The sequence below is a fragment of the Camelus bactrianus genome, chromosome 9, assembly GCF_048773025.1.
Source record: "Camelus bactrianus isolate YW-2024 breed Bactrian camel chromosome 9, ASM4877302v1, whole genome shotgun sequence".
NCBI lineage: Eukaryota > Metazoa > Chordata > Mammalia > Artiodactyla > Camelidae > Camelus > Camelus bactrianus.
In genome coordinates this window covers 10016531-10154244 of record NC_133547.1, presented here as the reverse complement: position 1 = coordinate 10154244, position 137714 = coordinate 10016531, and the positions used below count along the sequence as shown (strand labels likewise).

Sequence of the window (137714 nt, the reverse complement as noted above, 5' to 3'; positions counted from 1 at the left end):
GGAAGCACGTGTGAGTATGTCCATTTTAGAAAAAAGACACAGTGCTCACAGAAGTGAAGTCACCTGCCCAAGTCCACACAGGTAATAAATAAGGAATATGAACTTAGATCTTTCCACCCCAAAATCCACATTCAGTTTCTTCCTGTGAATGGATTTATCTAATCCAAAGCAAGCCAAAGAGAGACACTGATTCCAGCATAAAAATAATTCTGACAGCCCACTGGAAAGTTCATCATGATATTCATCAAAGCTATTAGGATCACAGTAGACTAACAACTGATAATGTTGATGCTAGGTCAGAGGGAGGGTGGAGAGTAGGAAAGAATAACAGATGAAAAGCTTTTTTAAATGATTAAAGATAAGAATGAAGGGAGGAAATGTCTGGCTGGCTAAATTTTTCCCCAATCTGTTGCTGACACATTCTCTAACTGGGCCCTAACGCTCATCAACATCACCGCCAGGTGGATTGAAATGATAGGTCTTTTCTGTCTTACCCTCTAGAGTCCAGTGCTGTGTTCACATATGAGGTATGAGGACGTCATTCTGGCTTATACATGATCTTTACACTAAACTTTATGCTAACTAGAACAGCCTGTTTTGTGGCCTCTCAAACACACATTGGACGTCTGCTTTAACCATTAAAGAAAAGAATGCATTTAAAAATCAAAATGGAGTAACTGTGGTTTAGGTGTTCAAAATGGAGCCAGGTGGCCACTGCGGATGTGGTTTCAGACATGTTCCTGCATCACTGAGAACTGGAATTTTCTGAACTGTATCTGACTCGAGGACACCCACAGCTGTTCTCAAAATAATCTGCTAGCAGCTGCCAGCTGCAACCTCATGGTCTCAAGGTCTCCCCTTGTAACTAAGCAACCATTTTGGACCCCAACCAATTCCTGCCTAACAAGCACCCTTACTTCTTGCCAGCTCCAGTCCTGATTCTTGACAAGCAACTTATGTAATTTTGCAGATTTTAACTTTCATGAGCATCCCCCAACGTGTAGTCCAGCAGAACACAATTCAAGGGCTTCTTGAATCTGTATTTCCCGGGCTATAGTCCTCAGTTTGGCTCAGCTAAAACTCTTTTTTATTCCTATTATAGATTATTAATTGATTATTTCTGTTGACAGCTGTAATAATGTGAAATTTTATATCTGAAACTGTTCATACAGTGGCCACATGTGGTTATTTGAGCACTTGAAGAGCACTGAGGAATTGATTTTAAATTTTATTTAATTTTAATGATTTAAACTTAAATGTATACAGCCACATGTGGCTAGTGGCTACTGTATTGAACAGTGCAGCACTAAATGGTGAGCTGTGAAGGTTAGGGCAGGGCTTTCCCATCTGTGTCCCCCAACACCTAATGTGTGAATGAGTTGTTTTTGGGGGCCACCTTCTAGGGTCAGACTCCCTGGATCCAAACCCCAGCTCTGGGACACCTAGAGGAAGAAACCTAATCTTGTTTGTACCTCAGTGTTTGCATCTGTAAAATGGAGCACCATAAGTGGGTCTCACAGAAAGTTTCAAGTTTTGGAATCTAAGTGGAGGGCAAATGGCTGTGCATTGCATGATCTTTTCAACCTGTCTGTGGGTGTGAAATTGTTCATAATGAAAGCTGGAAAACAAAACGCTAGTACTAAAAACAAACAAACAAAAAACAAACACTAGTACTATTTTACAAGACTTCTCTGAGTATTCAATGACACCTGGAAAGTGCTTACCACGGTGCTTGGCACCTAGAAACAACGGATCCTTTTAAAAGTTGAACAAATATTTATTTGGCAAATATCTATCCTCTGTAGGATACCAGAGACAGAACCTAAAAGAAATAAGAACATTCAGTGAGTACTTCCTAGATACCAGATACTGTCCTAACTGTTTTATATATATTAGCTCATTTTTTAAATTAAAAAAAATGTTTTATTGAAGAGCAACAGACATACAACAAATACATGAATCAAGTGAAAATTTATATAAATTTCATACACATTATTTATATTTATATTCACCTGAGTAATGACCTCAAGAGTCAAGACGTAATATATTTATCACCCCAGATGACTCTTCCGTATCCTTTCACAGTCAATACTGTCCACCACCCATTCCAGTGCCACAAATGTAAGCACTACTTTGAGGCTAGTTTTGCTTCTTCCTGAAATTCATATAAATAAAATCATACAGAGCACACTCTTTTGGTGCTTTTCCCTTAGTATGTTATCTTTGAGACTCTCCAAAGTGGCATTATTTAATACAATAAAGAATGTTTTCCAGGACAGGGAAACAATCTAAATGTCAATCAATAGATGACTGGATAAATAAGTTTTGGTATGTGTGTGTGTATGTATATATATGTATGTGTATATATATGTGTGTATGTGGTATGTGTATATATATTATATATATATAATGTGCATATATGTGTGTGTATATATAATGGAATACTACTCAGTCATTAAAAAGAATGAAATGCCATTTGCAGCAACATGGATGGACCTAGAGGTTGTCATACTAAGTGAAGTAAGCCAGAAAGAGAAAGACAAAAACTATATATTACTTGTACGTGGAATCTAAAACACTGACACAAATGAACTTATTTACAAAGCAGAAACAGATGCACAGACATACAAAACAAACTTATGGTTACCAGGGGGGAAAAGGAGGGGGGAGTTTGGGATTTGCAGATACACTCTACTATATATATAAAATACTATACATATAAAATAAACAACAAGGTCCTACTGTATAGTACAGGGAACTAAATTCAATATCTTATAGTAACCTATAATGAAAAAGAATATGTGTGTAAGTAACTGAATCACTATGCTGTACACCAGAGACTAACACAACATTGTAAATTGACTATACTTCAATTTTAAAAAAAGATTTATTTTTTTGCTAAGACGCAACGATTACTGGAAAGATGAGCACAAGACTGACAGGGGTCAATGCTCTGTTGCATTTGATGTTCCCAGACTAACATGTGTTGTCTGATTGCACAATGCTCCCACCATTTTTGTCCAGTTTTGTTTTGAGATTATAACCATCACAAAATTAAAAGTAATAAATTAGCTCCTGTCCTGTTTTTTATATATTAGCTCAGTTTAATCCTCACAACTCCTCTATGAGGCAGATTTGTTATTATTTATTTACTTTTAGGGTAGTACTACTATTGTTTCTGTAATTTTTCTTTTTTCAGTGTCTGACATAATTTCAGACTTACAGAGAAGTTGTAAAAATGACACAAAGAATTCCTATATACCCTTCAACCAGTTTCCCCAAAGTTAAAATTTTACCACATTGATCATCTTTTTTTCTATTTCTATAGAAATATTTTTTTCTTTCCTGAATAGTTTGAGAGTAAGAGGCAGACATGAGAACACTTTCCCTCCAAAATATACATCGGTGTGTATTTCCCCAAAGACATCCTCTTACATAATAACAGTACATTTATGTAAATCAGGAAATTAACACCAAACATAAATTATCTAGCTTGTGGACTTCCTTGAGATTTTTGCCAATTGCTTGTAATGTCTCCTGTAGCAAAAGAAAATCCTGGTTCATATACTGCATTCCGTTGTCAAGTTTCTTCAGTCTCCTTTCACCTGGATCAGGGCCCCATTCATTCTTTGTGTTCCACGAAGGCAGTAGTATTTTTGCAGAGCAGAAGCCAGTTATTTTGTAGAATGTCCCTCAGTTGGGGCTTATCTGATGTTCCCACAGGATTCCATTCAGGTTGTGCACATTTTGCCCCAAACTACAGAAGCGATGCTGTGCCCTTTCTCAATGGATTGTACCAAGAGGCCCATGATGTCTGTTTGCCCCCTCACTAGGGATATTAACTTTGATCACTTGGTGACATTGGTGGCTGCCAGGTTTTTCCTATTTATGTCACAATTTCCCCCTGTGTAATTAATAAGTATCTTGTGGGGAGATAATCTGTGACCATGTAAATACCCAGTTACTCCTCAAACTTGAACCCACTAGTTTTATTTTTATTTTATCTATCTATCTATCTATCTATCTATCTATCTATCTATCTATCTATCTATTTATTTATTTTAATTGAAGTACCATCAGTTACAATGCTGTGTCAATTTCTGGTGTGCAGCACAATGTCCCAGTGATGCATATACATACATATATTCATTGAACCCACTAGTTTTAACATGTACATAAGCATGTTTTTTTCCAACACCACCAACCAATTAACTCAATTCGGATACTACCTGGCATTATCTACTTGGAGATGGTGTCGGATTTCACAGGTTATGGGCTCAGTCCTGCAAGACTGCCCTCGCCCCCCACATTCAGATGCCAATTGCCAAATCCAAGTTGTTCAAGTTGTGTTTCTGACTGACAGGCTGTAGATTAGAGGTCCCCACGACCCTGTCCTTGGTGTCGAGGAACATGTCTGCTAGAGGAACTCAAAGAACTCAGAGAAGCTTTTCACTTACTGGATTACTGGTTTTTTACAAAAAAATGTAACTCAGAAACAGCCAGATGGAGGAGATGCACTAGGAAAGGGGCAGGGAGCTTCCATGCCCTCTCCAGGTGTGCCACTCTCCCAGAACCTCCACATGCTCGCCAACCCGGAAGCTCTCTGAACCCCATCTTTTTGGTTTTTTATGGAGGCTTTGTTATATAAGCATGATTGGTTAAATCATTGGCTATTGGTGACTGGTTTCAACTTCCAGTCCCTCTCCTCTCCAGGGAGAGAGTCTGAAAGTCCCAACCCTCTAATTACATGGTTGGTTCCCCTGGCAACCAGCCCCCATCCTTAAATGCTTTCCAAAAGTCACCTCATAAACATAAGCTTAGGTGTGGCTGAAAGGAGTTTATCATGAATATCAAGACACCTTTATCACTCTAATTACTTACGAATTTCCAAGGGTTTTAAGAGCTCCGTGCCAGAAACCAGGATGAAGACCAATGATACGTTTCTTAAATCACAATATCACAGCATCTATTATTGATTCTTGCCTGAATCAGGTATCATTCTAAAGGTTGCCAAATGATGATCTGATTCCATGACTCCTTATACAATCATTCATTCATTTTTGACTATAAGAATACTCTTGCCTCTCTCTTTTTAATTTATTTTACTTATTTATTTAATGTCAGTATATAGTCATGGATTCTTGTTTATTCTGTGGGTTATAATCTTTTACTATCCTTATTTAATCTAAGGCTCAACTTGTCCCAGATTTGGTCATGGAAATCCTCCTTAAGATGTCTTCTTGTGTCCCTCTGACACACCCCCATCATTCTTTGAGTACTTCCTTACTTTCTAGATCATCTCTTTTTACAGACGGAGAAACTGAGAGAGAGCAGTTGGATAACTTGCCAAAGTTACCCTGCTGGTGGCTGGCAGCACCAAGATTTGAATGCAGGCAGTGTGTTTCCAGAATCCAAGCTCTTAACCATTGATCGTATTGCCTCATTACAGGGGCAAGAACCATGACTTCTTGTTCATAGCCATATCCCCACCACTCAGCATGATGCCTGACCCATGATTAAGTGTTCAATACAAATGTGTTGAACAAATTAATAAATGAATGACTGAATGGTCTGTCATATCTCTCAGGTCCTAACTTCCCTCCTTTCCAGCTTTAAATTCCACTCTTAATCATTATAATTACTCTTTTGCATACACTCCCAAGTTTCTGGCTTTGTCCTATTCAAAAGACAATCTGCCAATATCCAACTTTTTACCCACTCAGTGCTTCTACCAAAGTGATGTAAGTGACCAATGCTGGTGTCAACTGAAAAATAATGTAGGAGCCTGCAAGTAAGAAAAAGAGTTTATTTGGGGTCTTAAGAATTGCAATTTGGGAGACACAGATTCAGGGAACTCTGAAAGAGTGTTCCAAGGAAGAGAAAAAGTCGGATGTTCATAAAGACATAAAGACAAAAAGCCACGAAGTTGTTAAAAGTTGCTTGGTGAGAATAGTGATTGACTCTAACAAAAGTCAGAAAATATCTGTCCTTAAGGAATTACAAGTTGTTTGAGCATTGGAGTCCAATAAGTAGATAGACTGTCACGAGTTATTTTAGGGTAGTGTTGGAGAAGTATCTTGAGTTTCTGGCCAGGAATCTGGTCAAAAGATCAGATTCCATCCAGGCTGAGGCTTGCATAAGTCACACTTCCTTAATGGCCTCTTGGCTCCATTTTAGAGAGCTCTCTTAGCAATACCAACTCCATTTTGATTTTCCTTTCACACTGGAGAAAAATCACACAACCCTGCCGAAAAGCCTGACTTTAAATTTGTGATCTATAACCTCCAGTAAGCCCTTAATTCTGCCTAGAAATCAGCCTAAACTTTCACGGTCCATTTGCATGCCACCTCTATTTCATACCTTCTCAACTCTCCACAAAGTTCCTCCCATTATCCCCTTGGATACCATACAAGTGAAAAATTACTCAAAATTATCAGTCTTATGGGAAATGCATCTTAAAACCACAATTAGATACCACAACACACCTACCAGAATGGATAAAATTTAAAAGACCTAGTGACGTATGTTGACAATAATGTGGAGCAACAGGAACTCTTATTTACTAGTAGGACCGTGAAGTAGGACGACCAACTTTGGAAAGTGTCTGCTAGATTCTTATTAAATTAAGTATACTTCAATCCTTTGACATGGCAGTTCCACTCAGTATCTACACAAGAGAAACGAAAGCTTATCTTCATAAAACACAAGTATACAAGAACACTCGTAGCAGCTTCATTCATAATAGCCCCAAATTGGAAACAGGTGTCCATCAATAGAAGAATGAATAAACAAACAGTGACATACCACATTCCGTTGAGTGAAAGAAGCCTTACACAAATGAATGTATACAGGTGGGGGAGGGTATAGCTCAGTGGTGGAGAATGTGCTTAGTATGTACAAGGTCCTAGGTTCAATCCCCAGTACCTCCGTGAAAAATAAATAAATAAATAAATAAATAATTACCCCCCAAAAACCCCCCAAAATTTAAAAAAATATGAAATTATAAAAAATGCTCAAAAAAGGAAAAAAAAATTTTAAATGAATGTATATAGTATATTTCCATTTATACAAAGTTCTAAATCTTTAGATATTGAGCACTTGCAACATGGCTAGTGCATGGGGGGTGGGTTACAGCTTAGCAGTACAGCACATGCTTAGCACGCAGGAAGTCCTCGGTTCAAGCCCCAGGATCTCCATTAAAAAAATAATAATAATATAATAAAAGGAAAGAAACATGGCTAGTGCAAACTGAAATGTAATACAACCATAAAATACACGTGGGATTCCAAAGACTTCATACAACTCCCCCAAAATATCTCATTAATAATGCTTTCATATTGACTATATATTTAAATGATAATATTTGCATTAAAATATATTATTAAAATGAATTGTTTCTTCTCATTTTACTTTCTTTAATGTGGATACTAGAAAATTTTAAATTACATATGTAATTTAATTTGTCTTATAATATACTTCTGCTGGGCCACTTGGAAATAAAGTAAAAGAGGGACCACATGTAACAGGCCCACTCAGGGATTATCTGATTCTCTGGGGTAATAGGAATATGTCTTAGTATTTATTATTGATTAGGGACCAAACTCTATAAAGCTTAGATATTAACTTTGCAAATAATATGATGGATTGATAAGTTGCAAATGACTTTTGTCTGGCAAAGATGCAAATAATTTCTGATGGAATGATTTCTGCCCAGTAAACAATAAAGCCCCAGAAATTAAGGTTTTATCAGCCTGTAAGACAAGAATTAGGTTTTGAATCTCACTTATCAATCTTATTTCAGCATTCTTTCTTCCCTTGACTAAATATGCTTCCATCTCGCCTATATGTTTTTGAATCAACTGTCCCATCTTGCTGATTCCCTCTATTCTGAGCACTTACTACATGGCAGGCTCTGAACTTGACTTACCTTATCAAGTTAAGTCTCATAAGAGTCCTAAAGGTTGGAAATATTATTATCCCCATTTAAGAGATGAAGAAACTGAGGCTTAGAGAGAATTTCCTAGCTCACTCATAGTGAAACAGGGTACAGAGTAGTAACGGAGCTGGGATTTAAACTTGGGTTGTCTGACACGAGTCTGGCCTCTGAACCTCTATTTTACACTGTGTCTTTGTTATGAAGGAAACTGTCCCCCCTACCCAGTAAAGATATGTTGAAGTCCCAACCACCAAGACCTGTGAATGAGGCCTTATTTGGCAATAAGGTCTTTGCAGATTTAATCAAGTCAAGATGACTAATATCTAATACGACCTTATAAGAAGAGAGAAATTTGGACACAGACAGCGAGAATGCCACATGAAGAAGGAGGCGGTGATTGGAGCGAGGCACCTACAAGCCAAGGAACACCTGGGGCACCAGAAGCTGGAAGAGGCAAGGCAAGATCCTCCCCTAGAGGCTTTGAAGGGAGTATGGCCCTACCAACACCTTGATTTTGGACTTCGGGCCTCCTGAACTGTGAGACACCAAATGCCTGTTGTCTTAAGCCACCCAGTTTGTGGTACTTTGCCATGGCAGCCCCAGGAGAATAAGTCTCTGAAATGGACCACACAGGGTGGGTACATAGTGTGGAGATGAGTGAGGTACCCCCAGCAATAGGGGACCCATACCTGGAGGGCATCTTTCCTCTGTCTCTCATCTGTGTTTGCAAAATGCCCTGCTCCAACTCATAGGGCACCATATCAGGACAGACTGTGTCTTGGTCTCCCCAACCACAGCGGGGGCTTCTGGAAGTGAAAGCTTTATGGGCAGAAGGGATTACCTGGTGTCCTATCTAGCACACCCATCTGGGTTAGCTCCACTTTTCATTGTCTTAAAGTATGATAGTTACACTAAACTAACAGTAAACTGATCACAAGGCTAAAGATTACTGCCTGGTGGGAAACAGTCGGTTATTTCCTTCTGGATATTGACCAGTTCGGCATCCACTTATAAATTTATTTCAGCATTCCTGATCGCTGATATGCATGTGTACTTGGAGTTCTCCTTTGAACTGGCTGTAACATTTTATAGGTTCCCTCATTCATGAATGAGCTAAATAAAATCTCTGACATATGTTCATCTTGTATCTGTGTAAGAGCTATGATTTTACGTTTTAAAAAATAGTATCCTTCAACACCTGCTCCAGCTCTGAGACTGTACATCGTCTGCCACGCAGGCCTGAGCAGGAGGCAGGGGTTCAGGACACACTGGGGAGAGGCAAGAGAAGCCTTCATGCCAGAAGTCCTAGGGGAAATCCAAGAGTCTTTCCCTCAACCTTGGAATTTCTTCTAAAGATTAGAAAAAGCCCCCACGGAGTAGAGGTGATAAATTTCCAGCCTCAACACCCTCAGAAGCCCAGAAGTCCTCTTACACCACCAAGATGGTAAAAAAAATTGGCTCAGAGTTACCTGAAATCATGTAACATGCTGGTTATTAGGTCCAGCTTGTCAAAGCAAAAACTGCACGGGACAACATTAAACAGGCAAGAAGCCTTCGTTCAAGGGCATTGCAATAGAAGACAGAGGCCACAACTCAGTCTGAACTCAACTCAGCTCAAACAAAAGGCAGCTGGGTTTTTAAGAACCGGGGTAGGGGGTGGGGGTCTTAGGTCATTTGTGGTTGCTAATTGTCTTCACCCAAAGGAAAAGGAATCATTCTTGTATTTTGAGGACAAGAGGTAGCTTCACAACTTGGAGAAAGGCATCCACCAAAATCAGGCTTCTAAGGAGACTGGGAGATAGAAGTGCTATTGCCTTTGATATTTATATTTCAGAGAGATGGTTCCCAGGTCCGTGTGAAAGACATTTCCTGGGTTGTAAAACTGGTGAGAGGCTTTTAAAGAGATTTATATGCATCTCAAAAGGGCAGAGAAAGAATGTACAATGGTAAGTTTTCTAAAGTAAATGCACTAAGAAACAGGAGGTCGGGGCCACTGTGGATAGACCATCCGGATTCTGGAAGGGCTAGGGTGAGAAGGAAGTCAGTGGTTTAGAGGCAGGAACAAGTCCATCTAAAGTTTAGTTAAGCTGAGGGAAAAGTTACAGCCCCTTGGTCATGCTCTATACAGCTGGTCTGCTTGGGTTCAAATTCAGACTCCACTGCTTATTAGCTTGGTGACCTGGGGCAAGTTACTCAACCTCTCTGGGCCTGGTTTCCTCATCTTATAAAATGCAAATAATTTATACTTAATTCATAAGATGGTGGTGTAGATTAAATGTGTTAATCCAAGTACAGCACGTAAGCCAGTACCTGGCACATAATAAATATATTACTTGCTGTGGGTTAAGTTACTTTACCATCCCGAGCCTGGGTTTCTCCAATCATCCCATCCGAGAATTCACATGTAAAATTAAATGAAATAATGGCTGCAAATAACCTTAGCACAAGCCTGGCACCTGGTAAGACTCTTAAATGACTAACATTCCTGGAACTATAGTTACTATTACTGATATTTGTATTGTTTGTTGTTCAGGCTCTTATTCCGTATTTTGTTACTATAATCACTATTTACTATTATTTTATTTTATTATTACCTCACACTACCCCCTATTATTAATAGTAATATTGGCAATGTTATTATTATTATTTCACTATTCCCCACATCTGGTCCCCTCCCTCAAGCAGTCTCAAAGGCTGCCAGGGCCTCTCCTTCCTAAGCCAGGCTTTTCCTCCCTGGGCCTCTACGCCTTCATCTGATTGGAGGAGAGGCGGGTGGGGCTCAGGCCCCAAGTCTCCAACAGGAAGCAAAGACTGACAGCAGCACCTTACATCCCTCTGGACAGGTGGGACGCCGGGTCAGAGCCACTGAATGAGTCCTAAGAAACCAGACAGATGGCAAGGTGGGCGGGGCCTGGGGAGGTGTACAAACCTGTGAAACATGCATGGCTCCCAAGCATGGCTAAAAGCCCTATTCACCCCTCCATGCTGCTCAATGGTCTCATCCGGTCTCCCCCTCACCAGTGGGATCGTCCATAAGTGTGGCTCTACCTCAGAAGACAAAGGAGTTGAAAGCCAACATCCCCCAGGGCTGTGACTCGGGATCTCAGCTTCTTTATCTGCTAAAGGTCTTGACTTTCCCATCCTAGCCCAGTTTCAGGTTAGTGTAAGCAATGAGGTAAAAATTACTTCTTTAAAACACTATACAAAGTAAACGTTTATTGAAGCCTTTATGTGCCAGACATTGACCGCACAGAGGCCTAAGGTACAGTCCCTGCCCTTGAGGAGCTCACAGTCTAGAAAAGAAGACTCCAAAACGATTCCCACAAAGATGGAGGGGCAGGCGGCAGAGCCTTCAGAGGACGGAGCCATTTTGTCAGCCCGCCTCTCCTATTCCAGGTTGGCTGTGAAAAAGCGAATAGGAAGCTTAGCATCGTCTATCCTACCTTCCCTGGGACAACTGACTTCCCTCTGTCCTAGGCACCGAGAGGAGACCAAGGAAAGACAAAGATGAGGGGGATGCAATTGATGCCCTCAAAAAGCTAGGACACCCTGGCAGGATGTATACAACGGTGACTTTATTTCCCGAAGCCGCAAACCAGTGCAGCAGAAGCTGGGGGGGGGGGGGGGGGCGGAGGGGAGGAGACTGGGAGAACAGGGGCTGGGCCAGCCCAGTCCAGTGGTGAGAGAGGGAGTAATGGGAAGAGAGGGGACCCAGGGCCGAGGAAGTAGGACAAGAGGTGGAGAAGCTCAGAGTAGGATGCCAGCAGCCGCAGCCAACAGAAGAGCAACCCACCCCGCCGACGGAGCTGCAGAGCCTTTATTATGGGCCTCATCTTTTATAGGGTACTGCCCCATATTCCTACGGTCCTGGTGGCCACCGGCACCTCCAGCCGCTGGCACCTCTTCCCGGGAAGTCTCAGGTTTGACCTCTGGTGGAGAAGTCTGGCTGGTAGGGGCTGGGGTGGGTTTGGTAGTGGTGGTAGAGGTGGAGGTGGTTGGTGCTGGGGTAGAGGTAGTGACGGAGGTGGTTGGGGCCGCAGTGGTGGACCGAGGAGGGGGCAGCAGGACAAGGGGCGGGAATCGAGGAGAGAAGTAGGTCTTGTTGCGGAGGTCCGAGTTACAGCGGGACCCCTGGCAGCAGGAGCCGCTGAGCATGAACCCCGGGCCTGTCACCGAATCCCGGGTGCAGAACTCATCCTGGACGCAGCCCCGGACAGGCAAGGATACAGTCACATTAGCTGCAGGAGGGAGACACCGGTAGGTCCATGATTGGAGGGAGGGCACAGCCAGAATGAAACTTAGGGGCAAGACAAGAGCAAGAACCCCCAAAACTGAGGACAGAAGGGCTCTTCATCCAATAATCCAAAAGTCTCAGTTCAGGCCCCACTTTGAAAAACACCGTCTTACTGTCTTTGGTGCATGGTGGACCACATTTCCCACAGTACTTTGAGAGGAAAAATGTGTAGGCTGAACTACAAGTCCCACAATGCCTTGGAAGAAAAGTTTGGACTGGGATACACTTCTCCAAAGAGCACTGCCCCACTCCTCCCCTTCTCCCGCCAAAATTCAGTCAGAGTCAGAACTACATCTCCCATAATACACCTGGCAGACGATGGCATTCGAAGACCATCTCCCATGGTTCCCTGAGGCTGAGGACAGGAGGCTAAACGGCGTTTCACCTAATACTCTGGGACATGTGGCGACCCTAACCCCTTCGGTTTTAAGGAGTCAGAAATAGATTCCCCACGATACTGGGCAGAAGCTTGGAGGCTTAAATACGTTTCCCATTGTACGTCCTCCCAATTCTGCACTGGACAGGCCTCCATGGAAATTAATTTCTCCCAAAACTCTAGGACAAAAGCATTCCTATTTCCGCGCTGTTTTGGGGAGAGGGCTGCATTTCTCACTATGCTTTAGGACAAGCCAAGAACGTAGGCCTACAGTTCCCAGAATGCACCAGAGTTGGGGGAACTCTTTGGGTAAAGAGCTATCTGCCGCCCATGAGGCCTCAAAAAGGCTACAACAACCCTTGCAGACCCAGCGCTCCAGAGCTCGCTCACCTGCAGTCAATGTGACGTTGCCGTCGAAACAGCCCTTGTAGCCGTGGTCGCTGGCGTTGTAGCAGCTCACAACAGGTGGCGCCGTACCCTGGCACGCCTCGCGGCTCAGCCCCACGCAGCTGTAGCACTCGACGCCGTTGGGCTCGTAGGCACTCTCATTGCCTGCGAGGGGAGCGAGGAGGAAGGAGGAGGTCGAGGGGGTTCAGGAGGCACAGCTCTACTCGCCGTCCCTGTAGCCGAAGGCTCTGACCCTCGACGTACAATCAGCTCAGCCTCTGGCCCCGCCCTGTACAGTGGCCCCGCCCATTGATCATAGCCCCGCCCCTAGCAGCTCCGTACGTCAACAATAAAGTCCCGCCCCCTGCCTCGAGGCCCCGCCCCCAACCCGCGCTGCGTGCTCCCCTTCCAGCTTGTGACCGCCCCTAGCCGCCCAGCCCCGATGTGGCTCCGCCTCTGGGCCTACGGCCCCGCGTCCACCGACCTGCAGGGTTGAGCGCTCTCGAGGTGAGGTTGAGCTTGGCGTTGCAGCGGTCCTGGGAGCACTGCTGCAGCTGGATGAAGGCCAGAAGCCCATGAAGGTCCAGTCCGCGGTCATTCTTGCCGGGCAGTCCCGAACCGCAGCCCCGCACTGCCACCGAGAATTGCCCGTGGACTGTAGAGAGGGGAGAAGGCGGGGTCAGAGGGCCGGGGCCTCTGGGCGGGGCCTCGAATGGACCAGAACGAGAGGATAGACCCGCAAGTGTAGCAGAGCTGGGGCCTCAGAAAAAGCCGCTCCGAAGGGACATCCTACAGACCGAGGGGCGGAACCTCAAAGAGCGGAGTGCGAGGTGAGAGACAGGAAGAGAAACACGGGACACAATCGACGCGGGACGGCCAAGAGTGGAGCTAGGACGGGGCACGACCATAGAGGGGCAGAACCGCAGAAAGCAACATCAGAAGAGACTGAGACTGACAAAAAAGGCACGGGATCAGAGACAGATAGGGACTTCTAGGAGCTGTGGCCTCAGACAGGGGCGGGTCAGAGGGGCGGAGCCTCAGCCTAGGGACCCTAGGAGAAGACCCCTCTAGGGATCTGCAATACCAAAGACCCCCTTGAATATGGGAAGCTGGATTGATGGGGAGAGGATTCTGGCAGGGACAGAAGAGGGCAGGGAGATCTCAATGGTGCAGGGAAAATGGATAGGGTGTGCCCTTGAAGGAAACGAGGTCCCAGATCTGGGTACTCCCAGTTCACCCCACCTGTTCGCAACTCTCCTCACCGCTTTAAGCCCTAATAGTGTGTTGAAGGGCTCAGTCCAGGCTGAAAGGGAGGAATCAGGCTGCATTGTGTGGGGTGTGGCCAAATTCAGAGGGAGGAACGGTACTATAAGGAGGCGGGGCGCGGATGGAAGAGCGTGAAGGGTTACGAAGAGACCCCGAGAACCCACTCACTAGTCTCCACCGCCCCTACGGCCTCGGTGCATACGTCCACGCCCGGCGGGCACTTCACGGTCTTGGTCTTCTGCGGAGAGCATCCGTCATCTGCTTTCTGCACGCAGCTGTAACACTCCAGGGCCTGCACTCCTGAGGGTGCAGGGACCGGTAGAACTGAGCGATCCTTACTGAAGCCTCTTCCCCCAAAGGAGAAATAGTCCTTCCCACTCCCTCTGTCTCTGTACAATCCTACTGCACACCCTTTTCCAGGGCAGGGGTAAGAAAAACCTCCCCACAAATCTGAGGCCATGAGATACATTGTGTCCCTTTCCTTCAAACCCCCTCTGTCTACAGTGGAAGCATCTTTTCCAGAGCTTCCTATGCCCAAGGTGGAGGAACCCCTGCCATGGATGAAGGGGCTCCTTCCAACAGTGTTCCACTCAGGATGGGAGAATTTTACCCACAGTCAGATCGGCTCAGTGAGTGATCCCTTCCCACAGCGCTCAGGATGGAAGAAATTTTCCCACAGCACCCCGGGGCAGGAATCCTTCCCACAGCCCCCCCGGCCGGAGAAGCCGATCTTTCCCACAGCCGGTCTGCTCAGGGTGAAAGAACTTTTCCCACAGCCCCCTCTGCTCAGGATTGGAGATCCTTCTCACAGCCCTGTCTGCAGGGGGTGGGGGAACTCTCCTCCCTAGAGCTCCCACTCAAACTTTCCCAGCAGCAGACTCACCTTCTCGAAGCAGCAGTGGCAGCAGCAGCAGCAGCCAGCCTGTAGTCCAGATCACTGCCCGGGTGCCTGCTTTCCTGGTGGGGCCCATGGTTCCGACCTGCTCTCTCGGCTTCCCCCCTAGGTGTGCCGCCTCCCAACCCTGGCCCTCTTACCTGAGCCCAAGATGAGTAACCTCCCCGCAGGCAACCCTGGCCTTGCCCAACCAGGCCAAATCAGCGTCCGCTGTGGGGTGCGACACCCGCCCCTGGGTGCGTCACCCACAGCTGCCAAGGAGGGAAAGGGCGGGATTCAAGGTTCCCTGGCAGTTCCCAGGAGAAAGTCTGTGTGTTTGGGGTGGGAGGGGGGAGAGGGGAGAGTACTGAGGCTCACAGAGAGGGTCTACTCCATACCTAGCATTCAGTAAATACTGAATGGGTGCCTGCAGCATGCCAGCTTTGAGCTGAGTGATGCTGGAGACTAAGACAGAACCAGCACCTGTCCTCACAGAGCTCACAGTCTGATGGGGGAGACAGATATTAATCAAATAATCATACAGATTGTTATTTATGAGGACAATGAAGGAAGAAGTGTAGGGAGCTACAGAATGGTGTGGAGTCTAGAAGTGGGGGCTGGTGGGTGAAGCTTCCCTAAGGGTGTAAATGGAGTTGCCTTAGGGTCTCAAAGACTTGAAGGTTTAGTCCGTGAGGCTGGTGGGGAATGGGAGGGGCAGATCCCATTAGCAAGCAGAGGGAGCAGCCTGTGCAAAGACCTCTGTGGGAAGTAGCATGGACCATTCAAAATACAGAAAAGAGCAGTATGCCTGGAGCTCAGAAGGTGAGAAGAAAGAGGTGGAAAATGAGGCAGAAGAGCCAGGCAGGGGCGAGATCATTCGGGGCATCACAGGCCCTGAGAAGAGATTTAAATTAATTCTGAGAAAGATGGAGAATGTTTCAGGGGGTATAAATAATCTGGGGGATACAATCAGATTTGCTTTTTAGTCTATAAGTCTGGCAAGTGATGCAAAAACTGGTCAAGAGATGAAAAGGAAAGAGGGAAGAGTGGTTCCCTAATCCCATGGAATTACATGGCCATGAAGACAGACCAACTACTGGTCTGGGCAGCAACGTGAGTCTCGTAATTCTATGTTGAGTTTGGGAGACCTTAAACAAATAAAAGATAGCATGTGACTCCATTCCTATGTCTAGAACAGACAAAACTAATCAGTGGTGAGAGAAATCAAAACAGTGGTTACTTTGGGGAGGGCACTGCCCCGGAGTGAAAGTAAGGAGACCCCACTATCTTCATCTGGGTGATAGTTACATGTGTGTACAAATATGTGATGAATCACCAAGCTGTATGGGGTCTACTTATGCACTTCAATGACTGTGAACTATTCTTACAAAAAGAAATGGGGGGTGTAGTATAGCTCAGTGGTAGTGCTTGTGCTGAGCATGCACAAGGTCCTGGGTTCAATCCCCAGTACCTCCATTAAAATAAATAAATAATAAATAAATAAACCTAATTACCTCCCCCCCACTCCCCCCAAAAAGAAAAAAGAAGTGGGGGGAATACCACTGTGGCCTCTATTTAAAAAAAAACAAAACTGTAGAAGGAGTGAGAGAGAAGACCAGGAGACCAGGGAGGGAGCTGAGCAATCTCCCAGGTAAGAAAGAAAGAAGCAGCCCCTGGCAGCTGGGAGTTGCCTGGAACTCACAGTGAGGCCTGGGCCCTCTGTTACACCCCAGCATCAACAGAACACTAACATCAGACGGGACCACCCAGTGACCTGGATGGAGAGAGATACACAATCAGGACCATTGCCTGAACACAGAAAGAAAGAAACAAACAAGAACACTGTGTGAACCACGAAATAACTAAGCATCTCCATGTATAAGCAAACATAAGTGACTGTATTGTATTGTATTGTATTGTATTATATTATATTGTATTATATTATATTATATTATATTATATTATATTATATTATATTATATTATATTATATCATATTATATTATATTATATCATATTATATTATATTATATTTTGAGCTACAGCTTTAACTGTGCTTTGTTTCTCCTGACTCATAGATAAGATTTAGCTATGGCGGGAAAAATAGCGGCTGTGTTCATAAAGATTTTATCCATTCCCCTGACCCCATAGGGCACCCCTGTTCCCCAACAATGACTATCAATTCAGTCACCTAGGTTGGGTCACCTGGGATCAGGCTGAAGCTCAGAGAGAGAAAGTGAATGACTGATCATGAAGTCATTCAGCACTGCCCCCTGACTCTCTGCCCCCCAGCCTTGAAATCCCAGCCCCACTTATGGTTTGCTGTGTGACCCTGTCTAAGTGTCTTAACCTCTCTGAGCCTCTGAGGTGTCTGGTTTCTAATGAAGGAGAGTCTTTCAGGGTGGAGTGAGGCAGTGGACAAAGTATCAAGTCTGAAGTCAGACAGACTGAAATTTTAATCCTCTCTGCTGTGTGAACTCAAGCAGCTCCATCTCCCTCTCTGAACTTCAGCTGCCTCCTTTGTCAAAGGGGTCTGAAACCTCCTGTCTCCTGAGGGATGGAGTGAGGCAGGGTGACAATACTATTATTATTGTGTGCTCAGGAGCAGAAGGCCCTGCAGGCTCCAGCAGCGTGGGAGAGTTTCAGGGAGGAACCCCAACTGGCCAGACCAGAAGAGCTGGCGTCTTGGGAGGGAGTGGGACCCAGGGTGGGGAGTCTCCTCTTGCTCAGGCCTGCCCGGATCCTGGGTGCCTGAGCCTGGAACCAGAGCCCCTGCCTGGCCCGGGGCCAGAGACAGAGGAAGGTTTGAATGCTGGGCCTCTACTTACACCAACTCTGTGACTCTCCCCAGCTCCTCTCCACAGGGGTCACTGCAAAATGATTTAGAATTGGTTCCCCAGATAGATGAGCAGAAGGGTCAGTGTGGAGGCACCACATCCCCAGCCCTGGAGTTCAGGCCAGGGCCTCAGACAAGCCTAGGGTGATATTTACTATGGGTTTTCTGTCCCCTGGGGAAGAGCAGGCTTGAGTCCAGTGACGTTCCCAGCCTGTCTCAGACTCACTCCCTCTGGGACGTGCTGAGATGTGTCAGAGAAGGGGTGGGGTCAGACTCAGGGCTAGCTACATAATTTGTGGGGCTCAGTACAAAATGAAAATATGTGGACCTGGTTCAAAAGACAGGAAAGAGTGTTATTAAATAAATATAGTATTGTGCACTTAAAAATCTGTTAACAACAACAACAATTTGTTGACAGGATTGATCTCATATTAAATATTCTTACTGTTGAAAACACACACATAAATGGACACCTAGGAAATGTTGGAGATGGATGCATTTATTACCTTGATTGTGGTGATAGTGTTATAGGTATATACATATGTCTAAATCCATCAAATTGTATACATTAAATATATGCAGTTTTCTTATATAAATTATACTTCAACAAAGCTATAAAAAATAAAAATTTTAAAAGTAAATGCACAAAAAAAAGGCACTAAAGTAGAAACTCTCTTTTCCTTTCTTCCCCCACCTCTCTCAATCCTTACGGTGTCTAATGTCATGTGCCCTTGGGCACAAGGATACTCGTGGGGCGAGCACAGCACAGACCCTCACAGGTATCTAGAGACCCTGCCCCCCAACTAAAACAACCTGGGTTCCCCTTCCACTAGCTGCCCGCTGCCAAGTCCCACTTGAGATGCCATCAGGCATGAGATGCCTGACCTTCCCGGGGGCACCCAGGCCCCTACCAGAGCTGGAGGATAGCAGAGGTCACTGGGCAGGGGCAGGCAGACAGAACATGTCCCGAGGAGATGGGAGATGGCAGGTGTGGGACCCTGTTTGAGCCGAGGCCCCAGTCTCCCTAGTTCATGCTCCATGAAACTTCAGACTCCACTTACAAAACACAAATTCAAATACAAAATTAAGAATTTTCAGCCAAGGAGCTTTTCTGAACTCAGAGACCTGTCAACTATACTAGTCACACGCTTATGATGCTGGTTCCAGAAAGAGAACCCAGTTTGTAGACGGGCTGGGGGAATGAAATGATCCAAAAATGATCTCTGACATCTGGAGGTAGAGGCCAAGGAACACCTGGGGTCCCCAAGGGCCTGGGGATGGGAGTGTTTGCATTCCCAGGCCTCAGGGGGCACATCTGGATCCTCAAGGAATCCTGAGACAGGACACCCAGGTCCTGAGATGTGAATCAGAGACCGAATGCTGTTCCAGAGAGGTTTAAGGGAGGAAAAGACCTGTTCCACACAGTGACAGCCCAGAGTCGTCAGGGCAGTAGGGGAGCCCAGGTGACTGTGGAAGCCTACCAGAGATCAGGGAGAGCTTCCTGAAGGAGGGGACAGACACCTCGGGTGAGACTTAAAAGATGAAAAGTTCTATGTCTGTCTTGTTCACCACCGCCCCATCCTCAGCATCTTTGTCATCAATTTATTCAACCATAAGACAGTCCCTCAACACCTAGTTTGCAGATAGGCCCTCTGCTGTGTGCGAAGGACTCAGTAATGATGGAAACAGCCCAACTCCCACCTCCTGGGGCTCCCACCCAGCACCGGAAACACAGTCATCAGGAAAGATGACCCAGAGTAGTCAAGACTGTGATGCGGAGAGCACAAGCAGAGTGATCAGGGCTAGGGTGGGAAGGCCTGACTCAGTCAGGAGAATCAGGGATGGCTTCCTGGAGAAGGAAACATCTGATCTATGACCTAAACGCTGAGGAGTAGGGCGGAGTGGGGAAAGGTGATTTAGCAAAGCGAACATTATGTACAAAGACCAGACTGAGAGGTGAAAAGATAGCATTTTTTTCACTTTCATAGAATATAATGTGCCCTATGGTCCTGGGGACACAGTCGTGACCAGGACAGCCCTGGCTATGCCCTCATAGATCTCCCTGTCCATCAGGACATGGGTCCATCACCAGTGATGATGCAGGATGTTCAGGGATGGGACAGCTTAGCTCAAAGCCAGGGCTTGACCCAGCTAGGGGAGTCAGGAAGGGCTTCTTGAAGGAGGCGACATCCCAGTTAAGGCCTGAAGAATAAGGAGCTGGCTGGTTAAGGGAAGGGCAGAGGGAATGACATGTGCTAAGGCCTGGAGGGCAGAAGCCTCTGAGTTCCCAGAAATTGCCAGTAGCCCAGTCAGGTCCAAAAGGGTGGAAACAGGCGGGCCCACAAACTGAAAAAACAAAATTGCCACAAGACTAAGGATGCATGCCTCCCCACTCTCCCTCTCCCAGCCATGACCTTGGGGTGGAAGGCCTCCATTCCTAAAGGGGAGAGCTCTCACAGATACCCATACCTCAAGGGTCCTGCCTAGGAGCCAAGGGGCCCTGGACCCCTGTGCTGGGAACCTCAGCAGTAACCACTGTTTTCCTTCCATGTTTAATTCGGTATCACAGGAGCACCAATAAATAGTTTCTTCCGGTCCCCGAAATCTTCCTCCTGCCCGGGACAGAGCACCAGGGGCTGGCTTCCCGTCTGGGGAAGGCACCTGCAGCCCAGAACATCAAGGCTTAGACCAGCCCAGCCTCGAAAATTCCCAAGAGAGTTCCAAAGGGGAGGGGCAGGGCTTCCAGGTGGTGGGCGTGGCCTGGGAGGAGGGCGGGCAGGGCGGGGCCTCGCTAGGACGTCCCCCTGATAGGGTGTGGCCAATCAGGGGGCGTGGTTCTCGTCAGCGGCTGTCACGATGACGTCCATCCAAATACGCATGGCCTCAGGGCTCGGGGCCACCATGTAGAACAGGCGTTCATAAGTTTTGACACAGAACGTTAGGCGAGGGTTGGGGCTCTGGAATAAGTAGTGGAGTAGAGGTAGTTAAGAGAATGGATACGGGTTCACCTGCTTCGAATCCCACCCTTGCTAACTGACATGCTGTGTGGCACTGGGCAAGTTATTTAGACCCCCTGAATGTTTCCCCATCTGTCTTCCTAAATGATGCTACCTACTTCACTGGGTTATGACGATTAAATGAATCAACACAGGAAGGCGCTTAGAATTTTGGGAGCGAGAGGAATTTAAAAGAAGGACTCATGTCCTCTCCCTCTAGCTTACCTTCTCCTATATTAGAAATATGGATATTCTAATTTCCCCCCTCCCCCCGAATCTAGGTCCCCTTGGTTTGTAACTGGGGAAAGCTAGTGTCTACAATCCCTGTATTGAGTATTCACTTGCCAACCTTGAATAAAGTAAATCCCTTACATCTGTTATCTATTTTGAACCTCAACTCTAAGGAAATGGACTGACGGCTCATTTCGCAGGTGAGAAACTACGACTGGAGAAGGGAAGTCATTTTCCTGATGTCCCACAGCGGGGATTCCAACATAAACTCTAAAAAGCCACAGTCGGTCACTCTCCAGAGCTTTCTAAACATTGTATCAGTTGCCAACATGTAGATTTCTGGCACTGCATTTTTATAAAAGTTCCAATTCCTGAGTTCTCAAGGAAAAAAATAAATATGGATATGACACCATGGGGCCCATTCCCTTTTGGCAGTTCATGGGCAGATGCTGAGAAATGATCATGTCTTTTCGATGTTCCCTGGCTGCCTCAGTTCTCACCCTGCCCTTTTTCAGTCTTTTAGTCTCAGCTTGGCATCTGAGTTTGCCAAATTTTTGCTCTAAAACTTTTGTTCCAAGAAGAGTTACAGTGGCTGAGAGCCAGAGAATGAGCTCTTAATTTTTGGTCCCTGCAGTGAAATGACCATTGGTCTCCTCGGCTGGATGGAGGACCCTGACAGTAAGGGCTGTGGGTGGCCTTTCCTGGGAATAAACTCAGGCCTGAATGCTGAGGCTCCAACCAGGAGGACAGGGCAGAACCCAGCAGGGGCTTCACCTTGAAGGCACAGCGTAAATGGTCATAGTAGACTTCCTCGATGGCCTGGAAGTAGATGACGCCTTTTAGCTTGGCCTCTTCTTTGTCTGATGGAGGGAGGTGAGGGAGAAACAGAGCCAGTGAGAGGTGTGTGTGTGTGTGTGTGTGTATGTGTAGACGTCAGGGCAGGAGGGAAGTTATTGGACCCAAGTCCTGAGACTGGGGTTGGCATAAGGAACATGGTGACAGATTCTGAAGGTCCCTAAAGTAATGTGGCTGGGAGGTGAAGCGAGATGGAAGACTGAGTGTGGAGACTGGACAAGATTGGAGAATGGGATCCTGGGAGCTGGAATCCTAGGTCCCCGAGAGCCTTGGTCCAAGAAGGGAAGGGACTCAGGGAGAGGTTCAGGTCCTTCCTAGAGAGGAAGGAGGAGGGGCCTGGACCCCTGGGTTTAGGGTGCTGGTAATGTCCAGACTCCTCCTGTGTATCTTATCTTGGGGTTTGGGAAGCCTGAATTGTACAAAACTGTTACCCATGTTACTCAGGAGGGCTGGGTCACTAAATGGGGAAGGGGCTAGGGATCCAGACTCATGGGCCTAAGAGAGAAGAGGGCCAGGGGTGAGACTTCTAGGTCTCTGGAGTAAAAGTCTGGCATCACCTCTTCCAGGGTCCTGGGGGCCTGAGGCCCAAGGCGGCCAGGCTGCGCTTACCCGCATAGTAGGCCAGGCGGCGGGCCTGGCGGTCAAAGCAGAACCACCTCTTCCTCCAAGTTTTGATGCGGCCTCCCATCTTCACCAGGGATCCGCGGCAGCATGCCCCGGACACCTGTATATGTGGGCAGTTATCCGGGTTGTGGCCCCAGCGTTCTAGGTGCTGCCGCAGATCCAAGACTCGAGGGCCTGGAGGGCCAGATGGGGGAGTGGGAGGGGCCTGGGGAGGGAAGAGAAGGGGGCAGCTGACGTTGTAGGGTCAGGAGGGGGTCCTGTAGCTCCAGTGTAAGGCTAGGCATGGCCTTTAAACAGGAACATCAATAATGACGATCAAGGTGATATTTCCAACAGCTGCGCTAATTGACTGACATTGCCTGGGGCTTTACCAGCATCAATTCCTTGACTCCCCACGGCCACCCTTGGGACAGGGCTACTATGAGCCCCATTCTTCAGATGAACACACTGAGGTACAGAGAAGGAAAATAATCCAGCCAAGGTCACACAGTGGCAGAGCTGGGATGCAAACCCAGGTCTTCCTGACCCTAGCACTGACCCTGAAACACTAGAGGCATGTCACAGAAGTAAGGGACCCTGATGGGACCTACTGCCTCTGTAAAACAGGAGCCAAATAGTGAGTGATTAATAAATTAGAGCACTGTTTCCATTATTATTATTGCTGATGACATTATTTTTGTGATGAAATTAGTGATTATTACCTGTGCTAAGCACTTTATAGGTATAATCCCTTTGCCCCTTCAAACTCTCCTGGAGGGTAAGTACATCATTTTACAGATGTGGAAGCCAAGACTCAGAGAGGTTAAGTAACTAGGCCCAAGGCACACAGCCAGAGCTGACCGAGCCAGGACTCCCCAGGCAGAGTGGTCATCTCAGGTGGCCATAAGGGGAGAAGAATTAAGGCCATGAAAGTGTCTACTGCCCCGAGGCCCAGCCTGATTATACCTATTCTTCCCAAATCATCCCTGCAAAGAATGGTAAGATCCCCATGGCCACGCTGAGGCTCAGAGCAGTACATCTCAGGCTTCAGCATGCAAGTGGACCCTGCAGGGATCTTGCAAAAATGCAGACTCAGATTTAGTCTGCACAGGGACCCTGATGCTGCTTGTCCACGGACCACACTTTGAGTACTGGGGGCTGAAAAGACTGAAGCAAGGCCAAAGCAAGAAGGGATGAGAAACAGAGGTGAGACTCATTGGATGGAGACAGAGGAGAGTGAGGAGGGGAAGTGGGGAGGAGCCCGGAATGCACAGGAGGGGAAGGGGTGCTTAAAGGGCATCCCCGGGGTCATCTCACCAAATCTGCACAGTAACCCTAAGGTTCTCCATGTATGGAAGGTCCCACTAGGTGTCTGGCACCATGCCAAGTGATCACCTCGTTGCCTCTCCCAAACAACTGTCCTCATTTCACAGAGGAGGAAACTCCCATCAGGCTTTCTGACCTGGCCATTCTGATTCCAGCCATGAATCCCAAAGACACACTTGCTTACGCATACAAGAAGGCAGCCCGAGGTGTAAGGGGGCGGTGGTGGGGTGACAATGCAGACAACACAGGGCAGGCTGTTTAATAAGTGATGATGTTACACAGCAAGTGCTTCATTTTTAATGAGGTAGAGCTTAGGCCTGACAACCCAGAAGGCTCCACCGGCCTTCCTGCTTTATTTCTCTCCCTGGCTCTTAACGGCACCTGACCTGCTACTTGTTTTACTTATTGATGTTGCTTTTTGTCTATTTTCCCCGCTACACACAGCTTCCCCGAGGGCAGGGATTGTCACTTTGGTCACTGCTTTCACTCAGGGTCTACCACATGGTAGGCACTCCTTAAATATTGGGTTGAAATAAATAGGGAAAGGCCAAATGGCTGAGAAAACAAAAACCAGGTTGGGAATGATGTGCTCATTTACAAGGAAAATAAATTCACAAAATATGGTCTGACTGATGTCTGGAAAAGTAGAAAAAAAAGATCTGAAGGCTTCTCAACAATAGAAAACACCTGCACTTCAAGCAGGGCAAAGGGAGACCTTCACGTTCCCAAATTCTATAGTGTTTGTTATAACAAAAAAGTATCCGTGCTATTAGTGGAGGTAAAAATAACATTTTAATAAGAAGCTGTCAGCTAAATCCAGAATATGAGAAACTCTACAGGATAAGTGACTTTGTCCATGAACAAATGGCATTTTTTTAAGTGGGGGAGGGAGCAGATTTCAGAAATTTTTAAAAAAAAATTTCGAGGAGGGTAGGTAATTAGATTTATTTATTTACTTATCTATTTATTTTAATGACGGTACTAGGGATTGAACCCAGGACCTCCTCCATGGTAAGCAGGAGCTTTATCACTGAGCTGTACCTTCCCCCCATCTCAGAGATTTAAGAGACGTTTTAACTACATGCATCGGGTGTGCTTTGTTTGGATCCAGATTCAAATAACCAACTTTAGAAAGACATTTTGGAGATCATTAGGGAAACGTGAATATGGACTATATATTAGAATGTTCCAGTATTTTAATAATCTCATAAAGTATGACAGTGGAATTTTTCTTACGTTAAAAAAAAGCTTATCTGTTGGAGATACATAGTGAGGTATGGATGAAATGATACAATATCTGGAATTTGCTGTAAAATATTCCACTGCAGAGTAAAGTATGGGTGAAATGATACAATATCTGGAATTTGCTCTAAAATACAGGAGGAATCAGTACAACAAAGTTGGCAAGGAAAACAAGATTCAATATTGATAATCCCTTGAGCTGTGTGGTAGGTATTTGGGGCATTTATTAATCTATTCTATCTTTGAACATGCTTGGCTATTTCTGTAATAAAAGTTTTTTTAAAGCAATCAAACAAGTAAAACAGAATTTAAAGTAGTATTTAAAAGCCCCAGCATGTGGTTACCCTCATTCTACAGTAAGTGCTGACACTGTCACCCACTTACAGGAGAGGAAACTGAGGCACAGAAAACCGAGCATGTTACCCAAGGACGTGCCATGGAGACAGAAGACCCTGAGGGAAACAGAAACTAGGTCTTTTGAGCCCCCCTTTCCTTGCCAAGCTGGGGACACTTTTCTGTGCCACTGGAGGAGAGGATGGGGGAGATGAGAAAGGCCACAGGCCAGGGGGCCAGACAGAGCAGGGGAGAGGAGGGGGAGGGGGAGGGGGGGGACTGACCATGATGGCAGGTACAGCGGGGCCCGAGGAACCTTCCGTGCTCCTCCTGGTCCCTTCCTGTGGATGTGAAAGAAAGCATCAAGGAGAATGCTCACATAAGAACTGGGGACAATGTCCTGGGTTCCTGGGTCCTGAAGGAGGAGGGGCGGGGGGTCTGGGCTCCTGGATCTGAGGGAGGAGGGGCTGAATCTCCTGACCCCAGGGAGGAGGGTCTGGGGTCTCACCCTGGCCTGGAGCAGCCGCTCCCTCTCCGCCACCGCCTGCTGCAGGAGCCGCTCCATGCGGGCGATGTCTGGGTGGAGGGCCCCACAGCTGGGAGGAGGGGACAGAGACCAGGACAGGTTACAGGGGCCCAGCCTCTTCCTCCCATCTCCCCACCTTCTCCCTGACATCTCACCTATTCCCGGGGCCACAGTTCAGCAGCTGATAGAGGGGGTGTCTCCCAGAGTCTCCTGCTGCTGGTGGGAGGGCCGAGGCCTCCAGGGCTCCTGGGGGGAGAAGAGCTGGGGCTAGGGGGCTGAGATTCTCCCATGTCTAAGCCCCTCCATCTCTCACCCAGTGGAGGCACCCAGGTTCCTGTGCTGCAGAGGGCTGGTGACGGGGGAAGAAGGAACAGGGGACGGCGGCTATACTCACCAGTACAATGGAGAGACAGAGGCCGCGGGGATCCCCTCTGGCTCCCTCTCTCTCCCCTCTTCCGTGTTAGGCTTCCCGTCCTCTGCAGGCCAATGGAGCCCTGAAAACACACAGGGCCCACGCACACCGGAAAAGATGCTCAATCTCAACCATTAAGTCAGAGAACCGCCAAGTAAAACCACTATCTCATTGGCACAGATCAAAAAGCGACTGTAAACATGATGCTGAGTGAAAGCAGCCAGTCACAAAGGACCACACAGTGTAATGTCCAGAAAGGGCAGATCTAGAGACAGGAAGTGGTTTAGTGGCTGCCAGGGGCTGGGAGGAGAGGGGAATTGAGGGGTGACGGCTAAAGGGGACAGGGTTTCTCTGAGGGCAATGAGTATACTCCAAAATTGATTGCGGTGATGGTCGCGCAACTCTGTGATTATACTAAAAACCACTGAATTGTACACTTCAAATGGGTGAATGGTGGGGGCAGGGAATAGCGCAGTGGTAGAGCTCATGCTTAGCATGCACGAGGTCCCTGGGTTCAATTCCCAGTATCTCCACTAAAAAAACTAAATAAATATACCTAATTACTTACCCCCCAAATAAATGGGTGAGCGGTAGACTAGGTGAATTATTATCTGGATAAAACTGTTGGAAAAAAAAAGCCCACTGTGCTGGTGAGGATGTGGGAAACCCAGACACTTTCCCATTATGCTGGGGCATGTTTTATTGGAACTACCTTTATGGAAGCCAATTTAGCTCTTCTTCAAAAATCAAAATGACAAATGCATAAACCTTTGAGCCCCAATTCTACTTCCAGGACTATATAGCCTGTGGATACACTCAGACATGTGCAAAATGACCTGAGTTCAAGGTTACTCCCTGCAGAAGCCTGGGGACCACCTAAGTGCCCATCACAGGGGCTGGGGTCTATAAATCAGGGATCATTTGTCCAGAGGAAAACTCAGAAGCATATGAAAGGAAGAGGATGCTCCTCATATCAAGTAGAAAATCATGTCCAAGACAAAAGCAAGTACAGAGCAGTGGAAAGAGGATACTACCCATGCATAAAAAGAGGGGGAAAGGATATACATGACTGACTGTATCAACACAGAGTATCTCTGGGAAGATGCAAGAACCTGGTAGACCTGGCCGCCGCGGGGAGGGGAACTGCGTGGCTGGAAATAATGGCGGGAGGCTTTTCTCTGAATATCCTCCTGTACCCTTTGAACTTAGAACGAGGGGACTGTTAGGTTTTTAAAAAATAAAAAATAAACATGACAACCAAATGGAGCCTGTGTTCCTGGACCAGAAAAAAATTTTTTTTGTTTGTTTTTTTGTTAGAAAAAAAACATTTGTGGACAACTGACAAAATATGAGTAACATCTGTGGACTTGAACAGTATTATTTCAATGTTAGCTTCCTGAATGTGGTCACTGCACTGTGGTTATGTACGAGAATGACCTTGACCTTAGGTAATAAATATAGAAGTATTTAGGGGTAAAGGGGAACTATGCTTCAGAAGAGAATACATTGTGTGTGCGTGTGCGTGTGTGCGTAGAGAGAAGAAAGCAAATGTCAAATGTGGGAACATGTTAATTACAGAATCTGGGTGACAGGTATACAGGAATTCTTTCTACTATTTCTGCAATTTTCCTGTAAGTCTTAAATTATTTCAAAATTTAAAAAATACCAAAAAATAAAAATAAACTTATTTGAAAGTAAGTAAGTAAAGAAATAAACCTGAAATAATTTCTTAAAGAAAAAAACAGCAACAGCTCTGCATGAAAATAAAAAACAATAAAAATAAATAAGTTGCATAATTTGAGCACCGATAGGGATATTCATTGCCATAGATGGTAACTCATCCAATATATGTAATCCATGAGTTAATAATAATACTAAAAGAAAAATCGAATTGATCACCTTGGAGGATGCAAGAGAACCAGTCCTTTATTCTAAAGACAGGTGAACAAAGTGAAACCATCAAGCATTTTTCCTCCATTTCCTACAAAAAACCATATCCCTGGGTAGCCAAATAATCAACGAAGGCAAGTCCTTCTTTATAGAAATACTTCAATCAATAACTAAAGGACTGACAGATGGAATTTTACCACTCATGACCTCTAGTGAGCCAATCAACAAAGGCACGGAGGCCACAAAAAGAGAATCAGATGTACAGCCCCAAGAATACTTGCCAAAGTGCTGACCCTGCATCTGCTCAGCGCCCCCATCAACTTTATAGGAAACAAAGAGGCAGAGCGAGGTGACATGGACCCCCGTGGATGCAATCAGCAAACCCTGCCTGGGACACTCTACAGAGCAACAACCTGCTTTCTCCACCAGATAAATTGCAAGGGGGACAATAAAAGAAATGGTTGGGTTTGGGGTGGGGTCTATGGGTTAAAGGAGACTTAAAAGAAAGACAGAGCCATGGAGGGGGAGAGGATAGGTCTACCATAGCTCAGTGGTAGAGCGCGTGCTTAGCGTGCACAAGGTCCTGAGTTCAATCTCCAGTACCTCCATTAAATAAACAAATAAACCTGATTACCTCCCCACTTCCAAAAAAAGACACCCACACAGAAAAGACAGCCACACACAAAAAAGTAAGACTCAACTATAGTTTTTAGGGATAGACACATAACTGGTGGAACTTTAAAGAAATTTAAGAAAGATACTACGATAAACATCAGTCCAGGGCTACCGTCCAGGAGACTGATGCAGGGGCACGTGGGGGCTTCTGTACCAGCTGCCAGGTCTATCTCCTGACCCAGGTGGCTGGTACCAGACTGTTTCCATATAATAAATGTAATCATTAAGCTGTGTATGTGTTGGATGTGATTTTCTATATTTGTATTATTATTTTTAATAATGAAAAGTTTAAAAAAAAACATAGCCAATATTTATCAAGAGCTCAGTCTGTGCCTAACAAGGTACTGGGCACTCAGCAGGCCCATTTCAGCTTCTGACAGCCCTGGGAGTTGGGAAAGTTTGGCTCCACTTCATAAAGAGGAAACGAGTCCTGAGTTTCTGTACCCCTTCACACTTTCCTTCCTTCAACTGATCTTCCCCACACTTCCTGGCTGAGAGAACATAGCACTGAGGAAAAAGGCGAGTAGAGAGACCCAAGCCCTGTCTGTAAGGGACTTCCGTTGTAGGAACTGAATGACCCGTCATATAAGTGTATTGTCAGAAACTGCTGTGAGTGAAGAGTGTTATAAAAAAGGATCACCCTTACATCTATCAAAATTCATCAAATTGTACATTTGAAATATGTGTATTTACTGTACAGAAATTATTCCACAATAAATTAATTTTTTTAAAAAAAGGATCATCTTCCAACTGGAAGACCAGAAACAGCCTTCTAGACACTGACTCTAAGGCTCAAAAAATAAGAGTTGGCCAGGGGAGACTGAGGGAAAGGGTGTTCTAGGGGCAGATCAGCAAGTGCAAAGGCCCTGAGGCAGGAACAAATATGGCATTTTGGTGGGTCAGCACTCCTGCAGCTGAGCAGAGTGAATATAGGGAGGAATGGTGAGAGATGGGCAGGGGCCAGATCATGTGGAGACTGTGAGCCATGGTGAGGAGCCTGGAGGAATTACTGAAGGCTTTTGGTGGGAAAGTGAAGTAGGAGGGATGAAAGTCACTCTGGCTGTGGTTTGGAGAATAGATTACTGGGAGACAAAAAGTAAGATGGAGACACCATTGAAGAGGCTGGTATAGGGTCACAAAAACCAGAGATCAGGATGGGAGTGGATAGAATAAGGATGATAAAAGTTATAATAATATTAATCATTATAACTGTAATCAGAGCAATAGCAGCCCACATTTACTGAGCACCTACTGTATGCCTGGCAAACACTAAGCACTTAAATGCGTTAACCAATGAATGCTGTTATTAGTCCCATTTTGCAGCTAAGTAAACTGAGGCACACCCGTGTATCTAAGTTCAGCCGGCTAGGAAGTGGCAGAACAGGTATTGGAACTCAAGCAGAGTCGGTATACTTAGGCATCATGTGATCCTGGGAAGAAGGGGTGGAACTTGAGAAGGATTTAATAGGACTTGGAGGGAGAGAGAGAAAGGGGCAAGGAGGAGCAATTTGTTAATTCCTGCATCCATTTAGCCACTGTTTACTGTTTATCTGGCTGAGTAAATAAATATTCTCTGGGCTCTTTGTGTGCCCTGAGGACTCCCATTGCTCCCTCTGACCTAGTGCTAATCAGGTGCCCACTTGGATTCTGAAGGATGCCTAAGAAACCCTCGTCTCCCAAAAGGCACAGGCTGTGGAAACAGGCAGACCTGGTTCAAACCTAGCTCTGCCGCGAAACTGGGTGTGTGCCTTTGGCAAGTCACGTCTCTTCTCAGGCAGATTCCCCCTCTGTAATGTCCCGCCGCCATGCCGTGGCTGATGCATGGGTTCACCGGGTGACCTCATGTGAAGCACAGAGAAGAGTGCCCAGCACAGCCACCAGTGCCCAGGGGCCAGTGTCTGGCCCCCAGGCGACCCCAGGTGCAAGGTGGGTACCAGATCCATGCCGGTGGGTATAGGGTCCACCTGGCTTAGAAGCTCCATGTCCGCAAGGGCCAATAAGTCAGGGAAGGGCTCCGTAGGAATGGACACGGCTTCCCACCAAGTATTTATACATACACAATTCACTTATAAGGGTCATGTTTACCCTAAGTCATGTTGCCTGGCAACAGAGCTGACAATCCACCTTTATCACCCTTCTAGGGGAACCAGCTAGAAAGATCTGCTAACCATTTACCCAGATAATAATAGAACCTACTTCTGCAGGCTCTTCTGAGCAAAAAATAAAATTTTATACATATATAATTTCATGAATATATAGTATATACTGTTGAATTATATGTCCATGAATTCTATAATATAACTTTTATATTAATATATATATAATTTTATACTATACATATATGTAAAATTAGGTTGAAGCATGTCAATTGTCAATATTTGACTGTTTCTAACCTCCAAATAATAGCAATTCCATATGGTTTAAAGAGATAAGATGGCTTTGAGTAGACCCTGGCCTAAATTAAGCTCTCAAAAATTATTATTAATAATATTAGTGTTGTTAATATTAATTAACAAATAAAGAATATGTAGCATATTATATCAGACAACATAATTAACAATTATATTTTACCCTAGACAATGTGATTAATCGATAATAATTAATAGTGTTATTATTATTGTGTGTACAAAGCCACACACAGAGATCTTTATGACAGCATTGCTTAAACTGCAGAAAACCTCAAATCACCATCCGCAGAGGGAGGGGTAGCTCAGCGCCCCCATGTAGGATTGTGTGCGACACAGAAGCTCAGAATAATTAGAGCATAGGCTCTGGAAATAGTGCCTGGGTTCAAATCGCTAGCTGGTTAAGCAGCACCTCTCTGCCTCAGTGTCTTCATCTAAAAATGGAAATAAGAACCTAGCTTGCAGAGTTGTTGCAAAGTCTTAATGAGTGAACCCATGGGGAACATTTAAAACAGTACCTGGCACCCCATAAAGTCTCAACGAATATTTGCTGTCATTATTACTGTTCCTGTAGACATTGTTATCATTAGAGTCATTAAAAAGGATGAGGCACATCTGAGTGTATCAACAGGAAACAATCCCTGTGACAGTCTTAAGTTAGAAAATAAAAGCCAACAAGTAGCTAAGACACCCTTTTCTTGGAAAAAAAAATTTTACATGATATAACAAAAGCTACCAATTTCTAAGCACTTACCCCATGTCCATGCAACTGAAACAAAACTTTTTCATTGCGTATTTACCCCTGCGTCACACACATTTACTCTATTTCATTAAAAATTTTTTTTTAACTTTTATTTTTAATGGAAGTACTGGGGATTGAACCCAGGACCTTGTGCACGCTAAGCATGCCCTCTACCAGTGAGCTATACTCTCCTCCTACTCTATTTCATTTAAAAAATTGATAGCAACCCACTCAACAAGTGTTTTAACCCATTAATACGTTGGGTCCCCCCAGTTTTAAGCAGCTCTGGAAGGAAGGATATCCAAGAGACAAGGAGCTGCACTGCTTCTGGGGAAGGGCTGTGGGCTTTCTTATCAATATGTCCTCTTTGGTCGCTTTTAAAATTTACACCTGGGTGGGCACGTTCCCATTTCTCCAAGGGAAGGGTGGGGTGTTAGGCAGAAGAAAGAAAAAGAATAATAAAGCTGGAGGCTGATAAAAATAAAAATACCCCCTGATCAACCTTCCCTCTCCCCCACGCCCCACGGCAGAGAAAGCCCCTGTGACCAGGGAGACCCGGGGTAACCGAGGCATTGAGGGGGCACCTGGAGGGAGCTGTGAACGGAGAAGAGGCAGGAAGAGGTGGCGGCGGCAGCATGGGCAGTGGGGTCCTGGAGAACCAGCAACTGGCGGTCTGTTTTCTGGGTGAACAGGAGCTGCAGGAGAGGGGGTGAAGGTGGGTGACTGCTGGAAGGATGCTCTGGCCCCTGCCTCCAGTGCCAGCCCATTTCTTGGATGGAAAAACAAAGGCTAAGGTCTCAAGAGAGCTGAAATGTGGTCTCAGTGAGGGAGGACTGTGGACAGAGGCTGCTGGTTCCCTGAGGAGGAGGGCCTGGAGGCCTGAACTCCTGGGTCCCAAGAGTGAAAGGGGTCAGGAGTTGAAAATCCTGGATTTCAAGGGGGTCGAGGGCCTGGCTTATTGGGTCTGAGGGAGGAGGAGGCAGACAGGTACATGAAATGCCCATACCTTAGTGAGGGCCTGTTTGGACTCAGGGAAGTCCCCGCCAGGGGATCCCTGAAGGTGATTGAGCTCCAGCAGGCGGCTCCGTTCCTAGGGGAGGAGCAAAGGCAAGACCTCAGCGACCACCACACCTTGGCGCCACACGGGACCATCTCAGCAGCTGTCCTGGCGCCAGGAGACATCTGCGGTGCAGGGGTGGGGTGCCCCCGGGGGAAGTGAGGACAGCGGACAGGTGTCTGGGGCACCCTTACCTGCGTCAGGGCCTGAAGGGCCTCCTCCTTCTTCCGGCTCAGCCCCCGGGTCTCAGCCGCCATCTGCTCCCCCAGCGACCTGAGCTGCTCCTCCAAGACCTGGATCCGGCGCTGTGGGCAGCCCAGGGCCCTGGTTACTCAGCTGCCCCAGGGGCCCCGGCCGGCTCCCACAGAACCACGTCCTCCTTGAGAGCCTGGGGTTTGCTCCACCCCATGACAGAGACCCTGGGACCTGGGTGCCTGGGAAGGGGTGGGGGACTCAGGGTTAACCTCCCTGGTGCCCTCTTCCCTTCTGGGGGTCCAAAGAGGCCTGAGTGGGTTGGCGGGACGGAGGATCCGATATACAGAGACTGAGGGAGACAGAGACCCAGAGAGAGTCACTGAGAAAGAAAGAGAGAGAAAGGGACAGATAGAAAGACAAAGCAGACTAGATACAGAAAAGAAGACCCACAATAGACCCCAAGAGACAGACATGCAGAGAAAAGAGACAGAACAGAAACAGGCAGAAGCTGTGTGAGACTGGAAGGGAAAAGAGAGAGTGGCGGGAGAAAGATCCAGAAATAGAGGTGGAGAGAGGAGAGGCAAGTCAGAACTTCCTAATCCAAAACTTCAGGAAATTTTGTATTAAATATAGTCAAATATGTCGCTTTTTCCAGCAGGACCTGTCAGATCCTTGACATAAAGCTCCGAGAAAAGACTGGTGGGAGCATCTTTTGGGATGAGGGCTTGAGAAGCATGGAGTATAGTGGTGTAGCTCCAGTGGGTTCACATCCCAGCTCTATCCTTTAAGTGACCTTGGAAAAGATTACTGGGGCACCTTAACCTTCAGGTTTTTCATTTACAAAATGGGAAAAAATAATGAATTTTCTCCAGGGATTGTTAAAAGGATTCAATGACTAAATGCTCAGGAACCATTTAGGACCATGCCTGCTACACAGTAAATGCTCAATAAACATCAGCGATTGTCGTTACTAATCTGAAGAACAGGATGCAGGGAGGACATGAGGACCGAGAAGGGACCAGACATGGCGTGGAGGAGGCAGAGGGCAATGGCGAGGGAGGCAGGGCCAGCCCAGCCTGACCCACCCTGTGCTGCGCCACGCTGGCCTGTAGTTCCTGGACCTTGGGGTCCCGCGCCCGGGCCCCGGGTTTGTCACGATCCTCGTCCTCCCGCCGGCTCTCCTGCTCCAGCTGCTGGAACTCCAGGTCCTCGTAAGCATGCTGGGCCACGTCCAGCTGTTCTCTCATCTGTTGGTGGGAACACAAAAGGGCTGGAGGCCTGGACCCCTGGGAACTGGGAGGGTCATGGGCTGGGGCCAGGATTCCTGGGCAGTGAGGGAGGGGAGCCTGAGGACTAGACTTCTGAGTCCTGGGGGTTAGGGGGCTGGGGCCTGAATTCCAAGATGGGTGGGAAAGGAGGGGGCTGTGGGCCTGGATGACTGGGTCCTGAGTGGCCTGGACACTGGGTCCCTGAGAGGGTCTCACCTCCTGCACTCTCTGTAGAAGCCGCTCGCGCTGGTCTTCCGGCTGCAAGTCAAGCTGTCCCTGGGCCTCCTGGAGTCTTTGGCGAAGACCCTCTACACGAGCCCGCTCTTGGCTCAGCCGCTTTTGATCCTGAATGAACAACCAGGCTCTTAGCCTCAGCCTGAGCACGGGGAGGGAAACAGAGGCCAACCAGGGCCAGGCCTGCCAGATTCAAGGCCCTCCCTGCCTGGGGTGTCCCCCTCCCTGCCTAGGGTTTCGGCTCCATGAGGGCAGGGACCCTGTCTGTCTGGTTCACCCTGCCTGTCTGGAAGGAGGGCACAACATGAAGCAAATGAATGGAAGCTGAAAAGTACAGGAAGTGTAGGGGGCAAACTCTGGTCAAGGAGGAAGGTGGGGTGGAGGGAAGTGGGAGGGAGCCAGTGGGAAATGGCAATGGAAAGGCAGGCAGGGAGCAGCTCATATCGGGTTTGGCCCACCAGGCTGTGGAGCCCAGATCCTGGGAGCCATGGAAGGACTGAAAGGATGGAGCAGGTCTAGGTGTGGAATCGTCCCTCAGGGAGATAGTTGAGGGGTTGAGACCAGCTCCTTCATGAGTCCTCCAGGCAATGAAAAGGAGACCACATCTGAGGTCTGGGCAGTGCAGAGGTAAAGAAGACAGTCTAGACAGAGAGGTTTAGGGAGCACAAAGAATAGGGCATGTGGACTGACAGGCTTGTCAGTTACCTGTCAGGACTGACAGGTGAGAGATAAGGAGGCGTGCAGAGCGAGGCACAGGACTCTGGCCTGGTGACCAAAGGGACAGTGAGACAGGGACAGTGTGGAAAAGGGAGTTGCTGAGGTCAGCTTTGGATATGGCTAATGAGAAGAGGCCAGACTCCTGGGTCTGAGGGAGGAGGTGCTGGGGGCCTGTGCTCCTGAGTCTGAGGGAAGAAGGGCTGGACTCCCAGGTTCTGGGGCAGGAGGGAGCATGCAAGAATCAGTATCCTAGGAAGCAGGACACATAGGTCTAGATTTTGGGAGAGAACTCAGGGCTGGGAGAAATACAGGCTCTTTGAGGGTAAATGAAGACCCCAGGGCCTAGCCCCAGGAAATTCCAGTATATAAGGATAAGGGTAAAGAGAGAGATTGATAGAATTACAAAGTTACCCTTTTCCAACCTATAGTGCTAACCAGTCTAAGCCATGACCACCAGTGGATGTTAAAGCCTTTAGGTAAATGATTATTATGCAGTGATCAGAGTGACCTCACAGAAGAGACGATGCTCCCCTGACACAGTGCACAGGAAGCACTACAGCACATCTGAATCTGATCCAGCCCCTGCATCTAACCAACCACCTGCCTGCAGGAAGAGACACGAGATAAAGGACACCCCAGGCACACAACCAGCCACGTGCATGGGACCTCCTCCAACAACTAGGATGAGGGGGAAACAGTCAGGAACCATTAGAGGTGAAACAAGACACACAAGGCATTTCAGCCGATTACAATATATTGGCCTTTCAGGGACCCGATTCAAACAGCCGACTGTTAACTGTCGTTTTTGAGACAATCCGGGACCCACAAAAACTGGACTGGAAATGAGACAATATTAAGAACTTATTCATTCTTAAGGTGTAATAATGATATAGTGATAATGTTTTTTAAAAGGCAATATTTTCAGGCAGTATGATCTCTGAGATTGGTTTTCAAAACTAGGGACGGGGAAGCAAATCGGGGGATATGAAACCAGACTGAGAATTAATCACTCAGCTGGGCAGTACATCACCTGGCAGTCCTCTAACTTATATTTTTTTGGTTTGAGTTTTTTTCACAATGTGACATTTAAAGAGCAAAGAGGGATGAGGCAAAGGAAGATGCCCCATTCAGCCAGGTCCCAAAATCATGGACAGGGAGGACGGAGGAAAACAAGGAGAGGCATACGCCCACCTCCCCACCCCCAGCCCAAGTATCCCCATTTGGGGAATGGGGGTAACCCGGGGGCCCAGGTCCTAGGAGCACCACCAGGCATAGCCGTCCAACAAGGAAGAAAACTGACGATGAAGACCCAGCAGGACGAACAGACCTGTTCCTGTTGCTCTTGGCCGCCCTGCTCTGCGTCCACCTGCTGCCCCAGCAGCTCCCGGAGCTGCTCCTCCTCCCGCCGAGCGGCCACTCGCTCCCCAGCCAGCTCACCCCGCAGCAGGGCCACCTCCACCTCCATCTGAGGAGAGAATGCAAGGGCTGGGACCCAGAGGCCTGGGTCTGAGTAAGGAGAGGGCTGGAGGCTCGGACCCCTGGGTCTGAGTGAGAAACCTGGGAATCTGAACCCCTGGATTCGGAGGGCGGATGGAGCTGGAAACCTAGGAATCTGAACTCCTAGATTCGGAGGGCGGATGGAGCTGGAGGCCGAGTAGGCTCCCGCAGCAGTTGGAAAGGACTGGTAGCCTGGCCTTGAGGGTCCCCTAAGAGTTGGGGCCAGATTTTGAAAGAGCTCTGCAGCCTCACCTCGATCCTCAGCTCCTTCCGCTGACGCTGTAGCTCCTTCACTCGCTGCTCCATCAAGGCCACGCGAGTCAGTGCCTCCAGCTGCTGTGCTCGAAGCCGCCGCGCCGCCCCTCGCACCCCTTCCCCAGACTGAGTGGGTGCGGGGGGCGTGGCCGGAGTCTGAACGGGAGGCGGAGCCTCGGCCTGAGGTTGGAGAGTATGTGGTCAATTGAAGAGGACTCGCCCCCTACAGTCACTAAGTAGGTCTGTTCCCCACCCCATACCCCACTCGGAGGGTCTGAGTTGGCCTAATTCCACCACGCTCTTTCATTCGAGGAGGGAAGGGTGCAGGTCCGCTAACTGCTCGGCCCCAGGAGGTGGCCCAGGGGCTAGTAATCTGAACAGGGGATAAAGAGCCAACTCAAGGATGGTGCTTCTTTTTCTCTCTCCAGGTCCCATTCTCTTGGGGTCACGTCCTTGTAGGCCCTGCATCTCTCTTTCTCTTTCCCCGGGTCTCTCTGAGTGTTTCCTCCTGTTTCTCTGGATTTGTCTTCCCGACTTACTGTCTGTCTTCTGTCTCTGAATAGCTATTTCTCTTTCTCCCTCGGAGTATCTCCCTCTCAAGGTTTCTCTGTCTCTATTTCTGTTTCTCTGAGCATCTTTGTTTCTGGGTTTCTCTGTGTCTCTATCCCCGTCTCTTTGAGGCTCTGTCTCTGGTCTTTCAGTGTCTCTGTCTCTTGTGGATCTTTGTCTCTCTGTCTCCTTTGTCTCTGGGTCTCTGTCTATCTGCTCTCTCACTTGGTCTGGGTCTCTCTGGCTCTGGGTCTGGGTCTCTGACTATGGGTCTGGGTTTCTGGCTCTCAGGAGTCTCCATATCTCTGGGTCTCTATCAGGTCTCTCGATACCTATCTCACTGTCATCCACTTGGGTCTGTCCCTCTGGGTCCCCAGTGGCTCTCGCCCTCCCGGTCCCTCACCGCATCGCGGCTGCTCTCAGTGCTGCTGCCTTCTCCCACTTCTTCCTCTTCCTCCGCCTGCTGCTCCGCTCTTTGGGCGCTCAGAAGATCTGCAGGGGCCTCGGGCACCTCCTGCTCGCGGGGGTCCTCGGGGTGCTCCTGAGGCTGAGTGGTCTCTTGAGACAGGATGTCTGCGTCGCACTCTGGCGGCGGGGTCCCCTCGTCTGGGTTGCTGCGCGTCCCCATGGCCGCTGCGGGGTCCTGTTGGGTGGGCGGGGCCTGGAGTTCCGGGGGGCGTGGCCCGGTAGCGTGGGGGCGTGGCCCAGGGCCCTGAGCGGCCCCCCCCCCCCCCGTAAGCTCTGGCTCTGGGAGAGTGCTCCAGAGGTGGGGCCTAAGAGTTCAAAGGATGGGGCTGAGCATTCTGGAGGTGTGGCCTGGAGTTTCTAGGGGCGAGGTTCGACGGCTCCTAGGGCGTCACGCCCCTGGAGGCGGGACCGGAATTTGAGTCCGGGGTCCCAGGGCGCCCCCTGCTGGCCTCTCCCTGCTATCCAGGTGTCGAGCCTGCACTCTCACAGCAGCTCCCCACAATCCCTTGGACCACTTTAAGCGACCCTATCACCTTCTCCTTCGCGGACTCTGGAGTCCGGGCTCCCGCCCAGTAATCTTAGCTCCGACCCCACTGTGTAAGGGAGCGGCGCCCCTGCCGCCTCACCCAGGGATCCAGGAGTCGGGACTCCTGCTCTCCCTCTCTCTGGACAAACCAGGAGCTTGAGTCTTCCGCTCTTCCCGGAGCGAGATTCCCGCACTGCAGCCCCCTCCACGCCCGCAGACCCGGGCCCCTCACCCGTTCAGGCTCCGGCGCGCTCCGCTCTGCGCTCCAGCGCTGCCGTTTCTGCCCACTAGACAGGTGGCTGGGAAAGAGGGAGGAGAGAAAGGCTGCTCTGTTCCCCCTCCCCAGCAGCCCGGAAGTGGAGGGGGGGCCAACAGGTCTAACAGCTCTGGAGGGAGGAGAGAACGACCAGCTTGCCCCGCCCGCAGTCGCCACATCTGGCCTTCCCGGCCCCACCGGCCCCACCCTCAGAAAACCCAGCATGACGACCCCCTCACTCCGCCTCCAGCGCCCCCATTCCTGCCCCCTGGAGGGCCAGGCGCCTTGGTCACCTATGTATAAGCACCTCCCTAATGCCCAGACCCTGGGAATCCAGAAGGGAAGAAGGGAATGGAGACAGGGGCCTCTCCCCTCTAATGAGCCCTTTTGAAGGGCCCCGACCGGTTTGGGGAGCTGGACAAGGGGAGGGGGTGCCCTGGGCTGAGTAGGAGACCTGCCCAGAGACAGGGGAAGTGTGACCTCCCCCACTTTACTATGGGTGGAGGGCAGAGGTTAAAGGTGTCAGCCAGACCCTTTCCTCTCTGGGCAAAAACAGGAAAATAACTGGAATGTGAGAAAGGATTATTGGATGTCAGGTGCTATGTATATAAAGACTTCACACACATAAATTTATTTCATCCTCACAGCAGCCTATAGAGAAAGGGACTATTATCTCCATTTTAGGATTAGGAAATTTAGGCTGAGCAGAACAAGTGCACACAAAGTCTACACATGATATTAACACCATATTTGTCCTCTGGAAAGTCCATGTTCTTAACCATTAGGTGTACTGTCACTCAAGCTAGGAAGTGCCTGGGAGATCATTTCAGATGAGAGTAATGCTAATAGTTAACACTGATAGGTCTGCCATGCAGGCAGTGTGCCAGCCACTTCATACATATGGACTCAGGATCATCACAACACCCTGTTATTAGTACTATTATTTCCATTTTACCGATGAGGAAACTGAGGCTCAGAGAAGTGAAATGCCTTCTCCTGGGTCCCACACGGGGAAGTGGTTTAAACTTAAGACAGTGTTCTAATTCAAGGAGCTGAGAAACCCTGCCCCAAATATCTGTTTGCTTCTGATCTTGTGAGTTAGAAAACCTTCTCCTTCCAGGCTCCCAGTGTTTCTACCCTGCCCTGCTCCCTGGTCTCTCCAAGGACCAGAACTAACCACAGGCACCTCAGCCTAGAAACCCAGTTGGTTCCCCCAGAAAACAGAAGTCAGACTCAGAGGAAAAAAAAAGATTTTTATTTAAGAAGTTAGAGAGGCTGGTGAGGGAGGGGAAGAAGAGAGAGGCTCCAGTGATGGTACCTCTCCCTTCACCCCACCTAGTACATTCTTAACGGATATAAGAACCTGAGAGTCGAGGTCAGGAAGGGGGTGTCTGGACCCCACAGCGCATGTTAGCTGGAACTGCAAAGTCTGAAAGGAAGAAGCTAAGGGTGAAATCAAGGGGCCCAGGCAGACCCTCCCACTTCCCCCATGCCCCACTGGGGGCCTAGAAATCTTAATAGCCCTTCTTATTGGGGAAACTAGAGTTCTGGCCCTGGTGCTCCTCCTCCCTTCAGACCCAGGGCTCCAGACCCCCAGCACCTCCTCCCTCAAACCCAGGAGTCCAGAGCCCCAAATACTCACCTATCTGCTGAGGTTTGGGCAATTTCAGTTCATCCATGACCTTGACAAACTCCTCACAGCTGAGAGTGAGCCGAGGGTTCAGAGTCCGCTCCTCCTCCACTGTAGACACAGTGAGTCCTAATGGCCAAGGGAGGGGGAGGAATTTAGACCAGTCCAGTGCCTTGAATCACCAGGAACTACATTTCCTAGAAGGCCTTGGGGTAGCTCTCTGGCCAAGGACTAACAGATTGCTTTCCCTCCTCAATGGGCACAATGGGAAATGCAGCTTCCCACAGTTCCCTAAGTTCTATGAGGAAGTCTCAGGAGAGCCTAAGCCTTCTGGAATTCTAGGTGTCATAGTTTCTATGTCCACACTCCATACACCTAAGCACTTGATCTTTCTGCCAGAGGGATTTCTGGAAGTTGTAGTCTCCATGCTCTGTGAGGCTTACAGCAGTTTGGTATAGCTCCCTCTCAAATACTAAGTTATGTAAATCCCACACCTCCTCCAGGAAGCCCTCACCATGGTAATCATGAGCAGGGTAGATCAGACAGTCTCCTGGAAGTGTGAAGATCTTTTCATGAACTGAGTGGTACAAGGTCTTAGCACAGCCTGTGGAGGGAAAACTCAGAGGTCAGAGGAGCAACAGGAGGAGAGAAGCTCCCTAACCCCTTTCCTTCAGGAAAAGGGTGGGAGAGTAAAAATCACTGTAGCTAAACCCTCGCCCTCATTTTCTGCCAGCAGCCCTTAGTCTGGGTAGAGAAGGGGAGGGAAGGGCATTCTAGGCAGGTGGAAGAGCATATGCAAAGAATTGAGGAACGGTGAGAAAATCAGCATGCCTGTAAATAAGGTTGGGATGAGACCCTGAAGCACCAAGACTGTGTTGGGAATGGATAAATGGGAGGGTAGAAGCCTCAGAGAGAAAAAGACAGAGACTAAGATGGAGAGATAAGGAAAGAGGAAGCAAGAAGCAACCTGGGGATCTGATTACCCCCTGCCAGGTCACTGTGGCTCTGTCTCTCCTCTCTCACCCCTCCTCGCCCACCTGCTGCAAGGCAGCTACTCCCCACAATCCACTGTCCACCTTACATTCACACTCACACGCAACGGGGAGCTGAGGTTCGGAAACTAAACACCCTCCCCACAGAGAAAACCCTTAATCTAATCCCCACCCCCAGCTAAACGCCAAATGTACCACCACCTCCTAGCAGTTAAACTACTGAATCTAACAACCTCCTAGAAGCTAAACTGCTAAATCTAAACTCCTGAAACAAACTCCACACCCTTCCCCCAACCAGCTAAACCCCTCCTGGTGCGGGGGGTGGTGTGTGTGTTAAAAATACGTCCACAAACGCTTTGAAACTCTTCTCTTCAAAATATGACATTTAATTCCCCTTACCTTGACATACTAGTCTAGACTAAGTGACTTGCATCTAGGATACTGCAGAAATAAAAGAGTTTATCTTCTGAGACTAGGTCATTAAAAACAAAAATTAGGGCTTCTGTCTGTCTGTCTGTCTCTGATTGTTCCCACTGGGAGACTCCAGGTGCCATGTCATGAAGACATTCGAGCATGCCCTATGGAGAGGTCTACGTGGTGAGGAACTGAGGCCTCCTGCCAACAACCAGCACATGTCAAGCCTTCAGATGACTGCAGCCCAGGCCAGCAGCTTGGATGCAACCTCATGGGAGACCCTGAGCAAGAACCATCCAACTCAGCTACTCCCAGAGTCCTAACTCTCAGAACCTGTATAAGATAATGTTAATCATTGTTTTAAGCCATGAGGTTCTGAGGTGATTTGTTTTATAGCAATAGATAACTAACATATACTCTGGAACCTGTCTCCCAACGGCTAAGCCCTGAACCCAGCTCTCCAGCTGCTAAACTCTAAATCTAATCCTGACCCCCCAAAAGTCTAACATTCATTCATTCATTCTTGCATCTGATGCTTAGAACCCTGGCACCCACATAGCCATTCTAAGATCTTGGGCTGGGGAAAGAAGCCTGTGACCTTGCTGGAAGTCAGTCCGCCCACACCCTCGGATAAGCAGGGCGTCTCCCGTGAAGGCCATGCTGTGGTCATTCAAGACGAAGGTGACACAGCCTGGGGTGTGGCCAGGGCTGGCCCGGGTCTCCAAGGCCTGGCAGAGAGGGAGAGTACACAGAGTCACCAATAAGCCTGTGGATTTATCCTCATGGTGAAACCGGCCTCAGAAGTCCACATCCCATCCCAGGGTCACATAACCTCTTTTTGATAAAAATGTTAAGTTAGATCTCAGGCTCAAACCTCACACCAGAGTAAACTCCCAATGAATTAAAAACTTAAAGTGAGAAAATAAAACCATAAAATTATGACAATAGAAATACAAATGAATATATGATCTCTGGTTAGGGAAGAACATTCAAATGTGATCCCCAAAGTCATAAATCATTAAGGGAAAGATCAGTGGTTTGAATTTAAATGAATCTGAAGTTTCTGAATGGCAACATCATAAACAAAATGTAAAGAGAACCAACAAGCTGAAAAAATACATTTGTAACACATATATACTACACAGTGGGCAGGATACTTTACTTCCAAACAGACCCTGCAAATCAATAAGAAAAAGATAAGCATACTACAAAAAACATGGAATACTAAGCAGTTATTTAAAATTATGTCACTGATGTAAAATTTAACGATGCTATACACAAATATTTAATGGTATGGAAAGATGTTTACTATCTAGTAAGTGCAAAAAAAAGTTACAAAGCAACTTGCACAGTGTCATCTTTTTAAAAAACATATTCATTAACTCAAAATATTTTTTAGGCTTTTCCTATATTATCTTTTTTTCACAATAAATATGTCACTTTATAATTAAAAATAAAACACAAAATTCAGAATAAACTAAAGGTCTAAACATTAAAAAAACCATAAAAATTCTAGAAGGAGACATATTTATACATATAAATTATTGAGGTAGGAAAGGTTTTTCTAAGCACAATAGGAAATTCAGAGGCCATAAGGTAAAACAGGGACAGATGTGACCATATAGTTTAACTTCATTATAGAAAAAGACAAAATCAGAGTTACCAGACAAAAAAAAAAATCAGAGACAGTATTAGCAGCATGTATAAAAAAGTATTATAAAGTGTGAATAGCCATAATTTATAAACAATTCCTTAAGCATCAATAAGAACCCCCAAAAGGGAAATGAGCAAAATAAAAAAATAGGCAATTCATGGAAAAGGGAACAAATAGTCAAAAAAAAAAAAAAAACTTTAAAGGTGTTTGATTTCCCTTAAAAGGAAGGAAGGGGAGGCGAGATCTCAATTTTAAAACTCTTATTTTTCACCTATCAGATTGGTAATTATCAGATTTGCTTAGGGTGTTTGAAGCAAGCCCTTTCATTCCCTAGGTTGTGGGTACAACTCAGTAAAACCATTTTAGAGGGCAGCTTAGTCACTTCTAGCGACATCTCAGATGCATACACTTTCTGATCCCGCAAAGCCACTTCCAAGGCTCTGCTGTTAAGAACCCCTGACACACAAGCACAGAAACACCACCCAGGGAGAGCTGACTATCTAAATCCCCATACTCAGTTCAGGGAAGCAACTGTCAGAAAAAATTATTACCCCAATGATCTAACAATCACTTATAAGATTAGTTCCCACTCACATATCATTCCTCGTCTCTTAACAGAGCCCGATTAGTTCCCACTCACACATCATTCCTCCTCTCTTAACAGAGCCCCCTCCCACCAATTAGCATCCTTGTCCAAGTCAGTCATCTGCTGACTATTGAAGGACACCATGTGCAGACCCTGTTTCTATACCCAATACCTATTCTAACCTTCCCTGCTCAGATCTCCAATTTGATTTGGAACATCAGAGTGCCCAGCCAAGCACATTCCCAGCCTCCCTATAAGGGTGAGTAGCCTCTGACAGTTCTCTGGCCAATGAGATCTCAATAGGTCTCCTGAGGATTTCTGGGAAAGCTTTTCCCTTCCTGATAAAAAACTGCCACCTCCCCTTTCCACTTCATCCAGCTCTGAACACAAGGTGTGATGGCCAGAGCTGCAGCAGCCACTTTGCAACCATAAAGAAAAGCCCAAGAGAATCCCACAAATGATAGTAATGCCAAATCAAAGAAAGTAACTATCTTCTTGCAATTCCTGCTATAGGAGAAAATTGAACTCCTATTTATTTAAGCCACTATATGGGTTTTTCAGTTCCTTTCTGCCAAACACCTTCTTAACTCATCTACAATAGGATATATGTGCAATGCAAAACAAGTGCAAAGCAAAATCACTAATCTTGCAAAATCTTGTGGGAAAAATCACATCCCCCAGCCAAAAATTAACATTATCTTTTCGTGGTAGAGGGATGATCTTTCCCTTTTTATTTCATATGTTTCCATACTCTCTGGATTTTTTTTTTTTAAACAAAAAGCACAGGAGTCTTTTGAACTAAAAATGTGGATGGATATTCAGGAGTAATATTCAAAATATTTAACTACAGTTATAGCATGGGTACTGGCCAATCAGAAGGATGCCAGCTATAAACAACCAGTAGTTAGAAAGTGTATATACAGTTGACCCTTGAACAACTTGGATTTGAACTATGTGGGTCCACATATAGGCGGATTTTTTCAGTAGTAAATAGTACTACATGATCCGGTTTGTTGAATCCATGGATGCAGAAGAACCGCAGATAGTGGACTGTCTGTAAGAAAAGCCCTGATTTTTTAATGTAGGGAAGGTCAGTGCCCCTAATTCCCTGGGTTGTTTAAGGATCAACTATATATGGTGTATGCAATTGTGTTATGTGTATAAATGGAACACAATTTTAATATCAATTGAATGAAATCCTGCTTGCCTCATGAGCCAAGATTCCCTAAGCCCCTAATGACTGAATCTATATCGCAAGTGGCTTTGCTGTTGACCAGCCTCCCTGTTTATCTTTTCCTTTTCTCAAATATCTGTCCCCACAATCCTGCTCATCTCAGGCCTCTTCTCCTTGGGCCAACCAGCAGCCTCCTCTCTGGCCTCCCAGCCTCCAACCCATCTCCTTCCTGACCCTGAGGAGGTTTTCTATCACCCAGATCCAATCTGGCCCCTCTCTGCTCCAAACCTTTCCCTGGCTCCCACGGCCCCCAGGGCAGAATTCTGGTTCCTCAGCCCCTGCTCTGGTGCCTGCCCACTTTCCCAGCCCAGTGTCTCATAGCATTCTCCTTTTCCCAACGCACCCAGCTACTCTGAAGCCCAGGGTAATTTCCAGGAGACATTAGAGTTTTCCCACACCTCTTTGCCCAGGCAATTCTCTCTGCCAGGTACACGCATCCCTCTTCTCCCATCAGTCAGAGAGAAGTCCCACCTACTTTTCAAGAGCCCTGGCACTGATCGACCCCTTCTCCTGTGCCTGGCTCCCTTCTAAGCACTCGGCATGACTAACTCATTCAGTCTACATACATCTTTATGGAGGAAGTACCCTTCCTGGCCCCATTCTACAGAAGAGGAAACTGAGGCACAGAATGAAAACAGATTATAACTACATGCAATGATATGGGTGAATTTCACAGATGCTATAAGCAAAAAAAAAAAAAAAAAAAAGAGTGCACTAGGCATCAAGGATGGAGCTGGGAGGAATGGAATGAAGTGTGAAATCTCAGCCTGCCCAGGACACAGTAAGGGTAAGTGGTATTACATGAAGCTGAGATTTCAGTTCTGAATCCAGGTGAAAATATTAATCTCTTGGCGAGGACACACGAACTAGTGGTTAAGAGCAACCTCTGGAGCCAGATGACATGGGTTCTAAATTTGGCTCTGCTGTTACTAGCTGTGTGACCTTAGACAAGTTACTTCACCTTCTCTGCTCATTCGTAAAATGGGGCTAATAATTGTCCCCACTTCATAGGGTTATGAGGAACATTCAATTATTTCACATATGTAAAGCACTTTAAAAATGCCCAGCACATAATAATGGCTATATAATAAAAAATAATAATCATATTTTAAAATTCCAAAAACACTGATCTCGTGGAACCACAAGGCCTGAAATCCTGGCTCAGCCACTTTCTCAGCATAACTTTTGAGCAAGTCACTTTCCCCTCTCTGTAAACTGGGGAAACTATTTCTGATCTCACAATGTAGTTATGAAGGTTTAATGAGACCTATTTGTCAGAAAAGGCAGAATGGAGGCTCAAGGGCCAAGTTCAGCCATAGCAGTGTTTTGTTCAGACCCCTCAGTAGTTATTAAAAGTCTGACTTTGTTTTTGACCTTTAAAAGTTTGGAAGATTTCTCAAAAATGTATATTTGCAGTTTCTAATAAAAAAACAAAAGGCTTGGTAGTAGACAGACTACATTCTGAAGCATGAATAATCAACTTTAATTATGTAGTGGGTGTCCTCCCAAAACGGGAAGCACACCCCAACATTTGCGCCCCACCACTTCCTGCTGCCAGGAAATGGTACTTGATTCTGAAAATCCTGTGAGATAAATGCCGAGAAAATGCACTTACAGAGCTCAGCACAATGCCTAGTGAGAAGTGAACACTCAATATTTGTGAACTATTATTAAGTTATTTTATTATTGTATTATTATAGTATTATTATTATTAACCAATACAAAAATATCTGTCCTCTACTTCAGCTGATAGCAGAGAGAAGTGTTAGAAAAGGAATTAAATGACCCCATGAGGAAATAACCAGACACACCCAGAAAGTGGAACATTCTACAAGGCAACAGGCAGGAAGCTTCAAAAGTCAAAGTCACGGGACAGAGAGGGTATGAAACTGCTCTAGATTAAAACAGACAAAAACACCTAATAGCCAGATGCCATATTTGAACCTCGATTGAGTCCTGGTTCCTATAAACTTAAAAATTATTCCTGGGCAACTGGATAAATTTGAACATGGGCTGGATTTCAGAAATACTTAAAAATTATTCTCTATCAATTAAAAAAATTATTGTGTATCATTAAATGTGACAAAGATTTTGTAAAAGGTTCTCAAAGTATAGTAGAGGGAACTCTGAAGGTCTGCATAATCAAAATTATTTTCACAATAGTGGGAAGAGGTCTTTTGCCCTTTTTCATTCTCATTCTGCCTTGAAGAATTCAGTGGAGTTTTCCAGAAGCTCCATGACTTGCGATGATGTCATCGCTCTGACAGTTGTTAAAATATGTGCTTCTGTATTCTTGGTTTTTTTTTTTAAGTCTCAGTTTTAACTTCTAACCTAGTAAAAAAAATTTTTTTGCATATCTGAATAGTTATATTTCTTTTTTAAAAACTGATATATAACTGACATGTAACTAATACAGTGACTATTGATAGATAGAACCCAGGTAAACAAAAGCTTTTTCGGGCCCTCCATACTTTTTAAGAAGGTTAAAGAATCCTGAGATGAATGCATTTGAGTTGGTGAACCAGTGATGTCGGAGAAAGTGGTTATTCTTAGAAGTCTTTAGAAATGTCTGCAGTTTAGCTTTTGAATGCTAAGGGGGGCAGGGAAGTATACACACAGGAGGGAGAAATAAAGCAAAGGTGGTAAAAATGTCGGTAACTGGTGAACATCAGATGAATGGTATGAGGGTGTTAACTGTACCATTATTTCGACTTACTATAGTTTTGAAAATACTAAAAATAAAACCTTGTGGGTGGGGACACCTAACTTCTTGCCCTAAGCAGTCTCACCATTCCCAAAACTTGTTGAGTAATCCTCTTAGCTGTAGAATATTCTGCAGGGATCTTGTGGGGCCTGCCTAACCCCATATTCTTTCCAAAGATTTATTCTTCCCTTTCACGATGCAACAAGTGCGTGACACAGCTCCACAGCTGCTCTTTTGCCTACTTCCTGCCACAGAGCTATCTTCCCAAAGCTACCTCCCATTAATTAAACCCGACGCAAAAAAGGAGCAGGGCCACTCCCTTGCCTGGCAGTTCCCGTGGGCCGCACTGCCCCCTGGTGGCAAGTCAGCTCTCGCCGCCTTTTCCATTTGGTCTCCAAGTTCATACCTCTGCTCCGTGTTATTCAAAAGCGCTTTATCTTGGGATAACCAACTACTGTTTTTAGGCTCTCTAAATTCGAAAACCCAAAATGTCATTTTCTTTTTCTTCTTTTAAAAAAAATATAAAAATTGAAGTACAGTCAGTTACAATGTGTCAATTTCTGGTGTACAGCAGTGTCCCAGTCGTGCGTATATATTTATATTCTCAAAATGTCATTTTCTGTTGTAGCTAAATTCTCTGAACCTTCATCAGCTAAACATTCCTTTCTTACGTGAAAGAAAACAAAATTAGAATTTGTTGTTCTGTTTAGGGGACCATGTACTGATAACTACAACGTAAAGATGCATCAAAAAATAGGATGGAGTGATGGATGGATAGAGGTGTATGTTGTAAATGTTTTCCCAACTTTTCTGTATGCCTCCATCTTTTCACAAAATGTTGGGGTTGGAAGGGGCGGGGAGGTGGCGGGTAGATTGGTTCCATAATTCAACTATTTAATTCCAAATAGGAGGAACCACTGAAAACCACAGGTGGGCCACATGATGATCATCTGTGAGCTTTTAAAATACACTGATTTCTTGCCTCAAACAATTAAATCAGAATCTCTAAAGTGGAACCTGACAAGGGAGAGTAATAGCTCAGTGGTAGAGCACATGCTTAACATGGATGAGGTTTTGGGTTCAATCCCTGGTACCTCCACCAAAAAAAAAAAAAAAAAAAAAAAAAAAAAGATTAAAGTGGAATCTGAGGGATTAGTATCTTGAGAAGCACCCTCCCAAAATCAATATATTTAAGGCAAGACGACTCTTCTGAATCCGTCACCCATGGGAGCTAAAACTGTCAAGTCTCAATCGTTGCTTATTAAACCAGAAAAATCCATTCTACAATGAAACCATCCAAATTTGGCTCACCGTGAATGTAAAATGTACAACCAGTTCAAAAACTGGCAGTTTCTACTAAAGTTAAATATACCTCAGTTCTGAGACACAGCAAGTCCACTCCCTGGAATTGAGTGTAACGGCCACTAAGAGATTTGTATAAGAATCTTCACAGCAGTGCTATTCAGAATAGCCCAAAACTGAAATCAACCATCAAAAGGAGAATGGATATAAACTGTCATCAATTCATGTCACAATGACATGCTCTACAACAGTAGTTGGCAAACTATGGCCAGTGCACCGAATTTGGCCTGCCACCTGCTTTTGCAAGCCTGAGAACTAAGAATGGGCTTTATACTTTTTCATGATTGAAAAAAAAAAAGTCAAAATAAGAATGACATTTCACAACACATGAACATTAGTGAAATTCAAGTTACTGTGGCCATCAGTAAAGTTTTGTTGGAGTAGAGCCAGGCTTATTCATTTATGCATTGCCTCTGAATGCTTCCACACTAACAGGAGAATTCAGTCATTACAACAGAGACCCATACAGCCTGCAAAACCAAAAATATTTACTGTCTGCTCCTTTACAGAAAAAGTTTGCCAACCTCTGCTATATCCCAAGAGAAAGAAAGAACTACAATCATATACAACAGTATGAAGAGTAAAAGAAGCAGACACAGGAGTACACACTATATGATTCCTGTTTATAAGGTCCAAGATGCAGAGAACTAGCCTATGAGTAAATAAGTTAGAAGAATGGTCCCTTGGCAGGCTGTGATGCCCAGGGAGTGGGACAAGGAAGCCTTCTGGGATGATGGTCATATTCTGGATCTGTATCTGAGCAGTGGATACACAAGGACAGATGTGTGTAAAAATTTACCAAGCCACACACGTACAATATGTGCACTTTTTACTATATAATATGCATGTTACAATTTGAATTTTTTTAAATGGGGGGGGGAGAGGAAGAGAAAAAAGTGCCCAACTTTAAAGGTTTATAAGGAACTCGGTTGAAGACCAAACAAAACGCTGAATAATCATAGAGACAGAAAATAAAAAGGACCGTTGACAAGGATGTGGAGGAATTGGAACCCTCACACAACTGGTGGGGACATAAAATAATGCAGCCACTTTGGATAATAGTTTCTGATAACAGTTTGGCAGCTCCTCAAACTGGTAAACAGAATTACCACATGATCTAGCAATTCCATCCTAGGTATATACCCAAAAGGAATGAAAACATACGTCCAAAGACTTGTACATGAATATTCATAGCAGCACTATTCATAACAGCCAAAAAGTGGAAACAATTCAAATGCCCATCAATTGATGAATGAATAAATAAAGTGAAAAATATCTGTACAATGGAGTATTATTCAGCAATGAAAAGAAGTGAAACACTGACACATGCTACAACATGGATGAACCTTGAAAACGTATGATCAGTGACAGAAGCCAGTCACAGAGACCACACATTGTATTTTATCATTTCTATGAAATGTCCAGAAGAGGCAAATCTACAGAGACAGAAAGTGGATTAGTGGTTGCCTAAGTCTGTAGGAGTGAAAAGGGGGCACAGTGGGGTGACAGCTAAGGGGTGTGGGGTTTCTTTCTGGCTTGATGAAAATATTCTAAAATTAATCGTGGTAATGGATACACAACTCTGTGAATATACTACGTCATTGAATAGTACAATTTAAATGGGTGAACTGGATGGTTTGTGAATTATATCAATAAAGCTGTTTAGAAAAACACATGCTAAAGCTACACCTTCACAGCTAAACCCTTCCACACTGAATCACTGAAATCACTCATCCAATTGAACAAAGGGCTCATCTTGACACAAAACTCCAATCATTTCTAACACTTCTAAGGCTTCCCACCCCCAAGAAATGCTGGTTAGCACCTGCTTATCATATACAGTGTACATAAATGTACAATGCATTTTTTTAACCTGCTTCCAGAAAAAGGCTTGAAATAAAGAGGCTGTGACCAGTGGAGCTAAACCCTCTGATCCCACGCATAGTCCTCATTTCTGCAGAATACTGACTCAGATATACTGTTCCTGTTTAGCAAAACCCTCTAACCTGGAGGCTGAGACCTCACCCTGTCACCTAACATTCTGTCCCCAAAGTCAGGCAAACTTTCTAAATCTTTAGCAACTCTGATCAGAAAAAAAGTCCTGCCAGCTCTTTCCCCTCCCTCTGAGGGTCACTCCCCTTTGAACCCTCCTCACCCATCATGTTTCCCTCGACTGAAATTCTTGCCAGAAACCTGCTGATTATGCTTGTGGCAGAGAGAGGAGGTAGGAACCTTCAGACTTTCTCCTGTGTGGTAATAGCAGGGCTGGGGTTAGGGTGAGGCAAGCAGCCGCCTAGGGCACAACATTTAAGGAGGCGCCAGCCTAGGGCACTACATTTAAGGAGGCGCCCACTTGAAGGTGCCAACCCTGCCTTTGCACGACCTGGAAAATGAGCGCCTCCTTAAATATGTTTGTCTTCACCCTAGTCCAAGCCCAGGGCAAAAGGACCCTCTTCCTCCAACAGTGGCTCTAGGATGTCAGGGCTGGGCCTCTCAGCCTTGACCTTGGAATTCCAGCTCCGAATCAAATTGTATGAGACACCAGGCCAAAGGAGCTGCCCCAAAGCTACAGGAACTTCCAAAAATGTTGACTTAAAGGGCTTGGCTAGAGATACACCTGCCCAGGGCCTCTTGCCCCAGTTTTCCACCTGGGTTTATGGTGCCCTCCACCCAGAGAGAGAAACTGGAGCCCAGGATCAGGAACCCAGGTCTGAGGCCCCTCCTACTCCAGGACTCAGGAGTCCAGCCCTCCAGCCCCCTCTTTCCTTTACTCCACGAAGTCCAGGCCACCACCCTCTCGGGGACCCAGCATCCAACTCACAAAGCGCCCGAAGGGGATGGAGTCTCCATCCTCAATGTGCAAGTCAGCCTGGGCCCCACTAAGGCGGGAGATCATAGACTGGCAGCCGGGGAGTAGGGTCCGGAGCAGCCCCGTGCCCGTAACGTGGTCGGCATGGCAGTGGGTATTCACTAGGAGAGAGAGGAGGGCCAGGTCTAGGAGCGCACAGAGAGGACGCAGGATTCCCAGCCCCAAGCCCCGTTCTCCCTCAGACCCAGGAATCTGGGCCCATAACTCCCCAGTCCACTCTACGGCCCCGCCCCTAAGACCCAGGAGTCCGACCCCCCAAACTGACCAGCATACAGCAGCCGCAGCCCCAGCTCCTTGATCAACTGGGCATCCCGATGCGCTGTCTCCAGGACTGGGTCGATCAGAACAGCTTCTCGGGACTCTCTGTCACCCAGGAGGTAAGTGTAGGTGCAGCTCTTGGGCTCAAACATCTGGGAAGGGGGTGGAGGACAGGTGAGAGTGCAGAACCAGACTCCTACTCATAGAGGACCCAGGAGTCCAGGCTTCAACTCAGTTCTCTTCCTAAGATCCAGAAGCAGAAACCCCAGCCCCCTTTTATCCCCGGAGTCAGGAGTCTGGGACCCCAGCACCTTACTCCGTTTGAACCAGCGAGTCCCAACTTTAATTTACCCCCAATTCTAGGTCTCCATCACCCTCTTCTGTAAAGGACGCAGGAGTCTGGCCCCAAGCCCAGGGGATCCCAGATCTCTCCCATTTAAAGGACGCCAAAGTCTAGCCCCTCGCCCTTTTCCTCAAAGATCCAGGCGTCGGGGCCCGGGTATCTGTTCGGATTTAAAGGACCCACGAGTTCCGCCCCCGCCACCTCACAGGGCCCAGTAATCTCGCTCCCGGGTCCAGCCACCTCGAACCTGCCGTAGGAGGATGGGGGCTCCAGACCCACTCTGTTGGCTGAGCTGCCGTCCGGCGACCCTCAGTGCGGACCCCGCCATCGCGCCAGCGGCCGGATAGGGACTGAGCCGAGGCGGAAAGCCTGCGGAAGCCTGTGCACCAGGGCTGACCCCCGGAGGGGCGGGGCAAGGGGCGGGGCAAGGGGCGGGGCCCGCCTTAAAGGGGCAGAGGGTGCCTGGGGCCAAGAGCGGGGCCGGCGGAGAAGGGCTGGGGGTGATGGTGAGACTTCAGAGACCTAGGAAACAGTGAGACCTGGAGAAAGAAAGAGCAGAAAGCCACTCAAAGGGCGACGGAGGCACACCGGGAGAAGCACAGACTTCTCTCCCTAGAGAGACAGAAACTCAACAAGAGACCCTAATATACTCATCGCCCCGGGGCCATTTTATTGGAAAAGCAGGTGGTCGAACCCTCATTGTTAGAAAGAAAAAGATGTTTGGTTCAGTGTCTTTAGTGTCTTTGGGGACTGTTGGGTGGGTGTCTGGTCCCAGAACAACAGATTATTCTGTTAAAGTTTATTTTAAAATCGCTTAAGTATTTTACCAGGGATGTTTGTCTCTTCTCAGGAAGAAATCATTTTCAAAAAATAATTGTCCATGATACCTTGCCAAATCAGGTTGGGAATCATTTGGCGTCTGTTGGAATGTGAGCCTCTAAAAACAGCTTTTGTTCATTTACACCAAGGACCCAGAGATGAGAAATTGTCTAGTCATCAAGTGTCTGAAAGTTTGCTCTTTGGAATCATATCAGTAGTTAGAATATGGCATCCCACTCTTGTCTGGAGGGTCTAAGTCACTTCATCACAGATACAGAAGGCCGACTCTACCACACCATTTTATATAAGGGACTTGCACATTTGCCGATTTTGGTATCCAAGGGGGTCCTAGAACTAATCTCCCATGGATAACAAGGGAGAGGGACAACTGTAACTGTCTCTCCCCCTGTGTTTAGAGAGACAGCCAGTGCTTCTTCTGTGGTCCGCTCTCCTTAGCTACAGCAAGTCCATAAAACCCTACTTTGTCCCTGGTCGGCTTTATCAAGGGAGAGATTCAGCCAGCCACTCAGAGACAAGGAAGATGCTCAGAGACTCCGTGATACCAAAAAGAGATCTGGAGAGACTTTCAGAGATGCATGGAGAAATACAGAGTTGACATGGGATGTTCGTCAAAGAAATATGGTCACAAAGGTACATTTGGAGATTCTAGAAGACTGTGGAGATGGGGAGAGATGTGGGGAGCAGGGAGAAATGTGCAGGAAGAAGAAGAAAATCTTTCAGCACTGGGAAACACCCAGATCGAGGAGAAACAGGTATAAAGAACAGCTCAGACTCAAGGAGAGACCTTTGTTCATTTATTCCTCACATTGAGGTCTCCTGCATGTCTGGCCCAAGCTGGGCAAAGCTGGGGACTCAAGGTGAGTCCTCAGTTTGGTTGGTGGGGGAAAGGGGTACAGACATCAGTGTTAAAACAAGGAGAGGTACAGAGATTGCCAGGAACTCAGGGAAGGGAGAAATCAAGAAAACAGGGACCCCCAGGTACTCTTTACTGTGAGAGTCCCCAAATAAGACCTCCTCACACCTAGGGCCCATTCCTAAATAATTTTTGCAGGATTGCTAGACCATTACTTGTCCCTTGAAGGTGTACACACCCGGTGGGGGTTTTGTAGGGTCAGCTATGTGATGTTCTAAGAGTTAGAAACTGGCATCACCCTTCCCAGCTGTGTGACCTCGGGCTCAAAACTTAACCACTTCTGGGCTTCTGTTTTCTCATCTGTAACTTGCAGTTGAAAATAGCTCCTCTCTCACTGTGAAGATCCAAGAAAAGATACATGCACCCCAATGTTCATTGCAGCATTGTTTACAATTGCCAAGATAACATCCATCAACAGATGAAAGGATAAAGATATGGTACATATATACAATGGATGACTACTCAGGCATAAAAAAATGAAACATTGCCATTTGCAGCAACATGGATGGACTTGGAGGGCATTATGCTAAGTGAAATAAGTCAGACAGAGAAAGACAAATACCGTATGATATCACTTATATGTGGAATGTAAAAAATAAAATGGTGGGGAGGGAATAGCTCATTGGTAGAGTGTGTGCTTAGCATGCACAAGGTCCTGGTTTCAATATCCATTAAAAAATGAATACATAAATAAAAACCTAATTGCCCCCCCAAAAAACCAAAAAAATTAAAAATAAAACAAACTAGTGAATATAACAAAAAAGAAACAGACTCACAGTTACAGAGAACAAACTGGTGATTACCAGTGGGGAGACAGAAGATGGAAGCAATACAGGGGTAGGGGATTAAGAGATACAAACTATTAGGTATAAAATAAGCTATGAGGATATATTGTACAACATGGGGAATATAGCCAATATTTTATTACTTTTAATGGAGTATAACCTTTAAAAATAGTGAATCACTAGATTGTACACGTGTAATATATAACATTGTACAGTGACTATGTTTCAATTTTTAAAAATATCCAATGAGACCACACATGCAAAGAGTTTGGGAAGCACCCAGCACAGAACAAGTTCTTGGGTATTCTGCTCTCAGGGAGGTGGCTATCATTGTTTCATCACCATCCTTTATTCCTTCCTTCTCTTGCTACTTCCTCCCAATTCATCATTAAGCCCTGTTAAGTTAACCTCTCCAATCAGGCTGCTTTTCCATCATCACACCCTCTGCCCTAGTCAAAGAGGTAGCCAAGTATGAATGCAAATTACACAAATCCCAGGGTTAGTTTGCAGAGGTTCAAATCCTGGCCCTGCTACTTCCTGATTGTGTAACCTTGGATAAGTCTTTACACGCCTCATTTTTATCTTCTGTGCGACGAAGAGTAGCACCTCCACTTGAAAAACTGTTGTCAGGATTAAATGAATGAACATATACAAAGCACTCAGGACAGTTTCTGATATACAATAAGTGCTGCAGAAATGCTGGTAATTAATATTATAATTAACATGTAACAGCCACCTCACTGGCTTCTGTGTTCCACTCTGCCTCCCTACATTCCATTTTCCATGCAACAGCAAGTGAACCTTTTAAAATGTCAATGAAAAAGAGGCAGAAGAGTCACAGCAAACAAATTCAAGTGTGGATCTTGCTTAAATCCTGATTCAAACGAATTAAGTGTAACAAAAAGATTTTTACGGGATACAATGTATGGCATATGCATATAGCTTCAAAATCACCTGAGAGGAGTGGGTGGGGGAAATGAAACAACCTTGGTCATGAGTGGATAACAGTTGAGGTTGGCCAGTTCTATTACTGATGCAGAGAACAATTCTATTACTCTCTTGACTTTTTCTATAGGTTTGAAATAAAATAAAACATGGTACTTGGAAAGGAAAAGAAAGATTCAGATGGGACCATGGGGGAAATGTGGTAACATAAAGAAACAAGTCTAAATTTTGAAGGGTGTGATAAAGATACTGTGGTTATGTGTAAAAAAGAAAAAGTGAGTCCTTATTTTTTAGAGACACAGGCTGAAGTGTTTCTGGATGAAATGTCTGGAATTTACTTCAAAATAATTTAAGAGGCTCAAGGAAGGGTGTTGGGGGATGATGAAGGAAGACTAGCCATGTTGAACCTAGGTGATGGCTATATGGGGGTTATTTTCATCCCCTCCCTCTCCTTTTATGTATGTTTGAAAATTTCCATGACCTTAAAAAATGGTAAAAAAAAAAAAAAAAAAAAAAAGACGATATGCAAACCTCAACAAGTTCATATCACTTCCCATGTTTAAAACTCTCTCTGGGTTTCACATCCAGTTTAGGCCTACTTCCAACTCCGTGACCTCAAGTTCACATTTTCCCCATCATTCTGTCTTCCCATCAGAGAGGGCTTGATTACTAATTCTTTCAAGTAATCACTTGACATAGATTTCTTGGACACCTACTATGTGCTCAGCCTTGTTGTGGATGCTGGGCACAGGGAGATGAACAAGAGAGAAAAGTTGTCCATCTTAACAGAGCATGCATTCTGTGAAGACAGGTATACAGGGTTAAGCACACACAAGGGGGATGAGACAACAGAAGGATGGAGGAAAGGAGGGACTCTATGAGCTGAGGGTGGGGCAGGGGAGGCCTTCTGTAGTGTTAATGTTTGGGCCAAGATCTGAGGCAGGGAGTTAGGCAGGCAAAGTGATGAAGAAGGAACTTGTGGGGACAGAAGGCACAGCTAGTGTAAAGGCCATGAGGTAGGCTTGACCATGGCATGTACAAGAAATGGAAGGAAGATCAGTGAGTTTGGAGCATGACGTGACAGATAGGAGAGATGCCTTGAACACAGCATAATCCTTCCCATCTTGGGGTCTGTGCACTTGTGTCCTGGGACAACCGTGACCCTGCCATGGCTTAGTTCAATGCACAATAAAAACAAAAAGTAATATTGATAACATTTACTGAGCACTGTAAGCACTGTTCTGAACACTTTTCATTGGTTACTGAATTTAATCTTAACAACCCTCCATTTTATAAATGAGGAAGCCCAGGCCTAGAAAGACTTGCCCAAGGTCACACAGCTGGAAAGTGGCAGAGCCAAGATTTCAAAGCAGTTACTCATGCAATCTGGCTCCAGAGCCCAAATAATCTTTCCGTACAACTCCCACGGCTCCCAGGGCTTGCCGGACTTTGTGAATTATCAGGCTGAAGACCCACCCACGAGGGGTGGTTTGCAGGCACTTCACGGTTATTCCTGTGCTGGGCGGGAAGGTGCACCGTCACTTCCCAGGGGAAGGGTGACACGCATGCCTCTCTCGGCCTGGTACCAGGAGCTCTAGCCAGGCACCAGGTCTTGGGCACCTGGGGACCGCCGCCCTCCCCGCCGCCGGGCCGTAGCATTGGGGTGGGGGTGGAGGGCTAAGAATCCTGAATCGCCCAATGGCGAAGAGTGCCGAGCGCTGTGCAAATAACGTGACTGTCTTTGGGCGTCAGCTCGTTCAGAGCCCAGAGTCCCGCTCCGCCCTCTCTCGAAGAAATGGCTAGACTTTTTTTTTAGCCAACGCCTTGAGTGGTATAATAGGCAGCGGGCTCTTGAAGCTGATTAGGGATACGGAATTCTCTAAAAGAAAGGGGACATAGAAAAAGGAAAACTGCATACGCTGCGCGCTGTCTCAGTGGTTTCTGAGTTAGGTTCCCCCATGTTAGCTTCTACACGTGGTTGACTCCCGTCAGCCACCGTAGGCCCCACAAGCCGCGGTACACTTTCCTCCGGTCCTTCGACCGTTAGCTCTGCGCTTGCTCACCAGCTTGCCTTGCCTTACGCACCTACCCCCTCCTTCCATTCCGTCTCCCTCGCACCAGCCTCCGCGGGCCGGGACTGCGCATGCGTACTGACACCCCCACCGACCTGGCGTGGGAGGAGGGGATGGAAATGAGGCTGGGCCCAGCGGCTCGCGCGCGCTCCCTCCCTTGCCCTCCCGTCGCAGGCCAGGCGGTGCAGCTCCGCGGCGTCCGAAGGCAGCGCCGCAGCGGCCGCGGCTGCCGCGGGAGGGGCCCAGAGCCCCGCCCCCGGGGAGGGGCCGTCCGCAGGTGAGGGGGAGGCAGGGATCTGGGCCCGGACACCTGGGTTTTCGAGAAATGGATTGCGGGCTGGACATCAGAACTCCCGGAAAGGGATCTATTGGGTCCTGATGCATAGGTCCCGGAGGGGCTGCATCGGGTGCCTGAGCTTTGGGAGGGTGCATTAGTACCCGAATGTCATGCTCCCAAGGGGTTCGTTGAGGCCCGGACGCTTAGGACCCCGAGGGGGAAATCCATTAGGGGTCTCTGGATCGCAGCACACTAGCCACGCTCATTCTGTGTCTTCTTCCAGGTCTCCCCTCTACCCTCCCCGGCTCCAGCTCCATACCGGGGATGAAACTTGGCGACAAGAAGGAGGGAGTTCACACGGCGTCAATGGACTGAGACTAAGCCAAGCGCCGGGTAAAGCTACCTAATCCCGCCCACTGAGCGCGTAGGCTCCTCCCCTGGGGCAGAGTTGCTGAGCAACCGACTTTGAGTCCTGTTTGTATAGCTCCACCAATCCCTGTCTTAGGTTCCGCGGCCGGTCCGCCAGTCTCTGGACATAGGCCCCGCCCACTCCGCGCTCTTGAGGGCCCCGAGTTAAAGTTGTAGAGGCCCCGCCTACTCCACTCGAAGGCCCAAACCCTGGGACTAAGTTCCAAATGTACTGCTTCTGGTCGGGTTTGCATAACCCCGCCCACTGTACTCTTAGGCCCCGCCTTCCCGCAGCGCCCATCCTCCCTTTATAGAATTCCAGACTTAAATAGACCCTGCTCCAAAGCAGACTGACCCCTGACTATAGGCCCTCTAGCCCTATCCCCAACAGCCTAATAACCACCGGCGTCACCTCCTCTCCCGCCCTAGGCCCTCCCTGTAGGTTCCTGGGTCAGCAAGATGCAGGAGCGCGATGTGGAGTCTGCGGCCGGGGTCACGGATCCTAGTCCCACTGGCAAGGAGCCTGTGACCAAGGGAGAAGGTGAGCGCGGCCCCATCTGTGGGTAGGGGTCATTTTTCAGGAATTGGGACTAAGAGGGAATCTCAGGGTGAAAGTTTAAGGGCTCAGGGTGATAACCATTTCGGATCCCAGAAACGCGACATTCTGGGGAGTCCTCCAGGTAGTCTTTGGGGATCTCAGCGATCACTTCTAGGGCTCAAGAAATTACAGGAGGGACAGGGGAGATGACATGAAGGATTTCCGGGTGATCACTTGGGAAGATACTAGAAACGGACATCTTAGCTTCGGGGAAGCCTCAGCTCTGGGGTCCAGCTAGGTAACCCTTTGGAGTCTCTTAGGATGATGCATGGCAGAGGGGTGAGGGGCAGGAATATGCCATTTGGGGAATCTCGCTGATTCTTGAGGTGCCCAGGTACACTGGAATATCAAGGTCGAAGGGGAGAGCGGTCTAGACTCAGGGCGTTGGCTGCTTCCTGGAGCCCACCAACCCTCCTGTCCCCTAGCTCCCGACCAGGGCCTGACGCAGAAGCCCAGCCAGTCGGTTCCAGGGCCCAACACATCCGCGGGGGCGCCTTCCCGACCCCGCCGGCGGCCCCCGCCCCAGCGCCCGCACCGCTGCCCCGACTGTGACAAGGCCTTCTCATACCCGTCCAAGCTGGCCACGCACCGGTTGGCGCACGGCGGCGCCCGCCCCCACCCGTGCCCCGACTGCCCCAAGGCCTTCTCCTACCCCTCCAAGCTGGCAGCCCATCGCCTCACGCACAGCGGCGCCCGCCCCCACCCGTGCCCGCACTGCCCAAAGGCCTTTGGCCACCGATCCAAGCTGGCAGCCCACCTCTGGACCCACGCGCCCGCCCGCCCCTACCCGTGCCCCGACTGCCCCAAGTCCTTCTGCTACCCCTCCAAGCTGGCAGCCCACCGCCACACGCACCATGCCACGGACGCCCGCCCCTATCCTTGCCCACACTGCCCCAAAGCTTTTTCATTCCCCTCCAAGCTGGCCGCCCATCGCCTATGTCACGATCCCCCCACCGCACCGGGCAGCCAGGCCACTGCCCGGCATCGCTGCTCCAGCTGCGGCCAGGCATTTGGCCAGAGACGCCTCCTACTCCTTCACCAACGAAGCCACCACCAGGCTGAGAGCCAGGGGGAGCGGGAGTGAGCCCACCCCTTGGCTCACTGGCTCCCTCTGCCGCCAGCCCCGATCAATAAAGAGGTGGCATCTCTAAGCCTGTATGGACTTGCCTCTTGCAGATAGCCGGAAGGGAGGTTGGCCCCACACTGGCTCTAACTTAGAAGGCGGAGGACCTCGTTGTTTCGGGGTGGGGTTGGGAAGGGAAAGCGCCATCCACAGAGTTAGTCCTGGGCCCCAAACCATGGACCTGGAGGTGTGGTTTGAAAGCCCTGGCTCTGGTTTTTCCCACTTAATCATATGGCAAGGTTAAAACACCTGTGGGCATCGTGTGCTGAAGAGTGTGGGGAAACAGGTTCTCTCCTTATTGTTGGGAGTTTAAATTAGTGCCTGCACTTTGGCCATTGACTGTATCTATAAGAAACAAAATGCACATATGCTCATGTCACCTATCGCACTTCTAGGAATTTATCCTTTAGATAAACTCAAACACGTGAAAAAAGGTATGAGAGTAAGGATGTTCACTGCAGTGTGGAGGCTGTGGCCAAAGACGGGAAACAGCCTGAATGCCCATCAGTAGGGGACCAGCTAAGGAATTCCAGTTCGGCCAGAGAATGGAAGATGTAGCTGTAGGGGAAAAAACTGCAGCTCTACATGTACTGACATGGAAGGATTCCCAAGATAATACTAAGCGATAAAAGCAAGAACAAAGAGGTATACTACCGATAGCATAAAAATCTTTTTAAAGCCTGAGCTTTGGCGCCAGCCCTGACCCACTACTTAAGAGCCTCAGGGTCGCAGACAAGCTCTGTCACATCTCCAGACTTAGATGCCTTATCTATAAAACGAGAGTGTTATAGGGCCTCCACAAGCATCATCTCAGGCAGACAGTTCCCCTCTTGGAGCCTGTTTCTCCAGCTGTAAAACAAGGATGACTGAGCTGATTTTGGACTGTTCTTCATTCTACAGATGTGTATTAAGCAGGTACTGTGTGCAGGGCCGCACACAGGGTGTTAGGAACACAGCAGTGGGCCAGACAGATCTGGTCTAGTGAGGGAAGTGGACACCAGTCAAGTCGTGGCAAAAACAAGGTAAAGGAGCCGAGTCCACTTTGAAAATCAAGTAGGGAGCCTTGTCTCCCCTCTCACCAAGAATGATTACAAAGCTGTGGTAATGAGGCTGGTGGTGCAGGCTAGTGGGAGGGCACTGAGCGCTCAGATACAGACCTGTGCTTATGAGGCATTCTCATAAAACCTTATTTACAAAAATAGTAGATGGGCTGGATTTTGCCTGTGGACTGTGGTTTGCCAGCCCCTCCTGTAGACGAGTTGGGAAAGGATAGGCTGATCTGTGAATGAGCTGATAGGGAAGAAAATTAAATGGGATCCTGTGGTAGGCAGAATGATGGTTCCCTCAAAGCTGCTCCTAATCCCCAGAACCAGTATGTTGGCACACACGTGGCAGAAGGGACTTTGCAGATGTGCTGGAGGGTCTTATGTTGAGATGGGAGATGATCCTGATTATTCCAGTAGGCCCAATGGAATCACAAGGGTCCTTACAGGGGAAAGAGTGGAAGAATCAGAGTGGGAGATGTGACAATGGAAGCAGAGACTGGAGTGATGCGGGGCCAAGAGTCAAGGACTGCATGCGGCTTTTAGATGCTAGAAGAGGCAATGGATCCTCATTTAGGGATTACAGAAGGAACATAGCCCAGCCGGCACCATGATTTTAGCCCACTCAGACTGACTTTGGACTACCAATCTCCAGAACTGTAAGAAAATAAATATGTGTTGTTTAAAGCCACTATGCTTGAGGTAGTTTGTTACAGGAGCGTAGAAACTGACAAAGATCTCTACCCCAAGAGCACACACAAAAATAAGTTTCCAGTGACCTAAGATCTGAGTTTGAAAGACAAAACTCTAAAGCATTTAGATGGAAATAAAGGAGAATATCATAGTAACCTCAGAGGTAGACAAAGTTATCGTTTAAGACAGAAAAAGTACAAATTGTAAAGACTGGTATATGTGACCATAAGCAAACCAAGTTACAAACTATGAGATACACACAGTATTACAAGGGTGTATACCTGGCATTTCCTGTTAGACAGAGGGTTAGGAAAGACCTTGAGGAACTACTGTTTGAGCTCATATCAGAAATGGAGGACAGGATGAGATGGTTTGTGGAATCCCCAGCAGAAGGATGGAACCAATTAGGCTGAGGGACCGGGGGCTACTCAGCAAGGCCTTGGGGGAGGAGAAGGATCCCTCCTGCAAACCCGGCAGTATGGCTTGTGTCCTGGAAGATTTCCTCCAAAGCAACCACTACCATCAGCGTTTCGAGGACACAAATTCATTTGAGAGGTGCCGATCTGGTCCAACCTTACCTGGTCCAGATGCGAAAGCTGAGGGTTAAGAGAGATGGGATTTGGCCACAACCAAACCAGGGGGCAGCGTGGAGTCAGGGTGGATGCTGGGCCTCCTGACAAAGCCCTGCTGCTCTTTGCACGTGTTCTGCCTGAGGACCTTTGCACTTGCTTTTCCTCTGCCTGGAATGGCTCCCCCACCCCCTCCCTTACTTCTCCCAAGTGCCTGCAGAGGGGTGAGTCCTGAGTCGCCTTCCCTGATGACCCTATCACTCTACTCTCTGTATGACACTGCCCTGCTTTTTCTGCTCATGTAGCATTTATCACTGCCCAACGCTGCAGGGCACCCACCATCTCTCTCCTCCAGCAAAACCTCAGCCCCTTAAAAGCAGGGACTCATAGAGTGGAGGGTATAGCTCAGTGGTAGAGCACATGCTTAGCATGCACGAGGTCCTGGGTTCAGTCCCCAGTACCTCCATTAAATAAATAAATAAACAAATAAATAAATAAACAAACAAACCTAATTACCTTCTCTCCCCTACAAAAAATAATTTAAAAATCTAAAATATTAAAAAATAAATAAAATCAGGGACTCATGTCTGTTTTTTCACACATCTGAGCTCCATGTGTTTCACACGTGGTAAGCGTGGTTGGCAGAATAATGGCCTCCCACAGATGCTCACGTCCTAATCCCTGGAACCTACGAATATGTTACATGGCAAAGGTGAATTAAGGCAGCAAAGGAATTAAGGTTGTTAATCGGCTGACTTTAAAACAAGGAGATTATCCCAGGTTATCCGGGCAGGTGCAGTGTAATCAGCAGGATCTTTAAGCGTGGAAAATGAGACAGAAATCAGTGTCAGTGATACAGCCTGAGACTCAACTGGCTGCTGCTGGCTTTGAAGATGGAAGATGAATGGAACGTAGGCAGCTGCTAGAAACTAGAAGATACCAGAACAAAGACTGTCTCCCGAAGCCTCTGGAAGGAGAGCAGCCCTGCCAACACACTGATGTTTAGCCTAGTGTGCCAGACCTGGAGTTACACATTTCTTTTGTTAAGATACTAAGTTTGTGGAAATTTGCTACCTGGCTCTGACCCTGCCCTTTGCGCTACGACCTCTTCCTGACCTTCCCACTCCCAGGATGAAGTCCAAGCTTCTCGGCCTGCTGTCCACAGCCCTTTGGGACAGCCCTGTCTTCTTGCTTTCTACAGTGACGGCAATGTTCTCCATTTGTGCTGTCCAGCCCAGCAGCCAGTGAGCTGTGACCAGTGTGACTGGGGAAGTGAATTCTTCCTTTCATTTCATTGTTGTTAAGTTTAAATAGCCACCTGTGGCCACTGGCTACTGCACTAGATGACACAGCTACACGGACTGGGCCCACCTTTCCAGCTACATCTATCCCTAAAGCCTTGTCACCAAAGGGGCAACACTCCTTCAACTGCCCCCAGGCACCAGGGTGGTTCCCACTTCCTGGCCTTCACCCACACTGTGGCCCCTGCCAGAACGCCTTCTCATCTTCTACACTGATTTTTTTTTAATGGAGGTACAGGGGACTGAACCTCGTGCATGCTAAGCACACACTCTACCACTGAGCTATACCATGCCCCCCTACTCTGATTCTCTAACACCCAGCTCAGTTCCCACCTTGAATATGGTGCAGCCTTGAAGGGGTTCAGGATTTGGGTGGGTTGATTAAAGTGCCCATTCCCGCATTTCTACCTCCCAAAAGAGATGATGTAAAACTAGGCTGATAATGGTTACCCAGCTACTTCTGAGAGCCCTGGAGAAAGGGAGATGTCCCTGGCCCAGGGGAGCTGAGACTTCAAGAGAGAGGCTCACCCCCTGAGCATCCTGGACTGCAGCCCAGGACCCACAGAGGGACAACCAAGACACAGGAATGCGCTCAGAGCATCAGAACCAGCAGAGGGGTGGTGCCGAGCATCAGATTCCCAATTCCCTGCCACCTGCCACCATAGGGATGAGGGGCCAGGGAGAAGTGACAAAGAACTCCTCCCCTACCAGACCCGGATAGAGAGCCCTTTGTTCTTCCGGGACCCCAGCGCAGGAGTCACCAGGCAGTCGGAAGACCTGGCTCTCAGAGGGGAAGAAAAACCAAACAAAAGACTGAAAGCTGGGAGCCTATTGGGGGTTCTGGGAGACTCAAGTGAGAGGGACAGCTGCTCCAAACCAAGTCACCTTTATTAACCTCGTGTGTGTGTACACGTGCGCACAAGCATATGCTTCAGGCCTGGGGCACCACCCCGTAGAGCTGGTAGGGAAGTAACTTCTGCTTCTCGTTGCAGCTGTAAATCCATCGGGGACGGACGAACACCAAGGAGGGATTGTCCATCAAGGCCTGCGTTGTTGGGTGGGGCACACACGGGAACTGGTGAGCCAGGAGGGGATGGAGGGGATGCGAAGGCAGGTTGGGTCTCCCTCTGGGACTCACCTCCTCAAAGCTGGGGTCCCACTCCTGTGCCGTGATCACAAACTGGACCCGGTCGCTCATATAGTCCTCAAGCTCCCTGGCAGGAGGCAGAAAGAGGCAGAGAATCGGTGTCCCCCTTCCCCCTCTTGAAACCCTACTCCCCAACCATCCTCAAAGGCCAACCTCTCTCTGTCCCCACCTATGTCCCCTATGGACCACCTGTGGGTCCCCCACTCTCCCACGTGCCACTTTTGCCACAGCCACAAAACTGGCAGCTCCCACTGTCACCAGTCCTTCCAGAAGGGTGGTGGGGAGCCGTACTTTGGAGAAGAGGAAAGCAGAGGAAGCTGTGCATCCAGGGCCACTGGGCAGAGCGAGCAGGCTGGCATCAGGCTCCATGGCCTGTGCCCATCCTGCAGGACATGCCCCTTCGCCATCCTCCGAGTGGCCTTCCTCAACCTAACACACCCCCTCCCCCGGAGACTGACCCATTGAAGGCTGTGACATATCGGCTCAGCGTCCGCCGCTCGTCCCCAGGGAACTCCCCGTACAGGAAGAAGTGTTTGCCCTGGAAGAAGTCTGCAAGGGCGACAGGGGAAGAGCCGAGCATGAGGCCCCTGGAGCTCCAAGGTACCAGCCAGCAGCCAGCCAACACACGGAGGCAAGACAGGAAGGCCGGAGAGGGGATGGGGGTGTCCATGCACACCCTGGTGCGGGAAGAATCCATGATGAGCAGTGCTTCTAGCCAGGCCCATCTGAGCCTCTGGGGAGTTGTTTGTTTTTGTTTTTTGTTTTTTTTTGTTTTTTTGCCTTAATGGTAAAAGACACAATTACTACTTTTGCAACACGTCTCTTACACGAGGTAAATCACTTCATTAGCTTGGCCCGTGTTGGAAATTTTACAGCCTGCTACTTCCTCACCATGGCTGTCGCACTCCTTTTCACCTGTGCCTTCTCTGGCTCTGACCTTCAGGCTGGCTCTTTCTTCATTCTGGTTTCACGTGACTCTCCATCAGCTTCCCAATGCCACGTCTGAGGCTTTGGAGGATCAAAGTACCTTCCTGCCCATCACCCACAAGGAACGGGGTGGAAACGGCTTCTCTCAGGGGCCACTGAACCTCACCTCTGCTCGGACCCTCTGACTGCCCACTCTCCCTCCATTCTTGACTGGCAGAGGCTCTGACTCCTGCCCCACACCCCCCATGTTTATATCTGGGGTGACAGATAACCATACCAGCACCATGTAGGTTCCAACAGAGATTAGTGCCCACATTGTCTGTGTGCCCAGGCCCCCTGCCACACTGACAAAACTGAATCTGGGGTTTGGGGCCTGGGCACCTGCAGATCTTAGAAGCCCCCAGGTAGTCCTGAAGCCTAGGGAGGGGGACGCTGTGGCATGAGGGAGTGGAAAGCCAAAGGAGGTCACGCCTGGGGCTGGGCTGTGATGGAGGTGGTCACAGAAGTCAGGAGGGGACAAGGGAAGCAGAAGAGGATGCTGGAGGGAGGGGGATGGCTCCAGAGGACAAAGAGAGGGCAAAGGCTCGGGAGTGGGAGTGAGGAGACTGGGAGACAAGTCACGGAGGGCAGTAGCCATCCCAGGCCTGGCTGGGGCAAGTCATGGCAGAGAAGTGACAGGGCCAAATCCCACATCAGGAGGAAGGAGTTACTACCTGGTAGCTCGGGAATTGGCAGGTCAGGAGACTCTGGGGGACCTTCATTGTCTGTGTTCTCATCCGTGGATCCGGCATACGGGTCCTCACCATTCTCCCCCTGGCCAGGAGGCTGCCTGTGTTCCTTCTGCTCAGCCACCCTGGGGGAGACAACAGGGGTGGGGGTAGAGCACGCAACCATATCTGCCTCTGCCCAAGGCTGGAGCCACCCTGACCCCCAGCCATAATCCTACCTTCTCAGCTCATCCTCAGTGTCCCCAGAATCTTCACCCCCATGGTCCTGTCCTGTGGGTGGAAGCTTAGTCAACACAAGGCCACTGCCTTGTCCTATGGGACCCTCCCTCCCAGCCTCATGCCTGAGCACAGATGTAGGCATCCTAACCGTCAAGCTCAGTTGCCTTCCAGATCCAGTTATCAGGGCCCCTCAGCCCCACTTCCCCAGATCCACTGTCTGGGATCCAGCCCCACCTCCCTGAGACCCAAGAGCTCAGGCTTTGAGCTCCTTCTCCTTTTAGATAAGGGAGTCTGAGTCTCTGGTCCCTCCTCCTCAGACCAGGAGTCCAGGCCCCCAGCCCCTCCTCCATTAGGCTCTGACCTGACTGCTCCCCCTCAGTGCCAGCATCTTCCTGGGTCCCTGGTGAGGCTGGTTTGGTCTCTCCTGGGGTTGGGGGTCTCTGGGGTGAGCTGGGTCCTGCTGCCTGAGGGGGCTTGGCTTTGGTCTGGGGGCGCTGAGGAGGGAGGCTGGGTCAGTGAGGGAAGGGGCATCGCGGGTGTGTGCCCACAGAAGGCAGGAGTGGGGAGTCTGGGGTACCACAACATACCCGAGTCCTCCTCCCGCCCCGCCCTCCCCCACCCACACAGAGGGCACCGGACCTTCCGGGGAGGCTTGGGGGCTTCATCCCCGCTGCCACCGCTGTGAGAGCCCCCCTCATCCTCGCTGCTCGAGTCTGGCCCTGCCATGAGGTACCTGGGGGAGGAGGAATCGGGCCTCAGCCCAACAGCAGACACGTCCTCCAGAGGAGGTGGCGAGGTACTCGGAGCCACGGCCAGTGGCACTGACTAAGTACACGGGGTGGCCATCGTGGCCAGTCTCCTGGCTTGCCCCACCTTCCTCCCAGCTCTGGAAGGGCTCCATGGACCACCAGTCACCCAGCCACCCATACTGGAAACCAGAGCACTGCCTGGCTTCCCTTCCCTCTCAAGGAAGGAAAGCCTCATTTCAGAAAGGGAATAAAATAAATCAGAAATCATTTTCCCCTTTGAGAATCAAAGCCAGTTTCTCACTAGGTGAATGCCGACCAATTAAGGGGAAATTCTCAAAAGCAAATCCATTGTTAAAGACTTTGACACTATATTTATGGTTCCTCAAGCCACTGACACTTCAGGAAAAGACTCCTCCTCGTTCTGATCACAGTAACAACGGTCTGGGAGATCCTAGGTGCCGGGGACTGTGCTGAATACCTGGTAGATATGGAGTCACTGAATCCTGAGGTTGGTGCTGTTTTCACAGATGAGAACACTAAAGCCTGGAGGGAGGAATCACGTTGCCCCCAAATCCCACAGCAGAGCCCGGACGTGGCAGAAGCGAAAGAAAATGTGGGCTGTGCTTTCCTGGTTCTCCCGTTAACACCCTTCTGCATGTGATTTGTTTCAAAGCTGGTGACACACTGTTCGGGTCAGTCACCCTCACCGTAAAACCATGGCTCACGGGAAATTCAGAAGATTTAAAGTGTAGCAGTCAACTGAAAAATGGATGGTGGATTTACTAAGGTTTTTCTTTAAAGTGTTTTGAATTAAAAGATTTAAAAACCCTCAATTTGTGATTACTGTGGAGAGAGCCACCCTTCAGAAGTCTTCCTTCTATTGCTGGATTTTAAAAATATAAAGTGCTTTATCAATTTTTTTTTTTTTGTGGGGAGGAGGGTCAAAACCCTGTTGCAAATCCGATACTAAATCTACACGCTTTCCCAGGCAGTGATCCAAATCCAGTTACTTTGTCCCGAAATATATCCCCAGTCCATCCCTCCTCCCACCCAAGTCCCCGCCTCCTGCAGGGTCCCCACCTGCAGCCTCCTCTTGACCCTCCGCCCCTCACAACAGAGGTGGCCCTGCCCCTCTCACACCTTCCATGGCTCCCCACTGCTCCCAGAGGAGACCCTGGGCACCAAATGGGTTTCAGACTTCTGAATTTTTCAGATTTTAGGGAAGCGAATGGCAGGTGTGCAGTTTGGTATATAACACCCCCCAGTGGGGTATATGAAGGAGTGCCCTGTAAAGAAAACCCATTCATATTTCTGTATTAAACACGACGGCACGCTTAGTGGGATAAATGAAGTCCATAAAGAGCTTCACACAACTCAGGAGAATCACGCAGCAAGTGAGTTTGTGCTAAATGTAGACAATCTGTTGGTTTTTGGCTTCTAAGCGTGTTTGGATTCCAGAACTACAGATGAGGGGTCTGTGGAGCTGGGTGGACCCCAGGTGCTAGAAGCACTTTCTGAGCCGATCTACCACCTTCTCGTGTCCACCTCCACCTGCAGCCTCCATGACAGACTGTCTCAAACAGGCCGGGCGCAGCCCCAACACTGAACACACGCAGGCCTTGTCTTCTTTCCAAGGAGGTGACTCAAGTCTCCCCTCCAGTCCCCGGGCCGCAGATCTGAGCCGGCCCTTTCCCAGCTCAAAAGCACTTTATGGCTCCTGCTGCCCCGGCCTGGTTTTCCTGCCACGTCCTGCCTCCCACTGCAAGCCAAGCACCCCCTGAAGCTCCTCCAGGTAGACACAACCTTGGCTCCTCCTCCCAGCATGCTCTCCGCCTCTGCTCAGCCTGGCAAATCTCTCCTCCTCCTTGAAGACCCCTAGCTCACTGTGGTCCTCCCCTTGGGCCTTCCTTTCTTTTTTTTGATTTTCTTTTTTTTTATATAGTGAAAGGTTTTTTAAATTTTTAATTAAAAAAAAATTTTTTTAATGGAGGTACTGGCGATTGAACCCAGGACCTCGTGCATGCTAGGTATGCCCTACACCCACGCTTGCTCCAAACTTTTGTAACAAGTCTGGCCCCTCATCAAAGTCAGATGCCTTTGAGGGCAGGACCTCACGTTTGATGCCCAGCCTGGTACCGAGCAGGGCCTTTGGGGTCTTGCTCTGAATGGATGTAAATGGACCCCAAATCTCTATTCTCTACCCTCAGCCTCTGCAAACGCTGCTTGTCCAGCGTGCAATGCCCTTTTTCCTTCTCTGTTCCCAGAGCCCTCCACGGACTCCCAGGCAAGCCTCTCCTCTCTCCTCCGGGTCTCCCAGCCTCTGCCCCTGCTCCTTGGAAGTCTGCTGACTCTGGGCTCCCCACCTTCTCCAACGGCAGGCCCCAGCCTGATTTCTCTCCAGATCCCTGGCACTGCCTGGCCCAGGGATGAGGGGCAGGGTCAGTATGTGCGTCTGCGTGTGTAGAGCACACATGTGCAGTGAGGCCTCACCTCCGTGAGGGCAGCCGCCGCCGCATGCGGTGACAGTCCAGCACCCACTCTTTCCGCACTATTCGGCCACCAAGGCCAAGGACCTGGCTGTACTTGGGGGTGTTGGCGAAGGCACAGCTGTGGGGTGGGGGGCAGAATGGAGGGTGTCAGTCAGGTGTGATCTGAGAGGCAAAGGGCAAAGAGAGACAAGGGAGGCGGGGAGGGAGAGACAGAGGGAGGGAGAGACGAAGGCACAGGTGGGGGAGGAGCCAAGAAGACATAGGGAGATTGAGGGGAAGACGTAAGAATCAGAAGAGAAAGAGAGGCAGAGGATACGGAGAGAAAGCAGGATGGAGGAGACAGAGGCGAAGGAGAGGCAGCGGGGAGCATGGGGCTGGGGGCACAGGCCTACATGAGGTGGGTGCTGTCTGGAGTCCAGTCTGGCCGATACTTGGCCCCCAGCTCCAGGGCCTTGTCCCGGAGCTCTGAGCGGAAGGGGTTCTGGAAGCCACTCAGCACCACCACCACACCCTGAAGGATCTTCCCCAGCTCCTGCGGGCCAGCTCGGGGTGCCCGGGGCTCAGCGCCTTCTCCTCGGGGCTTCCCTGGCGCTGCCCCCCGTGCTGGGGCAGGGACGGGGGCAGCGGCTGGGGTACGGGTGGGAGCTGGCACTGGGGAAGCCGAAGAGTAGACTCCGTTAGTACTCCTGGGACGCCAGCCCAGCCGTCCTCCCTCGGACCCAGGAGCACCAGCCCGTGTGGGAACAAGGAATCCAGTTTGCTCACATTTGGGTCTCTTGAGGGAGGGCGGTGAGGGCTGGGCTGGCGGTTTGCTGGAGGTCTTCTTCTCTTCTTGGTTTAAATCCAACTTCCTCTTGCCTTTGGGGGACTCCTGAGGCTGCGGGGGTGGGATGGGTTGAGGCCTCTGGCTCCTCTCCTCCTTTTCTGCCCCACTAGGGTCTGATGACCTCACCTTGGAGGTGCTGCCCACGGCCTTGGAGGCCGGGGAGGCCGAGGAGGCGGCACTGGAGGCCTGCAGTGTAGCAGCTGCATAGCTGGGTCCTGCAGGCTCACTGGCTGTGACTACAGAGAAAGTGGATCCAGGTTGAGAGGGCTGGGCCCTCAGACCCTCTACTCCTATCCACGGGACACAGAGTGCTGTTCCCAAAAGCCAGCAGTGATCCAGGAGTCTGGGTCCCCAGCCCCTCCTCCCTCAGACCCAGGAGTCCGGGCCCCTGGCCTCTACTCACTGAGGACCCAATTTTCCACACTCACCCGGGAGTGTCTTGTTGATCCGGCTGAAGAAGAGAGCCCCGGGTCTCAGGGAGCTGGGACTCTCATCCTCCTCCTTCACACGGAACTGGCCGAGCTTGGTCACCTTCTAAGGTCCCACAAGGTCAGTGCAGTGGGTGGGCTGTGGGCAGGTGGGGGTGAAGAGGTGGGGAGAAGGCTCTGGGCAGTGGTGGGAAGAGCTTACCTGGGATGATGAGGCCTCTGCCTCGTCTTTGTCTGGGGGGCTGTGAAACCGTATAAAACTCAGGCCATAGGGGGCGTCCTGGGAAAGGAGGGGTGGGACTCAGGGAGTCTGCCAAGGACAGAGGGCTGGCCCCAAAGCCCCTTTCATTCAGGGAAACCCCTTTCTGGCTCTTTCCCACTAAGGATGCATGTGCCCGAGGAGGTGCCCGGATGATAATGACAAAGACAATACCAGCGAGCTGTTACTGAGCCCTAACTGGGGGTCAGGGTCAGTGCAAAGCCCTTCACGAAGCCCTGGCAAAGGCTGCTGGGTGTCTGAGTGAATACACTGTGCACCCCAAGTCCTGCCTGCGGAATGGGAGGAGGCTGCATGCCACTTTTGAAACTCGAAAAAGCTTCGGGCTCTTTCCTCCTCCACAGAGTGGATGCAGACCATAAGACGGAAGGAGCCTGGGTCCCAGATGACCGGCTGAACAGCTCCCGGGACAGATCCACAGGTAAGAAGTACACCTTTGTGTGCTGTATCACACACTCGGGTCCTGTCACCGCAGCCTAGCATCCCTAACTGACAGCAACCCTATAAGAACCAACAAACTGAGGCTAGAGAGGTGAGGTCCCTTGCCTGAGGTCATACAGCTGAGAAGTGGAGTAGCCAGGTCTTAAACCAGCCTTCTGACGCTAGCTCTCATGATGTTAATTACAAGGCCTAAATCTATGAGGCCATGCCTCCACTGAGTCAGCGGCTCCCCCTTCCAATTCCCCCGTAGTCTTGCAGGTCAGCCTTCCTAATTTTCCTCCAGTAAATGAAGATTCCTATGTGGGGAGGATCTCAAACATTTCCAGGAATGCAGGAATCCAGCCTCCTCATAATCCCATGGGGAGACCAGCTGTCCGGTCTCCCCAGCCCTCTGGGACTCCAACTCGGCCCCTCCTCTCTTGTGGCTCAGGCCCGAGGACCCCGCACCCAGCTCCCACCCAAGGTACCTTGCTGTAGGGCTGGCTGCAGACAATTTTGACACGGTCCCAGCGCTTCTCTGCTGCTGCCCGGACCAGTTTGTCAGGCCCAAAAATGCGAACACGGTTGGGGTTTGAGCCACTGCGACTCTCAGAAGGGGACATGAAGGAAGAGGTGACCAGAAGGACCTGGAAAAAGGCACAGTGAATGGGAGCTGGGCCTGGCCGGTTTCGGTGACACCTCCTAGGGGCTGGAGGAGGGCAGGGGCCCCAGCAGGGACGAGGGAGTCACCAGGTCCAGCTTGTATGTCAACGTGCCTCAAGGTCTCTAGACTCGTCTCTTGTTTCTGGGCCTCCAGTCAGTCCTTAACTAACACAGACCCCAGAGGGACACTTCCACTTCCAGATCTGGACGATCCTTATCTAAATCCTTCCACAGAGTCTTCCATATCTGGCCAGCTGCAGGCTACCCAGCCTAAGGAACCCTTTGGGATGAGGATCTTCACCACAAGCCCAACGTGCAAACACCTTCTGGAAACACGTGGAGGAGTCAGCAGAAAGGCAAGGGGAAGGAGGCCAGAAGTGACAGCACAGAAGTCTATTAAGTGACTGTCTCTCAGTCCGCACGCACCCTTGGTGGCTCAGTTCCGTGATGCTGAGCAGGGTCCATGGGCTCCTTGTCAGGCTCCACCAACAGGGGGCGCGAGAGAGAGGGGATCAAGGATGGAGGAAAGAGGAGGGCTCTGCTGTCTCTGGCAGGTGAGCAGCAACCCAGGTGTGGTTCCTTCTGCAGCTGTTTGCCGGGGTTGGGGAGGGGGACAGCAGGTGAATCCAGTTTGCAGCTTCTCAACACTTGCAGAACTGGCCTCAGGGCATCCGCTCAGGGACACAACAGAACCAGCAGGGAAGCACCCCTTCCTCACGGTCTGAGTTTTAACTCCAAGGGCCCTATCTCCAAGCTTCTAAATATCATTGTTTCAATAATTCCAACCTCTTCCTTTGTTCCTCCAACCCTAAGATTGGTGGCCGCTCCCTGCCATTGCTTCTTTGTCCAACCTTAGTCTTCCCACCTCTTCAGGTTAATACCTCATCACCAATTCTCTCTGTTAAATGTAATTGGGGCAGTTTCAGTCTCCTGGTGAAACCTTGACCAGTACAGCCGGTGGCACTGACATTGGCGTTTGCCCTATTGCTGATTCCAGGGGCCACAGAGCTTAATCTGTAAGAGCTCTGGGTGGTGGTAACAGCGGAGAAGGGGAGACAAAGCCTCGGCTCCAAGCCAAGAAGAAAGGCATCTCAGAGACTGTGGCCACAGTGCATGGAGCTGGGCCCTCCAAAGGGCAACACCCTTTGTGTGTAATTTAGGGGGACATGTGTCTCATGGGAGAATCAGTGGGAGAATTTAGCTCTCAGGGGACAGCAGAGGAAAGATGAAAAATTCTCTCTGGAAACTCCTAACTGCGGGTCTGTACTCAAGGAGTTGGAGGAAAAATCCACATGCTACCTGTGTGGAAAAACCCAAGTTGAAAACTATAAGTGGTCCCGTGTATGCAGTAGCACCTGATGCCAGGGCAAACCCCTTTAGGAGGAACGTATTCAAACCAGGCCCTCAAAGAATCCCCACAGATATATTCCCCAAGAACAGAAGTTATCTCACACACACACACACGCACAAGGCATGAGGAAACAGGCCGCCATGACTTAGGGTCAACAGAAACCACAAACTGTGGACTCAGACCCACAAAGACTGCGTGTATTAGCACTATTTACAATAGCCAAGACATGGAAACAACCTAAATGTCCATCAACAGATGACTAGATAAAGAAGTTGTGGTATATTTATACAATGGAACACTACTCAGCCATAAAAAAGAATAAAATAATGCCATTTTCACCAACATGGATGGACCTGGAGATTGTCATTCTAAGTGAAGTAAGCCAGAAAGACAAAGAAAAATAAACAATAAGTTCATACTGTATAGCACAGGGAACTATATTCAATATCCTGTAGTAACTTATGGTGAAAAAGAATATGAAAATGATTATATTTATTTTCATGTATGACTGAAGCATTATGCTGTACACTAGAAATTGATACAACATTGTAAACTGACTATACTTCAATAAAAATACATATACAAAAAAAGAATTCATGTATTACATTATCAAACACACAATAAAAGTAAGTGTGTTTAATAGTTTAAAGAAATAAATGGAGCTACAGACAGTACAGACAGCATGATGGAGCAAAAACTGACCAGTTTTGAAAAAAGAGTGGGAGAGCTGCATGTCTAACACTAAGGGATGAACCATGATTAGTCCAAGCATTAGAATTCCCTCTGCCAGTGTTGGTCCAAGGACAGGCACATGACCCAGGACTGGCCAATATGACGTCAAGAGGAAGCCTGCTGGAGGCTTCTGGGAAAGATTTTCTTCCCTCATTAAAAAGAAACAGAGGATGGAAGAAAACCACTGCATTTCTGCCATTCCACCCCTCCACTTTCTGCTTTTTTTTTTTTTCCCCACTTTCTGCTTTGGATGCTACTAGGTGATGGATGGAGCAATGGCAATCATCTTGTAACCATGCAGCCAAGACCAAAAGAATCAAGAGGTGCCCAACTTAGCACCCTGACTTTGTTCAGCTGCCAGATCAACTCTGGGTCTGCCTAATGCTGGACTTCTCTCCTAAGGAAACTATAAATATTATTTGGCAGTAAGCCAGTTTTAGTTGGGCAAAATCTATTACTCAGTCTCTTTTCTGACACACTGTAAAATCCATGAAATTAGGAAACAAAAGCTTTTTGCTGAGAAAAACACATACTGTAACTAGCTGTCTCTTTGTGCTCAGCCCTGATTATGAAAAGGAAACAACAAAGATGAAGAAAATAATACAGAAGGGAAGCCATCTTCCTGGCCCTGACTATACTTGTTTATAAAAGGCCTGTTTTTGAGCTGATGGGGGAGCTGAAGTATCATCTAGTGACTAAATGAAGGGGCAACGCAAACTGTGGTTGGCAGCTGCCACCCATACAAAGGGGGAGCTTTCCTCTGAATGTATTCTTCTCCCATTCATTGTAAAGAGAAAACAACTCCAGCTGTTTTTATCATCCAATACTGTCTTTAAGGTTCCAGGATTAAACCTTTATTCTCTAGACTGGGTTAACCTCAAAACCTTAGGTATCTCCTTTGTAAAATTAGGAGGGCTAAAAAAAAAGAACATGTTGTTGATTTTGTAGAAAACGGCATTAGTTATTATAATACGTGCCTTTGGCTTGGGTTGTGTAAGTGACATCAACACGGACCAGCCCTGCTCGACCCTTTTTCCTTTTCTTTCTTGGCTCTTCCAGCTGCATCTTGTCTCTGGGCAGAAGCCAGACATTGTAAGCCCCAGAGTCTTTAACTCAGTCTTGGCCAGAAGTTATATAACAAAATTTCCAGCAGAAGTTTAATTACAAACTTGAAAAATATGGGACACTATTGACATAGGGTTCTTTTTAAAAGTTTGGTTTTTCTGAGGTGTAGTTGATTTATAATGTTAGTTTCAGGTGACAGGGGTTTTCAGACTCTGAAAAGATGAAGCTAGCCATTCCATCTTTCCAGGTAGAGAAGAGGGTGAATAATAAAGATTCATATGCCAGATTAGATAAAGTTTTAGCTAACAAAGCACTTTCTCTGTTTCCATAATTACAAAGTAGAATTTTGATCTAAATCTGTTTGCCAAGAAGAAGAGAGAACTTTTTTTTTTTTTAAACAGTCCCAAAGACTGTTGGTTTTGTTTAAAATTTTAAACAAGGAGGCCATCAGACTAGGTGACTCTGGTGCCTTAAGAAGCCTAAGTAAACCAACCAAAATTTAAGCCAGAGTTGATGAACTCGAAATCTAAGAAAACGAAATGCAGGAACAACTAATCAGTCAAGTAACCACAGGGAACTATACTGTAATAACCTTTAATGAAAAAGAATATGAAAATGAATATATGTATATATATATTCATGACTGGAACATTACGCTGTACACCAGAAATTTACACATTGTAACTGACTATACTTCAATTAAAAAAAAAAAAGTCATGTAACGAGATTTTCCCAAGTAACGCAATTGTTTAAGCTCTAGCCAATTAAATCATTGCTTTGCTTTGCTTCCATGTCTTCTCTCTAAAAACCTCTGTCCCAGCCTGCCCACAGAACATCCCTAATCATGTTGTAGTTTGGGCTGCCCCATTCACATTATTTGCTCAAATAAACTCTTCAAAATATAATGTGTCTCAGTTTGCCTTTTTACAACTTATAGAACCTTCAGAATAAGAATGTGTGTTCAAGGGGAACCTCATTTGTTAAAATGTACCTTGTATGGCAGAAAAAGCACTTGATGAAATTCAACACACATTCATTTAAAAAATTGGCAATATCAAGTATGAGTAAGGATGAGAAGCAAAGAGAACTCACATACTGCTGAAGGGAACATAACACAGTACAACCACTTTGGAAGAGTGTCGATTTCTATTACAGTTAAAACATATACCTACCCTAAGACCCTGCAATTCAACTCTTAGGTATTCACCCCAAAGAGATCTTATACAGAGGCTTATACAAGAATGCTCACAGCAGTCTTTTTCATAAGAGTCAAAAACTGGCAACAGCCCAGATGCCTGCCAACAAGGGAATGGATGAACAAATTATGATCTACGCTTCTGGTAATACTGCTCAGCAATAAGGGGGAACAGACCGCTGACATATACACATATGGAAGAACCTCAAAAAAACAGTTCATTGAGTAAAAGAAGCCAGCCACAAAAAAAAAACACATGTTGTAAAATTCCATTTATACAAAATTCTAGGACAGGCAAAACTAGTCTGTAGTGACAGAAGAGAGATCAGTGGTGGCCTGAGCTGAGGGTGGGAGGGCTGACTGCAATGGGACATGAGGGAGTTTTCAGGGATGCTGGCAATTCTCTACGTCCTGATTTGGGGGATGGTTACGCAGGTGTATACATCTTGCAAAACTCTGACCTGTACATTTTCTTGTGTGTAAAATATACCTCAATTCAAAACAATTTCTCACTGCAAGGAAAAAAATCTTGTAGGAACATGATTTATTCACTTAAAATTGTAAAATCTCTTTTTCACAGTCTGCTTCCTTTTATCCAAAAACATTCTGTTGATTAACCAGTTGACTAATGATCTCATCAATCCAGCTGGAATTAATGCAACCAGTTAAAAAAAAAAAGACTGGGCCAGCTTTCAAATATTCCTTGTAGAGCAAAAGGCATCCCTGCCTGTAAATGTTTGTCACAAATGAAGCACCTGACAGAGGCTTCCCAAGCAATTCAGGATCTCAGTTTGCCGGCACATCTCTGAGAAGCTCTGGGACCCGAGGAAAGCAGTTTTGCTCATCACAAAACAAACGGGTGCCTCTGGTTCTTTACGCAACTGCGATGCAGTCTTGGCCTTGGCCCTGCTGTGTATGGCTTACTCCCTGGGTCTGCTCTTTGCCTCTTTGTACGCTGGGGTCTTCCAGAGGGCTGAGGTCAGTGCAACTTGTCTCCACCCCAGCCTGGGGCCCAGGAGACCCTGGGGCGGCAAGGGGGCCCCACTCAAGCCCCTGCTTACCTCATAGTCTTGCTCCGCGGCCCCTCCAGCCGAGCTGCCCACCAGCACCTCCACGAAGGCCGAGCCATCATTCCCGATGTCCACGCTGTGTATCTGCTCCTCCTTCTCCAGCTGCAGGGGAGGGAACGCATGCTGTCAGTGCTGCTCTGCACACCCCCTGGGCTTGCTGTGGGACCTTGAAGACAGATGGCCCCCATATGGGCAGCCACGTCTCCTTGTGATGCCAACTCAGTGACAGTGGGGGTCGAGGCTGGATGTTCCCCTGGGTTCCCTGCACGCAGTACAAGGTGTGGCCTGGAGTCAGAGCTCGAAAATATTCACTGACTGAATGAACAAGCCCACACACCCCCTTCCCTGACCCCTCCAGACTTGGCTAGACCGGCTTATGACCCGCTACCACAGAGCATTCCTTGCAGACAAAGGCACAGGTGTCACCTCCACCCCCAACCACACAGGACCCTGTGGAAGCTCCCTGAGGGCAGGGGCCTGGTTTTGCTCACCACTGATGCCTGGATTGGAATCCCAGCTCCACCACACCCTAGCTGTATGGCCTTGTCAGCTAACCTCTTGGAGCCTCAGTTTCCTCATCTGTAACATGGGGGTGATCACCATATCGAGGATTATGCACATAAACACTGTGGCCACAGGGTGAGGCATGGAGCAGGCACTCTGCCGCTGTCAGTCAGGAGGCATTATTAGTTGATGCTTGATAATTATTTGTCAAGAGAAGAAAAGAGTGAACTGTAGGAAGGCTTCCCTCAAAGTTTCTGCCACTCCCGCATGACAGTCAAAGGCACAGAAAGCTACGTGAGGGTGGAAGGCAGTTAGGAACAGCTGAAGCAAGTCTCCTGCTTTCCAGTCTGGGGCTTTTTTATTTGGCTCCTAGGATGACAAGTTATTTTGACCCTCAAAGGCATCTTGCCCACCACCCTACACGGTCCCCTCTGCCCTGTCACCTCCTAGTCAGGAAGTCGCCCAGACACTGCCTGCACACTGCTACGAGCAGGGACATCCCTATAAGGGAGGAAGGAACCTGGACCTGGGGGCAGGCAAGCCTGGGTTCAAATCCAGCCCTGCCATTTCCAAGCTGTCCAGCCCTGGGTGATGGACAACCTCTCTGAGCAACAGTTTCCTCACATGTGAAAGGGGAGGGGCATCGTAATAACCCTCCTTCTGAAGGGAGTTGAGATGACACAGAATAATAATCACCATGACCCCCAGCAATTGCAGCAGACACCTAAGTGCTCATGATGTGGCAGACACATAACACCTGTGTCTTCGCTCTGTGAGACAGGAGAGAGAAAATTTTCTCTATTTTACACAGGAGCAAGTGGAGGCAGGAAGCGGTTATGTAACTTCCCCAAGGGCACGCAGCTCGAGCCCAGGCAGGCTGGCTGTAGTCCCCGCGTGCTCCTCCACCCATCACAGGTCCGTTGGAGAGCGCCTCTTGGGGATGCCTGCTGCCCCCCCCCCCCCGCCGCTTCCTGCTCTGAACCCTGGGATGGCATGCGCAGTACCGCCCAGGTTTGCGAGAAGTCCCAGGCTGACTACTCAGCTTCTGGCTACACTCCTCCAGCCACACGGGCTTCCCTCTGTCCTGGCTGGCTCCTTCCCACCACAGGGCCTTTGCACCTGCTGTTCCCCTTGCCTGGCCCACTCGTCCCCCAGACCTTCCCACAGCTGGCTCCTTCCACCATTCTGGTGTCTGCTCAGATATCACTTCTTCAGACAAACCAAAGTAGCCTCCCTCACCTCCTATCAGGTGCTCTTCTCTATCCCCTCACCCTACTTTTTCTTCATTATCACCACTTGATACTATATAGGTACACTTTTTATTTGTATTTGTCTAGCAGCTATCTCCCTCACCAGACTTTTAGCTCCATGAGGGCAGGGACCATATCTAAGTCACTCCCTAATGTGTCCCCAGTGCCGGACACCATGTCTGGTCCTTCTCAGCTCTGCTTACTTACTGTTGTGTGATTCTGGAGCAACTGGTTCCCTGTCACCCCTTGTGCCTGTTTCTTAACCTGTAAAATGGAAACAGAAACTGCTTCTACCTCATAGGTTTGTTGTGAAGATTCAAATGAGGAATATATGCAAATCCTCTTAGAATAGTGCCTACCATCGAGCAAACACTCTGTCAATGTCAGCTGATACTACTGTCACAGAAGGCCTTCGATACATTCCTGATGGATGGACAGATGGACGGGGAGCCCCAGTAACCATCTGTCGAAGGAACAGTGCCCCTGAGTTGTATCCTTGGCTCTGTCCTCCCTCCATCTGTCACAAAGGGACATCACGGCTAACATTTAAAAATTCTTAAAATAATGCCATTTGCAGCAACACTGATGGACCTAGAGATGATCATACTAAGTGAAGGAAGTCAGACAGAGAAAGACAAATATTCTGTGATATCACTAATAGGTGGAATGTAAAAAAATAGTACAAATGAACTTATTTACAAAACAGAAACAGACTTATAGACATAGAAAACAAACTTATAGTTACTAAAGGGGAAGGGGCGGGGAGGGATAAACTGGGAGTATGAAATTAACAGTTGCACACTACCATATATAAAACAGATAAACAACAAGGACTTACTGTTTACTGTTTACAATATCTTAAAATAACCTATAATGGAAAAGAACCCAAATAAAGACATGTATATATACACACACACACATACATATATATAACCTAATCACTTTGTTGTACACCTGAAACTAACACAATACTTTAAATCAACTATATTTCAATTAAAAAAAAAATCCTCACTGTGTGCCAGGTGCTAGGCATATTAGTCTCCAACTGCAGCTTTAACAAATTACCACAAACTTACTGGCTAAAAGCAACATATCTTCCAGATCTGGAGGTCAGAAGTCTGAAATGTGGCCTCACTGGGCTGAAGTCAAGATGTCACAGGGCTCCTTCATTCCTTTTAGAGGTTCTAGGGGAGAATCGTTTCCTCGTCTTGTTTCTAACTTCTAGAGGCTGCCTTTGTTCCTCGGCTGTGACCCCTTCCTCCATCTTCAAAGCCAGCAATGACATCACTCCAACCTCTGCCTCTGTTATCACATCTCATCTGACTCTGGTTCTCCTGCCTGCCCTCCTTCCCTCATAAGGACCTTTGTGATGACACTGCCCCCCACCCCCAATCACACAGGCCAATCTCACCATCTCAAGATCCTCAGTTCACCACATCTGCAAAGTCCCTTTTGCCATGTAAAGGACATATTCACAGGTTCTGAGGATTAGGATGTAGACACCTTTTAGGGGGACCATTATCCTGTATACCACACTTGGCTAAGCTCTCCCTGGGCCAGGCATCACTGAATCCTCACAACTACATTGGGAGGAAGGCTCTGTAACTCTCCCAGCTTTACAGATGGGAAACTGAGGCTCAGACAGGTAAATAAATAGCTCACACATCACACTCAGCTAATGACTGGTAGAGAAATTCAGACCCTAACTCCTTTCCAAATCCCCTATTTCAATCCTTGAGGTAAAAACTCAACATCTCTACCTCTCCCACATTATAAACCATGGGACCCTCCATCTACTAGGATGTATATATTTGTATTTTAAATGAATAATTCTTTTTTCATATACAACAACTTCTACTTTAAACACACATATACTCTCTTGTCTTTCTTCTTTTTGATAAATAAAAAATTTCTGATAAAACATGGAAACAACCCAAATGTCCATTAGCTTATCAATGGATACACATTGTTTGGTATTTACCTACAATGGAACAGTATTCAGCTGTGGAAAGGAATAAGGCACTGATCTAAATTACAACATGGAGGAACCTCAAAAATATGAACCTAAGTGAAAGAATTCAGACACAAAAGGCCATATATCGTATGATCTTATTTAAATGAAATGTCCAGGATAGACAAATCCATAGAGACAGAAAGTAGATCAGTAGCTGCCAAGGGCAACCTGGGGAAAGGGGAATAGGGAGGGACAGCTTAATGGTTACTGGTTTCTTTTTGGGGTGATGAAAGTGTTCCAGACTAGAATAGTGGTGATGTTCACAGAACACTATCAGTATATTAAAAATCCCCAAATTATATACTTTAGAAGGTTAAAATAATAAATTTTATGTAATGTGATTTTTATTTCAAGAAAAAAAAGAGGTGAGTGTTCAGTATCAGCTGTTAGGAGAAGGGCTTACGCACAAGATGACTCATTTGTGGCCCAGGTTTGTGTGCGCGCCTTTCCCAGGAAGACAAAATGCATGACTGCAAAACAAATGGAACATGGAAGGTTTGCAAAGTCCCTGAGACGTCTTGTTAAAAAAAAAACTGTTCCACATCCATGAAAGGCAACGTTATGCACCATTTAAAAGAATAAGGTAGAAATTGGTGCAATGACAATGGATTCCAAGATACAGTGACTTGGAAAAAAAACAAGGGAGGGAACCATGTACATACTATGTACTTTTAAAAAGGGGTGGATATGTACACTTGCATGTGGAAAGAGTGATCCGGGGGGGCCACACAAGAAACTGCTCACAGTGGTTACCACAGGAGGGAAGACCTGGGTAGCAGAGGTCCGGAAAAAGGGCAGGAGGGAATGGAAGCAGGTGGGGAGGGGGCTTTCCTTTTCAGTGTCTACCCTCCGTTTTGTGCCTTCTAGGTTATGCACCACATACATATAACACTCATTTGAAAAGTAAGGTTAATAAAACCACAGTGGTTATCTCCAACAATGGAATACTATCCAGAAATGAGAATGAAACTTCTCTAGCCGCACCCAGGAAGGAGGATGAAACTAGCAAACAATGCTGGGCGGGAGCAGAGCAGCCAGACATAAAAATATTCTATACTGTGTGTTTCTGTTTATGTCCAGTTCAAAACCAGGCAAAGCTAATCGATGCTGTCAAAAATCAGGGTCGTGGTTACCCTCTTCAGGGAGTGGTGACAGGAAGGAGCACAAGGGGATGAGGTGAAGGCGGAGGGGGCGTGTTCAGTTCCTTGATCTGGGCGTGGAGTACATGGGCTGCAGTTTGTGATGATTCGCTGGGCTGTGTGCTTGGCTGTACACTGGCGTCATGTCAGAAGAAGGTAAAACATTTAAAAACACCACGATGGGTGATGAGTAAACCACTGACAGACACTGAACATTTCTTCTAAAGAATACACCTCCAGCAGGGCACTGGAGTTACACCTGGGCTGCACCCCAGCCACCCTCTCTGGCCCAGGGGTGGTTAGCAAAGAGGTTGGAACTGCCCTCTCGGGAGCAGGCGATGGGTTGGCGAACCTCTTTCAGCCACTGCAAACAAAAAAAGTGTGTGGCGCTGTCACAAGCAGGGGGCTGAACCCCAGGGGGTAATATACAGATATTGTGAACTATTATTTGGAGGAAAAAATACAGGATAGGAGGAGAACCCACAGATTTGCCTACGTGTCTTATGTCCAAAAATTTCTGCTTATCATTTGCTTGAAGAGAACCAAAATTAGCATCCAGTGAATTTAGAGTCACCCTGCATACTGGCAACTGCCGTCAGATTTTCCAAAGGGTCTCCAACATGAATTAAATTAACAACCACTACAGTGCTGCCTACACTGCGCTTGTCCCCTGCAGTTTGTTCTCAACCTGGAAATCAGAAGAGTCTGCAAGAACCTAAAGCAGATTCTGTTCCTCCTGTGCTCAGAGGCCTTCCATGGTTCCCATCTCGTCCAGAGTAAAAGCTTAAATCCTTACAATGGCTTTCAGGCCTTACGCATGTTGGGGGCCCTCTACCCTCTACCCCATCAGTTCCTACCTCGCTCTGCCGGCTAACTCTGCTCCACTCACACCACCTTTTTGCTGTCCCTCAAGCCCCTCAGGCACCAATCTACCAGCCAGGCACCAGCCTGCAAAACATCAGCCTGCCTCGCAGCCTGTGTTTATTCCACAGATATTCACAGAGTTCACTGCTCAATGTCAGCTTCTCAGGGAGGCCTTCCCCAAGTCCCTATTTGGACAAAAACCTCTCACCACTGCCTCTTCTCCCACTGGAGGCATTCCTCATCCCCTTAAACATGTAATTTCCTCCACAGCACTCATCCTCTGACACACATTTTACTTCCTGATTTGTCAATGTGCCCCTGCTAACATGAAAGCTCCACAGGACATATTTTCGCCTGGTGCTGCCCACTGGACTGTGCCCCAGTGATGGGCCTATAGAAGGCGTATTTATAAACAAATAAACCAATGACTCCACCCACTTCTGGGTCTACAGGTCCTGTCCCTGCACTGACAACTCCTACAACTGTCTCCAGCTCCATGCTCAATTCCCAACTGCCTCCTGTATGTCACCCCTTGGATGTCCCAAAGTCACATCAAACCTGGACGTCCCAACCAACGGGTCACCTTCTCCAGCTGTCCCTTCCCTAGGATTCCCATGTTGGTGACAGCTGCAACAGCTCCCTCAGTCCCCCAGGCCAGAGACTCCCGTGCCTGGCCTGGCCCCTCTGGCTCCCTCACTCCTCATATCCTGTCTCCTCTCTGCTCCCACTGCAACTGGGGTGGAGAACCAAATGTGATTTTCCTGATTTTATAAGAGAGCCCAGCAGAATCATCGCCCAGTAATAAAAACCATGAATCCCTCCCTTTACACAAACACCTGCATGTTGACAGATCACTTTTGCAAACATTATGTCACCTAACCCTGGGCTTCGGTTGCATTATTCTCAACGGACATATGAGAAAACAGTTTCAGAGAAATGAACCCATGTGCCCGAGGTCACAGAGTGAGTAAGAGGGAGAGATGGGAACTTGAATCCAGGTCCTAAGACTAAACTGTCAGCAACCTGTTTTTCAGTTTGAAACATTGGCTCTAAGTAAGTTGTATAACCTCTCTGGGCCTAGTTTCCTCATCATAAAATGGGATAACAATAGACTCTCGGTCATGGGGTTTTTATGTGGATTCAATGAATTAAACCATGTGAACCGTTGAGAATGGTGACTGGTGGTTACACTGTCAAATAAATCTTAGCTCTTATTATTATTACTATGTGAGAGGCCTGAGAGGTATTTAAACTCCTAAAATTATTCAGAAAGTCTTATAGGTCTGTGGATTTTTCATGGGAAGAGAATCCTCAGCTTCTCTCTAATTCTCAAAAGGATCTGTGAACCCAAAGTTTTTCAAAACCACTGGGCGAGAAAGAGACAAAAATATGTCCAACACAATCATGTAAGTCTTGCTCCCAACATCCCTCCTCAAACACCCCTACATTCAGGAGGAAGAAATGTGGCCAAAATCAAGAAAGCCAACTCACTGTATGAACACAAGGCAGTATGACAAAGTGGTTAAGAGCACCAACAGTGGGTTCCAGTCTTAGCACCGCCATTTATTAGTGGTGAAAACAGCCCTTACGTCCTCCCGCTCCGTGAAGAACCAGATCACGCAGGTAAAACACCCAGGCCGCACCTGGCAAAGAACAGATGCTTAAAACATACTTAGCTCTCTTCTCTCACCAGTCTCTTATGCCTGACAGGAACAGCCTGTTTGGAATTTGGTAACCATCTCTGGTCAAATTACCCTTCCCACTTTGCCTTCCTCCAACTTCACGGTCTGTGGTGCGGATTCCATAAGAGCATGTACCAAAGCCCTCAGCATCCCAGAACTGATAGCTTAGACCAGCCACTTCACTTCTCCCCTCCCTATGCTTCAGTTTCCCCATCTTTAGAAAGAGCTATTGATCAGCTTAGATGATCTTCTGAGACAACTTCCAGCCCTGAGCCCACTGACTTTAGAAAGCAGGATACATGGCAATGATTCACTCTGTTCCAGGTGAGGAAGTGGAAGCCCAGAAAGTAGCGGCAACCCACCTGGGCCACATGCTGACTCCTATAGTCATCCCTGGCCTAGTCCGTTGATCACTGTTCTCTTCTGCTAAGGGCCACAAGAATCACACTGCTCATTTTCCACATAAGGCCCCAAGGGAAAGTGCCTCAGCCTCAATCTACTGCTGGTTAACCCAAGAGCAGAGTCTGGACCCTGGGTCTCCAGACTCCTATTAAGAAGGAGAGAGGGGAAGGGCAGGATCACCTGGAGCACCACAGAGATGGTCTTCTCACCCGCCTTGGCGGCCCGCCATTTCCGGTAAGTGTCTGCCTTGAGAAGGTTTTCTGCACAGTGGGCCTGGAGAGAAGAGTGGGAAAGGGAAAGTTAGGTACAGAGATGAGAGCTAGGTTCCCAGCTCCCAGATTTCTCCTTTGAGTCCTCTGAGATCCCCGAGATTTAAGTTTCCCTATTAATTCCCCCGCACTCGGCCTTGAGTCCCCTACAGCATTTTCTCCTGGAAGTTCACCTATGAGCCCTCTAAGGAAGCTCCTCTATCTCTCCTATTCTCTCTAGAAGTTCCTCTATTCCACATCTCTCCCAGAATTCCCTTATGGCCTCTGAGAAATTCCCCCACGATCCTCCTCAGAATTTCACGAAGTCCCATTTATAAAAGGAAAATCAAAATGAAGTCGGTATGGCTAAGAGCCCTCTAAAATGGAGCCTCTGAGGAATTGTGACTCTGCAGGTCTCAGCCTGGATGGAATGTGACCTTTTGACCACTTACTGCATTAACACAGGCATCTAGAACACCTGCCAGAAACTCAAGATACTTATCAAATACTTACCATAAGGTAACTCCAGACAGCCTATCTATTTATGGGACCCTTTACCCTAAAGTAACTCATGACAGCCTATTCTTTAAAGCCAAATATTTCTTTACATGTATGAGTCAACCACAATTCTCTCCAGAAACTTTGACAACGCTGTGGCCTTTGTCCTCAGAAGCCCGACTCTTTCTCGTTCCCAATACTCTCCGTTTTCCAGGAATCTGTGTCTCCCGAATTGCAATTCCTAAGCCCCCCAAATAAAGTTCTTTGTTCTTTGCAGCCCCACACTGATTATTGTTCAACACCTTTTGGACTCCCAAAGTTCTCCCAGAGCCCCCTCGTGAATTCCCTTACTTCTTCCAACCTCCCCCACGCCGGTCCCTCACCGAGTCCTGGCTACTGCAGGACACTACATGGCGGAGGCGGATCTCCGGCATGTCAACGTCGCGGGCTTCGCCTGGCCAGAAAGATGCAGGAGAGTCTGAGTTTAGGGGGCGGACATGGAGTGGTCCCTGCGCGGGCTTAACTGCGCAAGCGCGCGAGCCTCGGGCCTTTCAAACAGCGGCGCGCCGGAGGTCGCGTCAACACTGCGCAAGCCCAGTGCGGCTCTCCGGAGGAGGGGGAGAGGCGCTGAGTTCCCTAGCAACGAGCTCCTCCCTCCTCCCTCGGGCCAAACCTCTCTCTAGCCCCTCCTCCCGGTGACAGTCACACCATGCTTTCAGCGCGCCGAGCAACCGGAGCGGCCTCCGGGATTGGTCCCCAGGAGAAATTAGCCATTCTCACCATTCTCACCACCTAAACCGAAGACCAGAAAGCAAGAGGATTGCAAACCTGAGTGAATTTTTGCAGGGAGCCTGGAGCCTACCACCACAGGATCCCCTCCACTGGTTGCTGGCTAATCCCCCACCGCCCACCACCACACACAGAAAAAAACCTTTCAAGATTACGCCTGAGGCCAAAGGAGAGTGGGTAAAGGAGCTAAATAAAACACAAAGCATGTGCCCAAACCAGACACACACACCCAGCCTTGAGTGCTTCCAACTGTGCCTCAGTTTTCCAATGTGACCTGTGGGCATCTGTCTTCTACCACGCCTGCCCCTGCCAGTTGACAGGCACCTCTCTGTTCAGTACCCGAGAGACCCAGAAGTGCATCTGGGGGTGAGGTCGGAGCCGAAGACAGCCCAAACACAGAAAAGGGAGTCTGAGCCAACTGTGTGAGAAAGGGAAGGGAGACAGGTGCCCGTGCCCCCGCAGAACGAGCCTGGACATGCTGGGTGCTCCCAGGTAGGGCCCCACCCACGCTGGGCACCTCTTTGGGAAGAGAGAAGGAAAAAGGGATCTCAGTCTTTGCAAAGACTCTACCTTACAGGGAATCAAATGATTCAATTCTGAACTTGGCCTTCAGGCCAGAAAAAAAAAAAAAAAAAGAGGGGTAGGTGGGAAGGGGGATGGGAATGTGAGAAAATAGGGAAATGACCTTCTGGGTCCCAATGGAAGAGCAGGCTGGAAGCCCAGACTGGGCCCCCGTGGAGGAGGGGGCTGGGCACAAGATGCCCACGTCCCTTTTGGATTCTGGTTCCACCTCCCCAACCCAGAGCTGCCTGCTCCCAGATCTTACGTCAGCTCTTTCTCACCCTAGGGGTAAGGTGGGTCCAGACCCACCCCCTCCTCAGCTTCCTATAAGAGATGGGAGCTGAGGATCTGGGATTGCAGGTTCACTCGTCCATCATGAGGCTCTTCACGAAACCTGAGACCTTCCTGATGGCCTCTGCACTGCTCTGTGCTCTCCTAGGTCTGGGTAAGTGACCAGGGGTCTGGACTCCTAGGACCCTAGGAAAGAAAACTATGAGACAACATTCAGCAAAGTCCTCCTGGGGGAAGAGGAGCTGTCCTGGAATTTCAGATTCAAGGCAAAGGTAGAGGCTTAAGAAGAAAACCTGGGGCCAGAAGTGGGAATAGCTTAAAAACTCCTGTGATTGAATCCCTGAGAAAGGAGGGGGCTTGATGGGCTCTGAATTCTCTGTCCCCCAGCAAGATCTCAAAATAAGGCATCTGAATTCTAGAAAATCAGAGGATAGCATGATTAGAAAGGGAAACCTTTAAAAAAAAAAATTGGGAGAGGAGGAGAGATTTCCTTTCTCCCAGGACGTTAGGGAGTTCAGGTCTCTGGTCCTCTCCTCCCTTAGATGCAGGAGTTCAGGCAAGCCCCACTTTCCCCAGGACCCACATGTCCGGATCCCCAGTTGCCTCCTCTGTCAGGACAAAGGAGTCCATGCATGCCCCTGCCCTCTTGGCCCTCACTCTCCCTTCCTGACTTGGGGTGCAGATCCCAGCCTCAGGCACCCCTGCCTGAGCTCCTACCGTCCACAAGACCTACTCAGGGTACCTGCGAAGAAGAGGGCCCCATGTTCAGTTGGACCTGAAGCTGTCTGAAAGTCCATGGAAAGCTTCACCAGGACCCCTCCCTGTCCCCAAGCTTTCTCAGAGGTCCCTCATATCCAAAGTCCCCAGCCTTGTAATTAGGTAAATAGGCTCCATGGTGGAGTTGCTTCCCGCCCCTGAAAGCAGCTTTGCTAGCAGCACCACTGCCTTCCTGCCAGAGCTTCAGACATTTCCCTGGACTGCAGTCAATGTCCTGCCCATGAACCATCAGGGAGACACCTGACCTTCCTCCCTCAGACCCCTTGCTCCCATCCCCCTCTGGACTCTGAAGTGGAAATCTTGGCCCACAGACCACACCACCCTTGACTAGAGCCCCTCTCTCTACCCCGCAGGGTACCCACTAAGCTGTGAGGTGTGTACGGGCCCCGGACCCACCTGCAGTGGAAGTGTGAAGACTTGCGACTCCCATCAGGACTCCTGCGTGGTCATCGTGGCTGAGACAAGCAAAAGTAAGAAAGAGGGCAGGGCGTGGCTTCAGATCCTGGGGAGCGGGGCGCGCCTTCAGGGTCGCAGTTACCACCACGCGCACTGGGAGGACCCCTCGCGAGGGGAGCGGGCAGGAAAGAGGGAAAGACAATCTCGAAGTGGATGAAGAGAATTTGATTGGATGATAGAAATCACTGTTGTCGGGGATTTTGGAGAATAAGACTCCAAAAGAAACGTGGGGGGTGGGGCAGATATGGAGACTTTCTTAGGCAGGAGGGGATTAGGAAAGGAAAGGATATGGGGAATAGAGAAGTCGAGAGAGGGGGAAAGTCTGAAATGCAAGAGGTGGAGGGGGTTATAGAGGAGAAGAAAGAGAATGGAATGGGTTGGAAGGAATTGTGATCACATTGACCATTTGGGGCAGTGGGTAGGAAACGATCAAACGATGGTGGAGGAGACTACCCCAGGCATGGTGGGTAGTGCGAGTTGGAAGCGACCATTCCTGACAGGAGGAGGAGAGATGATATTGGGGTAGAAGGAGAGATATAAAAGGGAAGATAATCCTGAAGTATGGCGCAAATCATCGCAGAGAATTGGAGATGGGGCAGTGGGGAGGCGCATGGGTAAAATGGGAGTGAAGCGGCAAGACATAATGGAAGGGCCTATCCCAGACCTGAGAATGGACGGGGGAGAAGGGAGCAAAGGAAGAAACCACTGGCAGGGCCGGGGGAGGGTTTATTCAAAGCTGAAAGAGATCCGGAGACCCTTAGTCAAAGGAAGAGAGAAGATGGGGCAGGCACAGGGTGGGATGGGAGAATGGAGTCTGTGACCTGAGGTTAAGGGCAAAGTAGAGTGTAGGAAGGAACCATCCCGACTGGATGGGGTGTGTAAAGAAGAGATGGAAGACTGGGGAGAGCGAAGGTTTTGAAGGCTGGAAGAGACCATTTCACACAGGCATGGGGGTAGCCAGAGGCTCCTGGAAAAAGACCACTACAGGCGGGATTCTTAGAGGATGGCAGTGAGGTGGGTGCAGGGGAAGAGACCCTGTCAGGCCAGTACCAGGGCTTGCCAGTGGGAACTGCAAGAGATCACCGAAGTCTGAAAGGGGTGGAGTAGTTTGGAGGCAGATAAGGGGGTATGACTTTGGGGGGCTGGAGGAGACCACCCTAGACAGCCGCAGGCTGGGGCAGGTGTGATGCTGGGAGACACCTGGAGGTCTGGGATCAAGGCCAGGGTCCCCGAACCCTCCCTCCTCCCCACCCTGCAGAGAGCTACCGGTCAGTGAACACCCACAAGGGATGCATCAAGTCTAGCGCCTGCAGCACTGGTTTCCTCTCCATCACTGTGGGCCCTGAGAACTACATGGTGTCCAACACACACTGCTGCCAGAGCGACGGCTGCAACCATGATGCGGTGCCTGGTAAGCGCCAGCTCGGCGTCCCTGCCTGCCCGCCCAGTGTGCTGGCCCACCACTGGCCCATGCTAGAACGTTGGGCAAGCATCTTCCTTGCTCTGAGCCTCTGTTTTCTCACCTGTAAATTGCAGTGTCCACTAGCAACCTGTGTCCCCTGGGGTTGTTATGAATTTGGGAAAGGGTTTAATGTCACTTTGCACCTTACATTCCACCCTCCTCTCCAGCTCCCCAGAACAATCGTACTGAGAACGGCCTCCAGTGCCCTACCTGCATCGCACCCTTCAAGGAAACATGCTCCTCGACTAAGGAAGTCCTCTGCGTTGGCCAGGAAACCCACTGCGTCGCCTTTGTTGGCAAAGTGCAGGCTGGTGAGGGGCACCTGGCTTTCTGGAGGAGGGGATGGGGGCCCCAGAACTGAAGGTCCATACTTCCAGATTCAAGGGGAGTTAGTGGCTCCAGAGAACTGGGTGAGGAGGTGGTAGGGGCATGACCCCCAGGTCATGAGGATGGAGGGATTGGATGAAGACCCTGACTCCAGTCTGAAATCCCCTCCCAGGTATCAAGTTTGCTACTCAGGGCTGTGCTACAAAGAATACCTGCCACACCAAGCCTGGGACCCTGGTGCCCTCAGCCTCCCACACCTATGTCATCAGCCAAGTCAATTGCCTCCCAGGCCCCCAGCCTTCTGGCAAGGCTAAGTGAAGAACTGGGGCATCTGTGGCATTTGATCTCCATTCGTCCTCATCTACAGCTTCCCATGTGCCTATAAATTAAACAGTTTAACCAAGCACGTCTGAGTCCTTGTGATGTGATGCATCTCAGGGAGGTGAGATGCCAAAAGCAGGGGTCTCAACCCTTGGGAACCCTCTTTCTGGAAGGAAGATCCTACCTTTTATTAAGGGATTACTCCCTGCCAGTCCCCTGTCCTAAGTGTTTTTCATGCTGTACTTCATTTCATAATCCCAACAAACGCTGTAGTTGAAAATATTATTCCCATTTTACAGATGAACAAACTGAGATGCAGATTGCAGTGTCACTTGCCTTGCGTCAAACAGCTAGGGAGGGTCAGACTCCAGAGTCCATGATCACCTCTCTTGATTAACCTCTCCCTCTTTTTGCCTCAGTTTTCATGTCTGCAAAATGTGGATATTAATAGTTACAATCTCATAGTGGCTGTCTTGAGTCAAATGAAAGAAAACTACAAAGCACTCAGTGCAGTGCCTAGCACCTTTAAGACAATGTTGGTTCTAGAGACAACGTGTCTGAGCAAATAGTAATCATCGTAATAGCTGCCACTTAGTGCGTGGCCATTCATTGGCAGGTGCTCCACCTTGGCATCAATCAGGGCAGACTGGATTATGCTACAGTAACAAACAAGTCCCTAATCTCAGTGCTTTAAAACCACAAAGTTGTATTAGTCAATTTGTCCTGCAGTACTGCTGTGTAACAAACTGTCCCTAAACTGAGACTTGTAACAACAAGCATCCTTTTTTCTAATGGTTTGTAGGGGCTCTGCTTCTGACTGTACATTGGTGGCAGTCTGGGAGGGGGATTCAAGTCCTTCTTCATGGGGTTCCACGGTCTTCTGGGATCAGTGGCTCCCTGGCTAATGTTCTTCTCATGGTCAATCACAGGGGAACAAAAACCAAGTGCACCAAAGGCCCCCACCAAGGTTGAGCATATGGTCAAAGCCAACATCAGTGGAGCAGGGAAGTGTACTCATCCTCCAGTGGGAGGGAGAAGAGTGGTATTTGCTGAAGAAGCACCCATTCCCAAAAAGTTGATTCACCCTTCACCATCCACATCTAGCACCATCCACAGGGCATTCTGCTCATCATAATCATAGAACAGCCACCAGCTTGAACAATGCCCCATTTCTGTGCACAGGAGAGAGCCCAGGAAAGTTTCACATCGGTGATTAGATGCTGTGACTTGGAAGTGACTTGACACAATTCACTGGATGGAGCTAGTCACAGGGCCCTGCCAAACCCCACGGGGAAGGGGGAAGGAAGTGCAGTGTGGCTCCTAATCACCACCCCCACTGCCAGACACATTTCACAAATGAATGGCAACCACGACCTCTTAGAGGCCGTTTCTCATTTTATCTTCACAACTGCTCCATATGATAGGTGCTATTACTCTCCTTGTTTTCAGGAGAGGAATCTAAAGCTCAGCGAAGGAACATCACATTGGAGGTCACACAGCTAAAAAGCGGCAGATTTTAAGATGTTAATCATTGGGTCACGTCGAGGGAGAGACCACATCAGTGAGAGAGGGAACAAGCCTGTATCAGTTATCTCTTGCTACATAACAAACCACTCCAAATTTCAGTTGCTTAGAGTAATTGCCTTTTATTTAGCTCATTTGGTGGGTTGGCAATTTGGTCTGGATCAGCTGGGTGGTTCTTCTACTGATCTCTGCTGGGCTCAGCTGCCAGTCAGCTGGGCAGCTCTGTTTCACACGGTTGACACTGGCTGGAGTGTCAAGGCTGACTGAGCCACATGTCTCTTATCACCCAGCAGGTTAGCCTGGACTTCTTGATGTGGTAGTAGTGGTGGCAAGGGTCCCCAGGACAGCAAGAGAGGAAGGAACTTTTCAAGCCTCTGCTTGTATCATGTTTGCTATTGTTTCAGGGGCCACGCAGATCACGTGGCCAGGTCTAGTGTCAAGACGAGAAGGGAGTATCCAAGGGTGTGGCTACAAAGAAGCTGAACACATTAGGGGTATGAATGGGCCACGCTGGTTCCTGGCAAAGATGCCTTACCATCACAGCCCCCAAGGTCTAAATAATTACTAGTCCACCCCACCTCCTTCAGGATGGCAAAACTCAGATAAAGTCTCTTGATTCTGGCCCAAGGGATTCTATCCTGCACAGACCACCCCACTTTTGTATCTCCTCTCCAGGGACCCAACCTTGGACCCCTCCTTCCTCAGACCCAGGAGTCTAGGCTCCTAGCTCATCAAAATCCCAAGCATCTTTTTCCCCCTTCCAACTCCCAAAGGACAGACACACATGGGTTTCAACTTATTTTTATTCACTCCTTCAAAAAGCACCACAGGCCAACCCACCCTTGATACGCCCACCCTTCAAGGCTCCCCATCCCCATGGACACTGTGGACACAAGCCTCTCCATCATCATCCAGACAAGTATGAACCACAGCTCAAGTGACGAGTCTTTTGTGCCTATCCTGCTTCTGGCGATGGCAACACCAAGATTCATTGTACCTTACCTTGAATTTCTGCATTCAAGGGTCTTCCAGCCTGGAAGTGCCATGTAGACACACCTGGATGGCAGCCAGTGATCCACCCACAAGGGAGTCTCTGTCTTTTTTGCTTGGATGCTCCTAAAGACAGATGCCTCACTAGCAACTTGCTGCCTTTGCAGAGCCTAAAATTCAATCCCTTCAAAAGTATAATTGAAAAGGCAATCACTCCAAGAGATAGCCATGACACCCAGGAGTGCCCATATACAACTACCTAAACACAATCAGCACGCTCCACCATGGACAGCGACACAACAACAAACCTGGGTCTTGATCTCAGGCATGATTCGCATTGGCCAGGGGGCAAAGGGAATTTGTAAAAGGGGAGCGTTGGGCAGAGATGTCAGACAGGACCAAGTCAGAGATGGTGCCAAAGTGGCAGAAAAAGAGGAGGGCACTCTGAGCAAAGGCATGAGAGTGAGACAGATGCTCAGACTAGGGTCGTCTTCATGCTGCCTGGGCTGAGGGTGTGTGTGCAAGGACAGCAAGACTAACGTTTGAGCTCCCAGTGTGCCAGGCTTCTCAGCAGCGGCTTCAAGTACATTGATATGCATGAGAGAGAAGGTATGTATGTACGTACATACACTGAATTCTCACAATAGCCCTGTGAGGTAGATGCCATGTGCTGAGTGACTTGCCCAAGGTCACCCCTAGAGTCAGTAGAAGAAGGGCTGTCTGACCCTAGATCAATCCGAATAGAATTTCCTGTAATAATGGAAGTGCTGTAGGGCTGCGCTGTCCAATACTGGAGCCACTCACCACGTATGGCTGGTGCAACTGGGAAACCGAAGCTTACATTTTACTTACTTCTAATTAATTTAAAAATGGCTACTCAGCTCAGTTATTGGAAAACCATTCAAAATGATTGTGATGACTTGGGTATACAAATCAACTTCTTCACATAGGAGTTTTATGAAACCTAAATACGGATCAAGAATTTCTGATGAGAATTCATTGTCTGAATTGAGATGTGCTGCGAGAAATACACACCAGATTTCAGAGACTTGGCATGAGAAGAATGTAAAATATCTCATCAGTACTTTTCTATACAGATTCCATGTTGAAATGGTAATATTTTGGATATCCTGGGTAAAGGGAAACATATTAGAATTAGTTTCATCTGTTTCCTTTTCCCTTTTTAATGTGGCTCACATTTTATTTCTACTAGACAGCACAGCTCCACACCTCTCCGCTCCTGCACGTGGCGGGTGGGCTTGATGGGAGAGGCTTGAATGTGGACCAAGGAGAGGCGTAGACAGCGTTGTAGTGGGTATTACAGATACAGATGAGTAACGTTCTCCTAAGGCTGAAGAGAGCTTTGAGGACAATGCCTGGAGCCCTTCAGTATTGAGCTAAATGCTTTTTCCCATCTTGGCTGTCTCAACTTTAATGGGACAGATTGTGCCAGTGGCGGGAGTTCAAGGTGGACATGGGGGGAATCATCCCTCAAGCACCCGTCCCTCAGGTTGGTTACCCTTGTCTTCAGCTGTCAAAGGAAATAGGATCCCAGGAGTATTTCTGGTCGTCGTCCAGCCCTTTCATGTCACAGATGGGAAGATAAGGCACTGGCCCAGGTCACCCAGATAGACAGTGGCAAAGCTGTGCTTGCTTCCCAGGCCCCTTCACCTGACAGGGGCTTTCTCTCGCATGATACGCCTTTTCTCCCCTATCTCACTCCTTTCCTGTATTGTGACCAGAGGCCCAACAACCTAAATTCCAGCCCTAGTTCTGCCACTGATTAATGAAATAAAATAAATATTTATTAAGCACCGTCTGTGTGTCAAAGCACTATCCTAGGTACTGGGGATACAGCATAGAACAAGACAGGCATGGGGATAATAGCCAATAAACAGGTAAATAAATAAGGAACTTTTCTATGGGAATAATTGCTACAAGGAAAATTAACCAGCTGAGATGAATAACTGAATACTGGGGGTGGGGGTGTGAGCTACTTTAGTTAACAGTGGTCAGGGAAGGCCTCTCTGAGGGGACATCTGAGCTGAGACCCGATTGACAAGAAGGAGCTAGTCATGAGAAGATCTGGGGGCAGAGCATTCTGGGCAGAAATAACAGAAAGTGCCGAAGTCCTGAGGCAGGACCCCGGTGGCCCGCTCAAGCATCAGACAGAAGATCTATCAGGTTGGTTGGGGATGGGATGGGGCAGGGAATGAGAACAGGCAGGGGCCTTGCTGTGGGCTGTTGAGCCTCGAGCTTGCCCACTCTGGGCTTTGCCTTCCCATCTAACATAACAGATTCTACTGGATGGCCTGTCAGGTCCCCCTTTTCTATTTTTGACATTGAAGAATTCTGTGGCTTCTCCTCTACATGTAGCTGGCAGCCTAGAACATTCCAGGCACTGTGCTTTCTGCCTTTGCCTCACTGTAGCACTTTCCCATGGTCTGGAACACCTGCCCAGTGGTTCTGTGGGTCCCCTGCTCCCTGCAGTGTTCTCTGTGTACACCAGAAGGCAGCATTCTCTGTGTCCCTCTCGGGGATCTCTGAGGTAGCCAACACAGAAATGTTTGGACTAGTGCAGCAGTACAGCTGCTTTTCCAAAAAGGCAGGTGTACAAAATACCAAGGCCAGAAAGGGTTAAGGTTTAATGACAGAAGAAACCAAGACCCCTAAAGAAGAGAGGGATAGGGGAACAGACTCCCCAGAAAGCTCCATAATCGCTCAGCACCTGTAAAATAGGGGCAGTCATATCCCTTCCCAGGCAAACTCAGAGAAAGGCAGTTGCCAGAACCCAGATCCATTAGGGATTTGTGGACAACATCTCTGAGGCACGAGTTTCTGCCTTTCCACACCCAGAAGGCCTCATTCCTAATCTCTGCTACCCTCAGAGCCACCATGTCCGGACCCCTTGCTTCCTCCTATTTTTGTGGTACCATCCTCCCCAGAGGAAGGGAAAGAATTTTGAGTCCCCAGGTCCCCTGAGGAACAAACAGTAGACACCCCTCTATTCCCCAAGAGGGACCAAAGGGTCCCCAGCTCTCTCACACAGCCCACCCGTTCCCTCCTCCCACCACCCAGGAATTAGGAACCAAGGTCCCAGCCTTCTTGGGAGCCATAAGTCTGAGACCCCAGAGACCCTTCTTCCCCCCAGTAAAGTTTCAAAGCTCACTGCCTCTTGAGGAACTGGGAGGCTGCATGCAGGCCTAGCCACACCCAGGAAACCTAGACCTTATATCCCTTTGTGGTTCAGAAGTCCAAGATACCAGCTCCCCGGGGAACCCAGACCCCCCCCCCCCATGCTGCAATCACCCTTCATCAAGAATCAGGGTTTCTACCCCCTCTCCCCCTGGAGGACTAGACATCTAATAGATCCAGTGTTCACTCCCTCGGAGACCAAGATATGCCCCCTTCTAGGAGTCCACATCCTGTGGCTCCCAGAGAAATCAGGAGTCCTGTCCCCCAAACTCTATTCCCCTTCAGGACCTAGGAATCCTGGTGACTAGATGTCACACATCTCAACCGGTAGTCAGAGCCCTCATCCCCTTCAAGCACCCAGGATTCCGAGAGGCGGCCCCCTGCTCTGTTATCTCACAGGCCCAGACATCCCATGCTAGAGTCTGGACCACCCCCATGCCCGCTCCCTCCAACCGGGACTTGGAGTCCGCAGCCGCTGACAGAGTCGGGCAGCCGGGACCCGGGGCACCCCGGTCCTCAGCCCACCTCTCACTGCGCGGGCACCTGCGGTGCCAGCACTGCCTCGGCGTCGGCCCGCATCTCGTCGAGCGCCTGCAGCAGGACGCCGTGCGACGCGCGGTAGCCCAGGCCGCCGGTGGCCGCCGCGCCGCCCGCGGGCCACAGGAAGGAGAGCGCGCCCAGGGCCGCGCCCCCGGCGGTGCCCTCGCCCGCCCACGAGCCCAGCCTCGCCTCGACTTCGGCGCGCGTCACCGGACCCGGGAAGCGCGTCCGCTCGGCCAGCACCCCTGGCGCCAGACCTAGCGCGCGCTCGCGTCGTGCCAGCGCCGCGGGTTCCAGCCCCAGCGCCCGCCGCCACTCCGCCAGCTGACCGCGCAGGAGCGCCACGTCGCACGCCCAGCCCAGCCCTGGTACTGGAGCTGCCGCCGCCGCCAGGCTCGCCAGCAGGGCCGGCCGCCACGCCCCGGCCCGCAGCGCCGCAGCCTTGGTTCGGGCTGCGCGGGGAGACGCGGGTGGCAGCGCCAGCAGCAGCGCTCCTGCCTGGGCCGGGGGCAGCGCGCGCCGCAGCCACTCGCACAGCCCCGGGAGTCCGCCCGGCCGCAGCGGGAACACCGGCGGCGGCGCCTCCTCCAGCACCTCCCACGTCTCGTCCTCCGGGCTCAAGGCGGCCGCGCGCTCTGAGTCCCCGCTGCCTGATCTCTTCACGCCCATGCCAACCGGCTGCAAACTCTCGCTGCCTGCTTCCTCTGAACCTACCCCGCCGCCTGCTTTCTGCGATCTGGGGCCACGTTTCTCCATTTCCTCACTGCGTGCGTTCTCAACACCCCCTCCGCCGGCGTTTTCTAAGCTCTCGCCGCTGGGCTTCTCCGCTGTTTCCTCTTCTTCCAGAGCCTCCGGATCCTCGCCCTCGCCGTCTGTTCGCACGCAGACCAGCGGCGCATCTGGTAGCACCAAGGGCCGGACCCGGGCCCAGTCCTTCTCAGTGGGGGCCCCAGGGGTGACAAGGATGAGAGCGTCATAGTGGGTTGGGTGGGGGGTGGCAGCAGTGCCCTCGGAGCCCAGAGGCACGGTCCAGAGCACCACGTTGGGGCGCTCTGGGGCCGGGTAGGGCGTGGGCCCCTCGGGCGCCGACGCAGGCACCGCACTTGGGTCTTCAGGATCTAACCCGAGTAGCAAGTCCAGCACAAGGTCCATGTCAGCCCTACCCGCCACGGCCAGGTCCAGGCGCGCGCTGCCCAGTCGCTCCAGGCCGGCGCGAACCCACGACAGCGCCGCCTCCAGGCCACCGGTCTCGAAGGCCTCGCGCACAGCCTCCAACTCTGCAGCGCCCAGGACCTCAAAGCCATCCTGAGCGGGTGGCAGGAGCCTGCGGGGACAGGGAGGGATGGGATCAAGAGCAGAAGAGGGACTAAGTGGTGGGAAGCTGGGCTAGGGGGACAGGATTGGGTTATGAAAAGGGCGGATCTTTCCGAATAAGCAGGAAAGGGAGGGGCCAGACTAATGCCACAGAAAATAGAAACCAGGGACATGAAGAAAAGGGCTTAAAGCAGGGACAGGATGGCTAGATTGAAATCAGGTTTCCAACAGAACCTAAAATGGAGACCCGACAAAGTCTTTCCCGGGCTCACACTCTTTGGGAGCTGGGCTTTCCGAGGGACCTGCTGGATTAAGAAAAGGCTGTACTGGGCGGGGCGAAACTCAGAGTGGGGCTTGGAGCAAAGGCAGAATTGCGACTGTATTGTGGACTAAACGAAAACTGGGCCCTATTCAACAAGGTCAAGGTCACCAAGGGCACTCTTTTCTGAGTAAGGAGTGGGGTAAAGACCAGTGAAGGGAAAAGCCTCATCTGCTAGTTCTCACCAAGAGGGAGGAGAGGCTGCCCTTCCCTGAGCTTCGTTTTGATGTCTATAAAACGAGGCCGCTCGGCGTTGGGGGAGAAAATTCAGCAAGTGGGCACAGAGATGAGAGGGGATTAGAGAAAGGAAGTGGGGGAGGGCACCCAGAAACAACAAAGCTCGCTGAGGATGTGGCTTTCTGGAGACTGGGGTCGCTTGAGAGCCAAGCTGATGGCGGGGAGGAGGGTGAAGACGGGACAGAGTGAGAGCTCCTTCACAGTTTTGCCTGGGGGAAGTATTTGGGCGCGAGGTCCCGGCCTCTCTCAGAATTCTCGCGAGGAAGCGCGGCTTGCGACCTCAGAGCACTCGCAGGAGGCAGAACCTGGATGACAGGTCGGGACTTCTAGCTGATCCTTGGCTGGGGCCTAGATGACAAAAAAGAGTCAAGCACCGAGCACTAGCTTGGGGTGGAGCCTCGCGGACCTCAAAACCTGAGCTGAGGGGTGGGGCCTGGATGAGGGAGCAGGGCTTCTAGCAGATATCCCGTTAGGGCAGGCCCCAAACTCGCTGGGGGCGGGGTCTCACGGACCTCAAAGAGCACCCTCAGGGATGGGAGGTACAGACTAAATAAAGCTCCAGGCCTCTTAAGACCACCCTGAAACGCCGCGCTCACCTCTGCAGCGCCTCCGCCTGGCTCCGCAGCGCCGCCCGCAGGCGCTCCAGCTCCTCGCAGCCGTCGCTGCTGCGGCAGTCTGTCGGTACCACGAAGAGAGCCGCGGCTCCCAACCCGGCGCTGTCCAGCAGGGCCGCTGTCTGATTCCGGGCCTGAGCTTCATTCTGTGAATCCCCAGGACGGAGGTTCCGCACAGCCAGCAGCGGGGTCCCTCGGGCTAGGGCGGCCCGTGCTGCCTCCCCCAGCTCTGGAGCCAAGGGCTCCCCATTCCCCTCCGGTCCGGGCAGCACCAGTACCAGCACGTTGGCCTCCGCTGCCCAGGGCCCCGGCGCTGCGGGTGGACAGCTCAGCTCGCCCAGGAAGAGGCCAGGGCCCGCAGCTCTCAAGCTGGGGAGCCCGGAATCCGGCCGTCCGTCGGGGATCTCTACCGTCTCCACATCCTTGTCGCACAGCGCTGCGATCAGCGCAGACTTTCCTGAGCCCGGAGGCCCGAGGAACAAGACCGTCACGTCACCCCGCGGCGTAGGCATAGCTGTAAAGCAAGGAGAGAGAAGATCCCAGTCAGGGAACACCAGCCTTCTTCTTTTCTAGCAGCCCGACTCTGGTCTCAGACTTCAGCCTTTCACCTTGTCCCTTCTTTCGTTCTCGGGTATCACTCCCAAGCACCTAGAAATCTGCCGCCCAGGCCCTATTCCCCAGGAACCCTGGAATCGTGTTTGCCCTCTTTCAGGGCATTTCCCTTTCCGCTTCAAAAACTGAGAAATCGGCCTCCAGCCCCTTCCTCCCTCAGGGACACAGATGTTTTTAATCCTTCACTCCTCCCTTCCAAATCACCAACCGAGCAGACAGCCGGCACACGGGAGAGCGCAGTCAGCAGCCGATCAGCCGATGAGAAGCCCCGCCCCTGGGGTCTGAGGACGGAGGCCGAAGAGGTTAGAAAGCCGTGATTTGGGGACGCCCAGACGCTTTCCGGGGGCTCTAACCTTACGTCATTCTTTTTAGGAGGGGGGTGTGACTTGGAAGCGTGACCTCGGGGACATGGCCCTTTACGGCGCCTGCGCAGAACGGCCGAAGGGCGCTCGCTGTACGGGGCCTTAAACAATGAAGGAGCCACAGCGCGTGCGCGCCAGGAGCACCTACCACACTTGCGCAAAACGCTTAGGTCTGTACGGCACGGGTGGCTTGCAACGTCATCATTACGCACCCCAGTGCAGAGAAGGACCCCTCCCGTTATTTTTGAGGGCCGGGCTGGCGCTACTTCATCACCGCCGGATGGCATTACGGGATCTCCGCTTCAAAAGTCTCATCAGGCGGAAGGCCTTGGAAACCACCTGAGACTCGGTGGGCCCTACCTCGCTTCCCTTCGGGTGACGGCGCTGAGACGAGCGACTGACAGGCGCAACGAAAGGCAGTCCCCTGCTGTCCAGAGAAAAGCGGAGGCCTGAGCCACCCGCCTTGGCAGGGAGCCGAGGGCAATGCCTGGGGCAGCGGGATACACCGGCTGAAAGCGCGCGTGGGAAGCGGGAGCTTTGGGTGGAACAGGAGTTTCGGGATGTCAAAGGAAGATGTCTCCTGGGAAGAGGCAGGCTAAAGCGTGGGTACCACTACCTGCCTCAAGACACGTGGGAGAAAAGGGGATGAGGCTGTGTCAAAGATGAAGAGTCCCGCGCTCGGAGTTCAGGGAGTTTAATGAAGGAAGCATAGGTCAGAGGTCTCAAGCAAGTAAGAAGACTCTAAGGGGAGCCACAAACCCGGGGAGTCTAATCTTTCGGGAGGATTGAATCTCCTCTAGTGAGCACTCTTATCAGGTTAAAATCCAAGGAGATGGTATCATGGGGGTCAAAGGCTGGCAAGGAGAGCCAGTCAAAGGTCGTAAGATTAGTGGGCCCTCTAAAGCCGGCTGCGATGAGCAACTTCAGTTGATTTACTATTATGTCCTGCGTGCTCTTCTCTTGACCAGAGGTGTCCCAGTCACCACGGAGGACCCGCACCCCAAAGAGACCATGGAGCAGCAGGATTCGTCCAAGGAAAGAAGTCTCCAAAGTCCAGAAGGCGACATCTGTGAGTACTGCCGACCAGAGGAGGGTGGGGTGCAGAAGCTGAAGCTAAAAGGATTACTAGAGCATTTCAGTGTCCAAGGCGTTGACAGGACTTGCCTGTTGGGAAGGAGCTGTAATGGCCCCCGAGCTGCCCTCCTAGAAGCTGTTCCTCCCCCACCCTTACCCTTAACTACCCTCAGACATACTCCCTCTGCTCTGTCCACATAAGCATGAAGGGGATGCAATTCAGAGGCACTGAGCAGCATCCAGAGAGACTTAGAGTGGGAGAGGTGGCTGGGAAAAGGCAGAGAGCCCCAATCCCAACTCTGCCCCAGACTTTCCGTGTGACTTGGGCTTCTGTTTCTCTGTCTGTTAAAAGGGGTTGGCACTATTCACCTCATAGGGCTGGTGTGAGGACTAACGGCAGAAAAATGGAAAGCTTGATGTTTATGAAAGTAGCCAGTTAGACACAGGAAAAAAGCAACAGCTTTTACCGAATGCTTATTATGGGCTAGGCGCGTTCTAAGAGTTTAACATTTGTTATCCAGTCCTTGCAGACCCTCTGCAGTTGATAATTAGCACTTTCAGATGATGGGACTGAGGCAAAGAGAGGTTAAATATTTGTAACAATGAGAGCCACAGTGTCAGTGCTCTCCAGCCAAAGATCACAGGGACATACCTGGAGTTGGAACAAGCTGGGTTTACTGCTCACTGCGTTGAGGAAGCACACACACCATGGGGCATCTCTGTAATAAGGATTTATTATAGGATATGGGTTTGTGGTAAGCGATTTGGGGAAAGGTTCAAGAAAGGGGTTTTACTCTGGATGGATGCTGCCAGGAAGTGGGGGCAATTATGTGGCTGGCTGTCTCAATAAATCTTACCTAGAAGGAGGGAGGAACAAAGCACAGCTCAAGCTGATTGGTAAAGCAGCAACCGGCACGGCACGCATATTAGCCAGGACAGGTGGGTGTTTGGCCATTTTTGTGGTTTGGACAGTGTTCACGTTTGTCTGTGTACAGATGGCATTATGGTGTGGTCTTGTCTTGACTCACCTCAGTCACAGTACGGCCTTGTCTGATGATGTTCTGTTAAACTGTTTATGTTCAGCAGGAGAACGCCAAGGCCCAGCTCTGAGTGCCAGGCCAGCTCTGGCTGTGGGGCTGCTTTTCTCTCTCTCAGCAATAATTATTGCAAACCACTGTGTAGCACTGTTCTAAGCACTTTGTATAAGTTAATTCATTTGTTCCTTCCAACAGCCCTATGAAGTAGATAAAACAGTGTTTTCCAGGTGAAAACACTGTTTTTACTTGCCCAGGAAGCCACAGAACTGGCATTCAGTTCCAGGCAGTCTGGCTCCAGAGGCTGTGCCCTAATCACATGGCCCTGTGGGAAGGGCAGACTCCTGGGTTCCAGACCTGACTCCACTATTTCATTTCCCAGCTTTGTGACTGTCCACCAGGGCCTAACCTTTTTGAGCCTCAGTCTGCTCATCTGTAAAACAGGTCCAATAATAGTTTGCCTGTACTGCTGTCCAGTGCTGACATAGCGTCTGGCATATAGTAAGCACCGCATGTTCATTGCTGGCATGATTCTGGAGCTGGCAGAGGTCCTGGAGACTTCAACCTCTTCCCACGTCCCTTAGGCCACCTGGGGGCCCTGCAGTGCACCCGCTGCCTCATCACCTTCGCCGATTCCAAGTTCCAGGAGCGTCACATGAAGCGGGAGCACCCAGCGGACTTCGTGGCCCAGAAGCTGCAGGGGGTCCTCTTCATCTGCTTCACCTGCGCCCGCTCTTTCCCCTCCTCCAAGGCCCTGATCGCCCACCAGCGCAGCCACGGTCCAGCAGCCAGACCCTCCCAGTCAGCTGCACCCACCACCACCCAGCCCACCTTCCCCTGTCCTGACTGTGGCAAGACCTTTGGGCAGGCTGCTTCTCTGAGGCGGCACCGCCAGGTGCACGAGGCCCGTGCCTCCCCGGGCCCCTTCGCCTGCACTGAGTGTGGTCAGGACTTTACCCAGGAAGCAGGGCTGCATCAACACTACATCCGGCATGCCCGGGGGGAGCTCTGAGTGTGGCTGAAGCCCTACTCAGGGCCATAGGGACTCTGGCTGGTGGGACCCACCTCTGATACGGGATAGGAGCCTCAGAGGGATTTGCTCCCCCCCCCCTCCCCGGAAAGGCAAAGGGCTCCTGATAAATAGGACTCAGAAGATGCTCATTTAGAGCTTTAGTCTTTGGAGGACACAAAAGCCTTCAGGGAAACAGTAAAATCAAACAATAGTAAGACCTTTTGTTTAAAAAAAAATTAACAAGAAAGAGGGAAAACTGTTATTCATATCTCCCTCATTCCCAATTAAATAGTTTGAAATTGCGACTAGCTGCAGATTGTGTAATCACCATTAATTTTTCCCAGATGGATGCAATGGGACTTTAAGAGCAAACTGCCCTGGATTTGTGCCTGAAAGGGGGCAGGGAGAGTGAGGTATCACTGGCCTGTAATGCCATGACTGGGTCCCAGACGCAGAGCAGCCTGGGCCTTTGGAGATGGGGCAGCAAAATCGGAAGCTGTACTCTGAATTTGCGGGGGTTGCAATTCGATGATCTCTTCCTGCCTTCTGCCAGGCTTTCCCACACAAGGAGGGGCCATGGCATTGGATGGCTTTGCCCTCCTCCCCAGATAATTTATTCATTTAAATAATCTTATGTACCATTCTGGTCATGGAATATTTTTTATATGTGTAGGTGAGATGGCATGAATAAACAGAAATAGTATCTAAAAACATAAAAGGTCCATATTAAAATGTCTAAACAAGGAACTCTGGCTTTTGAGCAGGAATTTCCAGAGAACATAAGGGCACAGGGAGTGGGGAGCTCAGGGCAGAGCTGGCCTGGCCCTGTGGGGAAACTGGTTTGGAGTCAAACAGAGATACCTTCTGCTTCCTGTTGTATTTGGCCAACACTGGCAGATATCCCATTAAGATCCTATTTTCAGCTCTTAAAAGGCCCAACCCTGGGCTGAGTTCCACTGGGCCAGTTTTACTCCCTCACATTACCTGCCCTGCCCCTAGAGACAGCAGTCGATGCCTTGCATACAGCAATCATAGGCTCTGTTTGAACGGAGTATTTTGAAAGCCCACAGGTGAGATGGATGTGGCAGAGACTGAGCTATCTCCCAATGTTTAGCCAGGCACATGGTGGCTACAAAGACTACATTTCCCAGATTCCCTTGCAGCTACATGTGGCCATGTGACTGAGTTCTGACTAAATTCCTAGGTAGAGTCTTCAAGCTTCAGAAAGGAACTTGCCTTTCCTCCACCTTCCTGCCTGGAAAGTGAACATGGTATCCAGCCATCGTGAACTATGAGAGCAACCACAGGATGGCAGAGCAACAAGGTAGCAGGAGGCTGGGTCAGCTATCACTGCTGCCCCCTCACCAGTCTCTACAACGGACCACTCCCTGTGTGTATGTAAATCAGCTTACATCAGTCATTTAAAACCCTCCAATGGCATCCCATAGATAACATCCAAAGAACTTACCTGGGCCCACAAAACCCAATAGTGACTGGGTCCCAGCTCACTATGAAATCTCAGCTCCCTTTCTGTCATCTTCACTACACTCCAGCTGCACGTGCCGGGTGGGCTTTTGCCTTTCCTGCTTACACAGAATTTTGCAAGGCTACCTCCTCATTATTCAGGTCTCAACACCTGCTACCTCAGGGAGGTCTTCCTTGGCTAAAACAGCACTACCAACCCTCACTCTGATGTACTTTCTTCCTAGAATTCTCCAACACCTGGAATTATCACTCTTGTTTATGTCATTATCTGTGTCCTTCCTTTGAAATCCAAACCCCTGAGAACAAGTGTGGTGTCTTCCTCACTGCTTCCTCCCCAGAACCTGGGACAGCGCTTACTGTGGCGGCTCAAAAAATAACTCCTTGACTGTGCCCAGCTGTTTACCTAGCTCAGCCTCAGCCCACCATTCCACACTGCTCCGGGATGCTGGGCCTTCTACAACTATGCTTCCCAGACTCCCCGGACAGCTGGCTTCCTTAAGTTCTTCCCACAAAAGGTATGGGCAGAAGGAAGGCTGGAAGAGGGAAGGGCCTTACCTTGCCTTGGGCTGTTGCTGGAACCCCTCCAGCAGCAGTTCGGGCTCCTTTCTATACTTGGCACAAGGTTCTTGCAGCAGCTTTGTGGCACCTTGTCCCTGGTCCCTGCACCAGCCGCACGTGGCCCATCCTCCAAGCTCCCACTGGGTTCTGGTCATTGCACTTCTTTTTCTGTACCCCAGTCCTATAAGTGGGAGCTTCTTGCAGACACTAATTTCTCAGTTACTTGACTTTTCCACATTTGTGCTTTTAGCCTTCTAATACCCGTGTAACCAATTTCCGGTACTGAATCCTCTTTGGAATTCCTAGCCTGGTTTCCATATACTGACTGGGCCCTGAAGAACTGAATGACCCCACTGGCAGCAGACCAAGGTGTCTTGATCCCTAGTCTCTTGTGATCCTTACGAACTTTTATGACGAATGGGTAATTCCCTACATCTGTGCTTAGAAAACCCTAAGGCAGAAGAGGGCTTAGGCATGCTGCCCCAGGAAATAAAATCCATCAGTGTGGTTTTAATGAGCTGTGAATTTCTGCTTTGACAATTCTGAGATTCAGCGATGCTCAGCTATAGCGCTTAGGAAAGTCTCAAAGGGGATAAATGTCACGTTCTGAGATTCTGAGCTTCTAGGATGAAAAGCATGGGTTGTAAAAGATGCTGTGGTCTAAGGTCCTGTAACAGGCGTCAAAATGCAAATACTCTTTGGGGCAAGCAGGGTGTGAGGGGTCCAGATGGCAGACAGTGGGGACTGGGCATGTGGGAGGGAATGGCCCATTAATAATAGTTCATGACCCCCGACTCAGCTCCTGCAAACTACTGCCCCGTGGGATTGAGGGTTCAGCAACTGATTGCACAGAGAAGCCAGAAACTGCCATTTTTATGTCAAATCTGCCCATTTTTTGTTGGTAACTAATGTGATTCTAAAAACCTCAGTAATTCTTGTGACCACATATACTCCTGCACATCAGATGGTGGCTGTGGACAGCCACTTATGGTGTGTGGCTTAGTGGCTAAGATTGTGTGCCCTGTATCCAGCTGTCTGGGTTCAAACCTGTGCTCTGCTGCTTCCTAGCTGTGTGACCTCTAGCAGATTATTCAAGCTCTCTGTGCCCTGGTTACAGCAGGTGTAAAATGGTCATGATAATAGCCCCTACGCCTCTAAGGATTATGACAATGACTCAGACTCAGAGAGAAAGCCGAAGTCGGAATAATGGCCTATACAACCTGGCCCTCTTCCCCTCTGCCCTTCCCCTCCCACCAGTCTTCCCCCTGCCTTCCTCAGCAACAGCCTTGTGGCCCTGAGTACGCTCCCACAAACATTCTAAGCAGCCTCCCACCTCAGGGCCTTTGCACTCGCTGTGCCCACAGACAGCCATGTGGCCTACTCCCCTTCCTTTAGGTCTCTGCTCTGATGTCACCTTCTTAGTGAAGTCTCTCCTGACTACGCCACTTGAAACTGCTTCACACACACACACACGAGCCTCCCCACTCCCCTCCCCTTTGCCTCCACAGTACTTACAACCTTCTAACATTCCATTCATTATATATATTTTACTTAAATATTCAAGTACCTGTTTTCCTCTTTATAATACAACCTCCACAAAGGCAGGGATTATTGTTCACTGTTTTCACCACTCTATCCCCAGCTCCCCAAATATTGCCTGCATCTCCCAGGTGCTCAATAGACCACCATTGAATGAATGAGTAAATAAGTAACAGTCCCTACCTCACAAGGATCCGATGTGATTGTCCATATACAGCTCTTAGCCCAGGGCCTGGTCCGCTGTGAGCGCTGACTTAATGATGGCCATTACGGTAATTCAGGTTCTATTCTTGAAGGTTCTTAGTTGCCAAGCTTCTATGAGTTAACACACGTAAAGCGCCTTAGAGCCTGGCACACAGTAAATGCTTAGTAAATGGTAGCTATTATAATAATTAGGCTTCTATTTTCAAAGAAGCTTTGGTGCCAAGCTTCTGCGGATTAGTACCTCCCATCTCAGAGTGGGAGCCAATGTTTCAAGAAGGCTGTAATGAGCTGGCTCTCTGCTCCCCTCTGGCCTCACTGCTCTGGCTCTGCCACCTTTGCCTCTCCGGCCCCTCTGGCCTTGACCGGTGGAGCAGGCTCCTGCCTCCCCACACCTGCTGTGCATGGCTGGCTCCCTCCCTCCCCCTTTCAGGTCTCTGCTTAGGTCTCTGCCACCTCCTTAGGGAGGACAACACTATTTAAAATTGTACCCTCTTCCAGAACTGTTCCCCTTTCTCTGCTTGATTTATCTCCACAGTATTTACCACCATCCAGCATAGGCAACATCTTAACTCATTTACCATCTGTCCCCACCAGTGGCCCCTTCCCTCCTCCATGGAAGCTTCATGAAGACAAGGAATTTTTTCCTTCACTGGTGAATTCCCAGTGCTTAGCACACAGCAAGGACTCAAAAATACTTGTTAAATGAACTAATGGATCACAGTCCCTACTTTGCAGAGTTATTCTAAGGACCCGATGATCTCATGCAAATCAAATGCAGCACTCTGGAAGTGCTGGGAAATGGCAGCTGTAATTATAATTAAGGTTCTATTTTTGTAAGTTCCTAGATGCACAACTTCTATGAGTCAATATATATAAAGCTCTTGGACTGGCACTTGGCACCCAGGAAGCACTCAGAAAGCACAGCTATGATTATAATTAAAGTCCTCTTTGTGATGGTTCTTAGACGAAGTGGCAGAGAGCACTAGCTGTCTTCCACAAACTCTCTTCTGCTTTCTGGGCACTTGGCTAGGCTGCCTCTCCCAGGCTCCCTTGCAGGGAGCTGTGGCCATGTGACTAGTCTCTCAGCAAAGGAAGGGAAATGGAAGCAGTGTGCGCCACGTCTGGGCTGGGCTTCTAGAGAATGTGCGTACCTCTCTGGGCTCTCTATTCCTCTTCTACCGGCAGAACCCAGCCATAACCATGTGAATGACAAAAGGCTCACAGGATGGCCTGGGTCCTCAAATCACCGTATGGAACCTGTCCACCTGGAACACCCACCCTGAACTATTGTGTGAACGAGAAACAAAATTCTGTTGTGTCTGACCCAGTACATCATGGAGTCTGTGATTAAGTACAAGGAAACCACGTTGAACACATGCACTTAGGTAATGTTAATTACCTTGGCAACAATGATCCTAAGGTTTCCCAAGAAGGGGCCTGGGGAGGGTGAGATAAATGCCCAGGCACATGCCTCACATGTACATACACACACATATACGCACACACACCAAACACACCCTGGACTGACACACACAGAATTTGGCTTTTATTCTGTCCTTCACACATCTACTGCTAAGACGACACAGATTGGCAGGACCCCATCCCTATGACCACTGCGACCACCCCAATGTCCTCAGCCCCCTTCTCCCACCCCACCCACCCCACCCCTTCTGCCAAGCTCCCTGGGTAGAGGCCCTGCCTACACCTCACCCCGGGCATGCAGCATGAAGTGCCCATGCAGCTCCCCGAGGTTGTCGAAGGAATCCTCGCACTCCGTACAGTGGTAAGTGCCCTCCTCCTCCTCTTCCTCCTCCTCCTCCTCCCTCCCGGCTGGTTGGCCCTCCCCAGCCCGAGGTGGCTCCTCCTCTTCCTCCCCAAGGGCCCTGCTTTCAGGGGCTGGCGCATCCTGGGGGGCTGTAGCAGGGCAGCAGAGCCGGCAAGGTGGGGTGCCTGGGGGGGCTTCCCCAAGGGGTGAGCGGCCACAGAGCTGGCAGGGCTGGGCTGGGGGGCCCGGGAGCTGCGCGGCACGGGGGGCCCGGCGGGACGGGCCCCCCCGGCCCCCGCCCAGGCGCTGCTTCACCTTGTAGCCGGGGTCATATTCAGGATCGTCAGTGGTCTCCTCCTCCTCCTCCTCCTCATCTTCTTCCTCTTCGGAGTCCGGCTCTGAGAGAGTGTATTCGGAGTCAGAGGAATGCTCTGGGCCTATAGGGGATGGATGAGGAAAGATGGTGGCCTCAGAGGACACAGGGCTGTGCCTGGCTGTTGCCTCCTGGAGTCCAGTTCAGACTCTCCATGGTATGGAGAGGGTAGCCGGGCCACAACCCTCTTCTTCCCACAGATGACTCCCCATCTCACAGAACAGAGCCCGGCACACAGCACAGGCTCAGTATCGAGGTGTCAAGCAACTAAATATCTTCAAGAACTGCATCCTGGGGGTTTAAAAAGAACAAAGTAGGAGAAGTAGGAACAATAAAAATGACAACAGTGTCCACTGCTATTTTAAGAACATTTTTTATATATTAACTCAACTAATCTTCACAACAACCCTGAAGGAGGTATTATTATTATCCCTAAGTGACAAATGGGGAAACTGAGACACAGAGAGGTTAGGCGACTCACTCACCTCCAGTCACACAACTCTAATAGGGAAAGCTAAATACGGTGATGGCCTACACGGGATCTTATTTTTTAAACTAAAGGTGTACAGCTAAGCAATTCACTTACACATACATAAGTATAAAAATACGTATTCTTTTTCAGATTCTTTTCCATTATAGTTTATTATAAGATGTTGAATATAGTTCCCTGTGCTATACAGTAGGGCCTTGTTGTTTATATATTTTATATACAGTAGTGTTATACATAGTATAGTTATACTATTTTATACCTATATTAGCAGATATATAGTATATCTGCTAGTCCCAAACTCCTAATTTATCCCTTCCCACCTTTCACTTTTGGTAACCTTAAGTTTGTTTTCTATCTTAAAGTGGATCAATTTAGACAAACATTGGAACAGATATTTAAGCAAATTAAAACACATACATATATATACACATTTTGATAAATGTGGCTTTATAAATATAAATGTATAATTAAGTGAGTTAAAATATTTCCTTGTAAGTATAGATATATTACTGTGATTTCATGGGTATGAAGAACATGCCTCATACAAGTTTAGGTTAAAAAAAGGAAAAAAATATACAGTCAATGTACAGGAAAGGGTGACACGAGCAGCTGTTAAAGGGGGTGCGGACATGAGCAGCAGGGTGGGAAGATACCACTTCTTCAGGCTTGGAGGCAGGAGCCTGCCAAAAGCATGTCCTAGGACTGCAAAAGCCTCGCCCTCCATCTATCTGGCCCCGCTCCCTCAGTTTCCATGGGCAGCCCACAGCGACCCTGTTACAACTGAGCCAGCCACACGGGCTCTGCATGTCCCTTGACACCCCAGGCAGGCACCTGCCTCAGGGCCTTGGCCATCCTGTCTGCAGATGGACTAAAGCTTGATCCCTCCTCTCTGCTGTGTCTTTGCTTATGTGTCACCTCAGTGAAACCCTGGCCAATCTGTCTAACCAGCAAACCCTATGCCCCTAAATCTGCTTTATTATTCTCCTCGGTTTATTGTATACAACACCTGCTTGTGTGTTTATTGCCTGTCCCCAGAAGCAGGGACTTCATCTTGTTCATTACTGTGCCCCTAGCATCTAGAACACTTTGCACCTGGCATTCAATTTGAGAAATCTTTTCTGAGGTTTTCACACATGCCATCCCCTCTGCTAGGAATGTCTCCTGTTATCCTTTAGGACCCAAAAGGAGGCCTTCCTCCCTGGTGAGGGCATCCCAGATCTCCTAATCCCAAGTCACTTTCTTTTGCCCTTCAACTATCCTAGCCCCAAGTCCTCAGGGCTGTGCCCTTCCAAAGTCCTTTCCTCACTAGACCAGCAGGCTGGCCTGCTCTGACTCATTGTTGGGTCCCCAGCATCACCTAGCTTAGAAGAATAGGTTATAGTTGCTGAACGTCCTTCCCTGCAGCTTCCTCTGTCTCTTACTTGTTCCTGTCCTGCTGTCTCTGCCATTGAACAAATATTTCCTGAGGCCTTAGCGTGGGCTAGTCCCTCTGACTGGAATGCTGTTCCCTACTCTGCCTGGTAACCTCCTACTCATCATTCAGGATCCAGCACAGGGCCTGTCCTCTATGAAATTACCCCTGATGTCCCTAGTCGTCTCTCCCCTGTTCCCTTTACTCTGGATCCATTTCCTTGTCACTGTCCTAATGGCTGTAGCCATCTGGGCCCCAGAATGTCTCCCCCATCAGGCTGGGAACCCCTCAAGAGAAGGTCTGACTCATCTCACTGTCCCCAACAGGACACATGGGTTGAATGAACACCGGTGGCCCCGAGGCCTTGCTTTCCCTCCTCCAGGTATTTGCCTCTGTTCTTCTCCCACCGGGAGCGACCTCTTCCTTCTCCACTAGCAAACTCCTGCTCCTCTTTAAGGCCCTAGCTCCATGTCACCTTCTCTGTGAGGTCCTCCCTGACTGCCCAGGTGGTCAGTGTTTCTCTCATCTAGGCTTTCCCTGCCCCCTAATACGTTCTGACTGCCTGGGCAGTGATGGTCAGGGTCTAGACTGGAGACTCCTGGCAGGCAGGACCTGGGTCTGACCCATCTCTGTGTCTCCAGCAATGCTGAGCCGTAAGGCAGCCTCAGGAGGCATTTGCTGAATGGCTGCAAAATAGGAAATACTTCCAGCTCTGGGCTGGGGACTGGGGCCCCACCCCTCTTTCTCCTCCCACCTCTGACTTCACACCACATCCCCTCCAGGGTCTTCACTGCTTACTGTGACTTCATGAAGTTGGCCTGGGAAAGACAATCAAGTCGTCACCCATGGCTACCAGGCCTTTCATGTCCACTGTGACTTCCAGAACCACAAGCCCTTTTGTGGCCACCATGCCTTCTCCACCTACAAGAACCTCGAAGCCTGGCATGTCTCAGGCATCCACTGGACCCTCAACGCCCACAGCGTCTCCCAAGCCTCCTGGGTCCTTGAAGACCACCAGATCGGCGATGCCCAGCAGCTCCTCAGTGTCCACCAAGCCATCGACAGCCCCCAACTCTGTCACGAGCCCAAGCAGTTCCAAATCTACCAAATGGGCAAATACAAAGGCAGCCCCTTCTAACCAGCCTAGCAGCAAGTCCCAAGTTCACAGCAGGGCACGAACACCTAGCAAAGCCAGCACCGACACCAGGGCCAGCACTGACACCAGGAGTAGCAAAGCCAGCAAGGCCAGCGGGGTAAAGGGGCCCCGGCACAGAGGCACGCGCAGCCGGGGCAGAACTCCCGGCCGGAGGGGAAGCCGCAGCTCCAAGAGGTCAGCCAACAGGACCAGCACTCCCAGCAGGATAAGAACTCATGGTGCCAGATCAGGTATGCCCAGCAGGGTGAGAACTCCTACTTCCCAGCAAAACCAGAGGGCAGGGAAGAGTTACAGCAGACCAAGAAGCAACAACCGGGAAAGGAGTGAGAGCCAGCCTAGAAATACGAGCAGAAAGAAGAGCGAAAGCCCACCAGGAGCCTCAGGTATGGGGAAGAGTTCCAGCCTGGCTGTAACCCCTAGCAGGGCAAAGAGTTATAGCCCCACTAGAACTCCCTTCAGGGAGGAAGGTTACAGCCAATCTCCATCATCATCGAGGAGGGTGAAGAGCCATAGTCAGATGATCACCCCCAGCAGGAAGTGGAGTTACAGTCCAACTGAAGTGTCCAGCAGGGTTGAGAGTTACAACCAGGATACTGCACCCAGCAGGCCCCAGAGTCACAGCCAGTCTAGCACCCCTAGCAGGCACCGAAGTCGCAGTCGGAAGAGCACCCACAGCAGGGTGAGAAGCCACAGTTGTAAGAGGAATCATAGTAGGGCAAGAAGTCGTACCCGAAAGGGAACTCCCAGTCAGATGGGAAGACACAGCCAGTCCAGGATCTGCAGCAAAGGGAAAAGTTATAACCAATCTAGAACCCCTAGCAAGGAGAGAGGTTGCAGACGGTCTAGAACTCCCAGCAAGGAGAGAAACCACAGCCGATCTAGAACATCCAGCAAAGAGAGAAGTCACAGATGGTCTAGAACTCCCAGCAAGGAGAGAAACCACAGCCTATCTAGAACACCCAGCAAAGAGAGAAGTCACAGATGGTCTAGAACCCCCAGTAAGGAGAGAGATCACAGCCGATCTAGAACCTCCAGGAGAGACCAGAGCCGATCTAGAACTCACAGCAAGCAGAGAAGTCGTAGATGGTCTAGAACTCCAAGCAAGGAGAAAGACCAGAGCCGATCTAGAACTCACAGCAAGGAGAGAAGTCACAGGTGGTCTAGAACTCCCAGCAAGGAGAGAGAACACAGCCGATCTAGAACCTCCAGCAAGAAGAGAGACCAGAGCCGATCTAGAACCCCCAGCAAGGAGAGAAGTTGCAGATGGTCTAGAACTTCCAGCAAGGAGAGAGATCACAGCCGATCTAGAACCTCCAGCAAGGAGAGAGTTCACAGCCGATCCAGAACCTCCAGCAAGGAAAGCTATTACACCCAATCGAGAACCCCCAGAAAAGAGAGAGATTATAGACGACCTCGAACCTCCAGCAAAGAAAGAGATCACAGTCAAACTAGAACCTCCAGCAAGGAAAGCTATTACAGCCGCTCTAGAACCCCCAGAAAAGAAAGAGACCACAGCCAACCTAGAACCCCCAGTGAGGAAAGATATTACAGCCGATCTAGAACCCCCAGAAAACAGAGAGATCACAGACGAACTTGGACCTCCAGCAAAGAAAGGGATCACAGCCAAACTAGAACTTCCAGCAACGAGAGAGATTACAGCCAATCTAGAACTCCCAGAAAGAAGAGAGACCACAGCCGATCTAGAACTTCCAGCAAAGAAAGAGATCACAGCAAGGAGAGAAATCCCAGCCAATCTACAACCCCCAGAAGTCTCAGCAGGAAAGGATCTCACAGCAGGTCACCAAGTCCCAATCACAACAGAACACCTAGTGAGACAAGGAGCCACTCCCCCTCAAGATTTCTCAGTGGAGCTCCAATCCCAAACCAGGATGATATTCAAGCCAACACCACCACCTCTAAGGCCATCTCACCTGGAGAGAGGTCCTCATCATCTTCTTCCAAGCTGGCATAGCCTCCAGTCTCAGCTGGCTCACGGGTCTCTGTCATGGCCAGGGGAGGGGACAGGAGACAGAAGCAGAGCAGCAGCTGGGCAGTGTCCCTCCCTGGCCAGCTTTCCACAGCCACACCTCGGCCACAAGTCCTCTGATGCAGGATGTCGACAGGTAGAGAGGAATGCTGGACAGGGGAAGGAAAGGCCTGTGGTGACACAATAAATTTTTACATAGCATCTGCCTCCCCAGGACTCAGGGTGCTCAGTGCTGTGAGCAAGGCAAAGATGACCCCAGCTCCACCCCTCACTGCCTACAGGGCCTTGACTGTAGGCTCTGCCCCTCTAGGCAACAAAGCTGTCTGAGGTTTTCATTCAGTGGGGTGGGGAAAGGTAATATTCCAAATATTTAACAGTGGGTACTAACATGGGCACCAATCAGAACTGAGAGTGGAACATGCTCCTAGGCCAGGCATTAACCCTTTACTTGCTGGATTGTGGGAAAGTCCGGGGCTGGAGGAAGAGTCCAAAGTGGCATTTGGGGGTAGGATTACTTGGTGTAGCAGTGATATACCAACCAGCCTAGAAGTAGTTCAGCATTTAGTTCAACAACTAGTATGGTTGAACTCATTTGTAAATGTTAGCCCAAATTCTGTATCAAGATGGTGTTTAGGTCGGAATCCTAAATCTGCCACATTCTACCTGTGTAGCTTCAGGCAAAATAACCTACCTTCTCTAGCCTGTTTCCTTCTTGGTACAAAAATGGCTTCCAGGGCTTAATTTATGTACTTGTAACCATGTTGAGACAGATTATTATATCCTTTGTACAGATGAGGAAGCTGAGGTACAAACAGGATTTGCAGATAGCCCAATGTCATAACAACTGGTAGATGGGTGAACTAGGATTTGAAGCCTTGTCATCCTACCTCTCTTAAAATGAGCCATCAGCTGAAAAGATTTTTTTGAAGATTCAGTAGGCTCATTCATACAGATTGCTGGTATGTGGCAGGTCCTCCATTAACAGTGGCTATTACTACTCCCACTCCCAACCCTTTATAAACTCTAGCCATTCCAGACTTTTCACCTCTCTCTGTGCACACCAGGACTTTTCACATCTGTGGGTCTTTGCAAATCCTGCTATTGCTGTCAAGAATGTGCTTCTCCCCTCTTGTCTGACTGAAGAAACCTTACCCTCCAAAGCTGGCCTCAAACAGAAGAACCTCTGTACTTCTCCCCTCCCAAACACCATCTCTACCTCTTCCAAGAAGCCTTCTCTGACTTCTCTCCTGTCTCTCCCTCTTCATCAGTACCTCCCTACACACACACACACATACACACACTGCACATACAGCTGCACCGCTTATATGCAAGGCCTGTGCTGGGCAGTGGATAATATGGTGGAAAACACATGATCCCTTCAAAGCATAGATAGAGGTCAAGTTTAATGCTGTGGACTAAAAAGAAAAAGATTAGGATTCAAGCCGGAGGAGGCTTGGGCCTGAGAAAGCTGGCATCATGCTGGCAGGTGAGCTTTCTAAAGACCCCTGGATTGAGCTTTAAGGGCAGAGAGGATTCATACCTTGCAGAAGAAGAGTTCTCGTAATACCCTATTGCCTAAGGGACCTCATTTAATTTGGGAATTCTATTTTATGCCAAGATAAGGTTGCCAGATTTAGTAAATAAAAATATACAATGCCCGGTTAAATTAGAATTTCAGATAAACAAATAGTTTATTAGAAATGTACATTCCTAATATCGCATGGAACATAGGTATATTAAAAATTATTTGTTGTTTATTTGAAATTCAAATTTAACTGGGTGTTCTTTGTTTTAACTGGCAATCATATACCAGGGACAATCAGAACTTCCAATGAGATTACCAGGAGACATTGCTCACTAGTCCAGCCTACACTTCCCCAAACCCGCATCACACAAAGCTCCTTCCACAGCATTCCATGCCGGCTGGAGGCATTCCTTGGTGCCTAAGCCCCATTCATACAATGAACATGGCGGCCAGACTGGCTCCCACGATCTTAGAGGGGCATAAATGAGGGTCCCTCACTACCATAAAGTATACACAGTGCCCAAGATCCCACAATGTCCTAAGCCTATAGCAACCAACTCACAAGATGCCATATGCGAACCTAACAGGCACTCGTTCCCACAATGCTAGGGCAAGGAGGCAAGAGCAAAACCTTATACAGGACTATAAGGACCAGTCTCCACAATGCCCTGCTGCAATTTCCCCCAGGATGCCTCGGGACTGTAATGACCACCTTCCAAGGCGCTCTTCGTCGAAGCACTCCAGGCTTCCAGGATGCTCAGCGGAGAGTGTGTGACAAAAGGGACAGTTCCCCACAAGAAGCCGGGATAATCCCAGAATGCACCAGGCCCATAACGACTAGCAGACAGACTCCCACAATGCTTTAGGGTAGGGCATCCCGTTTTCCCAGGATGCCCCAGGGCGGCACGGAGCTGCGTGCGGGTAAAAAGGGGAGCCTAGGTTTCACCCTCCGGCCATCACGGCCCAAGACCGCTGCCGGTTCCTCGGTGACCGGAGCCGTCACTCCCATCATGCAGCGGTGCCTTGGAGCCCGCGTCCCAGCATGCCCCGCGCACCTCCATCCCGAACACTCACCGGCGCTGGTGGCCCCCGCTCCGGCTCGGCAGCAGCGGCTGCACGCCCGGACTCTGCGCCTGCGCTGCAAGTGGGCTAGGAGGGAGTGCAAGGGGCGTGAAGAGCCTAGGGCGCTTGCGCGGCGAGATAGACCATTCCTCTAGCACAGTGGGAAGAGGGGCTCTCCAAGTCGGGCCATGGACGAGGCCCGCACAGGGGGTTCCTGGCTTTGCCCCTCGCTGTCCGGGTTTACTTGGTACAGTCCGCAGCTCGACGGAACTAGAAACTGCAAGGCTCGTGCGTGCGTGAGCGAGCTTGAACGCGCCTTACTGCAAATGGGATGCGCTGGGGGTGGGGGTGCTAGCTCGGTCTGGATTCTGGATTTGAAGTCTGCTTATTTGCATAATCTTAGCGCGGGACAATGGGAGGCCTCCGGCGCTGGAAGGGCTGATTTGCATATTCCCCGGAGGGGCCATACTCCTGAGCGCAGTGATTAGCATATGAGGGGCGTGGGCCCCCCGCCAAAGCCTGACCTTGGCGCATGCGCACAGGGACTGCGGACTAGCGCGAATCGAGTATTCTCAGTTTGGTTGGGATCAGCTTACATCTGGAGAAGGGGTACAAGGGCCAACACTCGTACCAGTCCTCACAACCTTCCCCCAACAACCAGGATAAACATTTATTGCTCTCTTGTGTGTTAGGCCCAGTGCTAGAGGGCATTGTGTTTTCCGCAGTTAACATACCCGACCTCTATTCTCCTGCTCTCATCCCCCCCCCCCATCAAAGGAAGGAGATGCACACACAATCAGAACCACAATTCAGAGTGGTCAGAGCTTGGGATGGGTAGTGCAGAGGAAGCTGTGGGAACCTGAGGAGGCACCTGCCCCAGCCTGGAAAGTCTTCCAGGAGGTGATGATTGTCTTTAAGCTAAGGATGAATAGAAGCCAACTGGAATGGGAGTTTTTCTGGCAGAGGGAACAGCAAGGGCAAAGGCCTAGAGGCAGAAAAAATATTGCCTGGTTTGAGGAAGTGAAAGCAGTTTAGTTTATCTAGACTTCAAAGAGAGGAGAAAGTCTCCTATCCTTAAAGTTAAGAGCACAGACTTTATGCTGAAAGTATAGGAAAGCTATTACAGCATTCCAGGCTTCCTGGAAGTGATTCATTCCAGTTTAAAACTCTCCAATGAGATCCCATTACACTTAGAAAAAAAAAATCCAAACCTTTTGTCATGGCCCAGGGGCTACATACACATGGTCTAACCCTGCTCGTCTCTGACGTCACTCCCCCTCACCCCACACACACACTCCTCTTTATCCACTTCTGTCTAGCTCCACTTACCCTCAAACACCCCAATCTCTTTACCATCTCAGGATTTTGCCCTTGCTGTCCTTTTGCCTGAAAATGCTTTTCCCTCTGATCTTCGAATAGATGTTATGCTCATCATTCAAACCTTGGCACAGATACCAGTCTGACAGGCTTTCCCCGATCTTTCTAAGATAGCTCCTCCAGATTGGCTTTAGAGAAGTGAGTGGGTAGTGGATAAAACGGGACTGGCCATGAGTTGATGGTTGTTGAAGCTGGGGTGACAAGTGCATGGGACTTCATTGTCCTGTCTACTTCTGTACATTTGAAATTTTCCATAATAACAAGTTAAAAGAAAATAGTCCCCCACACCCCATTACTCTGTATTTTCTTAATAGTATTTATGGCAATCTGAAATTAAGGTTGGTTGGTTGGTTGGTTTTTTGCTTCCTTGCTGTAATCTGCTTTCCTCATGAAAGCTTTGTGGAGGTAAGAATGGAGTCACCCTTTCTTTTTCACTTTGGGTCCTCAGTGCCTAGAACAGGATCAAGTTTGAGATTAATGCTAAACTGTCTGGAACACCTAACTTTGGCCTCCTTTATTCATCGTGGCATCTCCCGTCCTTTGAACAGCACCTGCTACAAAGTAAGGTCAATATATTTTTGACTCTAAAATTACAATCATTCATCTAAAATTTAGATAAATGTTTGACGGGCCTGGAATGTCAGGCTAAAGTGCTTTGACTTGAACTAGAGGTGATGAGGAGCTAAGGAAAGATTTTTGAGCAGGGCAGGGACAGGTTTTTAGTGGGCGAGATGTGAGTAATTGAAAGCTCCTCCGGAGACTGAGTCAGGGGTCGAGTAGGCCAGGAGAAGGGTCCAGGCCATTGTGTGGGGGTGGGGTAGCTCAGTAGCTACTTGAGAGGAGACTTGGTGACTTCTGGCTGAAAAAGTGACCAGAAAAAAACCCAGATTTCTTGGAAGGACGGAGGTGCCCTTGGAGAAGTGAGGACCCTTTACTGGTCTATACTGCCCATCAGCAGTCATCACACTCCCCTCGGCCCTTAGTTTAGTAACCCTCCCTGTTGACATGGTGCAGCTCTGGGCAGAGGGACAGACACAAAGCCACCCCAAACACTTGTTCTCTCCTCAGTTTAATGGTGGTTAGTGGGATTGCCAAACCCCCTCCCCATCCCCCTCCCCGCCCCGTACAAAATGTGTTTTTTTTTTTTTTTAACAAGAAAAAGGGGGCAAAAGCCAGGATTGGGGGCAGGGGTCGCAATCTGATATTTTCATACAGATTTTTGATTTTTTTTAATATATTATATATAAAACCATAGAGACCAACACACCCTCCCCCCAAACTCCTTTCCCCCTCCCCGGGGGGCCTGGAGGAGAGATGGGGAAGGCCCCCCCAGGAGTGGGTGGACAGAGACAAATGGGTGGGACAGATTGGGGGGAGGAGGAAAGGGAGCCGAGGAACCTGGGGAAGGGGATTGGAGAAAAGAGTTGGGGCTGTCTCCCTCACCGCCCCCATCAAAGTTATGACACAAAGACACAGAATCCCTGTTTCCACGCCCTCCCCCCCACCCTTAACCCCACCGTGCAAACATGGCTTTGCAAAGAGGTGCCCAGAGCTCTGTGGAACTCCTACAATGGCTGGCATGGGGTCTGGGGCCCCCAAAGAAATCTGTGTTCCCTTTCCCTGCCCACCCCACCCTTCCCAGAATCTGATCCCTCCCCAGGAGACCTGGTTCTGCAGCCTAGGGGCCTTAGCCTTCCCCCAGTTATCTTCCCCCAACCCAATCCCTACCGCCCTGCCCTCCCTGGACTTGGGGGATCTGGACCTTTGGCCCTTGCCCCCTGGGGGACCCAGACCTCTGGGCCCTTGCTTCTGGCCCTTGCTGAGACCCAGGCATCTGACACCCCCATCCCTGCCCAAACGTCTGAGGTGTTAGTGGTGGGGGGAGAAGCCCACCATCCCAGACTCTGGTAAATGTCTTTGCAGCTGGCAGTGGGGTGGACCCCAGCCCAGGCACAGGCCTGGGGTGGAGGTGGGGTCAGATGAAGAATTCTTCTTTCCTCTTGTGTCCATCGCTGCCATTGAGAAAGGCTTCTCTTGCTTCTCCCTGCTCATCCAGGCCACTGGCCTCATGGGTCAGATAGGAGCCTGAGGGATGAGAGGCCCCCAGGGCAAAGGCGACATATATGTGTGGACCCAGGAGTTGGACAAGGGAGACAGACAAGACATATCAGACGAAGGAAGAGAGAGAGACGGAACATACAAGGAGAGGGAATCAAGTCCGGGGAATAGCAAAACAGGGACAGAGAGAGGTATAAGCAGAATTAGGAAGACTCCAAAAGTTCACGGAAAGCTCAACGCTTATCCGTTCTCCTGGTAGAATTCTCCTGCTCTGCTCCCTACTCATTCAGCAATTAGGAATTCAAACGCATGGACTTAATTCAGCTTCAACCCTTCACCCCCTCTAGGGTCTTGGCCCGAAAGACCCGCCCCTTTTGGAATTTGGGCCTCAAGTTCCGCTGGGTTTCAAATCCTGGATCTAGGCTCCGCCCCCTCATCCCAGCTCTACGCCCGCCCTCTTTAGACTCGGGTACTAGGCCCCACCCCTTTCCGAATCCCACAACCAACCACACCCGTCGCTGAATTCGAGACCCCGCCCCTACTTACCCTTCTGCCGTACTGAGCACCAGACCATGCCCACCAGCACACATATGATCAGAAACACCAGCAGCGCCAGGATGCCTCCTACAATGGCGTAGGGCACCGACGTCTGAGCCTCTACCACAGCACCGGGATCTGCCAGAAGGACAGGGCGCAGGACGAGGTCATCAGAGGACGGTCTCATCCAACTGCGCCCCATTAAGTGCCACGTCCCACAAATTACTGCCACCTGGTGGCTCCTTCTCATGGCTTCACTCCTTCTTATGCTCCACTTCCTCAAGGAATGCGTGTAGGTTTGTACACAGCCGGACCCGGCCCCCGAGTTATTTTAATACCTACCTGCCTCCTCCCCTCGCCACACCCCGCAGAGAACAGAAACAGGACATCCCCTTTCTTTTGACCTCAGGTCCAAGCCCCTTCCCATCTTGTCTAAAACGCTCCAGGTATTTAAAATGCTGAGCTAGGGCCCAGCCATTCCAAAATTCCTGCCCCACTGTCAAAAGAGCTAAATACTTAACACTTATTTTGTGCTAGGCGCCTCCAACCGCTTTATATATTTAGCTCATATCTTCACAACAACCCTATGAGGTAGGTGCTGTTGTTTATTTCCACTTTACCGATGAGGAAACTAAAGCGCAAAGATACCCGCAATAGGATGCTGCAAAACTGAATCTGAACCCAGACCGTCAGTCTGGCCCCAGAACTCTAAGAACTCTGTCGGCTGTTGCTTCTGCTCGTCGCCGGTTTGCAAAGCCTGGGTCTCAAACACTATCCAATCCAGCCTGTCATTCCCAAGGCCCCGCCCCACCCAGGATATCTCGGGGACCACGGGAAGCCCCGCCCCTGCCCTGAGCCCTTCCCACAGGCCGACAGCAGCCTGTCCTCACCGTAGACCACGAGCACATAGAGCGCCCTCGCGTGGCCGTGCTTGTTTGACGCCTCGCATGTATAGGTGCCATTATCTGCGGATACCAGGCCGGGCAGCGTAAGCGTCTCCCCGACTGCCTCGGCCCGCTCCGGCAAAGACTCATTACCGCGGTTCCAGCGGATCTGGTTTGGCCTGGGTAGGGGTATAGTGAGAGTTAGAGGCGCAGGTGCCAGCACCCAATTCTGAAGTCTCAGGGATCTAGATATGCAGCATTTCCAAATAAGGTCCCTACTAGCCCTTTCCTTCCTAGAAAATCAACAGTCCCGGGCCCAGCTTCCACCCATTACCAGGGTCTCAGGAATCCTGGCCTCTCCCCAGCCCCTTCTACCCTCAGAATCCAGGAGTCTGGGCGCCCCGACCCTTCCTCTCTCAGGACTCAGAAGTGCGGGCCCCAGCCCCCTCTGTTCATCCAGTCCTCTCTTTCCTGAGACACAGGTGTCCAGGTCCCCCAGTCCTAGTCTCCTCAAGACCCAGTAGTCTCAGGTCCCAGATCTCACCTGGGGTTCCCCGTAACAGCGCACGTCAGCACTAGCGTGTCTCCCTCCCTCACCACAGCTTGGGAGGCATGAATCCGGGCGGTGGGGGAGTCTGTGGGCAGAAGTGAGATGGGAGAGTGGTTGTCCGGGTCATCATGAGAGACTCGGAAGTTTCCCGAGGGCGGACAGCTGGTGTTGGGACCCTCGCTCTCCCAGGTCCCAGCTCGCCGGGCACTTACACTGCACGTCCAGCACATACTGCGTCTGCTTGCTGTGTCCGGCAGGCAGCGCCTGGTTCTGCGCCTCGCAGATAACGATACCGCCGTCGTCCTTGCGGTCCACACGAAACCGCACTGTGCTCGCCACGCTCCAGACCTTGCCACTTTCCTGGCCGCTAGTCACCCCTGCCAAGCCCCGCCCAGACACTGTCAGGCCGGGATTCTGCCTCCACGGGGAAGGAACAAAGTGCCCCTCAGCCAATCCCAAAGCAGGCTATTTGCCAGGCTCCGCCCCTTATCCACAGCCTTAGCCTCTAGTCCTCCAAACCACGTCCCTCCCCGAATGAAGCCCACAACCCCACGTGCCCCTTCCCAAAGCTCCTCTCTTTCACTCCACGCCCTCTCATCAATTTATTCAATAGCTATATATTGAGGGGCTAGTATCTGCCAAACCTATGCACTCGCCTCCAAGCCCCGCCCACAAATAAACGAGCCTTCCCTCCAGCCACACCTCCTTGAACCCCGCCTCCTCTCAAGTCCCGCCCTTCTCTGGCACCTCCCCACTCCGCCCCACACCCGGTAGTACCTTTCAGTTCCTTGCGGTCCCGGTACCAGCGCAGGACCGCGGCCGGGCGGGACCGTGGAACGAGGCAGCTGAGCTCCACCTCGCCGCCCTCCACCGCCTGTTCCCGGACCTCCACTACCGGATTCTCGGGGGCCACTGGCGCAGGGGGAAGAGGGCAAAGGCGGGGAGGGGGGGGCGGGGGTCAGAGGAAGCACTGAGATGAGCTCAAAGTAACCAGGCTGCGGGATCCCAGGCACCAAAGGGAACAAGGGTCCCAGGTGGCAGGGGTCAAACACAGAGGCCAGAGGTCAGGAAGGCCGGCCATATTCACAGGGACTAGATGTCCAGGAGGTTAAAAACAGGGTCAGGTCTCAAGATAAGGGATAAGCAGAGGAGAAAGGAAGAAGGGAATGAGTCCGAGGAGGGGGAGGCCGTTACCCAGTACAGTGAGCGTGGCAATCTGGTGGTGGGTATCCTCCGTGTAGAGCTGGCAGAAGTAGCCCCCTTCATCCTCCAGGCGCGCATCTGAGAGCCGGATCCGTACCCGGCGCGGGGAGAACTCCTCAAGCTGGAAACGCTCGTCCTTCAGGGCTAGAGAGTGAACAAGCAAGAGTGAACTTGGGGAATTCTGACCTCAGAAGTCCCACCCTCCCTCCAGGAGCTTAGAGTTCAGCCCTCTGCCTCTTTTCTCCAACCATACCTATGCATCTAAAGTTACTCCCTTTGAGTAACCTAGTTATTCCCTTGGAGACCCAGAAGGTTTCAAGCCCTCCCATCCACAGGACCAGGAGTCCAGGTCCCCAGCCCGCTCCTCCCTCAGGCCCAGGAGCCCAGAGTCTCGGCTCTGTCCTCTGTCAGGCCCCAGCCCTCTCCTTCAAGACTCAGGATTCCAGACTCCAGCACTCACCACGGGTACCATTGAAGAAGAGGGTCTGTCGGGCTGGGTTCTGAATGACAACTATGGATCCATCATACTGGTGCAGACGGCAGGTTATCTCGGCCACCCCACCCTCAGCCACTGTCACATTCTCTGTCTGTACTTCCTGTCCTGCCCCTGGACCAGTAGACAGAGAAACAGGAGACTCACTGAGGGCTGCAATTCATTCTTGTCTCTCTCCCTTTGGTCCTCTCCCATCCAAACCTCAAATCCCTGTCCTTCCCCTCTCCTTCAGTTCATCACACCCAACATATCCCACAGGCTGGAGTCCAGGAGATGGAGAAAACCTGCTCTAGAATGGTATGTGCCCTAATGGGGGCAGCACAGGGCACACTGGGAGCCCAGAGGAAGCAGAGACTAAGACTGCCTAGGGAGACGGGTGGTCAGAGGAGGTTCTGGAAGAAAATACTGGAGCCACATTTTAAAGAGTGAGCTGGAGTTCACCAGGTATGGGAAACAGCTCTGTATTCACCACTTCCCATCTTTCACACCTGAGCACATGATGTAGCTTGTCTGCAGAGATGGCCACACTCTTCTCCTGGTCCCTGTACGTGACCTTTGTAAGTTAACTTTGCTGCTCTTCTCATTAAGGAGGCACTCTGACCCTGCAAATCCGGGGAGGCCGTGCAATTTGCTTCGACCAACAGAATTTGCTAGAAGTAACATCATATGAGTCCTGGAGCCTAGGTCTCAAGAGACCTTGCAGCTTCCACTCATGCCCTCTTGCTGCCCTGACACTGTCAGGTGAAGATGCCCAGACTAAGCATATCGGAGAGAGATAACCACGTGACTGGGGCCATCCTGGACCAACCAGCCCCAGTGGCACCACTAGGTGACTGCAGCCACATGACTGACCCCAGCTGAGACCAAGAGAAGTACCTGACTGATCCATTCCAAATTGCTGATCTCTAGACTCATGAACAAATAACACAATTGTTGTTTAAAGCTACTGTGTTTTGGAGGGTCTCTTAAGATGGCTAAAGTTAACTGGTATAACACACGATTAGGCTACGTTTCCTAGGATCCTTTGTTCTTAGGTGGGGCCATGTGACTGATTTCTGGCCATGGGAGTAGGCGAAGAGAGAAACACCTCTTCCAGCCTGACTCATCTCACTCACAGTCATTCATGCTGGCTGAATGTAGGGGACTCCAAGGAGCCCAGAGGAGCACAGGATCACAAGCTGGAAGGAGCCTGGGGCCCTGACTGCCTGCCCCCCGCGACCTGCCTGCACAGGATTGTAGCATGAGAGATAGACTTTTTCGTTAAGCCATTGAGCTTTCAGGGCTGTTGTTATAGCAGTTAACTTACCCTGATTAATCCACCAGAGGAACAAGGTAGGGATTAGTAGGGGGTGTTTCCAGCAGAAGAAACAGCCTAGAGTAAAGCTCAAAGCTGAGATTAATCATCATCAACATCACCATCATCACTGTCACTGTCATCTTCCAAACAACAATAACCGTAATAGCTACTGTCTATTAGGCATTTCCCGTTCCAGGCTTTGTGCTAAGGGCATTACCTATATAATTTCCATTTAATCATCACAGTACCTAAACAAGGGAGGCACTATGATCAATCCCCAGGTTTTTCCCAGTTCCCATTTTATAGATGAGGAAACTGATCCAGAGAGAGAAAATGACTTGGCCAAGGTCACAGCCTGAAAGTGGCAGAGCCGGGATCTGCATCTACATATTTCTGATTCCATGTCCTGCATCCACATCCATGCCTGGTTGTCCAGGTGAAAAGTGTCCAGCATTGATAAGGGGTCGTAGGATGTACTTGGGAAAAGCCTCAAATGCCAAAAGCTAGGAGATTTGCTTTTATCCTGAAGGCCAGTGGTGGAATTAAAGCAAGAAAGAGCCTTGGTCAGATCTGGTTACTCCCTTTTAAATGCTGGATAACTATTGTTCTATGTTTCTCATATTCTGTCTCATTCATTCATTGGAGTATTTCCTGAGCAGTGAGGAGCTTTTCAGGAGCTGGGTGCCCAAAGATGAGTCAGATGAGGTCCCTGTCCTGGAAGGCCTTCAAGATTTATGGGGAGGTAGACACAAATCACTGTAACAGCCCATCAGAAGTGTTATGTTCCCTGTAAGAGGAATAGGTAACCTGATTTGGGGAATGAGGGGCAGAAATGATTAATTCTGGGGGGAGGAGGAGGCAGAGACAGCTAGCTTCCTACCCAGGATGCATCCCTCCCTTTCTCTAGTAAGAAAATCCTGGTTGTGTTTTATGGTTGACTTATATTCAGCAGAAAGCAAAAATTCCCAGACTCCCTTGCAGCTAAGTGAGGCCACGTGATAAAGTTTTGTCCAATTGGATATATGGGAAAGTGTCATGTGGTAACCTGGGGAGGACTTCCTAAAGGAAGGGACAAGTCCTTTTTTCACCAGGTCACCTTGGTGCTGCCTGGAACTAGCATGTGATGGAGTTGCTGGAACCAAGAGCTGAAAGGTACCTGGGTCTCTGGTGATAATGTGGAGAGACCAGAAAATCCCCGGATGCCTACTTCCAGATTCTTTTATCTTTGAATATAATGTTTTGTGAATTTAAGCCACCATTACGGGTTTATCTAGCACTTCCCAGAATATCAAGCTTAACATGTCCAATCCTTGCCCCAGATATTTTCCTCCCCATGTTTTCTCCATCTCAGTAAATGTCACAACCATCTACCTGGTTGCTCGGGCCAAAAACCCTAGAAATCATTCAAGTTCTCACCCTTCCCCTCACCTCTAACATCCATTCCATTAGCAAGATCTATCCATTCTATTTCCAAAACATATTCCAAACCTATTCACCTTTGTCTACCTCATTTATCATCACCGAGTCCATCGACACCATCTCTTACCTGGAACTTCAAGAGCTACACATGAGTCTCCCTGCTTCCATATCTGCCTCTCCCCAGACCATTCTCAACACAGCAGCTGGATGGGTTTTTCAAGAAGGTAAATCAGATGAAGTCACCTCTCTGCTTACAACACCCTGAGGGCTACTGGTTACACTTAGAATAAAATCGAGATTCCTTCCTTGGGCCTTCAAGGTGTTTTGTGGCCTGACCCCTCTCCCACCACAGTTCCGACCACCTTCTCAATATTTGCTTTACTACAGGGTCACTGGCCTTAATGTTCTTCAAACATGCTGAGCATGTTTCGACCTCAAGGCCTTTGCACTTGCTCTTCCCTCTGCCTAGAATGTTCTCCCCCCTTGATTGCCCCAGGACTGCCTCCTGTTCTCATTAGGAGATAGGCCTTCTCTCACTCCCTGCACCTTTACCTCCAGAATACTTTCTATTTCATCACCACTGTTTTATCTCCTTGGAAATTTCATTGAAATTATTTTATTAATTTGCGTACGTGTTTATTGTCTGTTTGTTCCCCATAACTCGAATATACACCCCATGAAGGCAGGGATGTAATCCATGGAGTTTACTGTGGCACCCTGGCACCTAGCAGTATGCCTGGCAGTTGATAAAAGTCTGGGGAGGTTGACACATGAATCGCCAGTGTCAGGCAGGATCTTATTTCAGCCTCACAATGGCTTTGTGACATCATCTTAAACACCTGGGTTGATCCCAGCAGGACCACTTGCCATCTGTGTGACCTGGGGCAAGTGGCCTAAGCTTCCTGAGCCTCTGATGCCCTGTCTGTAAACTGGGGATGATGCCAGTGCCCGACTCACAAGGATGAGTCCAGGACTTGAAGTTCGGGAAGCCCTCTGTGCAAAGCTGCTGTTATTACAACCCCCAGAAATGTGCCCATCCACATGCAAACCGGCCTGCCTGAACATTCTGGTGCCTTTAAAAAACATTTTGAAGCCTATCCATGGACACTGGACCCCAGGGCTAACCCAATGCTAGCCCCTCCATTTTACAGATGTGGAGAATGAGGCTCAAGGGTCCCAGGCAAGTCAGTAGCAGAAACTCAACATATCTTGGGAGTCGTCAGGACCTCTGGATCGCCCCCCTCCCCAATGAATCCCCTGCTCTCTACTTGAGGGTGCACATGGGGTGAGGGTGGGGGGCTTTTGTCTTATTCCCTCCCCCTCCTGAGGAGTCAGTAACCAACAGTGCCTGTGCCTGGAATATTAATGTCCCATGAGCTTTTGTTTCAGGGTTGGGGGGTGGTGAGGCAGGACTTTCTGGTCAGAGAGGGGCTGAGATTTTGGGGCTGGGGCACTGGCCCTTTAAACTGTGAAGACAGCCTGGAGTCGTCATGGGGATGGTGCCTGGAAAAAGGGACTGGGGAGGGTTTGGGAAAGAGTGGCTGAGCAGGTGAAATGTAGAGACCCAGAATCCAGCGTTCTTCTCCCTTAGACCCAGGAGTCTGGCCCCCAACTGCCTCCTCTCCCAGGATCTAGGAGTCCAGGCTCCTTGCGCCCTCCTCCATCAGGACCAGGAGTCGGAGTTCTCAGCATCTTCCTGCCTCAAATCCAGACGTCCCAAGCGCGCCCCCCCTCCTCAAATCCACGATTCTGGGCCTCCAACCCCCTCCTCCTTCAGGACCCAGGAGCCAGGGGTCCAGAGTACACAGCTGGTGGATGTTTCCACGGAGACCAAGTGGAGTGGGGGGAGCACTTCCTGGGTCCTGAGTCAGCGAATACCCAAGGGAGTCTCAAGGTCACAGATCCGGGAAGGTCACAGCCACCCCCTCCGTATCCTCTCCCTAGGGGGCTCTTGGTATCATGCCTCCTTCCCCCACTTCCTCCCCTAGGGAGGTGGTACATCCCTGCGTCCTGACGGAACCCCCCCTCAGCCCCCCATCAATGGCGGAGTCCGAACATCCTCGCACAAAGCATCAATTCTTCCCCAGCTCAGCCTTGTGAAGGCGCCTGTATTTGCAGGACCTAGGCATCAGGGTCCCAGCCCCTCCTCCCTCAGAAACCTGGAGTGAGACCCCCAGCCCCTTCCTCTCTCAGGACTCAGGAGTTTGTACCCCCCACTCCACCCTCCTTCAAGTCCTAGGAGTCTGGGGCCCCAGCCCCCTTCTCCCTCTGGACCTAGGAGTTCAAGCCCCTGGCTCCCTCCTCCCTCAGACCCAGAGTCCAAGGCTCAGCTACCTCCTCCCTCAGACCTAGGAGTCTGGGACCCCAGCCCCCTCCTCCCTCTGACACACATGTCCAGGACCCCTAGCGGTCTCCTACTTCAGAACCAGGAGTCTAAAACCCCAGCCCCTTCTGCCCTCAGAATCCAGGAGTCCAGGCCCCCTTTCCACTCCTCTCCTGGGAACTTTTGACTCCGGATCCACAGTCCTCAACCTCCAGAACCACAGTCCTGTCTCCCCAGCCCTCTCATCCCCCTCTTATCTGTGAAGCAAGCATCAGGTGGAGGCGTAGGGGTGAGTCAGCAGCCTCACACACAGACATCCCCTGTGGCCCCCACGTTCCTGGGATATTCAGAACTCCCTGGATTCTGGGCCTCAAGCCCAGCCAGGGGGTGGGGGAGTCCTCTGGAGGTTCCCCCTGGGCGTGGGGTCAGGGGAACAATTCCTGCTCCGGGAAGTCTGCACTGAGCGCTCACTGTCCTAGCCTCCACCCCCTGTGCCCTCTATTCACCCCCCTCCAGAAGAGCCCGGGCTCTGCTGCCGCCCCCCTGCCCCACTGGGGACCAGCTAAGGAGCCATGGGGCCTGGTTCCCAGAGGACCTTTGGGCTTGGGGTCTGCACAGGCGGGAACTAGTGGGTGCTTGGGTCCTGGTGCCACAGGCCATTGGGTGCTGGCAAGTCTGACTGTCTCCCAGCACCCACCGCCCCCAGAGAGAAAGCTGCCTTTGTGTTCCCCAAGATGGGGACAGGCCAGGCTCGCACGACATTAACCCACCCCAGGCCCCAGCCCTGCTGTGTCTAAGATCTTGGAATCCACTGCGGAACCTGACCTCCGCTCTGGGGACTCAGGCATCCGGCTCATGGGTGGGTGGGGATCAGTGACAGAACCCTCTTCTTAGAGTGGCCAGTCAGAACTTTAGGAGGGAGGGGAAAATGAGTCACTTGGGAGGAAAACATTATTCGGGATCAACAAACTGTCCCTCCACGAAGCCCCCCAACTCTTAATAGCCTCTTTATCTTTGGATCTGGGTATCTGTTTCCTCTGTTCCTTTCTGATCTATCCAGTTCCTGGCCTGAAGGGTCTCTGTTTCTGCCTGTGCATCTCTGGGCAGGCAACCCATCTCTCTCCCACTTCCTCTCGCCCACCCACCCTGGACCCTTCTTTCTTTTGGCATAAGTCTCATCACCCTCTTCTGCTATTCCTGGCAGAAGACTGAGCCAGGAAAGAGAGACTACATTTTTGAAAGGGCATAAACGAAGCCCATCTCCCATCCCCACCCCAGCCAGCTGGGCAAGGTGAGAGAGGAAGGCGAGTGACTAAAAGGGAAATGTGGGTACCATGGACACCTCCTAAAATCTGATGGCCAAGGCCATTCAGAAATATCTGATGACAATAAAAGCAGGCAGGGTCCTCTGAGATCAGGTACTCCAGCTGCCTACTCCATGCTTAACACAAGGGGAAGCGAGGCTCAGAGAGGGACAGGGCAGGGGCTGGCCCAGAAGTACACCAGAGGGGCCTGGTTTCAGAATGCTTCCCGTGATACCCAGCTCTCTCCCAACTTGTAAAGCCCATGCCATCTAATTTAAAGAAAGTTTACAGAAGGGTTTAGGGTACCAGGAAGCAGTGAGTTTAAAACTAAGCAAGGGACAAGCCTGTAGGACTACCTCCTTCCAGAAGTGCTAGAAAAAGATTCTTAAACTGGGTAGGTGGTTATCTTAGGCTATATTCTGATTCTGTGAATCCAAAGCACCATGATTCTAACTGTCAAGATTCTAGATGTTAGACATGTCAAGATTCAGGATCTTCAAGACATCAAGGCTTCAGAGTTCTAAAGATGCCAGGAGGCTAGAATCTAATGCCAGCAAGGTTCCAGAATTTTAAAGGTGCCAAGATTCTAAAGACTTTAGGATTCTGGAATCCGAAAGATGTCAACATCTAAAATACCCTCAGGTTCTTTGTTTACTAGATTCATTGGTCCTAGGAGTCTATGAGCCTGGTTTTAAGGGCCTAACAAAGAAAGAAAAACAGAACTGTATGGAGATACAGCTGAAGTATCAAAGAGCTCATCTGGTAAATTGTGGTGTGTCTGCACAAAGAAAGGGGGTAATGGTGAAAGTTCTGACGTGATGGCAGAAGACTATAGAATGAAGCAAGGCAGAGGGTGAGAGGTCAGCTCTGCCCCTCTCCTTGTCCCTGAAAGAGGAGTGGGAGGCTCTGCCTCAAACTGTAGAGTGGCAAAGGTGTACCTGCACCCAACTTGCCAGAAACCCCTTCGGGGGTCCAAACTGGAGTACCTTTCTTTTCAGGTCACCAAGTGCAACGTCCTCATTTTACAGAAAGGGAAACTGAGGCCCAGAAAGAGGAGGACGCTTGCCATTGGCTGCTCCGGCAAATGGCAGGAGCCAGGATTTACACCCAGGGAGGCCCCCAGCCCTGTGCCATCTGGTTACATTCCTTTCTCAAATCTCTACAGGACATCTAGCCCTCCCACATCTGCCCATCCACCTCCCAAGCATCCATTCCCCCCAGAGTGGCTCTCCCCACCGGGAGGGGGTGATCCGTGGCAGGTATGAGGCACACACAGCGCGAGAGTGTGAGTATGGGGGTGACATTTCCTGACCTTGTCCCTGGTCTCAGGGTCACCCTATCTGGGAGGTCTCCAGCTTTCTCCAGTGTGTGATAAGGGTATGCGGAGAGCTTTCTGGATGTCCTGGAGGGGGCTTCTCTGTAGGTCATGGCCTGGGTGTGTGAATGGGTGGGGAGGGGCAGCGTTTGGGAGGCATTTGCTGACTCCACGTGTGTGCCCACATGTCAAGGGTCCCCGTGCACTTCCCCCCCCCCACACACATTTCCCACCAGGGCCCTTCAGATGCCCTGCCTGACTCAATTCCTCTCCAGGGGAAGAGAGGGACAGAGACACGGAGAAATGAAGGATGGCAATGGGGATCTCAGGATGGAAGATGTAAGGGGAGAGAGGGGAGGTGGAGAGCCAGGGGACAGGGAGGCAGTGGGACAGAGAGAGGGCATTAGGGAGAGTGGGGAGTGCGGGGGACAGGTGACAGAAGGCGCTAGCAAAACAGGAATGGCAGGAAGAGAGGGACAGAGAGACAAGGGAATGGGACAGATGGGGACAGAGAAACAGAGGTGACAGCGAGACAGGGACAGAGAGGGAGAATGGGGACAGAGAGGGAGGGCAGAAATACAGGGGGACAGAGAAGGGAATAGAGAGGATGATGAGGAGCGGGCAGAGTGACCCTGTAAAAAGGGACAGAAACCAAGGGACAGAAGTGGGGGACAAAGACAGGGTAGAGAGGTGGGGGACAGAGAGGCAAGGAGAAAGGGAGACAGAGAGAGGGACAGACTTCGAGACTGAGGGACGAGGACAAGGGTAGGGGGACAAGAAGAGAGACTGAGGGACTCAGAGACGGGCGGACAGAGGGACACAGACCGAACAGAAGGACAGCGGGGCCAGCCTCGAGAAGGCTGGCTTGGGGTTGGGGGGGGTCTCGGGGCCTTTGTCCCCGCCGGGATCGGGGCCTGCGCGGGGTTGGGGGGGTGCTGCGGCAAGGCGGCCCGGGCCCGCGCCCCCTCCCCCGCTCGCGGCTCCCGGCTCCCGGCCCGCGCTGCGCTTTGTCCCGTGGAGGGGGCCGGCCCGGCCCCGCGCGCATTGTTCGGCCTCTGCGGCCCCACGGCCGCCCGCTTGTCACCGCGGCGCGCCCCCCGCTCCGGCTCGGCCGGCCGGCAGGCCCCGGCCCGCGACCCTACCTGGCCCCGCCGCGGCCGCCCACAGCAGCAGCAGCGGCCACTGGAAGCGCCGGGCCCGGCCCATGGTGCCGCCGCCGCCGCCGCCGCCGCCGCCGCCGCCGCCGCCGCCGCCGCCGCCGCCGCTCGCTCCCGGCCCGGCACCTGCACCGCCCGCGCCTCCCGCCCCGCCCCCCGAGCCCCGCCCCCTGCCCGCCCGGGGGGCGGGGCGCCGGGGCCGGGGCGGGGCCGGCGCGGGGAAGGGGGCGGGGAGACGCGGGGAGGCCCCCGACAATAGGGGAGAGGGCACCGCGAGAGTGTGCGGGGGAGAAGGAGAGGGGGGCGGCGCCTGAGAGCTTGGGGGGCCATGGGCGGGGGCGTGCAGGGGGCGTGTACGAGCGTGACCCGCGGCGGGAGAGTGCGGGTGCTGGGTGAGGGCAGAGGTGGTGGGTGACGGGTGAAGAGGGGAGCGTATGCAGGTGATGTGTGAGGGGGAGTGTGTCGTGGGAAAGGTGAGGGTGCCGTTGGAAGGGTACGCGAGGGTGCGGGTGTGTGTGGAGGGGAGAGTGTTAAACGATTATGTGCGTGAGTCTGTGAGAGTCGAGGGTGGGGGAGTTTGAGGGGAAAGGTGAGTGAGCGGTGTTTGGCGGACAGGTGGGTGGAGGTGAAGGTGTGGGTGTGGGGTGCACATGTTCCATAGTGTGAGCCTGGAGGGGACAGGAGTGGGCTACGGGAAAGGTAAGTGTGAGAGGTATTCTGTGGACAGGTGAGTACTAGGGTCAGTGTCATGTGACAGGCTGTGTGCTGAGCCACCTTGAGAAGGAAGGCCCCAGCCTGGTATCTGGACAGGGCTAGGCTGGGCTGGGGTCAAGTTTCACCCTCCCTCCTGTCCTCACCCAGAAACTCCGTGTTTCTGCATCATTCAGTGGAGGGAGAGGCTCCGTGTTTCTGCATCATTCAGCAGGAAGGAGAGGCTCTGGTGGACACCTCCCAGGTCCCAGCGACTAAGCTTCCCCACCCTGCTTCCCTGCTCTGTGTCCCTGTCTCTCTATGTGCGCTTCCCATTTCTCTTCCATCGTTGGTGCTGACTCACTTCTCCAGACTTCGGTCCCTTCTTCCTGGGAGGTGAGTCTCCCTTAGCCCACTTCTGTTGGGACCTTGTAGGCCTAGTGCAGGATTGTCACTCTAAGAACCCAGGAAGAGTGAGAAACCATGGAAGCAAGGAGACCTCAATCTCTCCCACCATCATTTGACAATCAGGGAAACTGGTATATGTCAACTATGAAAATCATTGCTCTTTATTTCCATCATTCCATCACCAAAAAATGCTACATCCAGATCCACCAATGGACTTTAGCTCCCAGCATTGGGTCCTCAGTACCCAGTTCCCAGCATCCTGTCTGTCCTCAGGACCCAAGCTCCATCAGCCTTTGTATCCCCAGGATCATGGCTCCCAGCATCCTCTCTGTCCTTGGGACCCAATCTTCCATCAAACTCTATGGCCCCAGGACTACAGCTCCAAGTGATTCCTTTCCCTTTCAATTCTGTTTACCTTTCTCTAAACTGGGGAAGGAGGTGTTCAGGCTGGATAATCTCGTATCCTCCTAGGGCTCATGTTCTGTGTATTAGGATAGGTGAGAGAGAAATTTCCAACTTGGATTTGGGATACTGGATTAAAGGGTAGCTAAGAATTGTCTTTCCTCCCAAGAACGTATAGGTCTCATACTCATGACTCTAACAGATTGGTATCTCCTGCTCCAGCTTCAGGGTACCCTGGGGGATGTTGGTTTGGTTCTCATCTATCTTCTTGGGGTCCCGCCTTTTCTTCCACCTGAGGACATCATAAGAGTGGTGGTCCTGTCCCTATGCTTCTCCAGGGTACTTTATCCATTAGGGTTTCCATACAGGTCACAGAAAATCCAACCCAACTGGCTTAAGAAAAATGATTGTTTCACATATAAAAATCTTGGATATGGCTGACTTCAGCATGGTCTGTTTTAAGGGTAAATGGTCCTCTCATGTTGCAAGATGGCTGCCTCTGGGGTCACACTTTTCCTTCACATTTGGAGAGGAGTAGAGAGGGGGAAAAAGACAGAAAGACAGACTGAGAAAGCCAGATCGTGGGAGACTGAGCAGAAGAAAGAGAAAGGGAAAGAAGAAAGAGACTTGAAGAAGCCTCCTCAGCAAAGTGGGGAAGTATTTTTCCTTAGAAGCCCCCCCCAAAACCTTTCATTGTGTCTCATTGGTCCAGACAATGCCACCTGCCTATCACTGAACTAATATCAATGGCCAGGGGATGAGATTGTGTTTATTAAATTAGACATGAGCCACAGGTTCCCCCTATCCCCAGGTCAGAGGTGAAATTAGCTTTCTCAAACAGAAGAGTATATTGGGGAGATAACTCCTGTGCCTGCTATTTTGGGGGCTGGGATGGGCTACACACTGTGAGCAGACCATTCTCGAGTTTCTGAAGTCTTGGGATGGTTCAGAGTTTGTCAGTTGTTTTCTCAGTATCATCTGTGAGATAACAGAAATATATGTTGGTCTCTGCCCCCTGATTCCTGACACAGAGCGCTTGAAACCCTTGTTAATTTCCTAAATGATAAGAGCATCAGGAGCATCTTTTGTTCTAACATTTGGTCTCTGACCACAGTTCCTGACACAGGACTCCTGAAACCTGTGTAATTTCCTGGGTGATAAGAATGTCTTTTGTCCTAATAGGTGACTCTTGGTGGGTCCTGATG

The 137714-nt window shown here is 49.7% G+C and overlaps 11 protein-coding genes across 19 annotated transcripts; 4 read left to right on the top strand and 7 right to left on the bottom strand.

Annotated features, from left to right (window-relative positions):
* Positions 1–11122: 11122 nt before the first annotated feature.
* LYPD3 (LY6/PLAUR domain containing 3) lies at positions 11123–15322 on the bottom strand. The gene is made up of 5 exons (XM_010946757.3): positions 15143–15322; positions 14428–14559; positions 13478–13648; positions 12997–13158; positions 11123–12174 (listed from the first exon to the last, which is right to left on the bottom strand). Exons 1-5 carry the CDS (start codon positions 15228–15230, stop codon positions 11684–11686), a joined length of 1044 nt encoding a protein of 347 aa, XP_010945059.2. The 5' UTR covers positions 15231–15322; the 3' UTR covers positions 11123–11683.
* Positions 15323–18449: 3127 nt separating this feature from the next.
* PHLDB3 (pleckstrin homology like domain family B member 3) lies at positions 18450–39338 on the bottom strand. Of its 3 annotated transcripts, none has more exons than XM_074369516.1 (16): positions 39203–39338; positions 38380–38619; positions 37425–37607; positions 37003–37140; positions 34941–35069; positions 34542–34703; positions 33456–33566; positions 33211–33294; positions 32789–32899; positions 26475–26574; positions 26236–26326; positions 26063–26150; positions 25839–25895; positions 22660–22879; positions 21970–22055; positions 18450–20925 (listed from the first exon to the last, which is right to left on the bottom strand). In XM_074369516.1, the coding sequence occupies exons 2-16, from the start codon at positions 38602–38604 to the stop codon at positions 20791–20793; spliced, it is 1920 nt and encodes a 639-aa protein (XP_074225617.1). In that variant the 5' UTR covers positions 38605–38619; positions 39203–39338; the 3' UTR covers positions 18450–20790. The 3 variants fall into 3 exon arrangements, with proteins under 3 accessions (XP_074225617.1, XP_074225616.1, XP_074225618.1); XM_074369515.1 differs by having other exon boundaries at positions 38380–38637; positions 39203–39316; XM_074369517.1 differs by having other exon boundaries at positions 38380–38749; positions 39203–39314.
* Positions 39339–40459: 1121 nt separating this feature from the next.
* Positions 40460–53678, bottom strand: ETHE1 (ETHE1 persulfide dioxygenase). Its single transcript, XM_010946761.3, has 7 exons — positions 53520–53678; positions 52937–53081; positions 52624–52772; positions 42861–42990; positions 41371–41460; positions 40869–40985; positions 40460–40655 (listed from the first exon to the last, which is right to left on the bottom strand). The coding sequence occupies exons 1-7, from the start codon at positions 53598–53600 to the stop codon at positions 40603–40605; spliced, it is 765 nt and encodes a 254-aa protein (XP_010945063.1). The 5' UTR covers positions 53601–53678; the 3' UTR covers positions 40460–40602.
* A 4697-nt stretch (positions 53679–58375) lies between these two features.
* ZNF575 (zinc finger protein 575) lies at positions 58376–61261 on the top strand. Its single transcript, XM_074369521.1, has 4 exons — positions 58376–59104; positions 59388–59497; positions 59942–60053; positions 60536–61261. The coding sequence occupies exons 3-4, from the start codon at positions 59972–59974 to the stop codon at positions 61192–61194; spliced, it is 741 nt and encodes a 246-aa protein (XP_074225622.1). The 5' UTR covers positions 58376–59104; positions 59388–59497; positions 59942–59971; the 3' UTR covers positions 61195–61261.
* Positions 61262–65709: 4448 nt separating this feature from the next.
* On the bottom strand, positions 65710–88289 carry XRCC1 (X-ray repair cross complementing 1). 3 transcript variants are annotated; one of them, XM_010946763.3, is made up of 17 exons: positions 88110–88287; positions 87161–87253; positions 79117–79227; positions 73538–73696; positions 72555–72632; positions 72353–72458; positions 72051–72160; positions 71864–71975; positions 71491–71749; positions 71100–71216; positions 68500–68593; positions 68222–68354; positions 67860–67911; positions 67627–67766; positions 66445–66535; positions 65978–66053; positions 65710–65884 (listed from the first exon to the last, which is right to left on the bottom strand). In XM_010946763.3, the coding sequence occupies exons 1-17, from the start codon at positions 88158–88160 to the stop codon at positions 65771–65773; spliced, it is 1896 nt and encodes a 631-aa protein (XP_010945065.2). In that variant the 5' UTR covers positions 88161–88287; the 3' UTR covers positions 65710–65770. The 3 variants fall into 3 exon arrangements, with proteins under 3 accessions (XP_010945065.2, XP_045366500.2, XP_074225619.1); XM_045510544.2 differs by having other exon boundaries at positions 71864–72160; positions 88110–88289; XM_074369518.1 differs by lacking the exons at positions 87161–87253; positions 88110–88287 and adding an exon at positions 86388–86528 and having other exon boundaries at positions 71864–72160.
* Positions 88290–89367: 1078 nt separating this feature from the next.
* Positions 89368–92811, top strand: PINLYP (phospholipase A2 inhibitor and LY6/PLAUR domain containing). The gene is made up of 5 exons (XM_010946766.3): positions 89368–89521; positions 90498–90614; positions 91859–92011; positions 92230–92373; positions 92562–92811. The coding sequence occupies exons 1-5, from the start codon at positions 89410–89412 to the stop codon at positions 92705–92707; spliced, it is 672 nt and encodes a 223-aa protein (XP_010945068.3). The 5' UTR covers positions 89368–89409; the 3' UTR covers positions 92708–92811.
* A 4402-nt stretch (positions 92812–97213) lies between these two features.
* Positions 97214–102452, bottom strand: IRGQ (immunity related GTPase Q). 3 transcript variants are annotated; one of them, XM_074369511.1, is made up of 4 exons: positions 102264–102452; positions 101722–101957; positions 101426–101589; positions 97214–100283 (listed from the first exon to the last, which is right to left on the bottom strand). In XM_074369511.1, exons 2-4 carry the CDS (start codon positions 101953–101955, stop codon positions 98948–98950), a joined length of 1734 nt encoding a protein of 577 aa, XP_074225612.1. In that variant the 5' UTR covers positions 101956–101957; positions 102264–102452; the 3' UTR covers positions 97214–98947. The 3 variants fall into 3 exon arrangements, with proteins under 3 accessions (XP_074225612.1, XP_074225610.1, XP_074225611.1); XM_074369509.1 differs by having other exon boundaries at positions 101426–101957; positions 102264–102449; XM_074369510.1 differs by lacking the exon at positions 102264–102452 and adding an exon at positions 102052–102223 and having other exon boundaries at positions 101426–101957.
* Positions 102453–102469: 17 nt separating this feature from the next.
* ZNF576 (zinc finger protein 576) lies at positions 102470–108094 on the top strand. Of its 3 annotated transcripts, none has more exons than XM_045510547.2 (3): positions 102470–102766; positions 103386–103486; positions 105110–108094. In XM_045510547.2, the coding sequence occupies exons 2-3, from the start codon at positions 103429–103431 to the stop codon at positions 105535–105537; spliced, it is 486 nt and encodes a 161-aa protein (XP_045366503.1). In that variant the 5' UTR covers positions 102470–102766; positions 103386–103428; the 3' UTR covers positions 105538–108094. The 3 variants fall into 3 exon arrangements, with proteins under 3 accessions (XP_045366503.1, XP_010945069.1, XP_010945070.1); XM_010946767.3 differs by having other exon boundaries at positions 102470–103019; XM_010946768.3 differs by having other exon boundaries at positions 102470–103147.
* Positions 108095–111005: 2911 nt separating this feature from the next.
* ZNF428 (zinc finger protein 428) lies at positions 111006–116582 on the bottom strand. The gene is made up of 2 exons (XM_074369513.1): positions 116450–116582; positions 111006–111525 (listed from the first exon to the last, which is right to left on the bottom strand). Exons 1-2 carry the CDS (start codon positions 116523–116525, stop codon positions 111023–111025), a joined length of 579 nt encoding a protein of 192 aa, XP_074225614.1. The 5' UTR covers positions 116526–116582; the 3' UTR covers positions 111006–111022.
* SRRM5 (serine/arginine repetitive matrix 5) lies at positions 113764–116490 on the top strand. Its single transcript, XM_010946770.2, has one exon. It carries the CDS (start codon positions 114208–114210, stop codon positions 116488–116490), a length of 2283 nt encoding a protein of 760 aa, XP_010945072.2. The 5' UTR covers positions 113764–114207.
* Positions 116583–121683: 5101 nt separating the features above from the next.
* CADM4 (cell adhesion molecule 4) lies at positions 121684–135143 on the bottom strand. The gene is made up of 9 exons (XM_074369512.1): positions 134995–135143; positions 126162–126308; positions 125693–125845; positions 125276–125410; positions 124711–124875; positions 124493–124583; positions 123955–124127; positions 123074–123202; positions 121684–122554 (listed from the first exon to the last, which is right to left on the bottom strand). The coding sequence occupies exons 1-9, from the start codon at positions 135056–135058 to the stop codon at positions 122445–122447; spliced, it is 1167 nt and encodes a 388-aa protein (XP_074225613.1). The 5' UTR covers positions 135059–135143; the 3' UTR covers positions 121684–122444.
* Between the last annotated feature and the right edge of the window lie 2571 nt (positions 135144–137714).

Excerpts from the sequence above, each read along its gene's own strand:
- LYPD3 (XM_010946757.3), bottom strand. The coding sequence starts at position 15,230 with ATGGGCCCCACCAGGAAAGCAGGCACCCGGGCAGTGATCTGGACTACA. Across the intron at positions 14,560-15,142 it reads GCCACTGCTGCTTCGAGAAG|GAGTGCAGGCCCTGGAGTGT; the intron begins GTGAGTCTGCTG and ends CTGCACCCTCAG. Across the intron at positions 13,649-14,427 it reads CGTAGGGGCGGTGGAGACTA|TCCACGGGCAATTCTCGGTG; the intron begins GTGAGTGGGTTC and ends CCCTCTCTACAG.
- PHLDB3 (XM_074369516.1), bottom strand. The coding sequence starts at position 38,604 with ATGGGGACGCGCAGCAACCCAGACGAGGGGACCCCGCCGCCAGAGTGC. Across the intron at positions 35,070-37,002 it reads GCCAAGAGCAACAGGAACAG|GATCAAAAGCGGCTGAGCCA; the intron begins GTCTGTTCGTCC and ends TTGTTCATTCAG. Across the intron at positions 32,900-33,210 it reads CCAAACAGGCCCTCACTAAG|CTCCTGTTCACCCAGAAAAC; the intron begins GTATGGGCATTT and ends CCTCTCCTGCAG.
- ETHE1 (XM_010946761.3), bottom strand. The coding sequence starts at position 53,600 with ATGGCGGGGTCCGCACTGAGGGTCGCCGGACGGCAGCTCAGCCAACAG. Across the intron at positions 41,461-42,860 it reads GCGGACTGACTTCCAGCAAG|GCTGTGCTAAGACCTTGTAC; the intron begins GTCACAGGCTTC and ends TTCCCTCCACAG. Across the intron at positions 40,656-40,868 it reads GCCCAAACCTCAGCAGATAG|ACTTTGCAGTTCCAGCTAAC; the intron begins GTGAGTATTTGG and ends TCTTCCTTTCAG.
- ZNF575 (XM_074369521.1), top strand. The coding sequence starts at position 59,972 with ATGCAGGAGCGCGATGTGGAGTCTGCGGCCGGGGTCACGGATCCTAGT. Across the intron at positions 60,054-60,535 it reads GCCTGTGACCAAGGGAGAAG|CTCCCGACCAGGGCCTGACG; the intron begins GTGAGCGCGGCC and ends CCTGTCCCCTAG.
- XRCC1 (XM_045510544.2), bottom strand. The coding sequence starts at position 88,160 with ATGCCGGAGATCCGCCTCCGCCATGTAGTGTCCTGCAGTAGCCAGGAC. Across the intron at positions 72,633-73,537 it reads GCAGCCAGCCCTACAGCAAG|GACGCCCCCTATGGCCTGAG; the intron begins GTACCTTGGGTG and ends CTCCTTTCCCAG. Across the intron at positions 67,767-67,859 it reads ACTGAGGATGAGCTGAGAAG|GGTGGCTGAGCAGAAGGAAC; the intron begins GTAGGATTATGG and ends TGTCTCCCCCAG.
- PINLYP (XM_010946766.3), top strand. The coding sequence starts at position 89,410 with ATGGGAGCTGAGGATCTGGGATTGCAGGTTCACTCGTCCATCATGAGG. Across the intron at positions 90,615-91,858 it reads CGTGGCTGAGACAAGCAAAA|AGAGCTACCGGTCAGTGAAC; the intron begins GTAAGAAAGAGG and ends CCCACCCTGCAG. Across the intron at positions 92,374-92,561 it reads TGTTGGCAAAGTGCAGGCTG|GTATCAAGTTTGCTACTCAG; the intron begins GTGAGGGGCACC and ends ATCCCCTCCCAG.
- IRGQ (XM_074369509.1), bottom strand. The coding sequence starts at position 101,955 with ATGCCTACGCCGCGGGGTGACGTGACGGTCTTGTTCCTCGGGCCTCCG. Across the intron at positions 100,284-101,425 it reads CAGGCGGAGGCGCTGCAGAG|GCTCCTGCCACCCGCTCAGG; the intron begins GTGAGCGCGGCG and ends CTGTCCCCGCAG.
- ZNF576 (XM_010946767.3), top strand. The coding sequence starts at position 102,991 with ATGTCTCCTGGGAAGAGGCAGGCTAAAGC. Across the intron at positions 103,020-103,385 it reads GGGAAGAGGCAGGCTAAAGC|AGGTGTCCCAGTCACCACGG; the intron begins GTGGGTACCACT and ends TCTCTTGACCAG. Across the intron at positions 103,487-105,109 it reads AAGTCCAGAAGGCGACATCT|GCCACCTGGGGGCCCTGCAG; the intron begins GTGAGTACTGCC and ends CACGTCCCTTAG.
- SRRM5 (XM_010946770.2), top strand. The coding sequence starts at position 114,208 with ATGGCTACCAGGCCTTTCATGTCCACTGTGACTTCCAGAACCACAAGC.
- ZNF428 (XM_074369513.1), bottom strand. The coding sequence starts at position 116,525 with ATGACAGAGACCCGTGAGCCAGCTGAGACTGGAGGCTATGCCAGCTTG. Across the intron at positions 111,526-116,449 it reads TGATGAGGACCTCTCTCCAG|GCCCAGAGCATTCCTCTGAC; the intron begins GTGAGATGGCCT and ends CATCCCCTATAG.
- CADM4 (XM_074369512.1), bottom strand. The coding sequence starts at position 135,058 with ATGGGCCGGGCCCGGCGCTTCCAGTGGCCGCTGCTGCTGCTGTGGGCG. Across the intron at positions 125,411-125,692 it reads TGCCACGCTCACTGTACTGG|TGGCCCCCGAGAATCCGGTA; the intron begins GTAACGGCCTCC and ends CCCCTGCGCCAG. Across the intron at positions 124,128-124,492 it reads GCTGTTACGGGGAACCCCAG|GCCAAACCAGATCCGCTGGA; the intron begins GTGAGATCTGGG and ends ACCCCTACCCAG.